The 131,113-nt window shown below is 38.6% G+C and overlaps 17 protein-coding genes across 20 annotated transcripts; 11 read left to right on the forward strand and 6 right to left on the reverse strand.

Annotated features, from left to right (window-relative positions):
* Positions 1-352: 352 nt before the first annotated feature.
* On the forward strand, positions 353-9,685 carry slc22a31 (solute carrier family 22 member 31). The gene is made up of 9 exons (XM_079449850.1): positions 353-889; positions 2,502-2,605; positions 2,681-2,835; positions 5,507-5,675; positions 5,899-6,044; positions 6,541-6,649; positions 7,105-7,319; positions 7,406-7,517; positions 8,280-9,685. Exons 1-9 carry the CDS (start codon positions 485-487, stop codon positions 8,710-8,712), a joined length of 1,848 nt encoding a protein of 615 aa, XP_079305976.1. The 5' UTR covers positions 353-484; the 3' UTR covers positions 8,713-9,685.
* A 398-nt stretch (positions 9,686-10,083) lies between these two features.
* On the forward strand, positions 10,084-15,242 carry ist1 (IST1 factor associated with ESCRT-III). 2 transcript variants are annotated; one of them, XM_079464008.1, is made up of 11 exons: positions 10,181-10,256; positions 10,339-10,375; positions 10,977-11,081; positions 11,159-11,339; positions 11,418-11,505; positions 11,582-11,665; positions 11,762-11,872; positions 11,952-12,134; positions 12,210-12,320; positions 13,588-13,636; positions 13,732-15,242. In XM_079464008.1, the coding sequence occupies exons 3-11, from the start codon at positions 10,994-10,996 to the stop codon at positions 13,896-13,898; spliced, it is 1,062 nt and encodes a 353-aa protein (XP_079320134.1). In that variant the 5' UTR covers positions 10,181-10,256; positions 10,339-10,375; positions 10,977-10,993; the 3' UTR covers positions 13,899-15,242. The 2 variants fall into 2 exon arrangements, with proteins under 2 accessions (XP_079320133.1, XP_079320134.1); XM_079464007.1 differs by lacking the exon at positions 10,339-10,375 and having other exon boundaries at positions 10,084-10,256; positions 13,732-15,240.
* A 1,453-nt stretch (positions 15,243-16,695) lies between these two features.
* On the reverse strand, positions 16,696-24,914 carry pkd1l3 (polycystic kidney disease 1-like 3). The gene is made up of 18 exons (XM_079451960.1): positions 24,858-24,914; positions 24,615-24,752; positions 24,415-24,512; positions 24,202-24,319; positions 23,790-23,918; positions 23,475-23,697; positions 22,903-23,084; positions 22,595-22,825; positions 21,650-21,751; positions 21,388-21,563; positions 20,755-20,889; positions 20,395-20,597; positions 20,018-20,211; positions 19,794-19,926; positions 18,965-19,160; positions 17,723-17,939; positions 17,558-17,642; positions 16,696-17,467 (listed from the first exon to the last, which is right to left on the reverse strand). The coding sequence occupies exons 1-18, from the start codon at positions 24,894-24,896 to the stop codon at positions 17,421-17,423; spliced, it is 2,646 nt and encodes an 881-aa protein (XP_079308086.1). The 5' UTR covers positions 24,897-24,914; the 3' UTR covers positions 16,696-17,420.
* A 2,740-nt stretch (positions 24,915-27,654) lies between these two features.
* On the forward strand, positions 27,655-33,762 carry dhodh (dihydroorotate dehydrogenase). Of its 2 annotated transcripts, none has more exons than XM_079451501.1 (10): positions 27,655-27,729; positions 28,462-28,674; positions 28,810-29,009; positions 30,721-30,803; positions 31,078-31,265; positions 31,786-31,899; positions 31,990-32,143; positions 32,256-32,415; positions 32,732-32,864; positions 33,432-33,762. In XM_079451501.1, exons 1-9 carry the CDS (start codon positions 27,712-27,714, stop codon positions 32,835-32,837), a joined length of 1,236 nt encoding a protein of 411 aa, XP_079307627.1. In that variant the 5' UTR covers positions 27,655-27,711; the 3' UTR covers positions 32,838-32,864; positions 33,432-33,762. The 2 variants fall into 2 exon arrangements, 1 of the variants encoding a protein (XP_079307627.1); XR_013786340.1 differs by having other exon boundaries at positions 27,669-27,729; positions 32,249-32,415; positions 33,432-33,752.
* Positions 33,763-38,054: 4,292 nt separating this feature from the next.
* On the reverse strand, positions 38,055-44,274 carry LOC306897979 (adenosine receptor A3; the record flags this gene model as incomplete). The annotated part of the gene is made up of 3 exons (XM_079463169.1): positions 38,055-38,923; positions 40,701-41,047; positions 44,117-44,274. 3 exons carry the CDS (start codon positions 44,272-44,274, stop codon positions 38,055-38,057), a joined length of 1,374 nt encoding a protein of 457 aa, XP_079319295.1.
* A 2,794-nt stretch (positions 44,275-47,068) lies between these two features.
* hp (haptoglobin) lies at positions 47,069-50,218 on the forward strand. Its single transcript, XM_079453281.1, has 4 exons — positions 47,069-47,261; positions 47,476-47,564; positions 48,398-48,666; positions 49,405-50,218. The coding sequence occupies exons 1-4, from the start codon at positions 47,254-47,256 to the stop codon at positions 49,972-49,974; spliced, it is 936 nt and encodes a 311-aa protein (XP_079309407.1). The 5' UTR covers positions 47,069-47,253; the 3' UTR covers positions 49,975-50,218.
* Positions 50,219-54,598: 4,380 nt separating this feature from the next.
* Positions 54,599-57,008, reverse strand: sult5a1 (sulfotransferase family 5A, member 1). Its single transcript, XM_079453295.1, has 7 exons — positions 56,815-57,008; positions 56,521-56,673; positions 56,194-56,402; positions 55,982-56,108; positions 55,787-55,884; positions 55,494-55,674; positions 54,599-55,387 (listed from the first exon to the last, which is right to left on the reverse strand). Exons 1-7 carry the CDS (start codon positions 56,873-56,875, stop codon positions 55,185-55,187), a joined length of 1,032 nt encoding a protein of 343 aa, XP_079309421.1. The 5' UTR covers positions 56,876-57,008; the 3' UTR covers positions 54,599-55,184.
* Positions 57,009-58,145: 1,137 nt separating this feature from the next.
* dpep1 (dipeptidase 1) lies at positions 58,146-63,565 on the forward strand. The gene is made up of 10 exons (XM_079453317.1): positions 58,146-58,602; positions 59,314-59,440; positions 59,518-59,650; positions 60,006-60,156; positions 60,597-60,666; positions 61,197-61,373; positions 62,311-62,395; positions 62,484-62,559; positions 62,693-62,828; positions 62,913-63,565. The coding sequence occupies exons 1-10, from the start codon at positions 58,478-58,480 to the stop codon at positions 63,081-63,083; spliced, it is 1,251 nt and encodes a 416-aa protein (XP_079309443.1). The 5' UTR covers positions 58,146-58,477; the 3' UTR covers positions 63,084-63,565.
* A 6,451-nt stretch (positions 63,566-70,016) lies between these two features.
* Positions 70,017-74,903, forward strand: kcng4b (potassium voltage-gated channel, subfamily G, member 4b). The gene is made up of 3 exons (XM_079456402.1): positions 70,017-70,223; positions 70,953-71,771; positions 72,020-74,903. The coding sequence occupies exons 2-3, from the start codon at positions 71,034-71,036 to the stop codon at positions 72,767-72,769; spliced, it is 1,488 nt and encodes a 495-aa protein (XP_079312528.1). The 5' UTR covers positions 70,017-70,223; positions 70,953-71,033; the 3' UTR covers positions 72,770-74,903.
* A 1,320-nt stretch (positions 74,904-76,223) lies between these two features.
* On the forward strand, positions 76,224-77,066 carry LOC306897988 (beta-1,3-galactosyltransferase 2; the record flags this gene model as incomplete). Its single annotated transcript, XM_079463180.1, has 1 exon — positions 76,224-77,066. The coding sequence occupies one exon, from the start codon at positions 76,224-76,226 to the stop codon at positions 77,064-77,066; it is 843 nt and encodes a 280-aa protein (XP_079319306.1).
* A 5,642-nt stretch (positions 77,067-82,708) lies between these two features.
* On the forward strand, positions 82,709-87,288 carry LOC306900577 (NAD(P)H dehydrogenase [quinone] 1-like). Its single transcript, XM_079467696.1, has 7 exons — positions 82,709-82,775; positions 84,185-84,228; positions 85,328-85,495; positions 85,623-85,753; positions 85,838-85,951; positions 86,089-86,190; positions 86,516-87,288. Exons 2-7 carry the CDS (start codon positions 84,225-84,227, stop codon positions 86,816-86,818), a joined length of 822 nt encoding a protein of 273 aa, XP_079323822.1. The 5' UTR covers positions 82,709-82,775; positions 84,185-84,224; the 3' UTR covers positions 86,819-87,288.
* Positions 87,289-88,012: 724 nt separating this feature from the next.
* On the forward strand, positions 88,013-95,059 carry LOC306896827 (NAD(P)H dehydrogenase [quinone] 1-like). The gene is made up of 7 exons (XM_079461123.1): positions 88,013-88,091; positions 89,330-89,369; positions 90,977-91,144; positions 91,272-91,402; positions 91,487-91,600; positions 91,738-91,839; positions 93,988-95,059. The coding sequence occupies exons 1-7, from the start codon at positions 88,065-88,067 to the stop codon at positions 94,288-94,290; spliced, it is 885 nt and encodes a 294-aa protein (XP_079317249.1). The 5' UTR covers positions 88,013-88,064; the 3' UTR covers positions 94,291-95,059.
* A 424-nt stretch (positions 95,060-95,483) lies between these two features.
* LOC306896832 (NAD(P)H dehydrogenase [quinone] 1-like) lies at positions 95,484-100,750 on the forward strand. The gene is made up of 7 exons (XM_079461138.1): positions 95,484-95,558; positions 96,800-96,839; positions 98,406-98,573; positions 98,701-98,831; positions 98,916-99,029; positions 99,167-99,268; positions 99,592-100,750. The coding sequence occupies exons 1-7, from the start codon at positions 95,532-95,534 to the stop codon at positions 99,892-99,894; spliced, it is 885 nt and encodes a 294-aa protein (XP_079317264.1). The 5' UTR covers positions 95,484-95,531; the 3' UTR covers positions 99,895-100,750.
* Positions 100,751-100,871: 121 nt separating this feature from the next.
* kiaa0895l lies at positions 100,872-107,485 on the forward strand. Of its 2 annotated transcripts, none has more exons than XM_079466023.1 (7): positions 100,872-101,042; positions 102,158-102,929; positions 103,739-103,882; positions 103,972-104,104; positions 104,354-104,659; positions 104,766-104,863; positions 105,968-107,485. In XM_079466023.1, exons 2-7 carry the CDS (start codon positions 102,195-102,197, stop codon positions 106,127-106,129), a joined length of 1,578 nt encoding a protein of 525 aa, XP_079322149.1. In that variant the 5' UTR covers positions 100,872-101,042; positions 102,158-102,194; the 3' UTR covers positions 106,130-107,485. The 2 variants fall into 2 exon arrangements, with proteins under 2 accessions (XP_079322149.1, XP_079322150.1); XM_079466024.1 differs by lacking the exon at positions 100,872-101,042 and adding an exon at positions 101,808-101,964 and having other exon boundaries at positions 105,968-107,480.
* A 608-nt stretch (positions 107,486-108,093) lies between these two features.
* Positions 108,094-112,300, reverse strand: csnk2a2a (casein kinase 2, alpha prime polypeptide a). Its single transcript, XM_079459627.1, has 12 exons — positions 111,306-112,300; positions 110,938-111,049; positions 110,760-110,861; positions 110,487-110,537; positions 110,293-110,352; positions 110,122-110,205; positions 109,923-110,033; positions 109,602-109,703; positions 109,398-109,498; positions 108,970-109,118; positions 108,688-108,775; positions 108,094-108,603 (listed from the first exon to the last, which is right to left on the reverse strand). Exons 1-11 carry the CDS (start codon positions 111,404-111,406, stop codon positions 108,702-108,704), a joined length of 1,047 nt encoding a protein of 348 aa, XP_079315753.1. The 5' UTR covers positions 111,407-112,300; the 3' UTR covers positions 108,094-108,603; positions 108,688-108,701.
* Positions 112,301-112,985: 685 nt separating this feature from the next.
* znf319a (zinc finger protein 319a) lies at positions 112,986-118,128 on the reverse strand. Its single transcript, XM_079459266.1, has 2 exons — positions 117,939-118,128; positions 112,986-116,857 (listed from the first exon to the last, which is right to left on the reverse strand). Exon 2 carries the CDS (start codon positions 116,663-116,665, stop codon positions 114,893-114,895), a length of 1,773 nt encoding a protein of 590 aa, XP_079315392.1. The 5' UTR covers positions 116,666-116,857; positions 117,939-118,128; the 3' UTR covers positions 112,986-114,892.
* A 1,375-nt stretch (positions 118,129-119,503) lies between these two features.
* jph3a (junctophilin 3a) lies at positions 119,504-127,536 on the reverse strand. The gene is made up of 5 exons (XM_079474361.1): positions 126,263-127,536; positions 123,352-124,114; positions 123,043-123,167; positions 121,366-122,660; positions 119,504-120,974 (listed from the first exon to the last, which is right to left on the reverse strand). The coding sequence occupies exons 1-5, from the start codon at positions 126,642-126,644 to the stop codon at positions 120,894-120,896; spliced, it is 2,646 nt and encodes an 881-aa protein (XP_079330487.1). The 5' UTR covers positions 126,645-127,536; the 3' UTR covers positions 119,504-120,893.
* Between the last annotated feature and the right edge of the window lie 3,577 nt (positions 127,537-131,113).

Consider the following 131,113-nt stretch of genomic DNA (forward strand, 5'->3'; position numbering starts at 1 on the left):
TTTGAAGTGATTCGTTTTCCAACCGACTCGCTAGCGTTTTCCTGAATATAAGGAATCAGAAAGAGCTTTATCGTCTCAGAAGTTAATAAAACAGTTAATAAATATGAGGAGAGAGACTTTACTACGTACAGATGTGCTTTATACAGATGATACTGTGAGTATATATAGTTGTGTATTGCAGAGTCGAACAACTAATGACATGAAGAAGGTAATAAACAGTGATGTTTTAACAAATCACGTTAAAGCTATTCACAGCTAACACTGTTGAGTGATAATAAGTCCAATCGTGGAAAATAAAACAGCAGTTACGTCACCAAAAGGTTTAAAGTGTCGCGCAAGGATTTCTGGGATCAACGACTCGAAAGAATCGGACGGCTGGCTCAAAAGAATCGATTCGTTCAAATAAATCGCGCTTCCCGAAGAAGCATCTCAGTCGCAACGTTACTTCCCGTGAAATGTCTCCGGCAAACAGCCGTTTCCATCGATGAGGTCCGCAGCTATGGAGTTTGAGACGAAGATCTACCCCAAGATCGGCGGATACGGGCGATACAACCGGATCGTGACTCTTTTCAGCTGGTTCCCAAACTTTGCGGTGTCGTTGAATCTCTTCAGCGATGTTTTCTTCACGCTCGTCCCGGAGTCTTACCACTGCAGTCCGGATCTAACGTTACTGCCGTCGCCCGATGTGTTCGGGAACCTCTCCAGACAAGAGTACCTCAACCTCACCGTCCCGTGGGCGAAGGGATCCGGGTTCAGCCGCTGCGAGCTCTACAGGTACCCGGCGAATGCGAGCAACCAGACGGGTGACCTGCTGAGAGAAGCCGTGCGGTGCACCGGAGGATACGAGTACAGCAAACCCGCGGGCCTTCGGAATAATCTAGTGACCGAGGTTAGTGTGTGACCCCTGATGGAGAAACGGGCTGAAGAAGAGGGGTTTATCCCGGAGACCGATCTGTGATGGCTTCTGGTGCTTTGAGGTTCACCCCACATGAGAGTACTGTGGTGTACTTTAATGCTTACTATTGGGAAATGTAGTATTGCTGCAAGTTGTTAATGTATACTACACTATGTAGTATTTACTGTAGGCAATTGATAAACTAGTAAACATTCACACTTTGGTAAGCTTTTAAAGCTCTACACTAAAGATGAAGTTCACTACTATAATAAATACTAATGTAAACGAAACAATTTCATGTTGGACTGAAGGGAATTTGACAATATTTGTGTACATTATGTTCAACTTTAAATATATGCGATACTCCAAAGTATTGTTGTATGTTGTTGAATATTTCCATAAATACTTAATTTTAACAATACAAATAATGCTACGTTGGTAAATAGTCACTTTGGTAAGCTTTAAAGACGTTCACTACAGTATTTATTAATGTACATTTACATTTAGTCATTTAGCAGACGCTTTTATCCGAAGCGACTTACAAAGATTTCAGGGAGCAATGAGAGATATGTCATAGTACGATAACTGCTAATACAAAGTTACTAGTTCAACTAGTTTCATGTTGGACTGAAGGGAATTTGACAATATTTGTGTACATTATATTCAACTTTAAATATATGCGATACTCCAAAGTATTGTTGTATGTTGTTGAATATTTCCCAAAATACTTAATTTTAACAATATAAATAATGTTATGTTAGTGTTGACTAGCCGTGTGGTTCACAAAAGTCATTCTGATAATGTGTGTCTCTCATAAATGTAGAGTTTAATTTGAATGTATTAAATAGTTTATAATAGAGTATTTTATAATTTAAATAAGTATAATTTTTTTCTAATTGTTTTGGGTTAAAATGGATATGAAACTTCTGTATATGATCAAATTTGTACCTACTGTATTGCAGTAGCGCATACGTTTTTCCTTATGGAAATAGTTTTATTTGATATTATTTATTTCTATATTTTATTTAGTTTTTGCTATTTGTGGTAAAACTATGCCGAGTTGTTAAACTGTGGTTCATTTTTCAAAAAAACAAAATATCTCTACTGTGTTCCACATATCTAACGTACATTATAATATATATATATTCACTTTAAAACATAAGTATAGCTGGCGACCGTCTAATGTCAACGTACAGTCAACAGTATTGTGCATAGAAACACTGTAATGTTAAGAATAACTTTTTATTCCCCTAAACACTCCTTAGGGAACACTACGTTTTTTCCACCGGAGGTAAATCGCCTGAAACTCTTCCTCTGACCTTCAATAGCAATATGTTTCCTTCTCAGCCTTTATTTCAATGTCATGAATTTTGTATGGAATTTAAAAGAAGGCTCTTCTGGAAGCAGAGAAAAACAAGTTAAGGCAGAAGAAAAGTGTAAAACAGGAACAGCATGGCTTCACATTAGCTGTAATGGGATGGTGGGAATTTGTTATACAACAAACAGCCGTTTTGTGCTGTTTCGCCACAAACCAAGTAAAGATGACCAAGCGGCATCTCTGTAACCTTTTCTCCAACTTGTCTCTTTTCTCTCTATATGTTCTCAGTGGAACTTGGTGTGCGACGACTACTGGAAAATCCCACTCCATCATATTTGTTTCATGACAGGCTGGATTCTGGGTTATATTCTCTTCGGCACAGTTTGTGACTGGTAAGACTTTCAAAATCATTATTATTATTATGTAGTCGTATCTTGGGGACGCGTTTGATCTGTGTGTTGTCTCAGGTTGGGTCGGCGGCCGTCTCTTCTGCTGTCAGTGGTTTCGTCTGGTCTGCTGGGTGTAATGGTTTGTCTTTCAAACAGCCCGTCTGTCATTCCTCTTCTCCGTCTCTGTCAAGGCCTAACATTAGCTGGAGTGTTTTTGGCCTCTTATATTGCACGTGAGTACAATCCATTATGTGACCTCTTTTTCAGACAAAACATTTGAGGCTATCTACAACAAACAGGAGGTTTTGAAAGGATTCCACCCTGGAACATCACCTGTCAATATTTGATATAGATTTGTTTGGGCGCATTTCTTCTGATGGTTAGTTTTGAAAGTTTATGGATTAAAAAAACAATTTGACTCATTATAGCCGTTTCTGGGTGAATCTCAAAGACAGACGTGTATTGAGATGTTATGTTTCAAGACAGAACGCTGCTGATAAAGACTGACTTCTTGCTCAATGTGGGTTTCTGGAATCTTCTCTCTGTGGGTTTCTCTGTTTGTATAGGTGGGGGTGAACCGATGGCCGTTGATCAGCTGGGGTTCAGTGCACAACATTCCATTTATATCTCACACATGTCGTGTTGAAGAACACACTGTCCACAAGCTGAAAACCATCTGTTACAGCACAGTAATCTGTGTGAATGAAGCTTTCTCTGTGTTTTGTCCACTGTCCTGATAGCAGGATCTGCTCAGTTTTTCCATTGTGGAACGGTTTGTGTCCTGGACTTCCTGTGATTGTTAAGTAGGAGCGTATGTGCGTGTTGAAGGTAATGCCGCGGTCACACTTGACTTTTCCCTCCATTGACTTACATTTACATTTAGGCATTTGGCAGACGCTTTATCCAAAGTGACTTGCATTGCATTATCCTATACATTTTACATATGTACATATCCTGGGATCCAACCCACAACCTTGCGTTGTACCACAATGCTCTTACCACTGAGCTAAAGGAAAGCTTCCATTCATTCAATACGCATGTGAATTCGACAGACCAGAAACGCACGTCGCTGCGTAGCAAAGTTCAAGTGAACTCTGGCCTGAGCATTCGTGTCATGTGAGTGCGTGAGACCAATAGGAGATAAAAACATCACAGCGGACCACTCGGTACACAAATGTGAAAAATGGAGGAATCACGCCCGCCCATTTTCGTACCGCCGTCCGAACGATCTTCGCGTGCTCAAAGTCAAGTCTGACCGCGGCTTAAGTCAGTGCTGTCTCTGTAGGGCACTACACGAAAGCCTGTTAGGTGTTCTTTTTGAAGTGTGGGAGACTGTGATTCGGGGCAGAATGAGGAATTGTTGAAATGTAAACGTAAACAGACGCATACCGCATATATCTAACATTCCATCTGGAATAAAATGACAGAATGGAATGACTTATTTTTTGTACCATGTGTTGTACAGTAAAGCCATGTTTTTTTTTCTTAACTTGAAGCTTCCTTAATGAACATAAGAACAAAGACAACACAGAAATGCCAAATGATCACACTGGAATGACAGGGTTGACGTCAACATTGTTCGTGTCAACTAGGGATGCACTGTTATCATTTTGTAAGGACAGAGTACAAGTACAGATATTTTTTCTGGTACTCGCCTGTGTCGATGCTTGTATCTTTTCACAACACAGTGAGACCTATAAAAGATAAAATAACTTCATAATTACAAACAACTCCTCCTTAAACAAGAAAGAAACCATTTTATGTGCTTTTCACAATCAAATTTCACAACAAAAAATGTCTTTCAGTTATGTCACATGAGATATCAGCCTTTGGTATCGGTACATTATTACGAGAACCAATAAGCATCCCTAGCTTAAACTATACCCATCCACAATCCTTATACGTGATCTGGACATGATTTCTTCAGTATGATAAATATCCTATAACGGAGTTATACACAAAGAGAGGATACAATTCTTTCATGGAATATAATTGAAGATTAAAGGAACAGTTCACCAAAAATAAAAATTCATCATTTACTCGCCCTCGAGTTGTTCCAAATCTGTATGAATGTCTTTGTTTTGATGAAGCCAGAGAAAGATATTTGGACAAATGCTCGTAACCATAGTACGACAATGCGAGTCAAAAGTGTCCCAGAACTCTATTTGCTTTCTTACATTCTTCAAAATATCTTCTTTTGTGTTCAACAGAACAAAGACATTTATAAAGAGCTGTTCCCTATATGGTATTGTTTGAAACCTTATATATTTCAGTCTATGGATTAAAATTTATATTTTTCAATTTGGGGTATTTTAAACACTTTGTTGAGAATAAGTTTTATTTTCTCCATGCGCTTGAAACAACTGTAATGAAACTATTTCAATGTAAAAGCAAAGATAGATTCCTTATCCCAAGAATCCGTTCTGTATACGATTATTATTATTATGTATTTTTTATTATTAAAAGCAAACGGTGAACAAGTTGTTCAGATCTTACAAAACGTTCAGAGGGGTTCATGTGGTGATGATAGATGTGGAGTTCAGAAACAATAAAAGGATGGAGGACTAAAGAACTTCCTTCTCTCGGGAGGAGACAGACTTGTTTACTGGAGTTAACCCATTTAATCCCACATTTCTCCCTGATAAGTTTACACATGTATTATACATGAATCTAAATGAACACTGGCTTTTTGGGTTTAATGTTAAATGCTCCCTGAATGAAAATATAAATGGCTTGAGTCACTTAAACACCATAAAAATATTTTTAGACGCACATCTCAGCTGTGGCATTAATTGGGCTGTTATTTTGTAATTCTGACCGTCTGCCTTTAAATGATCTTTTACCTACAATGGTCTATTTCTGTCTCTTTATTGCTCATGTTTTTCTTATATCTTGCTTTCTTAGGTCTGGAGTGGTGTGACCCGTCTCACAGGCTGATGGTTTCTATGGTCAGTGGCTTCTTCGCCGTGTTCGCCGAGCTTGTATTGCCCGGACTTGCTGTGCTTTGCCGCGATTGGCCGGTGCTTCAAGCTGTCGCCACGCTACCCCTGTTACTGCTGCTTTCCTATTGGTGGTGAGTCAGTCATGGGAATGTTTCCGAGTCCAGTGCCTGTGTGCACGCGTCGATACATCACATGGATTTCTAAAAAGTCCAAAAACGCTTTCTCTCTTTTACTTTCTGGAAAAAGTATTATTCCCTGTTATTGTCGCCCCTTAATGACAAATTAAAACAAACCTATGATTGGTCGCTTAACATTCATGTTTAGATAAGCACCATTGTGTGTTTGTGTCCACAGTTGTGCTTCAGTGTTTCCAGAATCGCCTCGTTGGCTTTTGGCCACATCTCAAATCTATCAGGCAAAAATATGCCTTCAGTCTTTCTCGACACGAAATGGTGTGTCTGTGAGAGATGAGCTGTTCCCTGCTGAAACACTGCTGTCAGGTGAGACGTCTTACATGTGACCAAACCCCATATGACTTTAAAGTGCTCACCATTTAACTCTACAAAGCTTTATTACATTTACATTTACTCAAAAGCGACTTACATTGCATTATAATGTACATTAGTTTTTTTTCCGTGCAATCCCTTCGATCTACCCCATGACCTTGGTGTTGCAAGCGCCATTTTCTAACCACTGAGCCGCAGGAAAGCTTTATAAAGTTTGATGTTGTTATAAGAATGACATGTTTTGTATTTATGTCATTGGCTGATGAACCCTCCAGGGCTCTTGGTTTCTTGGCACTTTCACTACGTTTAATGTCATCTCAGCTCACTGGCTGAATTACATTACTACAAATCATGACCCTGAAAGGATTCATTTATGGTGGTTAAGTTGAAGGAACTGAATCTGATTTTCCTTCGGAATTTGCCGGTCAGATGGTCTGAAATCCTACTTCTGTCTGTAACACCCTCTGCTCGTTTTTCTGTATCTCTGTAGAGATAGATGAGATGTTCGGTGAAGATGTTCAGCCAAAGTTTCATAACGTTTTGGAGATGCGTCACACCAGAGTCATGTGGAGGAACTGCCTGATCTTGGGATTTACTCTGTAAGTTACTCCTGAAACCAGTCCTAACTCGCCCACGTCCATTTACTTCATACTAAAATCACAAAAAAGGAGAAGCACTTCAGACGATCCGTTTCAAGGTACATCAACAAATATGAAAAGAGCAAAGTGAGCTTTTTGCACTTGCTAGAGTCACGATCACAGAGGCTCTTAACAATGCTCACCCGTAGTGCAGTTGGTTCGTCTAAATATGACCATTTTCTTACAAAACACAAAGTTATCACTTGGTGAAAAATCCTAGAAAATCCCAGAAGTGACCTAGCTGGCTGAGATTTTAGTGGGAGTACGTCATCTTCCCGTGTCCATATACCCCATTTAAACTAACGACTCATTTGAACCGTCTCATGCTATGTGAGATTTTATTCATTGAAGTTAATGACAAAATCTCATTAGTGACTGAAATAAAAACGCTGATTCTCTTCTGTTTTTTTTCCCAGTTTCATTGGCACGGGAATCCAGTACTGTTTCACACGTAACCTGCACATCTACTCGCATCACTTCTACTTCAGTTATTTTCTGCGCGTGTTGACCGGAGCGCTGGCCTGTGTCTTTCTCTGTATGACTGTGGACCGTTTCGGTCGCAGAGGGATCCTGCTGCTGTCTGCCATCCTCACCGGTCTGTCTTCACTGCTACTGCTGGCTCTCACACAATGTGAGTTTACCAAAGTGAACAGTTACATGATGCTCTTGCACATTTAAGAAAGTTTGTGTTAGAATCCTTTTCTCTTTTATTTGCAGATCTGCGTGGGGGGCTGGTTCTGGTTCTGTCTGTATTCGGTCTTCTGTCATCTCAAGCTTTGGCCATGCTCAGTGTGTTCTTTGGCAGTGAAGTCATGCCCACTGTTGTGCGGTAAGCTCCAGCATTATATCATTTTATGTTTTATAGGATGACGAAAATCAACTAGTCAAGAACTTCATTTTGTCATTAGTTCAGTTACGTCGTGGGTTTGATCCCAGGGAAACTACATCCTGATGAAAGACATGTATAGACTAAAATGCACTGTGTGTCACTTTGAATAAAAGCATCTGACAAAATTCTAAAATATAAATCATTTTATACTATTTGTCCAGTTTTAAATTGTCATTCCCACTGTTAACTAAGTTAAAGGTGCAGTCTGTAATTTTTTGCCAATCGCCATCTCTGATCAAATTTTTCTTAAATTGTTATTTCTTATTAATCGTAACTTAATCATAATCATAAATCATTGTGTGGTGTGGTGAAAATCAAGTTTAATGTTGTTTAAATAGTCATGTGGTGTTTTTAATGTGCTTTAAGAAAAACCATTGATGAACTATTTACAATACACACTGCAATATATCATGAAAAATAGGCATGATCATTTTTATTTCACTGGGACTTTAATAAAGATTTTTTTTATGTACCTATACAATAAATGATTTCTGTTTATTGTTCCCAAATCTAGCCAGCTGAAACAAAAGCTATACATTTTGAGTAAATAGTTCGTGTAGATGTTAATTTCGCATGTGATATCCATCTGTATTTAAAGATCAATATTTTAAATCAGCATGGGCAGTAAATCCCATATTGATCAACCACTGTAACACACAACATTCAGTTATTTCATGTTTTAAATGTGTGTGTCGTCCTCAGTGGTGGTTCGTTGGGTCTGATCATGGCCGCGGGCTGCGTCGGGATGGCTGCATCCTCTCTGATGGAGCTTCAGAATAACGGCGGCTATTTCCTTCACCACGTGGTCTTCGCTTCCTTTGCCGTCCTGTCCGTCCTCTGCATCATGCTGCTCCCGGAGAGCAAACACAAAGCCCTGCCAGACTCCCTTAAGGACGGAGAGCGTCAGCGGCGTCCTCCCCTCTTTCTCTCACGCATCGACAGGGACAACCCGCCCCTGCTGCGCACGCCTCCGCACGCTTCCGAATACAACCGGGATAACTACTCCCGTCTGGTGAGCGCCACCAAGAAGATGCTCACGAAAGACACGCTTCCATACAAGATCTCTGTGTCATCGCAAGCTCCTCTGCTGCCCAGCAATGGAACTTCTCAGGAGACCCAGAATGACTCGTCCTAGTATTTCATCTTTGTGTTTGAAGATGAGGAAAGCACCCGTGTGTCCGCACACTTCATCTCATACACTAGCTGTGTCGGTCACAGTCTCTTCGGTGTGAAGAGGTCTCGGTGCTATTAAACTGTAGAGTTTGACCGTTTGGATGAAGAATGTTCTTAGCGTTACCATGTGATCAGTTTTTGTAACTTTGTATGTTTATTTTGTACTTTTTTCCTAAAATGAGGGACAATCTAAAAGTATTTTGCACCGATGTTGTTGTTCTCAGACTTTATAGGCTTGATGTCGTATGAAGTTTACGCATGAGGATCATAACCACTGATAGTTGGGTTATGACACCTAAACAAATCCAATTCTGTCATCATTTATTCAACCTCATGTCATTCAAAACCTCTGTGGAACACGAGATATTTTAAGAAATGTAACAGCAGTTTTACATCTATACAGTGTTACCAGCGTTCTTCAAAATATCTTCTTCTGCAGAATATAGAAAGTCATACAGATTTGAAACGTCACGAGTAAATGATGAATGAATTTTTATTTTTGGGTGAACTATCCCTTTAAGGTCGTCCCTTGTCCCGTGCCTCTCATTTGTGTGACTAACAGATCTTCATAAAAACACATCGACCTCACTCACTAGTGACTGACTGAAGAGTGCTCAAACTCCACACTAGCATCACAGTTCTCAAGAGCGCTCGATGACGTCACAATCAAAAATCAAAACGTGTTTCGTTTGTTGTCGTGGAATGACGTCATCTCATTTGCTTTCTCATTCCTGTATCATTTCAATGTGAAGTTTTCCATGTGCCAAACCGAACCGCAACAGAGCCAAATCTGGCAAAGCAAGGGAAGTTTTTGTCATTTTTTTACTTCTATACGTGTTTAAATTGGAAATAAACTGTGAACTGTGCCAAACCGAAGTCATATTCTTTGTATTCTTTACGTGTCAATAAGAAACACTGGCTGAGAGTTGTTTTTTAAATCGTTTATTCTGTAGTTATGATCCGTCTGAAGCGATTAGCAAGAAATGAATCGTCCGAAGGAACCGATTCTTTCAAATGAATCGAACCTATTCGACGAGTTTTCCAGCAGGTGGCGCTTGACATCTTTCAGAAAATAGTTTATACGCAGACGCGGAAATACGACGTAAAGTGTCAAATTTATATTCTTATTTTCCGCGTGTATTCACAAAACGCACAAAATAAATGTGTTTCGAGAGTTGTCATGAAATAAATATACGCGTGAAAGCTTTCCGGGACATCATTTAAACATACGTTTCTTATACAGTAAAAACTATAGAAATGGAGAAAACCTTACGTATATATGACGATTAACTCAAAAAAATCAACAAAAAGCTTTACATCAATTCCCTACGCCCTGTTTAAACGTAATAAACATGACGTCATTAAGAGCATGTGATTTGGGGTTTTCCCTCACAGGTCATGTGATGTGACGCGACACGAGTGACGTCGACACGCCCAATGCGGAAGTGAAGTGCAACTAAACAGTCGCCCATCGTTGTCATCGACACCGACTTCTCATTATCGTCTGTAAATATGACATTTATTATACATTTGTCTCTTAAATTCATGATCGATTTGTAAAGCGTCGTGTTTTATTACACATTTGTAGGGTTGTGGATGGATCTTGGTTGACTTTGGTGAATAAGGTGCTGTTAGCCGCTTGCTAATCGAGTCTCTTCCTGGTTACTTTTCATTGTTTCAAATGTGATCTGTGTTTCATTTATATGTCCTGTTGTTAGAATTATACAGTTATGGGATTTGATTGAATAACAATAGATTGTTGATTGTTGGGTCGGCTGTTGTTAAGCTTATTGTTGTATGTTTTGGGTGTTTCTTAGATTCTTGTGACTCATGCTGTAGACTGTACGTGTAAAAGAACATACTGCTAACAAACTAATGTTTTTACATTTATTGTGTCCATAACAAAAGGAAATGCTCCTGGTTCACATAATATATTTGATTTAACAGTGTGTCACAATAGTACCACTGAAACTTCTTGTTTTGTAGGTGTTGTGACGTGAAATACAGGATAAGTTGTATTTTTAGTAATGTTTATTTTGTTTTTCTAAATGTCGGACTAACCGAATTGATCAAGATTAGCCTCTTATTGTTCACATTTGCTTTTGTCGTGATATGACATCGCTCCTAATTCGAGCAGTGATCTCTAAATGAGTTTGAGATTTGACAGTCTGTCTGATACGGCAACCATCGGCTCACACATTTTCTTCTCGCATTGTTTGTCCTCAGATCCTCAGATCTCCATCATGCTCGGTGGAGGGTTTAAATCAGAGAGGCTTCGCGTCAACCTCAGGCTGGTCATTAACCGCCTCAAACTTCTCGAGAAGAAGAAATGTAAGTTGGATGACCTCCTATGAACTTTACAATGAAATGAATCGCTTGTCATTTCTTCTCTTTTTCTTCTGAATTAGCTGAATTGGCCCAAAAGGCTCGTAAGGAAATCGCGGACTACCTGTCGGCAGGCAAAGATGAGCGTGCGAGGATCAGAGTCGAGCACATCATCAGAGAAGATTATCTGGTGGAGGCCATGGAGATTCTGGAGTTATACTGTGATCTGTTGCTCACCCGTTTTGGTTTAATACAGTCCATGAAGTAAGTCAGAAGTTTTTTCCAAGCTCTCGCTGTCTGTATGTGACAGGAGGTGTTTACAGTTTCTTTTGATCTCTTCAGAGAACTTGACCCCGGTCTACAAGAAGCGGTGTCCACCCTCATCTGGGCGGCTCCCCGTCTACAATCAGAAGTTGCAGAACTGAAAATCGTGCGTGTGTTTTCTATCTTAAATATATTGGTGGATTGGCACGTGTTTTTCTTCTCATGTTTTTTTTGCCTCGCAGGTTTCAGACCAGTTGTGTGCCAAATACAGCAAAGAGTACGCAAAGCTATGCCGGACAAACCAGATCGGAACAGTGAATGATAGGGTATGATTCGACACCTATTTGTGTAGTAGGCAAAGCACCATTTATAAATCTAGTTTTAGTTGTTCTAATAATTTCACATTTGACTTTCTTTCTTAGCTTATGCACAAACTGAGCGTGGAGGCCCCGCCAAAGATTTTGGTGGAGCGTTATCTCATAGAGATCGCCAAAAACTACAACGTCCCCTATGAACCTGATGCCATGGTTCGGGTAGGTCCTAAACTCCTGTTCCTTTCGCTCATCTCTGCTTATCTGCAGACATTTCACATCTAAACACATGTGTTCACAGCCAGAGGTGTGTCCGGGGGAAGAGGCTGATCTGATAGATGTGGACAGTGACTTCAAGAAGCCCGGAGGTGGTGGGGGTGGTAGAGGGGGTGGAGGAGGTTTCACCGCCCCCGGTGCGGCCATGCCGATGCCCATGCCTATGCCCATGCCCACAGCTTTCAACTACCCTTTACCCAAAGGAGCTGTAAGCACTTCTCATACTCTCAAGCATCTTAGACGCGTTCAAGTTGAACTCTAAAACTGTTTATATCTTCCATAGGAGGCCTTCAATGGTCCTGTTGGCACCTATGATGGCTTTAGCAACTTCCAACCTCCAGCGAGAGGAGGGCAGCCACCACAACTTCCCAGCTGCCCACCTACCTATGAATCTGTAAGTGCAAGTCCTCACCAACCCCCTCACCCAGATGTGGACGACTTGTTCAGGGAAGAGCAGTTTGTTACAGTTCTCATACCGTCTTAACACTGCTCTATAGCTGCTCTTCACACTGGGAACTTCCGCATGCCCGTGCCGCAAAGCATCAAAAACTCATTTCTAACCTCTGCCGTGTCGAGTTTACTGCTTTTTTGGAATTCTTGGGGAAATGCCTTTAAGCATTTACTCACCCTCATGTCATCTCAAAGAGACATATCTTCTTTTATGTTCTACAGATAAGAGAGATGTATATGACATGAGGGTGAATAAATGATACTATCCCTGGGAAGCACATTTTCTTGTCATGAGGTCATGTTGTTGCACGGCTCCGTTCTAACTTACTTTTCCTTTGTCGTGTTTTACTAATGATAAAGAGGTGTCTACTGGAAATCAGTCATGCAAAATTAAGATTACACCTTTAAAAAAAGTGTATTCCTTTATAAAAACATACTGTAACATCTTTTTCAGAACGGCCTTTCATGTTCACAAAGATCATCTGTTGATATTAAGTTGCAAAAAATATCTCATTCTGAAATCCTTGGTTTCTGACCGATCACAAACTTAACAGTACAGTGGATTCAAGTCCTCCCCCTTGTCCACAAATATTTGAAGGCCGCACCAACTAAAGCTTCTAATAATATCATATTTTTAGAGCATGTCTTAACTAAAAAGATCTACAGTCGCTGAAAAACATTAAGAGAACATTTCCGATATCTTTGTTTAATATCTGATTTTAAAATGTACTATTTATAGGTTTGTGTTTAAGTAATATGTTTATTTGTATTTCATTCAGTAAATGACTTTTTTCAAAATAACAGAAAATTTGCTGTGTATTTTTCAGATCACTTTTAAGCAATACTATAAAAGTAATCAGGAAAAGTAAAAAAGAAAGTTCTATGTGATAACCTGAATTTTTTCCCAGTTTTCATGTGTCTTTTTATCGAAATTCAATGAACACTGGACTGAAATAGCCACAATACATCTAGAAATGATCTGAAATGGAAATTTATAATGGTCTCTTAATTTTTTCTGCGGACTGTTAAAAGGCTGAAATTGGATTTGCTGTGCTAAGCATTCAGACACTTTCATCCAGAACAATTTACATCAAACTAATACTAACATTACAAGGCAGAATAACTTTTTAAGGTACAAACTCCACACACCAACTTGTGTGTTTTGTCAGTGTTTATGAGGGTTAACATTTTCATTGTTGCTTTTCTTTAAGATCGATGATTTGTCAGTCAAACCCTCTGCTTGTCCCCAGGTGATACCAGGTATATACTTTCTCCTTTTATTGCCTTATATAAATAAATAAATGATTTATTTTCTTATTTATGCTTCTATCTTAACACATATGCTTTGTCTCCAGGCCCAGTCCCATCCGGCCAATTCTATGACAACTCCAGCCTTCCCGAGCTTCCGTCTGTTCCCAACACGCTCCCCTCATCCTCCTTCGGAGGGAACCCCAACACGTCAGATGACATCGACTTCGACGACCTGTCTCGACGCTTCGAAGACCTCAAGAAGAAGACCTAATCGTCTAGATCACATCTGGAGACAGGACATCTTCTTCCAAACCTCCAGCTGCCACACAAGACATCATCGCACCCGGTCCGTCTTCACGCGCACGCTGTTCTCTGTACTTCTGGTGGAGGTGTAAAATAATCTTGGTAACCAAATATAATGAAGGATCTTATACTAGAGAACCTTGTGATGGCATTGGAGAAAATGTATACGAAATTAACTTAAGACTTAATACGGACAACTGACAAATCGCTCGCCCTGCACAAAAGGCCTTGACGACATCTGAAACTAGCTAGTCCGGTGATCTGTATTCTAACTTCAGCAGCATGTATGACCTCCACTAAATAATATATATTAAACTACACGATAATCATTCTATCTTAGCTTCCCCCTTTTTACGAGACCGATGTCAACAGTACTTTCTTTAGGACTTTGAGAAAATCTTTTGCGTACTCTTTAAGAAATCTAGGAAAAAGCAGGTCCAACCTGTCTGCTTTTATACACCCTGAGTTGTGTAAAGAGCTTATCTGCTGTCTTATGAATGACCGAGCATATAACGTAACGGAGAGAATGTGTGTGAATGACACAGCTGTTTTGGCATTGACAAGTAAAACAGTCTTGACATGAGGGATGTGTTGTGGCTATTTCATATGTAATGGCGGGTTTCTCAACTAAATGCCAAAGCTCATTTGTGTCTGGTTCTCTTTGCACGGCTACGTAAAGATGCCGTGTTATATTTCGCCCTGATTTTGCATTTACATCCTGTGTATTAAAGTTAAACATTTCTTTGTTTTTGTTAAGCAGGTGACTGATGTGAGAGTGTGTTCGAGTTAGAAACGACACAAGTCTGCTTTCTTTGTGAACTTCCATTGGGTTTACATTGGCTAACACTCCGTCTTTAGTTTTGTGTGTTTTTTCAACTGTTATGGCCTTAGTTATTCTCTCTTCAGCTGTGGCCTTGCAGTTTCACATCTGCCTCTGGGATCTGTTTTCATCCTAATAGCTTGTTTATTGAACTCCATATTTTGGATGAGTCATTATTTTTGGTGCGGGTTTTAAAATATTTGTATTTACTTGACAGTCCTGTTGTCAGTGCTATATGGTTATATAGAAGAGTATGAAGGGTTCGACAAGCTTTTTTAAGTATGTGTGGTTGTTTCTCCCTTAACACTAATTTGTGCATCTTAAATCATCCTGTGTGAGAATCTGGCGTATTACGTTTGTTTGATATTGACTTTGCTTGCATAGAAAACATGTCTGACTGTCATGTAATAAAGTCTATTTGCTCATAACTTTTTCAGATCTTACCTAAATTCTTATTTCTCAGTGAATAAAGTGAATATACCTAAAAGTGTGATGAGTTTGGTTGGAACAGATCTTTATTGTTTTACTCTTTGAGGCCACTAGAGGCTGCTATAATACAAATAATATGAAGCAGGGTTATTGTTGTTAAAGGGTTAGTTCACCCTAAAATACTAATTTGTCATTTATATACCCTTATATCGACCTGTAAATTTCTCCTTTTGTGTTTAAAAAATGTAGAAATGTCACCTTGGCACAAAACTGGAGCCCTTAATTTCAATTATATATATTGTATAATATATGAAAAATAATCATTATTAACTGGAAATAAATAAAAACTAAACATGAAAAAAACACACAACACACTAATAACAATTTAAAACAAAAAAATGAATAATTAATGACAAAAGCACTTAGCAAAGTTGCTGAAATTAAAACAAAAATAAAAGCCAACTCATCATTCTGATCTGAACGTAATAATAGTTTACTTTACTTACTATCTATCTATTTAAATATAAAATAAAATAACTGCCTATGTGTCCAAAGGTTCCTCTGGCAGTGCACGCAGTATTAAAGAACATTTGTGCATATCATAAAATAAATAAAATGAGCAAATATTTAAAACTGGGTGAATTTCAACTTATACAGTATAATAGTATAATAATGACAGAATGTTTGTTTTTGGACAAGTACAATGTCTAGAAGCCACGACAGGCTACTTTCTTTAGTTTAGATCAAATGTGTGCAGTCTGATTCATTAACACTTTTGCTCTTCTTTCTCAGATGAGAGAGACGGTCATTTTACAATAAACATCATTTAAAGCCTCGAAACTCTTCTACAAGGCCAGTAAAAGAATCAAGGTCGTAGATCTTGTGAGACGGTGTCAGATGGTGTGCAGCATCTCTAACTACTCTGATGTATCTCATTTCTCCCTCTTTGCAAACGGGTTGACGGTTTGTGTCCAGAGGAGATCATCATCATACAGTACAGACACAAGGCTGTGCATACTGAGAGTTCTGTCTGCTAACACATCTGACCTGAAGCAGGACACAGAGAAACACAACGAGGGTCAGGACGGGTGGGTGTTTGGGTTTAGGATGACCTCTAATAATAGTGTGCTGAAGGTGGGGTTCTAAAGCCTGACATCGACCCCGCCAGCTGTGACTACTTGGTTATTTATAGAAAGTAAACACAGTACGTATTTTTCAACCAATCAAAAGGCTCCTTTCAAACTCAGATGATAGATATTGAAAAAATCACAAATTATTAGAAGTTATAACAAGATTTGTTTTAAAATATATTTCATTAGATTATGACTGTATGATATGATACAACATTATTTTTATGCATTTTTAAATGCATTATATTTATATTATATGTATATCTCAGCCTTATATAAAGAAACTTACATTTTAACAATGATTTATTTTGCAATTTTGTATAAAGTTAAGACCACCGAACTAAGTATATTAACATTTTAAAGACACAGACTGAAATGCACTGGAGGCACATTTAAATAGAGTTTATTTATTTAGGATATAATAAAATACATTTCATTGAATATTTATGCATATATTTATTTGAGGTATAGCAGTTATTATACAGTGTTTTATCTAGTATATTTCTGATATTTTACACAGGTTACCAAAAATAAGGTGTTGGATTGTTTCCTAAATGCAACTTTCTACAGTTTCATTGACATATTAGCAATTCAGTCCTTTTATATGATGAGTTTGAATGGCTTTATCAGCAAAAGAATTACAGCAGACAGACAGCATTGATAAAATGATTAAACTTCACATATTATGAGAATCTTCTCTCTAAAAATGAATTTAAATAAAAACGATCGTCTAGAATGACACTGACCACCAAGACGCAGCTCTATTAAGATATTGCCTGTTACATATTCCCTTGGGTGAACTCAATGTCAAGATGACGTCTGAAAACTGCGTTACGTTCTCATTGACAAGTACTCATAGTATGTTAATAAATTTCCAAAGGTTTCAAAATAAAGACGAAGCATGTTAACTAATAAGCGATTGTGCAATATAGACTAGGTTCACTTTGACAAGTAAGATCTCTTGCTACATCCGGATCATGAAAAATAAAAGTGGATCGCTTTATACAGTTAGAGACCGAACCGGATCACGCGCTGTTCCCAAAACCAAAATCTAAAGTCAAAATCCCATGGTGGACGGGTTCTTCAATCCAGCATCTTTTAACGGTTATGTTCAGGAGGTTGATCTTCCCGAGTACTCCTCACATCTTTTCTTTTGCTCTGAAAAAGGGAAATTAAAGGTTTGTGAGAACACTGCTGTTGTCTGAGAAGGCCGAGACAACGTTTTGGTTTTGATGCGCATATTCTGACCTTTAAGGAGAAGCTCGACCTCTTCATTTTCATCCACAGCCACTGGTCTCAGGATCATGGCGAAGAAGATGGCCACCAATACAACCTGACATTCGTAACATCCAGCAAAAAAAAGTGAGTAATAATGAAAGGATTTTCATTTTTAAATCAAGGAATTTGTCTTACCTTGAGAGGCTGCAGGATGAAGATGCTCTGGACCAGAGACAGTGTCAGGGTGATCACCCACTGTATGGACGACTCTTTACCATACTGGAATCCATACAGCAGAGTGAAGAAGGTGGAGATGCCGCTCATGAAGAAGAGAAGAGCCCATCCGACAAACAGGAACCACCACGGCAACCACCAACCTTTCTTCTTCTGGGGTTGCTCTACAATTACGATGCTGGACACAAATACACCAACATGTTTATTATTCAAAGAACCATTTCAAATGTTTAAAGTGCAGTCCACTCAAGAAACGGTTTAGACCCGGAGGTAAAGCAAGTTCTTAGTTGCAAATCCATAAAGTTGCTAAAATAATCACGATTTGGGTAGATTTGATGAGAAATATTCAACAGGCTCATAATGTGATCTTCAATAATATTGACTTTCGATGGCAGATTTCACAAATCTGAGCTCAGTTTGAGACATCGTTGACATCTCTTCTGAAACTCTAATGACAGACACATTTGTGAGATTTCTGAGTTTTTCAGAAGTTTTTATCTGATACTTAGATACTGGGGATGCACCGATATGTACATTTGTGTCCGATAACGGTAACCGATAATTCTTTATCATCGGAAGCCGATAACCGATATATGGCCGATATACAGTCTCTTAATATTAATATAAAATTCCCTAAGACTGAAACAAAAGGCAAAAAGTGGACAATTGCTTTTATTTGAAAACATCGACTGCGGAAAACAAGGTAACTGTAAGCCTTTACACTAGATAAAGATTATTTAACCTTCAAAGGTTTCTGGTATATTTTGTATTTAATAAACAAATGATAGATGTTCTTCCAGAGCAACCCAGAAACATTTGTTCCTGTAATTTACACATTTATAAATACGTTATCTGTTCATACATCACAATTGTTTTGCTAATAGCAGTAAGTGAAGGATTACGACAGAAAGATACTGTACTGTACTGTATTTTAACCTTGAGCAGCATGCAGCTAAAGAGGTTTAACCAAAATAAATTATTATGATTTATCGGCTGTAATATATCGGCCAAAATGTTATTATCGGCCGATACCGATAACATTAAAAACGACCATTTATCGGTCAGAATTTATCGTGCATCCCTATCAGATACGTTTCCATTTGCTCTCAATTTAATTTCATTGATCCTCGGGGGAAACTATTGTGATTTTAAAGAGATCTCTTGAGAAAGGATTAGAGCCTTGTAAAACTGATTCATCCTCACGTTTGGGCCGCGTGTCTGAGAGACGCCAGCTCGGCCTTCTTCAACAAAACACTCAGAGTTCCCCTGGCCTGTCGAAGCTCTTCGTTGAGGTAACAGCCCTTTTCTCCGACGTGATCCAGAAGAAGACTGACGTGATTTAAAGAGTGGAACACGAAACGGCTGCAGTACGTCCAGTGAGGATCACCAACACTTTCCCCTGTGGAAAAACATCAGAATTACGACTTGTCTTTATAGGACTTTTTTGGTATGGGGGACTATTTCATATTTTGATATGTTAAAGTGATAAAATTCTGTCTTTCTTCCTCAGAACACAAAAGAAGATATTTTGAAGAATGTTGTTAACTGGTCCCCATTCACTTGCATTGGTTTTGTGTCAATACAATAGAAGTGAATGGGGTCCAGTGCTGTTCGGTTACCAACTTTCTTCAAGATATCTTCTTTTGTGCTCTGCGGAAGAAAGAAAGTCATAAAGGTATGAGGGTGAGTAAAGGATGACAGAATTAAAATTCTTTTGGTGAACTTTTACTTTAATGTAATTTCAAAGAAGTCAGTTAAAGTGATAGTAAACACAAAAATTAAAGTCGTCATTTTTTTAACTTTCTCCAGAACCCAAAAGAAAATATTTTGAAGACCCACATTGATTTGCCCCATTGACTTCCATTGTATACACACAAAACCGCTGAGACATTTATCCATCTTGTTTTGTGTTCCACAGAAGTTTTGAACCACGAGAATGAATAAAAGAGGACTTTTTGTTTTGGGCGAATTAACCCTTTAAGTGCAGTTTATAAAATGAAATGAGATGTGATGTATGTCGTGATCAATGAACCTGTCATCATCTCAATCAGGTCGTGCACTTTGTTCAGAGCCCAGAACAGATCTCCACTGCCTTCAGACCTCAGATCCTTGCCCAACATATTTTTGGGGCATTTGCTGAGACAAGCCAACAGATCCATAATTTCCTAAAGACAAGAGCACAACACGCACTTTTAATAACATAAGGTTTTGCTCACAGGAGAGAGCGAATGTCATGTTACAGAAAAACTGCTGAACCTGAATGATGGTGTTCATGGACACAGAGGCAGGGATGACTGCTTTGTTCTTGATGGTGTTACTTTCTTCTTTGTGGGCGACAACACGTGGCTTGATGTGACGGAAGATGGTGATGATGAGAATGTTGATGGGAAACATGAACAGGCCGCTTTCCACCGCCACCATCAGCTCCTGCCAGGTCAGTGCGAAAGACCCTGAAAAACAAATGAATAGACATGTGAGTTAAAATGCATTTCTTTACTTCATATTGTATTTTGAATTCTGTGAATAGCGTGTGACAAAACATACTCTTAAAAACACGATGCATTGAATACAAATACCAAAAGGGGCGTCACATTTGACTGTTGCAAAGTGAAAATTAGCACGAAAGGTCTGACCTATCTTCAGCATGACAGGAGACTCTTCATCCTTTGGAAGGTTCCAGAACATGATGTTAATGGCCATGGTACAGAGCAGCAGAGACATACAGCAGGCGACCCTCTGCACGCGGGTGAAGGGGCTGCGGCGCGGCGGGTCCACAATCGACACCCAGATGTGCTCGTCACGGAAGCCGGTAGATGTCCGAGTCTGAAAGATGTCACTGGGAGGGAAAACAGGCATGTATGGAAGACGTCAAAGCTTTGGACAAACTTCAGATGATCTTAAAGAAATCCAATGACCTGAAGACACTTGGCAAATACGAAATGGGTATCAAAACGTTTGTCTGGTATTGCACATCAAATTTTGTCCGGTCCTACCCAAAGCTTGCGATTTCGTTGTTCTTGGCCGAGTTGAAGGTCCTCTTGCAGGTCTCGCCTCTCAGCCAGGTGGAACACAAAAAGTGAGTGACCTCCTGTGTCTGTAAATCTTGAACGGTCAGTCTGTCCAGGTACCTGAAAAATACATATGCAATCATTCATATCAAACTCTTTTAAGTTGCTGTTCGCTGATAATAATAATAATATTAATAATAATAAATGTAATAATAACAACAACATTTGTTAATAATAATAATATTAATAAATACAAATACATGAGGTTTTAGTCCTGGTTAAATAAATGAAATGAACAAATAATTTGATTTTCATATATTTTTCTATCGAACTGTTTGAAAAATGTAAGTGAAGTTGTTCCTCTCTCTAACCCTTAAAAACAAACGACTATTTTATTTTCCGATGCCATTTTAAGAAGCACCATTTCTAAATTTTTATTTATTATTTTATTTGGTTTAATTTGTGCTTTTAGCCTGTTTGAATAAAATAAAGCACAGGGAAAATGCAAAGTGACACTAAAGTGAAAATAGTACACTCATTTTAAAGTTCCCTTTGTCACTGCCTTGCTATGCAAAAATAAGAAAATGCATGCAAAAGAAAAGGCATTCAAACACTTACCAGTCGGGGTCTCCTGTGTTATCATGCCAAATCTCAATGCTCTCCAGTGTACCGAGAGAGAAGGGTATGCTGAGCAGGAACACGTCAACACCTCCTCTCTCAAACACCGGCTTCTCTGGATCATCCAGGTTGTATGTCTCGGTTTTTCCTTCCTCGAAGTAAAGGATTGCTTTAACCTGTCAGAGAAAATCACTTTTTATGTTGTTTTATTAAAAGCATTGAATGTCAGATAGATATCAACCTTATAAACAGTATGGTGTACCTTGGCAGTGGTTCCAGCCCTTCTTCTGTGACCTGTCTGGAAAGTTACGAGATAGTTGTACTGGGCACATGGGTGGTTGTCCTCCAGAAGAGTCATCTTTCGCTGTGGACACGGATATTTCATCATGTCAGTATTGTATTTTGACAGTATGCATCATTTTACAGAGGCTTTTAAAGATCATACTCAATGCTCAATGGATGTTTAGTTTCTTCATTGTAATATGAGCATTATATCAAATTATCCCTTAAAAAATGTGCCTTGGTTTTACATTTATATGTACATATATGAATTTGGCAGATGCTTTTACCAAAGCAACTTACATTGCAATATACTGTACATGTGTATCTGAGTATGTACAATCCCCTGGGGTTAAAGGAACAGGGTAATATTTTATTACAATAAAAGTCTAGTAACCATGTTGTTTTAAGGATTGATTACCATTTACCTTATGTTATCTTTAAATGTCATTGTTAAACTAGGATTATTGAGAAAACTGCAAAGGTGTGGTTATTTTAGTTTTTATTGTAGTTTTAGTAATATTTTGAATTAGCCATTATTTTTATATTATAAGTGTTCATGTTCATCTTTATTTATTTTACAAATTTTGTATTAATGTAATGTAATGTAATGTAATGTAATGTAATGTAATGTAATGTAATTCTATTCTATTCTATTCTATTCTATTCTATTCTATTCTATTCTATTCAATTATTTTATTTTATTTTATTTTATTTCAGAATTAACAAACCTTTTCAAATGTGTAGTTTTAGTTAGCAATAACCCTGCTGTGGTTTAGTACAAACAAAAATCTATATTGTAAAAAAATATATTTTTTCATAAGTAATAGCAGTCTGTGTTTTATTATAAGTTTCTTAAAAAAATGCTTCAACCTCAGTGTTACATTATGCATACTGTCTTTCAAGTAAATGTTAAAGAGCACCGTACCGTTCGGAGAGCTTTGCGGTCCGTGTACCAGGCCCACGCTAGGACCACCAGAAAGACGGCAAAGAAACAGCTGAGCAACACCACCACGATATAGTTCTCATTCACGGTGGCGAAGAGCGCCGCCGTCTGGGACAAATCCACCTGGTTGGGCATCACGAAGAAGGAGCTTCCGAAGAACGTCGTGTGGTTGCACAAGCAGTGGGTTAAGCTTGGCTTTGTTTTGTGTCCGACCTGTAAGACAGAAGTAAGATCACAGTAAATCACACGTTTGTTAAAGAGTTGCGTGCTCGCTTGTTATAAAGTCTTACCATGCAACCCTCTGTACTCCACTGTTCGAGGTCTGTGTCCCAAAAGAGACACTTGGTGACAAAAACAGAGACTTTTATGGTCAGCTTATCGCTTGAAGTGTAATTGATTGGTAATATGGCCACCTTCCAGCTGGAAAAGCCTCCTTTTCTCATCTGTGGGGTGATCAGCCAGCGATATTCTTCTATAATAATGCAGAGAGAGAGAGATCTCACATCTTTTTGATACATATATTTTGCATAAATAAAATGACATAGCTACTATATTACATTACAAGAATACTATGTGTTTTAAAATAATGCACCACGGTAATGAAAAGAGGTGATCAAGTGTCATCAAAGTTCATAGGTAATAGTTATTTTAATTGTTTTAATCAGAATACTGGGAAAGTATTTGAATGTAGAGTCATTGCTGGAAAAGTTTTACTTATGCTACAAAACTTTTATATTCAACGAGCGACTGAAATCCAATCCAAGACCCTCATCATCTCCAAAGAACAAGAATTTTCTAACGGCAACATTGCTCTTCTAATAATACTCATAAATACGAATAAATTGCATTTTTCCAACTTTACCTTTCAGGCCTATATTAGCACTTGCAGTTGCATTTTGGATGGTGCTGTTTGACGTAGACGGGAACAGCTGAAAACCGAGGGTGACGTTTTTACTTGGTGTCGCCGTAACAATCACCGTCATATTTACGTCTGTGATGTTGAAGGACGAGGTGACGGAAAATCCAGATTTCCAATCGATTGAAACCACTTCAGGATCGCTGGCACCCGTACGGGGCAGAAATATCTGCACAGAGGAGATTGAATTTCAGATGAAGGTGTGCACAAAGCACCGTCCACTAACTAGTATGTAGTGTAAAGAAAGCTCAATGTTCTCACCTCAATGTTCTCTGGAAGACCTTGCAGTTTGACGGCACTGTCTTCTTTCTGCAAAGAGAAGCTGCATGTTGTTCCCGTGATGCTTTCGTTGGATTTGTCCTGCATTGGATTCACTTTGAACTGGAACAGCTGCGATAAGACAACGGATGAAGTCACAATGGTAAAATCATTACGTCACACGGGTGAATGGTTTACTTCATAAAAATGTATAAAAAATGTGGGAACAGTTTAGCTCTGGATGGGAAAGGAAGCTAACAAAAAACTTTCTGGTCAGTGGATTGTCTTTTGGGATAGTACTGCTAAAAGACACCAACATTGTTTAAAACATATCTATTATCTTAAAAAAGAGTGCATTTTTAATTGTTATGTATAAGAAATATAAAAAGGAAACGGCACATTATTTAGAACACACCTGGACATTGACACTCCCAGAAGGCAGCTGGCCTGACAAAGCAGAAAAAGATGGCAACTGGCAATATGTGCCGTTCCTTGAGCCGACCTCCGATCTACCCAATTGTTCAGGGGTTTTACTATGGATGAGACGGAGAGCTTAATGAACACTGGAGCATTACATAAAAAAATGAGCCACTGTATATGACAACACAAGGCAGTTATAATTCCAGACCTGTCGACAAACATGGTGCCTGTCGGCATCTCCTGGGTGAAAGGTCCGTTTTTGACCGTCGCGTAAATGAGTCCAGCATTTGTGATCAGCTCCTCAAACTGTTTGAATATAGAAACATTCACCAATGAAAAGCTGTAACAACAATACAGGGGATTCATAAATGTGAAGAGCAATAATCCAACCAACCAAACTCGACTTACATCGTCCATGTTATCGAGTTCACACTCTTGTGTATACATCAACATGGCTGAAGTGCTGTTAATAACTACGGGAGCCATGATGTCAGTAAGTGGAAGAGAGAGTTTTACTATTCTGTATATTTGTTTCAGATATAGGACCTTTCAAGGAAAAAGAAGAGCAAGAAAAGAATTACATTCATACATTGTGTTGGAACACAAATAGAACGGTGGAAAAGATTTGAAAGCAATGTGTTTTGTACATACTCGATCAGTCTTTGTCAACACCTCTACTGTTGTTTCCATTTCCTTTAATATCAGTTTGACTTTCTGCAAAATAACAAGAAGATTAAACACTTCAAACGTCCATCTCCTGGTTCATCTTCTACTCTAGTTAAATCTAGTAGATTTTTTATAAATATGAAACATATAAATATAGTTTGTTAGCATCAGGTTAATAAACAAACAACGGCCTACTGCACCCTGATGAATTATACATGTATGGGGGCTCGTCCTAGAAGGCCCAAATTACCTGAAATATTCACTTAGAATTGAACAACCTTTACTAACCTCCAAGAAAGTAGAAAGGGTTGTTATGGACGTCAGATCATTAATTGTGTTGGTGAAAGCTCTACGGTGTCTGTGCTTTGCTTGGCTTGACTTTAGATGTGTATTTGTATCTGCAATGACACAATCGCATCAATACATTTTGTGTTCTGTTCACATGTATTGCTTCCAGCCATCAAATTGCATTGTTTCATGGGATGCGTTCGTATTTGCATACCTAGCGTGCAGAGGGAGCCAAAGCTCATGCTGCAGTTGGGTGTGGTCACTAGACGAAATGGCTCGGTGTCCAAATAGGTGCAAACTAGATGGTCTGGATCATTGACGTCACTGCCTTGATTTGTAACAAGAGGGAGGTTACTCAGATTTATTCAAAATGGTTAATGCACATATACAAGAACAACATTAAGAAAACATTTAGAAAAAGCATCTGTAGGTTTAATAGAACATCCTTGTTATAGAGAATCATGTTTACTGGATATACTGGGTTCACATGTTGACTAGTTCCTTGAAAAGTTCAGGGTTACTTAAAGTTTTGCTATGGCTTAGGAATAAAACCATTTTGATTTACATACAACTATTTTTACATGAGATTGAAAGTACGTACATCCCAATATGCTGATATTTATTATAATGATTTTTACTGTTTCAAATTAATTGCAGTGCAATTTAAAAACAATTGTTCATATTACACAAAACAATAATTCAAATATCAGTTTGTCCTAATGAAAGAAATACGTTTTGTAGTTTTTAAATCTTAAAACAAGCAAATAAATCTGCCAATGGGGTGAGAAAAATAATCTTGAATGGAGTGACTAAGAAAAAGGTAAACATTAATCCAAGATTATTTTTCTTACCCCATTGGCAGATTTAGCACAAATACATATTTTTTTACTAAAAACAAGACTTATTTTCTTGGGTCAGAAAATGCTTCTTGATTCAAGAACTTTTTGACATTTTTACTGGAAAACAAGAAAAAAAACCTCTCTCTCTCTCTCTCTCTCTCTCTCTCTCTCGCTCTCTCTCTCTATATATATATATATCTACATGTATATATATATATATATATGTATCCATGACTGTTGTATTTTTAATGCAGCTGGTTATTTGTTGTCATATAGGGACAGTATTGAAGTTCAGAGAGTCTACAAGTATGAAACTTTGAGTCTTACCACCCATGGAATCCCCACTCATCGTGTCCTGATTGACCCACCAGCGTCCAGGTCCCACAGAAAGGGTCTGTAAGAACTCATTAACCTCCTCATTCAGGTCTCTCAGAAGATGTCCTCCTCGATCCTCGCAGCTTTTCTGAGCTTCAGCCCAGGACATAGACTCCTCAACAAAGTTGTATGAAACGTCCTTGTGGATGTTCTCAAAGATGCTGTCATAATTATATAGCTGGTGTCCATCATCCTCTATTCCATCAGTAGAAATTGCCAGTGACATCAAAACAATTGAATTCCAACAATAAACGAGCCCCCTTTTTGAGGAAGCCATGGCCGAAAGCTGGAAACAACCTCCACCTGAGAGACGTTTGTGAAGACTGGAAAACAGGGAGCCTATGTACGCAAATGTGAGATCTCACTTTGTGAAAACAGTGAATGTGAACTAACTTCATTAGGGAAATGGTAGGAGACACTCAAATACATGCAAAGTCTGACTTTAAGCCAAGATTCCAGAAGGCCTCGACTATTGTTTTTTCCATGATCTTTTCTGAAATACAGAGGCTTTTTGTTATTTCGATGTTTTCATGGTTATTTCTGTGGTTATTTCTACCCCATGGTAGAGAGTTGTAAAATAGTCATTCTGATACCATGGAACTGAATGGTATCCATATTCAGGGACAATGGCACATACGCTTTTCTTTTAACAATACCACGATACTACAGAGATACATTGGCGGAGAAGTACTTTTGCTATTTGTATTTATTCATCTATTAAAGTGACAAAATGCTTTTGGTCAAATTTGAATGAGTTATGACAAATTCTAGCTTTTTTGGAAAACTATTTTGACACAATATACACAATACAATTTTGTGGTTGACAGGAGCATCATTTCGTCTCGTGTGTATGCGAATACTTGACTACGGAGAGAATTCAATCGTATCGTTTATAATATAATTACTTCTGCTGAAAATAGTTATGGTTTCCGTAACAAGTACAATTATAACCCACCGCCAGCTGTTTACCATTAAAACGGACAAAATTCCTAATTCCTTGTGTATGTAGCGTGTTATAGGCATTCATTCAGTAGGATTTTTAGAAGAACAGCACACGCATATAAAACACATTACTAGTACAGACTACTTTCTATTAAAACAAATACAAATTTCAATTGTTGTAATATAATTTTATTTACCTTCATTTTCATTCATTTATTTATTTTACTAAATTGAATCAATATGATCTTACACTTAGCTGCTATGTAACCAATACTACATATAAACCCCCTGAAGGTGTTTTTTTTTTTTAAATGTAGTATTATTACGTGTGTTCTCGCGAGGTTTCATGCAGGAAGTGAAACGGCGTGGATTCAGGCTGCACGCGCATAACAGTCATGGCGGGCAGAATGAAGGTGAATACGTGTTGCGTTGCTGTGCTCAGATAAACATGGAGTTTATTCGTTCACATCGCGTTATCACTTTAAATACAGCGTGTATTTACTGATTTATCGACTGGCGTTTTTTTCCTTGTTGTTGTCAGTTATTGTTTTGTTTTACGTCAATTTACGTCAACGTTCGACGCACAGTGGCTTCTTTTACAATACCGGCGTACAATCAAACTTGAATGATTGTTAAACACTATAAAACTGCGATGCTATGACTTTACTGACATATATCGAGATAACAATGATTGTATACAGTTTTTTTCCAAACACTTGGGACTTGAATGTGGTCATGAACATGTTTACTGGCATTATGCTCATATAAATGTTTGTGTTTCATTAACAAACATATGAATACTGAAGTCAACATTTCAAATTGTACTTTGCATTAGACAAAAGCATTTATTAATTCATTTATAGTATAATCCAAGCACATTTCTTAAGTTAGACATTCGTAGGTTGTCTATTGTGTGATGTTCACAATGCAGTAAGTTAGTTTATAAACACCACTTTGTTGTTAGACACGTGGATATTCTTATCATGTATTGATTCATTTGGTCCTGGATGACATTGAAGTTGTGTATGTGATGATGAGAACATGTTTATGAGTCTGCACAATCCCCTTTTGTGTGTATTTGTATTAAAATGCCAAATGAGCTTCTGCTTTCCAGTTACCTAAGTCTCCTCTTCCAATGTCTGCAGAAACAAGCCAAGGATGCTGTAAAGATCATTGGATGTGGCAGTGCCCTGTTCTTCGGGTACCTCACGGTATCCGGAGACGAGCATTTTTACGCTAATGCTCTGATGCCCGTGTTGCAGAGACTTGTGGGAGCAGAGACGGCTCATGTCATGGCGGTGCGGTTGATTGGCCTTGGTCTTGTGCCTCGCAACCGTTACAAGGACCCAGCATCATTGGTTAGTGCGTTACGCGATAGAAGACCATTAAATACCATTTCCCTTACCATCATGGCCCTATGTGCACAGGACATTTGACCTCATTAATATTTATTGCAAACACACTATAATAATCACATTATTTATTTCCATCAGGAGGTTAAAGTGTTGGGTCAAAGGTTCCAGAACCCGATTGGGATAGCAGCAGGCTTTGACAAGGATGGCGAGGCAGTGGACGGGCTTTATAAACTTGGCTTTGGTTTTGTTGAGGTGGGGACAGTCACGCCAAAACCGCAGGAAGGAAACCAAAAACCACGTGTGTTTCGACTGGATTCAGACCAGGCGGTCATTAACAGGTATGCGTGTTCATCCAAATGCTTCCAAATATTCCGATTAGTGTCTGACTAGGATGGGTTCTTTTGATAGTTGGATTTCGTCTGCCTTAATCCTAAATATGACTTTACATTATTGGTTAGTTGACATGACAGAGTTTTGATCTAATAATGAAATTGATCAAATCTAAACATGCAACTTTCACCCACTATTTGCTTGCTCGGTAAAGCATTGAGAATTTGATGGACATGATATTTTCATAGGAAATCTGGTCATGTTCAAAACATGAGACTTGACTAAAACTGGCTCAATGTAGTGTATAAAACTCAACTAATCAAATTCTGAAACGTATTAGCTCTATGGGGAAATTATTAATGTGATACCGGCTGAATAGAAGTACTCAATTCTGTCATTTTTATAATTTGTGTGTTTGTTTTCTCAATTCCTCTTGAATTTAACCGGTTTCGGCGGTCAGTGATTCATCTCACAACACTTACAATGTGGTCAGCACAAACCATATATAATCTTAGTGTAATTGAACCCATTTTCATGTAGTCTGATTTGTGTTTGCTATGCATAGGTTTGGTTGTTGGGAGGAGGGCATGTCACGCTACACGTCTACGTATATTGACTTAATTTGGTTAGTGACACAAACCTGGTGACGAAATCGCAGCCTAATATCGTAGAATTTGATGAATAGCCTTGCATATCATTGATAAAACATATAGGTTTCCTCCTCCCTTTCAACGCTCGATAAGACTATTAGTTTCGCTTTCCTAACATTATATGGTTTTATTATTTGCATGTAACATTCTTTGTACATCTACCTCTCAAATTCAGGTTTCCTCTCTGAGGTTTCCTGAAAGACATGCATGCTTGGCTTTAAATTAAATAACATTAGCATATTCCGTCACACACACCCCGTGTTTATTCTGACAGTGGAATGTATGCAAATGAGGTGCAGGACAGCCCCGCCCTTACGAAAAACCTTACAGTGTAACATTGGCTCATTATGACGCACATTGTGTCATAAAACATCAAATACACTTTGATCTGCTTTGTTGTCGGTTCAGTGTAGCTTTAAGCTCCGTCCTATTCATGTGTTGGATATAGTAAACATTTGTTTGTCTTTCTGCTGTGTGCGTTTGTGCATTTATTTTATTCACAAAACAAAAGCATTTGTTGCGAATGAACCAAGTTATTTAAGGGTGTAGTTTATATAGAGTTTAGTGCTTGATGTGTTTTATGAACGTCAGGGCTAAAGTTAAAATACATTAATGTCTTTAACGTCAGGCAGATTTTTCGCAGGTGCTCAAAAAAAGGTGGAGTCCTTCTCAAACGACAAATTGTGCATTCTGCAGGTTTTGAATGCCAAATGCTGTTCGTCATTTGAAAGTTTAAGTTTGAACTTCTCTTCCGTGTGCTCAGAGTACTACCGTGTGTATTTGTGTCATTAATGTCATTCAAGTTTTGCTCTCATTTAAATCAATTCTTTAGATTTGTGTTCCAGATCTTTGGTAGCCCATACAGTAGCACATGTTAACGTCCATTTTACAGACCTTCCTCAAGCGCACAAATGAAATCGGAGTCTAAATAAATCAGGATTGTTTAAGGTTTATTCAAGTCCAAGATGTTGTCCAAACCACATGGTGCTCCTTGTTACAGTCCCCTCAATAGGCACATTTGTGTTCGCACAGATTAATATCATATGTGTTTTTAAATTGTTTATTTCAGATATGGATTCAACAGTTGTGGCCTTTCTGCCGTACACGACAGACTGAAAGCCAGAGAACTCGCGCAGTCAGCGCTGACGGCAGGTAAACATCACTAAACCGACACAAAATCTTACTCGGTTTTACTGTTTAAAATTTCCATTTCTCCAGGTTTAAGATGCGTTATTATTTTCTTGAACATTGTGAAAATAGCTTTAGCCTCTAATGCTTTGGAAAAATACAGGACATTAACACTGTGTCATTCAGCGCTCGCTTGTGGACTTTCATCCAATATGCGCAGGAATTTTTCCTACTTATTTGAATAAGTCCCTGCAACTTTTCCACGACAGAATGTAATGCCCTCGCCGTCTGCTCTCAGCAGGGAAACCTCTCGGCATCAATCTCGGCAAGAACAAGATTTCCAAAGACGCGGTGGCAGATTATGTGGAGGGGGTGCGGAGGCTGGGCCCAGTCGCTGACTATCTGGTGGTCAACGTGAGCAGCCCTAATACTCCAGGCCTTAGGAACCTTCAGGGCAAGGAAGAACTGCGCCACCTTCTGGACAAGGTAGTGCGTGATTCTGGGGCAGAATCTCCAAATCTGATCTGACATCACATATTTACCAAATTAGATTTCAGCATCATTGAAAAGGTTACATAAAATTCAGTATATACAAGCACACGTCGGCTGTCAGTCCAAACACACTTCACTTTTGAACTATAGTGCCACAAAACACATGTAAAAATGATCTCATTCTTTACAAACTGTCAACTGAGGAATTTAAACTTATTAAACTAGTTTTTATTGCTTGTTTCACGTCTTTTGTCCTTCAGGTTGATATTTGTAGTATGTTTTTCCTTTAATGGACGAAGAAGTCTGGATCACTTGTGCCACACGTGCTATGTGTTTAACAGAGATCAACAGATTAGTTTTATGCTTTTAAGTGTTTCAAGATTGAACACTTATTGACCAAGCATCCGTTTTATTGTTTATCACATCACACTTCTATTAAATCAAGCTCAAGCTAGCGAAGTGTGTTTAAGGTTTCATGTGTATGATCAAATGAGTCTTGTTTTTGGTTATTCAGGTCCTGAAAGAGCGAGATTCTCTGCCGTGTAAGACGCGTCCACCCGTCCTGGTGAAAATCGCCCCTGATCTTACTTCACAGGACAAAAAAGACATCGCCGAGGTCATCATGGAGGTTCGTCTCAAATATCATCATTATCGTCAGCACTGCAGTCAGACTTAAATTATTGAAGTCCTTTTTTTGCCTTGACCTGTATTGATTTAGGTCGGAATTGATGGCTTAATGGTTTCCAACACCACTATTTCCAGACCCGAGACTTTGAAAGACCCCAACAAACTTGAGATCGGAGGACTCAGCGGTCAGCCTCTCAAAGAAATGTCAACGCAGATGGTGCGAGAGATGTACTCCTTAACCCAAGGTACCCTTACATGCTGAAAACCCAAAGTCTTGGGATTCTTGTGTTTTATAATATAGTTCGGGTAGTTTTAATAAGTGTATTAAGAGAAGTTTGTTTTCGTGTGAGTCTGTAGGAAAGATACCGATCGTTGGTGTCGGCGGGGTGGCCAGCGGGCAGGACGCTCTGGATAAGATCCGTGCTGGAGCGTGTTTAGTTCAGCTTTACACCGCACTGGTGTATCAGGGTCCCCCTGTTGTCAACAAGATCAAAAGAGAACTGGACGATCTTTTGAAGTACGTATCACAATGTTTTAATACATTTTTAATTTTAGAATGCTTTGGTGTATATTTTGTTGTGGGAAGTACAGTAAATTGGAGAAATCATGTGACAAGAAAGGGACAAAAGGGTTGCTGCGGTTATGCTTTAAAAAGAGCCTGAAATCTTCATATGTGGGGCTGTTACAAAAATCATTTGAAATATTTATCTCACAAACAAATAACATTTTGGTTATAGTAATTGTACTTCCTATATACTTTCTTCTAAATGACTAGTGTAATATTTAGTTGTTTGAAAATTAATTTAACTAATTTGAATATCTTTTTTTAATAGAACACAAGGGTTTACGTGTGTATTTGAGGCAGTAGGTGCTGATCACAGACCAGCTGAGACGACGGCACATAAGCAGACTCGAGAGAAAGCGACACATAGTGCCTGACCTCAGAACTGTTTGCATTTACTGCAGGTATTTATCTCTTTTCAAACAGGTGGAATTCAAATCATAACTGTACATTTATCGATCTGCACAATAGAGGAATCACTAAGAAAGAGATGGCATTTCAGATATGTTATGGTGACTTGGTGTGTTGAATTAAATCTTGCTAAATGTAAAAATGTTGCCACGTCAAGTCCTTCAGGTGAATGGATGAAACGATTAAATTAAAACATTGCTTAAGACTTGTGTATATATATATATATATATATTCAAAACCTTAGTGATGTAAATCACAAATGAAATGTATTTAAATTCATTGCATCACTGAAGATCAAAGTTTTCGATGGATGAGACTCATGCTCTTGTTATCTCTGCACCTCATGTTTTCTAAACCCCAAAAACCTTTGTGAGCAAAACTGACCTTTGTATTTCTCAGAGGTTTTTTTTTAGATATGAAGAATCTGGGATGAGATTTACAGATTTAGTTTAATTCAAAGGGAGCTTTGGGAATTATGAAAGTATGTACTTGTTTCTCACAGACTGTGGTTTCTTTTTTTAATAAAGATTGAATGTTCTCTTTAATCATGATATATACAGCACATGACACGAGGTACCACGCTGTCAAATTCAGTGTAACTTCATAAAAGCGCAAGTGTCTGGACCTGTCACCTGTGTCTGAGTTATTCATCGGGCCGGTACTTCGCCTGAGGCGATGGGCAGATCTGCTCTATCGTGGGTGCAAAGGACTGATAAGACCTTGTGATCCCACACAAAGCTATGAGACGTGACTGAATCTAAGAACTGACAACTGTGACCCCATCAAATAATTAAAATAATGAAGCTATGTCAGTTTTATTTAGCTGGTCAAGATATATATGAAACATAAATGTATGAACTGAAATAAAGGTGGTTTTGAACAACAGAAGTTATATGTACTTTCAATTCAATGATTGGATTAGGTAAGAAAGTTTATTTTACAGATTTCCGTTCATATTGACAATAAAGCATAGATAAGTTTATTGATTTAGAAATATGTGACACACAATCTGTTTTTGCATCAGAGCAGTCATACCCATTTAAATTACCAAAATAGGTCTATTGCAGAAAATGATAGATTTCAAGATTATATGAAAACAATTATTTTATTGGCACATTTGTTCGATTACTTTGCACCCAAAAATACTGAATGCTGTGAATCCCTTTGTCAATCTTTGAAACGGCCTTAGTTAGCATTAAAGACGTCAGGGTAATAGTTTCAGAGAATGTTCTTTAAATCTGTTTTCTTTATCATCCTACATAAGTATAAGAAAAAAGACAAACTGGGTTTGGGTTATAAAGTTGACCAAAGAAATCGCTAGATGAAGTCTGTGAGAGAACGACATAAGACTGCAAAACTCACAGCATGCCCATATGTTCTTCAAACATGTTGTCCTGACCTGAGGATATTTTACTCTTTTTTTTTTAGGCTACACAAATTCCAACAGACCGGCTGAATTTACATTATACAATACACAGCTTTAAAGCCATATGGACATTCACTTCCATCCAGCTTTGTACAGAAAAAAATGAAAGATATTAAATGGCAAAAAGATTTAGACAACAAGGTGTATTTTTACTTAGAAGAGTGATGGTTGGCAGTGTTTAATTATCAGGTATAGAGTCAATGGTGTGCCAAAAAACTCAATTCAAAGCTACAGAGGACAGAGCGAGAGTAAGATTGAATGAGATCCTTCCTTAAGTGTAATGTTGTGATGTTTCTTTGCAATGAAAGAAACATCGCACCACTTTGAAGTTGACAGTAAACGTGGCCTCTAAATGTTGTATAATACTTTAATACTCTAACTATGGCATACATTTGTAGATGAAATTCCTTTTGCTGGAACAATGTTTCTGTAAAATAAACCCCAGCCATAAAAAAGATAGATGACTAATAATGTCTTAGTTCTTAACGCATATAAACTTCCCCTTAGTTTGATTTATCATTTAGAACGTTGTCCTAAAAATATCTCACACCTTGCAAAGTCAGGATGACCACAGTGCCACGGTTCAATGATGATAATACATAGTACTTTATTGTATTATACATGTAACAGTGGTGTTTCATTTCAGAATTATTATTATAAAATTTAGCACCATCTAGTGGTTAGGTTGCGAAGTGCAACCAATGGCTCACTCCACCTCTCCCTTTAGAAGCACTACGGTGGCTGACACAGAACTACGACGTTGTCACATTTTCGCTTCTTTGCCGAAGGAAATAACGTATACACGAAACACGATCTGTAAGCAGTTTTTGTCAGTTTAGGGCTACTGTAGATTGGAGAATTCCATATAAGGGGACCCGCGGTGTATATAGATAGAAATAGCTCATTCTAAGATAATACAAACATAAAGCTCCATTTTGTAAGGTCTTTATAACAAATCTGAACACATAGTTATCTGTATTATATCGCGATTCTGTCAATATATCCTCCACAAAATGATACATTGGATCTTTAAATTGTGTTAATGTCTCAAAAAATGATTCATGGTAGATGATAAAACCACTGTACGTTAAATTGACTTTAAACCTTTAGCTTTCACAGTCATCTTCTTTGAGATGTGCTGATTTCAGTCTGATGGCCTGGAGAATAATCCATGTGACAGCTACAGGGAGGAGTTAAAGATATAAGAAATACGTTTTCTCTTAGGACATTCAGTTCCAGCATCTCATCTTTGAACATATACGCTCAACACACACGTCCTTCTATCCTTAATGTGACCCACATAACTCAAACTAAAAAAAAACTACAACATTTGTACAAAAACTGTATATGACACTTTGACTTATACTCTTTATAATCAACATAAGAACCCTTGCCAAAGGCTTTGTTCACTTTATGTGGATTTTTATATCACTGAAAAACATGGCAACGAAAAGCGTGCGCTGCGAATGGATGACTTTCAAATTCAACACCATGAGCATAAATTTCATGACATCACTACTGTTGCCTAAAAATATACACGGCCACAGGTGGTTTGGGCATAATTGTTCTGACATCATAATCTGTGTAATTTAGGCCAAAACAGGTGAAAACAAGAAATGAAAACAACATGTTTTTATAAAGCACTTCTGGCTGTATCTCAAACTACCCTTCGCTGTCTCCTTGCCAACGGCAGTCCCTTCAAAAACTGATTTCCATATTTGTACTCGGTCGGGAAAACACACACTTTCATGCTACACAGAACTCCAGGACCACCATGTGACCAGGGTAAACATCACCTATTCATTTATAATTCACTGATGTTTAAAGTATAAAGTGTAAAGTGTACATTTGCTCAGAAAAAACTGAAACATGAGACCTTGTTTGAGTACGTGAAGTGTAGGGAGGTGTAAAATAATTGATAAATTAGATCTGAAATGTTCAGGTCATCTCGAAATCTTCAATAATATTGACTTGATCAAATCTGAGCTCAGTTTGAGACATTGTTGAGATCTCTTCTGAAACAGAGACATTTGTGAGATTTCTTTCTCTCGTGCGAAATATCTGAGACACGTGAGATTTGAGCAAAAGTGTGTGTTTGCTTAACACACTATTATAATTCTTTAATAGTCGTTTAATAATAAAGGTAGAGAATTGGAATTTATCAGTTAAACAGAAGTCATAATCCTACATCAATTGTAAAAATATCAAATGTTTTCCACATCTTCCCCTTTACACTTCACTTTACTCTCTTGTTCTCAAACACCTTTCACATTTTGTCCACACTGGCCCATTGCCGGCCCATTAAGAACAAGCAGGTTGTCCTGTCGTGTCCGTTGTAGACACGGTGTAACCGACCTCGTGTCTGTTATGTCCTTTCTGGATAAACATGCACAATGTAGAACAGAGCCGACATTAAAGGAAAACTGTTGTCAAAGATCCGCATTTGCACAAGAAATGACATTCCAATACAAACATAAGTCTTCAAGAAACAGTTTAAACTTTGCCATGAAGTAGCCTCCACTGTCAGCGATGCTTTGGGAATCGAGCTTATAATGTTTTCTGCTTGCACACGAGGAGAAAGTTACAGCCTGAGGCGGTCAGCGTGAGATCTGAGCGTCTGCTGCTGAAGCTGTGAATATTGAAGCAGAAGACTGACAGACGTGTTGCCCTGTCACCTACAGTTATTCACGCTCAATGAACACGAAATCCGCTTCAAAATGTGTTTATTCAAAATTCTGAAGTCTTCATCTTATAAATGATGCACAGTAGCACTGATAATGTACGTCACAATATTCAGTCAAATGCTTCATAAAAATACACATTTCATCTAAATATCCCTAACATGACAGGATAAAACACGACAGGACATACGATGAAGATTTTATGTCTTCCTTTAAGAGAAATCTAGCCAAATGTTGTGGAGTTTGGGGATGAAAAACCGTAAGAATAAATAATGGATAAACACTGGCAAACGTGTTTTTCTTTTAAACACAACTTCACATAATACTGTTAGATTTTGTAATATTTATTCTTAAAATCTTGTTAGATGGATTTGCTTATTAAGTGAATACAGATATATATATATATATATATATACAGTATAAAGTAGAAATAGCTGTGTGGGGACAAGACAAAAGAAGTCATATGTTTTATGCAGTGTGTTGAATTGAATCAAATCATTAAATATATATTTTTATATGAGTTGGTTGGGATTCGTTTTTAAAAATGAATCAATCACATTTGAAACTTAATGTGACAAAAACGTAGTTCGCAGATTTCTGATGGAAAATAAACGTAATAAAATCTTAATAAGGCCTCTTACGTGTCTGGTGTTCTACTTACGATGACTCACATGAAGAAGATTCTTGTGATATCTGTTGCATAAATACGAAGTAAATTCAAGGATATATACACCATAAAACAAAGTGAAAGGTGCTTATCGTTGTCCCCGATATCAAAAAGAACCTGAAAAACAAACCGGTATTCTCTCAAAGCAGAAGAGCTAAAGGGAGAGTTCACCCACCCTCCAAATGTGGTTCAAAACCTGAATATGACTCTCATCTGCGCAACACAAAAGAAGATATTTTGAGAAATGTCTCAGTGGTTTTGTATCCATACAATGGACGTCAATGGGTTCTTCAAGATATCTTCTCTTGTGTTCTGAAGAAGAAAGTCACACAGGTGAGGAATGAGAGTGAGTAAATGATGAACGAATTTTTATTTTTGGCTGAACCGTGAGGTCATAGCCGAACTCAAGTCAGCTTTTCTCTGAGTGATGATGAGATCTGTCCCGCTGAAAGAGCAGACTCAGCCCTTTCCTAAAACGCCGGTCACGAATGCTGTAAATGATGACATTGCAACAGCTGCTGCCCGCCAGAATCCAAAACGCAAAGAAGGAGAACTTGCACCAGGTGTAGCCCACCACGTTCCCCAGCACAAACACAGCGATAGGACTGAAGGAGGCCGTGAAGGCAAACGTGAGGATTCCGATAGTCTTTGCGGCTTTGATGTCTGTAAACGATGGTCTGTGGGGACACCCGCCGGTCCCAGCGTCCGCTCCATCGGAGAGGAGGAGCTTGCGCTTACGAGAGTACCGCCGGATACTGGTGAAGGACATGATGTTGACGGCCAAGGTGCCACCCAGTAGAGTGAAATCAAACGCTGGAAAGAGGAGCAGAATGTTGGCGTCTGCAGGCACCTGAAGTCCGATCAGTACCGGGACGTAGATGCACAGTCGACTGCATTCGTTGTATTCCAGCTTAAAGTTGTTGCTCAGGATGAGTGGTGCATTGGCCAGTAGGAAGCCGCCGGCCCAGGATGAAAAGATCAGGAAGAGGGTGCGGCGGTGCGTCACAAGGGCATCCTTATGCAGCGGACGCAGGATGGCCACGCTACGCTCTACTGTCATAAGAAAGATGGTGCTGATGGATACGAAGGTGCAGCCTGCGAAAAGCGGACCCATCAGCATGCAGGGTTGCCAGGGACCAGATACACCACCCAGAGAGACCTTGGAGATGCCCTGGTACCACAGCGGTGGAGCTCTGGTTACCATTAGGTAGATCTCGGTGTATATGGAAAATGGCACCACCAAAGCTCCAACCACCATGTCTGCGATAGCCAATGACACTGCGGGACAAAAACACAATATTCCAGAATTAAATTACCAGAATACTTTAAATTAAAGTCATTTATTCACCCTTATGTGGTTCAAAACCTGCATTTGACACTTTCTTCCGTGGAACACAAAAGATATTTAGAGAAATGTCTCAGTGGTTTCGTGGTTTCTGATGTTGTTTGGCTACCAACAGTCTTCAAAATATCTTCTTTTGTGTTCCGCAGAAGAAAGTCATACAGGTTTGGAATAGCATGAAGGTGAATTAAAACATTCCCTTTTACATTTAGCGGCATCTGGTGGTGCAACCCTCGACTCACTACACCCCACTCCCTCGATTTCGAAGCACTTGCATCACGCTTTCGCGTATTTGCCGCAGGAGATAATATATTAACGAAACGTGCTCAATTTGTCCGTTTAGGGCTACCGTAGAAACAACATGGCGAATTCCATGTAAGGGGACCCGCGGTGTATGTAGATAGAAATAGGTCATTCTAAGGCAATAAAAACATAACGCTTCATTAGGTAAGGTATTTACACACCTCTGAAGACATAGTTATGTACATTATATTTCATATATTTCTATCAATACATCCACCAAAATGACACATTGGACCTTTAATGAAGTCATGTTTCTTTAACATTTTTATCTCTCAGAGATCTAAGGCTCACAGACACAGTCTATTTTAATCTGTTAAGTTATCTTTTAAATATGAGACTTTTCCTCCATGTAAGCAGCACTTATAAGTACATCACGGCCGTGAGATGTCATCCTTGTGAAAGTTACCGGGTTTATACATTAACAGACTGAAGACAGACATGGTTGGTCAGCAAACTAAAACATGACTCCCATTCTGACACGTATAATGTAGAAATGTTATGGTTCTACTTTCAAAAGAATAACTATATCAAGTGCGATAACTGTACTGTATGTTTCTAATGGTCATTCACAAGGGCTTTTCGTTCTTTCTGATCTTTTATGTAAGAAGCCCAAAAAATGTCACGCAGAAGCTAAGAAGTATTACACTTAACACTTAAGGGGATAGTTCACCTACTTATACATTTTTTTTGTCACCATTTATTCTCCGTCGAGTCATTCAAAAACTGACTCTTTCTAATGTGAAACACAAAAAGACGATATTTGGAGAAATGTCTCAGCGGTTTTGTGTTCATACAACGGAAGTCAATGGGGTTCAGTGTTGTTTGGGTATCGACATTCTTCAGAATATCTTCTTTTGTGTTCTGCAGAAGAGAAAGTCATACAGGTTTGGAATGACATGAGGGTGAGTAAAGGATGAAAGAATTATCATATTTGAATGATCAATTTAACAGTTGTGCTCAGCACTGCCACACCTGGACACCTAGAAAATGAACATTTTAATTGATCTAACACAGATTCTTAAAAAACAATAACACACCGCTCCTAAACCTAACCATCACTGGTGAATAAACAGATCAAACTAAAACAAATGAAGTCGATCAAATTCACACGAAGTAGCCACCTTGGGAAATATTCACGAATTGCCACTGTAATTTCAAATATAGCACTAGTACACTGCATTCAAAAGAACAGTGTTCATACATTGTCCTTTCAGTAAATAAATGATCAGAAAAAGGTTGATATTGATGCTATTTCCATGTCAAAGTCAAACTGAGGGCATTCCAATGTGGGATACAGTGTTCCACCCAGTGCTTTTCTAATGCATAAAGAAACTGGCATACCGTACTGCATACTATAAAAACAGTATGAGTGGCACACTGGCTAAACATGGTTCGCTCTGTTACGGTTACCTTTGAGGTAACCATGCGGCGTTCGGGAATGCCGCATCTGCATGAGAACAGTAAGTGTGATCACGTTTCCCACAACGATGGCAAAGGCCAAGCAAACCATGAACGTGACCGCCAAGGTGCGGTTCAGCAGCCCACAGCAGCGGACCGTGCACAGGGGGGCCAGCGTCTCTCCGGCCGCCGGGGACACGGTCGCTGAATGATTATCACTCTCCATTATGCCAAGTGGAGCTTCTGTTTGCTCAGGTACACAAACGTCGGCCAGCAGCGCAGCCTGGCAACAGTCTTCATGCTTAAGAGAGGGACGGCTATTACGTGAATGGTTCTGTTGTCTGCAGTGAATGGAAATCCTGTGAATGGGCAGAGAAAAGAAAACACAATCAATGCAACACAATACAAATGAATCATAACCTACATTGATTTTACCGGTTAGTTTACTTATGATGGTCACCGTGTGTGATATTATGCATCGTAGCTGCAAGACATGGTGAGGATCTCACATTCTGCATGCAGGTTTCAAGCAATACAGATCATTTCAACACTATCAAAGTTTGATGTTTGTGCCTTTTTAAAAAGCAACGGGCAAAAAAGCTTGTGGCTTTTCAAGGCGAATCCCTTTTTCATGAATAGCTAAAATATGAAATGCAGACAAATAGACAAAGAATAGACAAAAAACAGCGTTGGGAGAAAAGAGATAAACCCATGTGTAAATGTATTATTGTGCAATTTGATCAAACCCCTACGCTCTCACTCCATGTGACATGAATGATACCCCGTCGCTGTGGCTAAGGAGGGTTTTACTTCCCTAAGCGACTGGAAGTGACATCAAAGGTGCCATATCCAAGGCTCAGGCTATCGTATGAAACCACCGACCAATGCCCTATAGCAACCAGTCGGCAACACCACAGTCAATGAAAGCCAGTTCTCTTGCGAGGAGTGATAAAGCTTGTTTTGTACACCGTGTGGGTGATATCTGATAATATATCAGCTTAATTGAGGTGTTTGTGGTAATTATGACGGCTGCATCAGCTGTTCTGTCTCACATGCGTCTCTTCTAATAGAGCTCAAACATAAGCGTGCATCTATAGTGCTTTAAAACAAACACATCTCGGCTGGGAATCTGCAGCACTCGGCACACTAGCTTCTATTTAGCATGATAAATATTATGTGAGCATTAAAATAGAAAGCCCTACTGGGGCTCTGCTGACAGCGTCTAAACTGAACACCAACACACAAGATCAAGAGCTCTCTCTCTCTTTTTCTCTCTCTCTCTCTCTCTCTCTCTCTCTCTTTCTCTCTCGCTCTCTCTCTCTGTTCCACGAGTCCTATACCCATAGAAAAATCACGGATGAGATCACTTTTCTCGAAATCTCAATTATTTCTCCAATTGGGGTGCAAATGGAGAGAAAGAGATCTCACCAATGTTAAAGTATTATTGAAGATCTCATCATCAACTCAAACATTTCTCATCAAATTTATCAAAATCCTGATTATTTTACCTCCACATTTTTAATTAATTTTACACCTCTATCCTCCTCATGTGCTATTTGAACAATTGTCTCATTTGTTTTTGCAATATGAGAATAATTTGTTACTGAAATGAAACATTTGAGCAACATTTGATCAATAACATCTTCCTTTTAGGGCACCATCTTACACAACAGTTTGATGTCCCTATGCTTTTGATGCAATACTGTAACAAACAATATCGTTTGATGGAAATATTAAGGAACATTTACCGTAGTGTTGAGCTGAATTAATGAAACTGGTATAACATTGCGTTGGTTCGAATATTGTCGTATTATTATAAAAAGGGATGTTATTTTAAAGACAACTGAAAAACAATCTTAATTCACTAACATCCTACAAAGCACTGTTGTAAGTCTTACATTCTTCACATTATTTATCTTTAGATTTAAGAAGTTAGTAGACGCTTTAACCACACAAAAACCTTATTTTCTTCCATTAACATAACCTAAAAGGTTTAAGGTCAGTTATAGAGGCTTGTGGTATTGGTATACTTCTGTGCTGTTTGTGTTTTGGTCTAAATCAATTCTAAAACCCTCTCGGATAAGCACTGGAAAGCGTGCATGCCCGCTACGTTTTGGAACAAGGCCATCAAAAGCAACACACATTGTCTACTGTGCTTAAATGAATGTGACATGAAAGTAAACTATATACACAGATGTTCTTTAGTAAGTGGTGACAGCAAATTGCTTTATATGGAGGGAATGGGTTTAGAGGTGATGAGGTGAAGTTTCTGGATGAAGTCTAGAGCGGACAGATGTGTGGAATGATGGAGGGACACACCGATTCCTGAAACCCCGGAGACCTGTGGCTCTCATGAACTACATGTAAGAAAAGGTCTGTGTTTTCATCCTTTCCGCATCATACACTTGCTTTCGAATGCTGCTATTATTAACTTAATTTAAAAATTAAAATTGTCAATGAATTGAAGTCGACTCAACCTTTGAGTAACTTATTACAATTATATAAGAAAACAGAACTAGGAAATGAATTTTAGGAAACTACGAGTTAACATATCGTTTGATTTGCATTCTGATCAGTTTTGGGACATTGAGCTTTAAAGTTTTTACATTCCATTTGACTTCGTACATAACACCATTTTGTTTCCTAAAAAACTCCCCAAATGTACAAAATGTAAAGAAAAAATATCAAACAATGTACAGGTTGTCAAAGAATAAGAATATGTGCATAACATAATTCTATCCCAGGGGATTGCACGTAGTAAAAAACAAATGTAGTACAATGCAATGTAAGTCACTTTAGATAAAAGAGTGCGCCAAATAATGTAACAATGTTTATGCAAAAGAATGAACGATTAATGAAGCTTCGGAATTGTTTTTATATGTTTTCTATATTTAGCTCGATATTTATTAAGGTTGCACATTAAAAAGAAACAAACGTATATAGATGAACCTATCCTCCTTCAAAAGCAGTCAATACAAGAGTATTGTAATATACATATACATAATATATAATACAATTAATATGATTTAAAATAAATGAGTGATACAAATATAAAAGAGCATATTATTTTAAACTTATAGCCATGATACATAAACGGTGGCAGAAATATCAAAAGCTCAACCATCTTTATCACACAAATATGTAATAATAACAGAGAGTAATGTTCTTACATGCATCTTCTGTGAGGTCGAAAAACTGTTTCTGAGCAGCAGAAGACAGAGATAATGCCCATGTACAGTATAAATCCAGTTTGATCGCTACTAGGCGACACCGTTTATCCAGTGAAAAATATAAACTTGCTTGTTTGTTCCTCTCTTGTTCTCAGTCCTCACCTCGCTTTATATTGCAGCTCCTCACACATCTCTCCACTTCTGCTTGACCAAGTGTCTGTCTGTCGGTCTGTCTGTCGGTCTGTCTCTCTCTCTCACAGCTGTGAGCTGAAGCCCAGCAGTGACATATGCACCTCACATTCGTTGCTCCATCGCTTATTTGCTTCCAGCGGTGTCTCACTGAAGTCAAAAGAGCCGCAGTGAGTCAACTCATTCTGCTCAGCTGGAGATACACGCACTTTAATGAACTCCTTCATCACACTCTCGTTCTCTCTCTCTCTTTCTTCTGAAAAACTTCAGTGCTCTCATTCAGAAAGGTGCTACACATACAGTGTTGGTGCATTTCAGAAATAAAGTGGTAGTATCCTCTCTAATACATTTTTTACAAATATTTCTTTTTATGTTTACATGACCCACAGCAACAAGGAACCTATTCATTATTCATGTTATGCACAGTACAAAAATACTAGGTTGTATCAACCTATATTAGTGGTTTGGTCGTATTTCTGGTTGATTTAACCAATGATTGGGTTTGTCCAAATTTTGCTTAACCATGTGTCAGTCTAAAAGTCACTATTACATTTATTATAAAACACCTGAAAGCAATTGATGATTGCACAGACAGATGTCTTTTCTAAGAATTTACTTTATATAGCATACATCTCCACCTCTGACAAAGACCTTCCAACCTTGAATGGAGGTGAATGTACATAACATAGCCTTACCGCCTTATCACTTCATTTTACAATGACGTTCAAACGTTCCTTTTCGAAAATAAAACTCGTCTTGTTCTGTAAGGTTGCGGTGGCTACTTACAATCTGTAAACTTTCAGATCTGACGTTTGTGTCTTAATAATATAGCTTTATGGTCCTATGGTATGGATCTATGGTAGATTGCAAATATTTTTTTTTGTACATTGAATTGTTACGCTTTATATAGTTGCTCATGATATTAATTTACTTTGTGTTTTTATTACAGTTATGCATTATTCCACACAGTAGATTAAGACTGTAGTTAATGCATTTAAAGTGGATGCACGATACATTATCGGCTATATCGGTATCGGCTAAATTAAATGATATCTGTCTTGAGACCTGTTAGACTTATGGCTTTTGAGAACACTTTTCTAGGCTTGGTACATGATTAAAAATAGTAAATGTTTCAAAATAAAGTTTGCTTCAGGCTCAGAATAATGTATATTAAATATGAGTTATACTGTATATCGGCCAATGTATCAGTATTCGGCTTCCATTGTTGAAGGAGGGGTGTACCGCCACCTTGTGTACCGGGGTGTTTCTGTTTTTAATGAAGCGCCATATATGTCTGGGAGTGAATTTGTACGTGCATTTGGCAAATCGTTTGAGTGTGGAAAACGTTGAAAAACGCTGGCGATAAACGCAGGCGATTATTGTCCCGGTGTGGACAAGCCTTTAAACTAGACACTAATATGACGAATGATTAATTTTGTGGTTTCAGTAATCTGGCTAACAGGATAAGTAAATAAACCTATACCTTACACTACGCCAACCCTCCAAATAACTGCAAGAGTCATTATTTCCTGGAGTCCAAAAAGTGGATGCACTGTATATTATCGGCCATGTCGGTATCGGTCTTGAGACCTGTTAGACTTATGGCTTTTGAGAACACTTTTCTAGGCTTGGTAAATGATTAAAAAAAGAGATTTAAATAAATAAGAGATAAAACAAAATGTTACTTTGGTCTCTATAGCAAATGCTGTCGAACATGCAGAGGATTACACAATGGACACGTATTCCCCAATGTGTCGTACCAGCAGGGATGTGCAATGTGTTTACAACAGGATTGTATGCTGGACATTTCTGGCGATAAATGAGGTCACATTCCCATGACATGTGAAAATGAACTAATGAGTTATAATATTTTATACAAAATTCGATTATGAATAGTTATTTGATACAAACAGTAAAATTCTTCACATTTTTAGTTATAAAATATAATTTCAGTGTATAATCTTGATGTAACAGTCATGTAGACGGGCACAGATCTAAACTTTGTTATTTCTACTAAGAATTTAATTTTTTAGTTTTTTTAAGTACAATTTCTTCAGCTGTGGGGATTTTGACTGAAATGTTAGTTTGGCATCATTTGTGTGGTAATGTAATGTTTCAAGCAGAGGTGGCGATAGAGAGGTAAAAATCACGGATTGCCGCTGAAAGACGAATATACAATAATGTTAACATGAACTTTCATGAGCTGACATATGACAAAGATTCCTGTTGAAAATAATGATTCAGTTCGTCATTGGTGAGGTTGCCACAGGAACATAAAGGTTTTATTTTGACTACAGACGGATTCATCTTCACAACATAAACTTACTTTACTGCGCATGCACACTTTTGTGACCCCGGCTTAACTTCCGGTACACATTCACAAACAACAGAGCGCCTGTAGATTATTTCTAATAACAAGCAAAAGAAACAAAGAACCGTTAGTTGGCTACTTGAAACGGTCTATAGCTGCAGGGTAATGACGGCTTATACTGTATGACCCACTTCCATCTCCAATACACCTGTGTGTTGGCACAGACTTCTTCATGGCATTACCGGGTTATTAAAACCAAAATATTCTGGTCATCTACTCTAATCTCTCAAATCAGCAGTGCAACAGAACTACCAGCTCATACAGTAATGAACCAAAATTACAAGCTGCTCACGTAGAATTCAAACAAGTTCATTTAAAGCTAATCGTTTCAGATAAACAACCAGACAGATGGACAGACGGACAGAGACAAACACACGCATAAACCTGATCCTGACAATTGTATAACAAACCAAAATCATCTCTCAAATCCAAAAATAAATTCAACTTTGTTGCAACATGGTGCGGCACATTTGAAAACCTTGAATGTTCGGGCACTCATATTAGATGAATCATCATATCATATAAATACAAAAAACTGAAGACTAGAATACATTTTTTGAGTATAGGGTACAATATCAGACTAGAGGGTTGTTTGTCGTCTAAACACAAACTCAATATCTAAATACACACATTGCCTTTGGACCGTTTTGTTTATTTAACCTTGAATCTGGACATTCAAACACATTGAGAGATTTTCCCTGATTGTGCAATGGATTAGGATAATGTCATTTTCGGGAAGAAACGCCATCAAAATCATATAAATAACAGAACCAAGATTCAAACTAACAAAAGGATAAAACTCAGCTTCAATTACATTTAGAAAACTCTTCTTATCATGAACTGGTAAATGCTCCTTTGTTCACAATTGTTTAAATTGTTCAACAAATGTTCAAATGACAGACAATTCAACTCGAAGTCTAATTATTTGAATTATTTATATATTTTACATAAAAACTACTGTACCATTACTAAACAATTTTTCAGCTAAAATATTAACCTCATATGTGCAAACTATTGTTTTATTTGTTGCTGTTACAGTGTTATGTTTTATCTCTAGGCTGTCTGTGGCTGTGCTGCTCACGGGCTCGATCGCTTGCCTGCCAAATGTGTCTCTGGGTTTGGATCGAGTCAGAGAAAATGTTTCGGGTAACAAACAACCTCCTCATGACCCAGCAATGAGTCACTTGTGGACATAAAAAATGCATAATTTCCCTCTTGCTATTTTCAAAAATCGTTGTACAGCTCTTGTAAAAACGTGGTTCACAATATTTACATCTATGGCATTATTTGATTAAGAACTAAAGAACTAGAACTAAAAAACGATTTTTTGTCAAATTAGCAGATTTTTTCTGAAGAATGGCTGAAGGGTTTACAGTAGTAAACACTAGAAGTTTCAAAATAGTTTTTTGCAATAACTACTCGCTGTTATAAAGTAACAGAAATAGTGATGTATTTTATAAACAACATTGGCTTAAAGTTGTGTACACGCCGCAGAAATCATTCATTCATTTTTTCTTAAAGGAAAAATTCACCTTCAAAATGAAAATTAAGATATTTAGAAAAATGTTGGTAACCAAAAAACGTTGGTCCCCATTGACTTCTAATGTATGGACACAAAATCAATGCAAGTCAATGGGGACCGACAGTTTTCTGAGACCAACATTTTTCTTATGATGTGTTCTGCAGAAGAAAGAAAGTCATTCAGGTTTAAAAGGACAAGAAGGCGTGTAAATAATGACAGAATTTCATTTTGAAGGTGAACTATTCCTTTAAATATATTACACGGTGTGTGGGAAGTGTTTTAAAGTACTCTTTTGCATTGAATTTGCAATGCTGGTTTAGTTCAAGGCTTTGCAACGTTTTTATTAAATCCTGAATGGAAAAAAGTTCTTCCAGAATCAAGGCCACTGAAGTAGGCCTACTGGCTGAATTATGCTCTACTGTTCAGAAAATGTAATATGCTCATTGTCATTGCACAGCCCTTCGACCCAAACGAATGATCGGGGGATCTCTGACCGCACCCGTCCCTTGGCATGCCATGGTGTACCTAAGTGAAAATATACTGGACGGAGGTTTCGCTGGAGGAACCCTTATTGCCGAGCGCTGGATATTGACTGCAGGCAGGAATCTATTTGTAAAAAAAAGTCGAAGTTACACAAGAGGAAAAGAGCCACTCGTCCCAAAAGTCTATCTGGGAATCAGCAAGCGCTCTGATGCCCAAGCCTCTACAGAAGTGGCAGTAGAGAAGGTAAATATCCATGCGTTCCAATCTGCCTCAGTCTAATTTTGTTAATTTTGTTAAAAATTACCATTGAAGACTCTTCACGCATATACTGTAAAAAGAGCTGAAGCGTTATGTTTTTATTACCTTAGAATGAGCTATTTGTATCTACATACATCGCATGTCCCCTCTTGTGTGGAATTCGCTGTGCTGTTTCTACAGTAGCACTAAACGGACAAACTGCTCTACAGTTTCATAAATACGTTATCTCCTTTGGCAAAGAAGTGAAAATGTGAAGACATCTTTGTCCTGTGAGAGCCATGGTGCTTTGAAAGTGAGGGATGGAGTGAGCCGTGGGTTGCAATTCGCAACCTCACCACTAGATCCCACTAAATATAATTCACTGGACGTTTAAGCTGTAGTCTAATAGTATATTGCTAGAAAGAAAACTTGCTCAAGCATATTATTATATTATTTGATACAATTGAAATACTGTCCGAACAATAATGAAAATACTTTGTGCTTCTGATTTGACAGATGTTATGGAACATAAGATACACACATGATTACTCTGTTAAGACACGTTTGTCAATTTATGAGAAACTGACTTTGCACTTTCACTAAAACTTTATTTAAAATTGAAGTTTGCTCTTTCCTTGATTTCGTATTTGTCATTTAATGCAATATCTTTCCTACATTTTAGGCTCAAAATACTTTTGAGGACCACTGCATATTTAGCTGATTTTAAAACGCTTCTTCCTGCAGGTGTTTTTACATCCAGGCTTTCAGAACACGTCCGACTGGGACAATGACCTTGCTCTGATCAAACTTAAGGAGCCGGCGAAATTCAGCGAGTCTATAATGCCCATCCCACTGCCTGAGATTGGAGACAACCAGGAAGAGAATAAAGGAGAGCGAGGCATCATCGCCGGCTGGGGCTGGGGGAGACTTTTTACCCCTGCTCCCATACTGAAGTTTCTGGCTCTACCCATCGTGCCGTGCCAGGGAAAATACCAGACAAAAGTTATTGAAAGTACACCAACTGTGACTGACAAACAGTTCTGCACTGGACCCAGTTATTATCAAGAAAACGTGTGTTTTGGGGACGCAGGGGGCGCTCTCGCATTCCTTAACCCCAACAGCAATGCAGTTTACGCTGCAGGAGTCCTTTCTTTTGACAAGGCCTGTTCTGTAGAAGATCACGCTGTATACATAAAGATCTCTGCTTACCTGCCCTGGATTCACAGTGTCATGAGAGGAGATTCGCATGATTTTGCAGCACGCCGCGCTTCATTCATCAACCGTATGTTTTCGCGAAATTTTGCCCTTGGTTGATTCTAAGGGCACTGCATGAAACAGAATTATAATAAGGGGTGTAAGGACACAATCACGATTCACTATGCAAAATATAACGATTGCAACAGTATCAAGCTATAAAATAACTGATTTTCTCATGGCATACATTACTAAAACATTACCAATTTCTGAGAACATTGTTATTTTGTTAAAAGAATGAACAGCTTTAATTGAACCATGTTTGTATCTCAATAATCTGTATACATTAAAAAGGTACGTCACAGACATTGTTTTACATAAAATCAAGAACTAAGAGAGCTAAACTGTAGAGAGAACTTCATGAAGCAGTAAAAGCACAACATCAAGAAGACAAAGCAGTAACACATTATACTGTTATGATGACGCAGATCATGTGATGGCAGCTCCGCCCACTTTTCTCAAGATGTATTTAAAGGATTTTGATTAAAAATATAATTCAATAAGCTCCATTTCCCTACAATGTAGTGAACAACAAACAGAGACACTAAAAAATATTTTAACGAACGCTGTTATCCGAAGCAACAACCTGGTTTGGAAACAAGCTTGAGGAAACAGCAGTGCTAACTTATACGTTGTTTTATACATTTGTTCAAACTCAAAATCTTCTGCTCAACAGCCCAGATATTAAACTGTTAAGCCACATCATACATATCTATAAAAGATTAAAGGGATAGTTCACCAAATGAAGAACGTTGAAGAATGTTAGTAACCAAACCACGGCAGTACCCATCGACTTGCATTGGTTTTTATCCTTACAATAGAAGTGAATGCGTTACCAACTTTCTTCAAATGTCATTTATGTTCGCAGAAGAACGTCATACAGGTTTCAAATGACAATTTGTTACCCCACCGTCCTCTCTACCCATCCTCCAACACCAACCAAACGTTTCTGATGAACCTTTTCAGCTAAAAAACGTATGAATCATCCTTCTATTTTGTAGTCTAGGGCTGTCACAAATACACATTTCAGTCAAATCTGTCTGCATTTTAAATGTGTTTTTAAAGAAAAATGTAAATTAAAGGTGTTGGTGTCATATTTTATAACACAAAACCCAACTTATCCTGCCCATGTGGTTAAAATGGGCCAAATAATTACATGGTTAACAAGTGAATGTACATATTAAGACAAATCTGCATGATATATTAAACTATAACTTTATTTCAATGTTACATTGAAAGAAAATAATATACAGTAGCAAGATCTGAAAAAGAATCCATGCACCTAGTCTCCATAAAATGTAAAATATGTGGAGTTTGCATTACAGTTATATGGTCTCCAGACTACTAAATGATATCAAAGAGGGTCTATGGTAAACCATTTTAGTGTGAATAAATCTAAAGCTGTTGCACAGAGCGACTTACAGAGCAGAACTGCCTGGGTTACATAAGCACATCTCTTGCGATGATCTTTCAGGCACCAAAGGAAAAAACAAAGAAAATTATGATGGCCGCACATGCATGTCAACTTCTAAAACACTTTTCTCATCAATTTTCAAGGACATCAAGATTTGTAAAACACAAGTCACTTTCAGAGAATCTTGTATCAGTTAGAATTTCAGTAAGAAGGTGTATCGTTCATTTATTATCTAAAAGTTATTTATTATTATCGGCAGAGAGCTGTGAAAAACGCCAATCAATAGCGAGCATTAATATAAAGATATACAAAGTCTTGGCGGTATTATAAATATATTATGTTCAAACACAAAGACACCTATATCAATTGCATTATGCATGAAAGTCAAACTAAAGAATACACCCAATACGTAAAAGTAAAAGATCATGACGTCGGCCGCAAGATCTTCCTTTATACAGTACAATGGCCTCATATTGGGAAAAAATATCTTCAGAATCACACATTTCACAACAATACAGCTACACATCATCTAGCCGTTTGAGATCTTTTTAATAAATTACCGAAGTCCTGCAAAAGTACAAATTAGAGCCTGTAATGTCATTACCCCACCAACTGGGGGCACTCTCATCTGACTATTTGTAACCCATCGCTGCTAACGCTTCTTACTTTCTACCTCTATACTTGCACCCCAAATGACAGGTACACACAGTATTCTACACCACTTTGTGCTACTTCAAGTGTGTTAACATTGAAAAATGCAAACATATGAAGCACATGACAAGTACCAAGAAAAAGCACTTTTCATCCGAGTGGAATGTTGAACACTTTCTGCATCGTTTGCAGCTGGCTAAATAAATGTATTTTTAGGTTCGTACTTTGAAATATTCCTCTTGCTTGGCATTCCTCACACAAACTCTTTGGTTGAACGAAGGGTTATAAACAAACACTAGCGATCAACCAGGGCAAGATGCTTACATGCACTCGACATACACTTTTATTCCTTACGAAAGCATCGCAAGTACAAGACATTTTCTTAGATTGTTACACACCTGAATCAATGCCGTTTCTCTTTGGATTCCATAAAGGATTTGCAGAAAACAGATATAAATTGTATCAAGATGGCTAAACTAAATACACATTATTCATTTATTTTGTATCTAATCTTTGTGGGGCATCTACTCATCTCCTACGTCTTATTCTGGCTCCAGAAGGGCTGCCACAAAATATTCAACTAAACAGTGGAATGAGGAAAGCGTAAATCAATTTAAGCAAAATACAATTTCAACATCATCAGTCTGAGCATGAGAAAATGTGACTTCCAAAAGAAAGACAAAGCTCAAACTAGAAATGGCAAGAAGAAACACATATTTGAACTGATAATCATATGGCAATATTTATGTCTTCACACACTAACGTTGAAAAAAATGTAAATAGATGAGAGGGACCAGTTTGCAAAAGAAAAGGTGTCGATACACCTTAATAAGATAGCTGAAAGAGAGAGTGGCAGTTTTGTCAATATGACTACTAGATAATCAAAAAAATATATAAAATGTAGAAGGGATACAGCTACGGCCGGAAGTGATGCAAAATCTCCTCATATAATAACAATAAATCATTTAGCTAACGCCGACACCTACCCAACCCTAAACTTAACTAACAATAATAAAAAAATATAGTGATTAACTGTTGTCAGCTTGACAAAAATGATACGGTATTGAAGTGAGCATGCCCAGTGGAGGTAGCTGTATCCCTTCTAGCCACAACAAGGGGTGCGGTCCGTTCCACATTTTGATGCCCTTTCCTCGCAAACTTTTTTTTACATTTTATTTTATTATTGCTTAAAACAATATACAGATAATAACAGTCAACAACAGAGCTTAAACACAAAGGGGTCATGTAACTTATGCATATTGATATATTATATTATGAGAATCACATGACACTGAAAAAAAGGAAAAGAATTACAAACAGATAATGTTCTTAAGGCCTTTTTGTTCAAAACTCGTTTAAAAAATGTGAGAAAAAGAGGTTTCACATTTAAATATTTAGATTTATGAATATGATACTTTGCTAGTAACAAGATCAGATTAATTACATAAAATGATTGATTATAATCTACAAAGCCCAGGACCACATCCTTCCAATACAACACACATTCATTATAGACATCAGACTTAATGAAACATAAAACATCTTGCCAAAACATTTCAGTAAATGGACAATATACCAAAAAAGAGTTGTCGTTTTTATCTTCTATTGGTCTCGCCTTTTCCCGTGACGCGAATTCGGAGGTCAGAGTTCACCAAACTTTTTTTTATTCCAGTTGACAAGAATAACAATCGATTTAAAGTAGTTCACCAAACTTAACTTGAACTTTGCTACGCAACGAAATATCGTTGGACGGGCTTGCGTTTGTCGCATTCGCATGCGTGTAAATGGAAGTCAATGGGGGAAAAGTCAAGTGTGACCGAGGCTTTAAGCCCGATTCACATTTTTCACACCTATATAGAGAACAGAATTTTCCTGGGGGGTTAGCCAGACAGTCAAGTACACACGATTTAAAGGGACAATTTACCGTTCTTGTTTTTATAGATTAAATACTTTGGTGATGAGCTCTGAATATATATTTGAACATTGTTAGCCGTACTGCTTCACACAGGAAATTAACAACGCCACAAATATCTTTTCTGAACACAAATGCATCATGTTTTGTACAGACTTTTATAGATTGTCTGTGCTTTCTCTGTCAGCAATTACAGTTCTAATGGTCATGGATTGGTGAAGACGGACTCTAAATGCCAAGAAAAAGCAGTTTGTCTTGCACTCTGTCTATGAGGCAGCTGCTTTACCACTACAAGCCTTGCTTGAACTGTATCAAATGATTGTTTATTCTCTCCGTATACAGCTCTTATCATTATTGTATAGTTTGTCAACTGTCTGCATTCTGTAACAGGCATCAGGACCCTTTTGGATTAGGCTACCCTGTCCAAAGAGGTCCAATACGACCTGCATCTTTATGTGTGAGGGTTTTAGATTCAACTGAGTCTGATTCACATTTTTCTTCATCTTCAAAATGCAAATATCAAGTGCCATCTGTCAATTCAAGTGCAGAACATATGCAGCACTTTCCCTGAAAGTACATCAGTCTCTTCATTAAAGAGAATGTCTTGAAGGCTTTTTACATTAGTCATGTGTTTAACATAACATAGAATGAGCTTCACAACTCCTTCAGCTCAGCCCTTGACACCAATAGCACGCTTGCCACAATTTCCGTCATCACTTTATTATGATTGATCATACATTTTATTTCTGAATTATAAACAAGTTCAAAATGACCACAAGTAAATGAAGAATTTCACTTTATTTGTTTCTTGTCATTTCTTTGCTTTACACATTATCAGTGATGTTTTACAAGTGATAAACATCAGCAAATAGCTCACAGCTTATGGAGGAGAAAAAGCTTGCTGGGTGACGACTGGATGTGGCGAAGTGAAAAAAAATACACACATTCTTATAAACCTTGACAGATTAACTATTTATATATAATCAAAACAGTATTGTTTACTCTTCAAATGGAAATCAACCTTCAAACGTTATTCCGAACAATATAAGTTATTTAGATATATTTACATTACATAAGCACAGCACACGTATTGAAATCAAAAATGATAAAAAATACAATAAGAATGCAATTAACTTTAGTGTGCAACACACCCAGAGAAACAGAAAATCAAAAGTGAACATAAATACGTTTTACGTATTAATAAGTTTCTGTTAAAACCTAGAAACACTAGACTAAGATAAAAACCGGACCACTTAGTGGGCATTTTTGCATTCAGTATTAAAAGGGTTTCCACTATGAAATACAATATTTCAACTGAACAATTTCCCTGAGAGCACTTGACACTGGAGTACTGATGGTGATCATTGGTTTTGGAGTATTCTCAAAGTATTCCCATTTAAAGAGCAGTGAGGAATCTGCCATCTGAGCGGAGTACACAGCATCAAAGATGTCACTCTGTTCCTCGGTGAACATGTTCTTCCAGTCTCCAATTTTACCTTATGAAAACATTTGAAAGTTCAGATTAACTACAAACGTGAAATAGTTTGAGGTTTCACTTAAAAATTAAGTTGTACCGTATATGAAGATGTTTTTGAGACATACCTTTCCTCATGAACTTGCCCTTGCTGTGGTCCATGATCTCTTGCGGGATGAGTGTGTAGTTCACCATGATGTTCTCCTTCATGGAATTGAAGCTGCAGTATTTTTGAGCACTTTTCAGCTCTTCCTGAGTTAAAGAGCACTGCAGGAAACGGCTTACTTTCTCAAGAGACCCACGAAGATCCTGAACAAATTAAAATGTCACTTTAACACATTTGTACTGAAGCACAGCTTCATGCTTAGACCGTGTATTTCTCTGTCTGGTGACCACGTGAATGACTTTGCTGTATGCTTACCTGCCACATTTCTTCATATGTGATGTAAAGAGAGTTCTGAAAATTCTGTGCGTGATCGGTCCAGCCCTTCACATGATCAAACCAAGAGCCGTAATGCACTGATGGAAAATACGGCGTCATTATTTTTTTATACAATAAGTGTATGCGTGTGTGTACAGATTTCTTAAAAATGGCTGCTGATGGATATCAACTAACCTGTACCCTTCAGAAAGTCACTCAGAAACTCAGAGAACGTGCCCGGGTCTGGCAGAAAGTTTGCCATATTGTGAAAGTGATAATAGGACACAGCCACATCTTTGGGATTTCTGGCCACATACACAACCTTAGAAAGAACAGATAGATATTTATTATCTGCATGAAAGTCGAACAATAGATTTGGTCAATTTGAGGTTTGCTCATCTGTTCACCTTTGCTTTGGAGTCTCGTAGGGCCGGTGCCAGTATGTGGTAAGGCAGGTGTGTGGTAATGATTCGGGGTCCTTTGGACGCTTGCAGAATTTGATTGCAGTAGTACTGCTCAAGCCAAGGGGCACGCGACCAGTTGGGCTGAGACCGAGATAAAGTCGTGTCTCCTTTATTGAAAACCAGTGTGATGATTTCCTGCATCCACGTGGTTCCTATAAGCCACAAGTAAATTTCAACCTCAGAAATATGGCAAATGAATACAATATATTTGTAAAAACATAAATGCTAAAACTCATAAATAATCTTTATGTACAACATAACACTCCTTACCTGATTTTGGGTAGGTGACAATTACAGTATCCGTGTCCTGAAACTTGAAGTTGGCAGCATAATTCAGAGAGTCCTGGGTGTGCATGTGCCCTGGAAACTTGATGTTATGATAGGTTTCAGTGCCATCTAGACGAGCCATGTCTGTATTGGTGTCTGTGAAATGAAGAGAGAGAGCAGATGGTCTGATGGTCTGATGATCTGATGAACTGTCAGCTTATATAGGAAGAGCAAAAACCACAAAGCAATTCATAGTAGAAAGGGGAATTACTGAATAGGCACGGGCTCCAAAATTACCTGAGAAACCTGTTCGGTTTGTGACCTCAAGAGAAAAATTCCAGCTCAAAGGCGCCGCCATGCCAAAGAAACGTTTCTATTTCCATTCTTTTTTTCTATTCAAGTTTTCTGCAATTCAAAACCAACGGTCATAACACTTTTGCTTTTAATAAGACCCAATGTTATAACCACACAGTCTCACAGATATTCGTGGCACAACGAAGTGTCACTCGGCACAACTTTTAATCGAATGTACTTGAAGCATCTTTCCTACAGCATATGTATATATATATATATGCGTAATCTGATGGGAATACGTACCTGGTGAGGTGGCTCATTCATGTGAATTCCTATTTTCATTTATTATGAATTGACTATGTCCATGTGACGTAAGGGTTGGGGCGGAGTTAGGGTGGGCATCAATTGTCGCAATCCCACTTTGTAAAAATAATGCGTTTTAGCAAAATTTGCCTTGCGCCTGTGATTTTAGGGTATTGAAAGCCGTCTGACAAGAAAAAAGTCGAGCTAAGTGCTGCAAAAGAGGAGGAATCAATAGATCAACATTTCGAGCACAAACTTGTGTTCTGTAAAGCAGCTTTGACAAGATACGATTGTGAAAAGCACTATTTCATTTAAGCTGTCGTTTTACAACGAAAATACATATTTTCTAAGAAAATGTTGATCTTATCCAAACGCAATCTGGTTGCATAGACATCGTAGTGTTAAGATTTTGTTGTTGTCGTGAAAAAAATGTCAAGCTCAAAGTTCTATCATTGCACCAACCCACAGCAGCAAATAGCACTGAAAAAGGACCTGTCAACCAACACACAACGCCAAGGATAAAGAGCCACGGTCAAACCAAATCTGCATCTTGTCGAGCCATCTAACAAAGCCACAAAAACAAATGGGGTGAAAAAACACAAAACACGCTTGAAATGGAATCTTTACCATGCCTAAGCCCACTCTGTCCTGTAAAGTAATAAATATACATTATCAGATGTTCAAGCTATAGCACAACTGATGCATAGTTTGAGAAAACAGGAAGCAGTAGAAAAAATATTGTTAGAAATGCTCTACATTTGCTTGAGCGATCATCAGGTCAAAGATGAGCACACAGACCTACGCACAACATTAACACAGCAAAGCGCAGTGTCAGGGGACCGGTTATGGAATAAATTTGTTTGGTCAGATACTAATGGTTCCTTTTACAAATTAAACAAAGTGATAACCTAGTCAGTTATGAAAAGTCTCGAAATGATTGAACTAAACCTAAAATGTCAACATCTCTATAACGTGCATATCATGCACCAGGCACATTGCATAATATCCTTTCTGGTTACTAAAGAAACACCATTGCAGACAATATTCTTGCGACTGCTTGTCGTGCCAAGATGGACTTTAAACGAGATCACAAAAACTGTCATTTTTTATAGGGACTGTCGTTTTTATAGCAACACCTTATCTTTTCACACATCATTAAAAGAATTACAAGCCTAAATTATACATTAACTTAATTTCCGTGAACACATCATCATGATGTGAACTTAAGCCCTGACACGAGCCTGTGGCCTTACTGTATCTGTACACACAGACAGAGATAGATATACAACCACCTGTGGATATTAAAGAGGAAATAAATGATCATTATTTAAAGGACAAACTTCGTAGTAAAGGACACAAGGCGATGATGACGATGACATTGATCAAGACTGTGTGTTTGATTCTGTGGGCTTCGACAGTCCACTCCACTGCAAATGAACTGAAGGAACGTGCGCTTAAACTGATGGCTGAAGCCCCACTAATAGATGGGTAAGATATCTCTCTGTCTGTCAAAATATTAGACAATAATGGGTAAAACCATGTTCTGTAAACAATAGATTAATGTATTATTATAAATAATGTTGGCCTGAAAAGTCTTTGAAAACTTAAGCCACTGATAAATGTAAGGATAGTATTTTATAGCTTAAACAACATGTAAATATTATCTGCATTTACACATACATTGAGTGTTTCAATACTTTTTTGGTACCACAGTTCGCACAAGAGGATACTGCCGTTCAAAGAGATGCAGAAGTGTGCTACATCTGTAAAGAAATATGTATATATACTTTTCATGTACTTCTTTTCACTTGAAATTTTCACTTGTGTGTATTTGACTTAAACTGACAGAAAAGTCTAAATGGCCTGTTTTACTCAATATTTGTTTGAGATGTTTTTGATCCTTAAAGGTACAGGTATATTTTCAGAATAAAAATCAAGACAAAAATAGGAACATAGTATTTAAAAGTGCAATAGTAATACATTTACTTGTAATCCAAGTTCCTTAAAAAACTGGGGTTTTGCTTTTCAAAAATACTAGAAAATACGCATTTTATACGAAAGTATACGTTTGGACAGGCCACGTGCATGCAATGAAATAGAACAGAGATACTGTTTGTAGAGGTCACAAAGTCTCATATTATCTAAAGGTTAATGTGCTGGTTGTAATGGTCTATTTGCCATAACATTCTCATAACACAGACACAATGACCTGCCCTGGCAGCTGAGGAACAAGTTTAATAATCAACTCGACGCAGTCGACCTGTACATGCTCGACTCTACTCACACCAACATCCCGAAAATTAAAGAAGGACGCCTCTCAGCACAGGTACAAGAACACATGCATACAAAACTCAGGTACGCCCCGGTCAGTCTAACTGCATTGTGTTTGTTTTTGTGATGCAGTTTTGGGCCGCTTATGTAGCATGTGACACGCAATATAAAGATGCAGTCAGACAGACCCTGGAACAGATTGATGTGATCCACAGGATGTGCCAGAAATATCCAGATGTTTTCACATTTGCTACCAGCAGTCAAGGTAAGGTGCGGTGGAAAGGGGGAATACACGTAGCAACCAACACAGAATACCCTAGCAACCATATAGAAACGCCCTACAACACTAAAACGTGACTTCTGGAAATTGCAAATCTGTACATTTTGTACATTTTACGTCTGTGATGGTTAAATTTAGAGCTGCATGGTGCTTTTAGGTTGTTGTTCTTTTCCCTAAATAATCACAGCCTGTATGACTCACATTGCACAACTTTATAAGAATTAGACACCACATATAGTTTTCAATTTCAGTGACGTCAAGTTAGATTACACAGTAGAAATTGTGCATGACGATACATTGTTACACCCTAAACCATGATCTCTTTATTTTGTCATTGCAGATATAGAGCAGGCTTTTGCCCAGAATAAAACAGCTTGTTTGATTGGCGTTGAGGGCGGGCACTCAATAGACAGCAGTCTGGCCACACTGCGCACCATGTACCAGCTGGGCGTTCGATACCTCACGCTTACACATAGCTGCAACACACCATGGTGAGTGACTTCATCTGTATACTTGCATCACCGTACAGCAACTAAAAGGAAATTAGAAAAGAAGTGCGCACCGGTTGGTCCTGCAGGGCGAGGAAATTACAACTAAGTCATCATGATTTCATCATCCTGGAATTCAGACAGACTCCTTGATGCAAGTTCATCTGCCTTTCCCTTAACACACCCAGACGACAGTGACAGCCGTTAACGTACAAACACCCGAGCCACTGGAATGGGCAGGGAATTTCCAGCCTCAGCCCTCATCCACATTCAAACCCGGTTCCCAGAAACACACGGGGAATATGAAATTTAATATAAGTCAGGGTTCCAAAGAAATAACAAGTCACAATAGTGCGTGAGACCATCAGATTGGAGAAGGGGGATTCATTTTATTTCAAAGCCCAATTATTTATTTACCACATGTTGTTCTCACTTCCTTCTAGGGTGGACAACTGGCTGGTGGATACAGGATCTGAGCCTGCGGTGCATAATGGTTTGTCTGATTTTGGCAAGGTTAGCCTCACTTTACACAAAATACAGATATGTTTATGTCAGCTCTTTTTCACGGTATAATTACTACTTGCAAAATGTGTCAACATAAGCATACACACAAAATACTGCTCAATTCAACGCGATCAAAAATATAAAATATCCCTGCTAGGAAATCAGCAAGGCAAAATAATGCATCATGTTACATTACCTTTACATTAAAACGAATTAATTTAATTGCTTTACATCACGAAAGACCAAACCCAGTGTTATTTTCAAACCAATGCTTCTCTCTCTCACATTAAACGTCTTTATTTCAGTTCCACAAACTTGGTTTGATATTCTGTTATATCAAATGACTTCCATATGTCTGTTTTATGTGTCCCGACACCTTGTATATTTCAACTACCCAATAGAAATGATTAACATAAAGCATTCAAATGTTATCTTTAACTTCTATCTTTAACTTGGAGGTTAATGAAGGTCAACCTACAGTGCGTTGACCTCGATTGGACCTTTATGTCTGTGGTAAACAAATTCATTTATTCGCTCAGCAAGTGATCTTGGAAATGAACCGTATTGGAATGTTGGTTGATCTGGCTCACGTGTCCGAGAAGGTCATGAAGCAGGTTCTGGAGATCTCCAAAGCCCCGGTTATCTTCAGCCATTCCTCTGCCTACAGCATCTGTCCTCACAAGAGAAATGTTCCTGATGACGTTCTTCTGCAAGTGGTGAGTCCATAATCCCTTTTACAACCTCCAGAGGTCCTTATGTTACATAAAAACAGACTTCATTAAATCACGTACTGTCATAGTCATAAAAAAGTGTCTATATCTATGACGGCTGTAAAAGATAAAGCATGCCCTTCAAGGAGAACATTTTGGTTTATAAAGACCTAATAAAACAGACATGTGCATAATCACTTATGTAACTACGGAGGCAGTTAGTGATGGGATTATCAGATGTGAAAGATTAACAACAGGGTTTAACCCTTGTGTGGTGTTTGGGCCTGTGGGATCTGTTTTCAATGTTTATGTTTAATATGAAAAATTGCTGAGTATCAAAAACTTTTCAAGAGTTTGCCCTGACCTTGAAATTTGACATTTTTAACACAAAGTCATAAAACAGAACATCAGTGATCATCAGTGACGCCTGTTCATCAGAACTCGCAGAGGTTAACCAGCAATACTTGAGAAACTGAATTTCACTTTGCAAAGAGAAGTGAGATTTACGTGGTGCGTGAGCAGCAGTTTAACAAAGCTTATTATTATTTATGCTCCATGTTAATATAACTACACAGCAAGCAGTTTTATTATGGCTTTAACAGTGAGTCAAATAAACTTCTGACCCTAAGGGTTTGAAAAATGGCTGTTGATATGAGATGGCAATAAAAAAGGCCCAATAATATCATACAGACAAAGGGCAGATGTTATATCTTAAAACCATGGTACACATTTATGGCACTTGCGAGTTTGATTAAAAACCTGTATGTGACTTTTTCTTCTGTGGAACATAAAGAAGAGAATTGTCTCAGTTCTGTTCTTTAAAATATCTTCTTTTGTGTTCTAAAGAAAATCATATTTGGAATGTCATGAGGATGACTAAATGACAGAATTTTCATTTTGGGGTGAACCATCCCTTTATTTTCTGTGATGTTTCTTGTTTCAGAAAAACAAGACTGGCATTGTCATGATCAATTTTTATAATGATTACGTCACCTGCCAAAAAACAGCTAACCTCTCTCACGTAGCTGGTGAGTATCTCCTCACGTGCCCTTGATCTGACCATCCTTGATTACGCAAAACATGGATTGGAATTGACATTTTACATATGAAATGCAGATCACTTTGACCATATCAAGAAAGTGGCCGGCTCTAGTATCATTGGATTTGGAGGAGATTATGATGGAGTCCCAAGGTAACCAGACTGATAAAATAATATCAAGTCTACTCTGCAGCTCAAGGGTTCAAAGTGTGTAATGCTTAGACTGCTTTATGACAGAAAAACAAGTCTACTTATGATCAAAATAAACCATGCATGTTTGTCATAGAGTACCAGATGGTCTGGAGGACGTGTCAAAGTATCCTAACCTTGTGGCGGAACTTCTTAGGCGTGGCTGGACAGATGATGACATCAAAAACGCTCTGGGGAAGAACCTGTTGAGGGTGTTCAAAGAAGTTGAGAGGGTATGGATACACAAAAACATTCATGCAACAAATCAACATTCAGTATATAGCTATTTCTAAAAACGTTCATTCATGTTCCAACAGGTCAGAGACACCCTGAAGGATCTTAAACCAGATGATTTTCCTATTCCTCTTAAGGATGTCCAAAACCCCTGCAGGACGGATTACGGATATCCAGATAAAACTAGTTCAGCCTGTGCACACTCTTTATATCCACTGGTATTGGTTCTGACACTGCTAAACAAGTTACTATAATCAACCCGTTATTTATGATTTTATCATATGTATATTAAGTGAACACAATATCAATGATCATGATTATGGTTCAACATCGGTATATCGTAACATCCCAAATTCAGATCAGAAAACATTAGCCTTCAAAGATTTAAGTGTATTGCTTTTTGAGTCATTTAAAAAGTGAAATACTGTACATTTTCATTGTAAGATTAAAGGTTTAAATAAAACAGGAAGTATCTCCTATTCAACATCAAAGAACAGTCCTGGAATTGAACGGGTTTTCTTTAAATGCTGCGGTCTGTCAATCAAATGTCACTGATTAATAGGGGTTGTTTCATCATGGTAAACAATACTGACATATAATGACACTGTTGTATTTGTAGCCTCAGGACTCCCCTGACAATGACATGGAAAAGGTTTTGTGTTTGACAGTCTGTTGCATGCAAAACCGGTTCCCATCGCTCCGATCATTCACTTGCCAAATTAAATATCCTCAGAGCAAACACAACATTGTTTGTTGAGCACTTACGTGAAAAACAAGACTGTCACTTTTGCACCTGATGAAGGGAGAGTTCAACCATTTCCTCACCTTTGAGTTGTTCCAAACTGTATACATGTATATTTGTTCTGATGAACACAGAGAAAGATGTTTGGAAGAATGCGTTTAACCAAACAGTTCTTGGCCACCAATGGAAATTTTCCACCGTAGGAACATTTACATTTTTTTGATCTGTTTAATACATTTACATTTACATTTAGTCATTTAGCAGACGCTTTTATCCAAAGCGACTTACAGATGAGGAAACATTGGAAGCAATTATAACAACATAGGCAACAAAATACATAAGTGCATCAAACTAGTCCATTAAAGCCTAGTATACAAAGCTAAGAATAGTCAGGTTAGTAATTATTATTTATTCATTTAATTTTTATTTTTTTATTTTTTTTTTATAAAAAAGGAAAGGTAAGAGAATTAGGATAAATCAATCAGCGACGTGTTGACGGAAGAGATGCGTTTTTAGGCGTTTTTTAAAGATGGCAACCGAGTCTGCTGATCTTGTAGCAGCTGGTAGATCATTCCACCAATGTGGAACAGATCCAGAGAAGGTACGGGAGAGTGACTTTTTTACTTTTTGGGATGGTACCACTAGTCGTTGTTCCTTTGCAGACCGCAGTGATCTGGCAGGAACATAGATCTGCATTAGCGAGTGGAGATACGATGGTGCAGATCCGGTGTTGGTCTTGTAGGCCAGGAGCATAGCTTTGAACTTTATGCGGGCGGCAACAGGGAGCCAGTGTAACCTGATGAAGAGCGGAGTTACATGCGCTCTCTTCGGTTCATTGAAGGCCACTCTTGCCGCCGCATTCTGGATCATCTGGAGAGGTTTGATTGTGCAAGCAGGAAGTCCAGCCAGAAGCGCATTGCAATAATCCAGTTTGGACAGGACAAGAGCCTGGACTAGGACTTGCGTAGAGTGCTCCGATAGGAAAGGTCTAATTTTCCTAATGTTGTAGAGGATGAATCTACAGGACCGGGTGGTGCTGGCAACATGACTTGTGAGGTTAAGTCGATCGATTACCACTCCCAGGTTTCTGGCTGTGCTGGACGGTGTAATCGTTGATGAGCCTAGTTGAATGGCAAGGTTGTGGTGAATCTTTGGGTTGGCCGGGATCACAAGCAGTTCCGTTTTTGCAAGGTTTAGCTGCAGGTGATGATCCTTCATCCAAAGCGAGATGTCACTCAGGCATGCCGCGATGCGAGCAGCGACCGTCGGATCGTCCGGTTGAAATGACAAGTAGAGTTGTACTATAATACTATAGAAGATAGTTTGAAGAACGTAGGAATGCAAACAGGGGCACTTTTGACTTGTTATTTTTCCTACTATGGTAGTCAATGGGGCCCAGAACTGTTTGGTTCCAGGCATCCGTCCAAATATCTTTCTCTGTGTTTATCAGAAAAAAATGTATGTATACAGGTTTGGAACATCTAGAGAGTGAGTAAGTCGTGATCCCTTTTGATGAAATATCCCTTTAAATATAAGACAATATCTCCACCTACTGGACACATTGTTCAAAAAGCCAAAAGACAACCCTTGCAACGCATATAAAAATATATTTGATAATATTATTATATTCATATGATTTTTACAATGCATAAAATCAACAAGTTACCCATTCAAGCTAATAAAGTTAGGTTTGGGTTTAGGCATGTCCAGAAAATATTGGAAAAATGTAAGAAAGTGATAAATATAATGAGGTGTTTAGTAGGAAGTGAGTGGGGGCAGATAGGATGGCATTAAAGGCCATATATAGTGGGTTGATTAGATCAGTATTAGATTATGGTTGTGTGGTTTATGGATCAGCAGCAGGTACTTCTCTCAGAAGGTTAACCAGTATACAGCATCAGGTATTGAGATTATGTACAGGTGCTATAAAACTACACTAATTATAGCACTACAGGTAGAAATGGGGAAATGTCATTAGAAATGAGAAGGTTACAGTTATCACTGAGGTATTGGGCTAATTTACAAGGTCACAGTCAAGAGCATCCAACATTAGACACTTTAAAGCCTTGTTGGGTAAAAGAGTGGAGGAAAACGAAAAGTTTCGATGGACAGTAATAGAGAAAGCAATATAACTTAAAATTAAGCAGATGAAGGTTAGTCCAACAGTACCGTTACCAGTAATAAAGCCTTGTTTACTTTCAGATGCAATAGTAGATTTTAAATTATTATCAAAGAGTATAGATAACAAGATAGGATTCCCTTTTTAACAGAAATACAGCAAACATAATACAGAATTCAAATGATGGGACGTACAGTGATATTTTTACCTGCGCATGAAATGAAATGGCAGATAGGGCAGCAAAATAAGCCATTAAAAACAATGATATGAACATAAGTGTTAGTATTAGTAAGAATTAAATCAAGAGTACTATTAAGGAAAGGTTAAGGGTAAGTTGGCAAAAACAATGGGATATGGAGAAGAAAGGTAGGTGGTTTTACAAAATTCAAAGGAAAGTGGGAGAGATGAGGTGCAGGAAAATTAGAAGAGAAGAGATAATAATATCAAGGATGAGATTTGGACATACAAGACTAAACCGCACACTTAATGGGTCATCGTGATACGGGAAGGTGTGAATTTTGTTGGAAAGAAGAAACTGTGGCACATGTTATGTTATACCGTCAGAAATATGAGTCAGAAAGACGGATTCTAAGGCAAAATCTAGAACAAATCAATTCTGGAAATGAATGTTATAGCTTTATTTTTCAATATCTAATTATTACACATTTGTGGAAAATGATATAAGAAAAAAAAGGTCATTTTGATCCACACTCCATACCAGTTAGTGGCGGTAATACCCGTTTAATAGTTTGTCAACCGCCAGTAAAACCCTAAAGAAGAAGACGTAATGACGTCAGCCATAATAAACAAGAAGTGGGCAATTCCGTGAAAATGTCAACCTTACCATGAAAAATAAAGGTATTACCAAAGGGTTTAATTCAACTAACAGCACAGATATTAACATGTGGTTGTACAAATACCCATGTGAGGTCTCTCCTCGATTTTAAAACATTTGTTTGATTTTTAGTCCATGATTTTTCCAGTCACATAAGTGCCAATTTCAGGATCATCACATTCATAACGGTACACATTCTTCGTAAATGGATTATGATTTTCTTTTTGTTCTATGAAGAGGCAAATCCTTCTTCATTTGTGAGGTATTATTGCTTCTGGTTTGTGCATTTTAATTCACAGAAATCCCACAAGGTATGTCGTCTCCCCAAAAACGTGTCCCTTTTTATTACATCCATATAAAGAAGTTACTTTCCGTTAGGATTCGTCACATTTTTGGCAATTATGAAGTATAAGTCATCATAACATGCAAATATATTGTAAATAAACAAAAACCTATTTCTTGACATTTATGCATATGTTTTATGGTTACACATGTAAATAATATCTAAATAAAAGTTGAGTGTTTTTAGCAGTCTTTAGATGTTATTAAATGATGAATTTCCTAGATAATGACAAGGGTTATGGTATCAACATTAGAATTGTTTGTAAGTAACATGCAACAATGTGATTATTTTATTGATATTTATTTAATGCTGATTTGATTGCGGTTCATTGCACATTACTCATCCCCCATCACGTCCTCCGGCACATAAAGCAACAGTCTGGGTCCTCTATGCAGCCATAAAATCCTTCAAGACAACCGAGCTTTCAATTGCACCGATTTAGTCTGGGATAAAAAGCGCATATTTTATTGAAGTATAACAAAATCTTTACAAAACAAGATGGTACACAGTTTACAATTAAAAACGTAAATTTTAATAGAAATAAGAAATACAAAACAAGTAATAAGTAATAAAAAGATTCCAGCTTTTATTTATTTGCTTTTGACACCTTCTTTTCAACTCCTATAAACAGAGTTTTAAAAAAAATTACATTTGGGAATAAAATTATGAAGTTATTAATAAAATATATATATATATATATATAAATATTTGACCTCTTTTATCACTGTTTCTAAATAGAACTCTATATAAACCACATGTAAAATTTAATCACAATTATTGCACTTTGTCCAGGAATGAAAGAAAAACATACTCTGAAAGTGTTTTCTGCAAATGAGTTACAGAATTTACACAATATATAAACTCTACAGAAGGATAAATATCTATTTTTATATTATTATATTTAAAATGACCATATATAGCGGTTCGTTTACACGCATTTGGTTCCATAGAGAAGACGGTGACTGGTCCTGTGTGTCCTTTGCATTTATCCCTGAGTGACTAGAAAGCTTTCTGAGAACAACATCTCATGGTAATCAGGGACAAATTCAAATGTGTACCCATCCAGAGGAAGTGTAGGAAAAGGAGGCGCTTCTACATGGTTGACAACATCCCTTGATGACTCAGCAGGGCACTTGTAGGACACCAAAGAACCTTTGGGTACCAGGCCAAACTTTGACCAGATTCATTTCTGACAAGCCAGAACCTAGCAGATCGGGGTTGAGGCCTAACGCTTATTAAAGACTTCTCAGAAGAGAGCACCACATTTTTAGGAAAAGGACCTTAAAACAAAGCAAAAATACATTGTGCTAGACTAGACATTATTTAGACATTATGTTTTTTTATATCCCTTTAGCTTGTACATATTCTTTCAGTCAGTTTTGAACAGTTATTGACCTCCTTAAGGCAAACTCATTCTCAATAAAAGTAAAAAACATTTTAGTTTAGATTTCACTGGGTCTTCAACCCTGTTGAAAAGAACAGCATATGCTGGGTTAGGTATGTTTTGATGCTGGTTTGACCAGTTTAAACCAGCTAAGGACCATGACCAGTGTAAACCAGCACATGATTAGCTTAAACCAGCACAAACCAGCAGAACATACCAAACCAGCATATGCTGTTTTTTTCTACAGGGATGTGTGGTCTGTTAGCTTACCCCGCCGATTGTATTTCGGCTTCAAAAGTAACAAATGTGGTGTTAATTTGTTAATATTATCTTGATAGACAACACGTGTGAACATCATAAACCTTTGTCAATCACAGAGCTTATTTTTTCGATCTCCCAAAGTCTATGGGAAAAATGCATTGGCTTTCAGTCGAGGTTTAGCCTACTTTCAAAATACGTAATCGGATGGATTAGGAATTGGATACCCTGTAGTATTGTGAACATGGACTCATCCGAATTAATTCTGTTCTGTTTGCTTATATTCTTGTTACATGAGAACAACAGATCTGTAAATTTCCTTATGAAGTAGAGTCCTGGAATGGTCTCATTCATAAAACACATGCTGGATGGACAGGTGGATAGATTTACTGGTTTCTTTTCTCCAGAAAACAAATAGGTCAGGATGTAAAGAAACACATGTAGCCAATGCAGAACTTTTACTAATTGAAACACCATAACACATGGATGGAAATGACCAAAGCCAATAAGCAAAATCCTTCAGTACACTTTCATAGTATCACCCTATGCTATTGCAACGGTAAGTGATTCTGATTTTACATGGCTTTAGATATTTCGAATGGGGCAGTAAGAGGAAAGCTTAGACGCAGAATGTAAGTAGACCCTGATGTCAACATTTATAAGGTCCTCGTGTTTCTTTCTATCTGCCCAGTTCATTCAATTACAAGTAACTTGAGAGCTGGTTTAAGAACAGGTTTAACATGACAAACAAACTTGATTACTGAGGAGTAAAAACGCTCTTCTATACCAAATGTCTCAGGACTCCTTGGATAGCAGCTGTTGTTTACAGGTGGCCATCCAGCAATGAGAGTCGCCTCAGGTTCACTATCATCTGTCTTCATAAGATTATAGCTAAGCCTTGATATTAAATAGTCTGTGAATCGAGCTATAAGGACACAGCATTTACATAAAGCCAAACCACAACAGGTCATACATTAACCACATTTAAAAAGCATGGCTTTTATCAAATGATGACAACATCGAGGTATTAAAAGTGTTCGATGGATATATCACACTTTGAACAATTCATCTGGAAAATGTTACATCCTCATCTAATAATGTTTATTAATAATTAATTTCAATAACAGAAGTCACTGTTTCAAACCTTAAACAGCGATATATTTAAAGAAAACATTTTCTAGAAAGCTATGCGACTGGGTTCTGTTACAATATCAACACAAATAAAATCAAATTAAATGAAAATAAATTGGATTTCTTTGTCCGTCTACAAATATATTTTGCTATAAATATAAATATTTGTATTCGTTTATATAAATGTGTTTACCTAAAGTCAATCAATTTACAATCGAATCGAAATAAGTTAACTCCGAAAGTTCAAGAGCGACTTCTCTCACTTGGGCGTTTAATACGCGAGTGAACGGGACAAACAGCAGCAGGTTTTCAGAGACACTGGAGTTAGATAATCGCTTTTATTCCTCTAGAAAGCTTGTTTTCACCCAAGCGCCCGATTGAGAGGATTCGTTGTGATCTGTTGAGATTATTTGTGAACGCGCAGAGAATGAAGAGCTCATGCATCACCACACATGCTTCCGGATGGGCCCGTCTGCAACTTTATCCTTTCATCCTTTCATCCGTCGTAACTCTCGGGATGCTGCTTAATGTTCTTGTTTGATGTGGACAAGCGCTTTACATTTTATTAGGTTATCAAAAAAGGTGAGTGGTGATTTTGCTCTTTTAGCGGTTTACTTTGACCTACATATGAATAATTTATGTTTATTTTAATTTTGTACTGAAAATGCGATCATAAATACGATGTTACACTTTTATTTTCCTTATTGTCTACTTAAGCACGTTTTGATATTGAACATTTACTTTACGCAGTAGCTTTTATACAGTATATATATTCAACAATGGTTTTGGTCTTTAGTATCAATGAAATGTCATGTTTTTGGACATGGTATCACTGTACAATATTCTTTTTACACATCTGGCTGAAGATTATCAACATTAAGTGCCTTGCATCAGTTTATTTCCGTGAAACTAACCTTAAAATATAATTGCAAGTGTGAACTACCATTTTTAGCCACTGGAACATGTGGAATAGTATTCTTTAGTGCTTTGAAGTACACGTATATGCCATAAAACGGGAATATGATCATTTTTATAGTACCATGGTAAAGTGTATAAAATAGTACCATGGTATTACAATCAGATACCAGAATTGCATCATTTTACAACTACTTATTTTTTGAGCGGTTTCGATTTCTTGTTATAAGTAGCTATACAAATGACAAGTCAACGTTTATTTTGTGATCAAAATGTGTTTATAAAATATTTTCTTTGTCATTTTGTGAATATGCACTCACACTAGCACATCTGAAACAATTTAGTAAAGGGATCTGATGATGGATGTTGATATTCTAATATGCTTTTTGTCCACAGTGCTCTACCAACTTCAGTCTTTAAGCTTCAAAACCACAGAAATCATTATCATTCCACTCACTCGCATGCCCAAATGCCACCATGCCCATCATCAGCAATGCCAACCACGACTTCAGCAACTTGTCAATCAGCACAGATGACAGCAGTATTGATCTCTACTTCACAGACATTCCTGAGACCGAAACCATCAAGGGTGTGTACTTTCAACGGGCCCAGCGACTCCTGGACACCTCAGCCCCCAAAGATGTTGACCACAGTAAACTGGCCCTCATCAACGTCGGAGGGGATCGCTACACGTTTCCCTGGAGCACACTGGAGCAATTTCCCCTCTCTCGTTTGGGACAGTTACGTCACTGCAGCTCCCCGGATGACATCACCCGGCTGTGCGACGACTACGATGAGACCCGGCGAGAATTCTTCTTCGACCGTAGCTCGGCTGCCTTCCAGGTGATCCTAAACTTTCTGGCGGCAGGGAAACTGAGACTGCTGCGGGAGCTGTGTGCCGTATCCCTGTCGGATGAGCTCGCTTACTGGGGCATCGAGCCTGGTCACATGGAGCGCTGCTGCAGACGGAGGATGTTGACATGTGTGGAGGAAGTGGCTGAGAGGAAGAGAAAGGAGGAAGAGAGGAGGAAGAAGAGGTCGGCTCCACAGAGACGGGAAAAGGGCTTCCTCAGGGACATGAGATGGCTACAGGAGGTCGTGGATAACCCTCATTCGGGATGGCTCGGGAAGGTCTTTGCGTGTTTTTCTGTGATCATGATTGCAGTGACGGTAATCAGCCTGTGCATCAGCACTATGCCTGATCACGACAGCAGGGTCAGTACACAAAATCTATGCTTTTATACTACTATACAGTATATACAGCCGTGGATAAAAAGAATATAAGACCATTGCAAATTTTGGGACAAAGAACTCCAACAGCTGTGAAATATTTATGTGAAAGACTGACAGCATGTCAAAACACATTAAAAAGTTGATTAAAAAAAGTTTGAACTTCTCCTAAATACATGTACAAATATTCCTTTTGCTGTTGTATCTGATTTTTGCTATTTGTCCTTTCACAGGGTGAATGCTCAGAAAAGTGCCGCAACATATTCATAGTTGAGACGGTGTGCGTTGCCTGGTTCTCTCTGGAGTTTCTGTTGCGCTTCTTACAGGCTGAAATCAAGCTGAAGTTCGTACGCAATCCACTCAACATCATAGACGTCATCGCCATTCTGCCATACTACATATCTTTGGTGGTCGATAAAGATGACATGGAAGAAACAGAGCTTCACAGAAGCGCCGGAGTGGGTCAAGGATATTTAGACAAGCTGGGTTTAATCCTGCGTCTCACACGTGCCCTTAGGATCCTGTATGTGATGCGGCTGGCGCGTCATTCCCTGGGCCTTCAGACTCTGGGCATGACCATGCACCGGAGCATGAGGGAGTTCGGACTTCTGCTTCTCTTCCTCTGTGTTGCCGTAGCTCTCTTCTCGCCTCTCGTCCACCTGGCAGAGAAAGAATTCGCAAAGAACAAGGCAACCAGCCCTCACAGCTTCAGTAGCATCCCCACGTCCTATTGGTGGGCGATCATCTCCATGACGACGGTGGGCTATGGCGACATGGTACCGCACAGCATACCCGGTCAGGTGGTGGCCTTTAGTAGCATACTGAGTGGCATCCTCATTATGGCTTTTCCCGCTACAATGATCTTCCACGTATTTTCTCGATCGTATCACGAGCTCAAGTGTGAACATGAAATGATTCGTAAGGAGGAGCAAGCAGCCATGGATGCTAGTGCTATAGAAGACCTCCAGAAAGAGTTGCCCTGACACTCTATCCTGTTACGACAGAGGCCGGAGTCAGATGCGGGAATCAAGAATAGTTTTATATACTGATCAAGGATTCACAGTCACAGAACACGAGAGAGCAGGCAGTCAATAATATACAGAACAAAGGATCCCACCAAAAAAAACCTAGGCTCGAGCGCTCGGCCGAAAATATTCGGGCAACTGATTCAAGGGATAACCCAGATCTGTCAGGGAGTTGCTGACTAAGGGGAAAAACAGGAGTTCGTGCAGAAAGTCTCGGTATAGTAATCCTCAGAGTAGAATGTAGTTCAACCTCCTGAATGTGCATGGGAGGGATAATCCATAGTCGGGAAACAAGGCCAATCCGTGGGAGGCTCGAGAGAAGCCACGCCCCGAGGGCCGGGAGGTGGTGATCAATAGTATTCGCCAGAGGAAGCACCATAGATGTCCGTAGTGACGATCCGAACCAAGAATCGGCGATCAGGGCAGATGAGATGGGGCTTTGTGGCGACTGTGAGGGAAACAGAAACACTGTGCAGAAAACAACAGCACTGGAGTCTGGACAGAGAGAACGGTGCACACCAAACAGTTAGTAAGTCCAACCACACTGACAGGGTAGTCGTCCTCCACAACCAGCGACTAGAAATCTGAAAGGCAGAGTCCCAGGCAGGGGTTAAATTCCAAGACACGAGAGTACTATCCAAGAAACGAGAGTACTGTCCAAGAAACGAGAGTACTGTGCAAGACACGAGAGTACTGTGCAAGACACGAGAGTACTGTGCAAGACACGAGAGTACTGTGCAAGACACGAGAGTACTGTGCAAGACACGAGAGTGCTGTGCAAGACACGAGAGTGCTGTGCAAGACACGAGAGTACTGTGCAAGACACGAGAGTACTGTGCAAGACACGAGAGTACTGTGCAAGACACGAGAGTGCTGTGCAAGACACGAGAGTGCTGTGCAAGACACGAGAGTACTGTGCAAGACACGAGAGTACTGTGCAAGACACGAGAGTACTGTGCAAGACACGAGAGTACTGTGCAAGACACGAGAGTACTGTGCATGACACGAGAGTACTGTGCAAGACACGAGAGTACTGTGCAAGACACGAGAGTACTGTGCATGACACGAGAGTACTGTGCAAGACACGAGAGTACTGTGCAAGACACGAGAGTACTGTGCAAGACACGAGAGTACTGTGCAAGACACGAGAGTACTGTGCAAGACACGAGAGTACTGTGCAAGACACGAGAGTACTATCCAAGACACGAGAGTACTATCCAAGACACGAGAGTACTATCCAAGACACGAGAGTACTATGCAAGACACGAGAGTACTATGCAAGACACGAGAGTACTATCCAAGACACGAGAGTACTATCCAAGACACGAGAGTAGTATGCAAGACACGAGAGTACTATCCAAGACACGAGAGTACTATCCAAGACACGAGAGTACTATCCAAGACACGAGACTATCAACGCAAGACACACTAACGATCTGACAAAGAGTGAGGAAATTGGCAAGACATATGTGGTGCGTGAATTAACCGGAAAGTGGGAACAGGTGTGTGTGATGAGTGGAAAAGACCACCCGGTGCACTAGTGGAAAGTGGAAACCTTAACTGTTATTTACATAACTCTACAAAACTGTTTCTGACATCTATTCTAAAGGAAACTGACTTTATGAGTTTCAATAAAATATGCTAATGAACAGGCTTTGTTTTCCTTTCCCAACAATTTGTTTAAATGTATTCAGTTACCTTACCTTCCTTTTATGTACTTGTTTTTCTTCTATAGTTTACAGAGATACTGCATGATGCTGTAATACTTTCCAGTTATACATGAAAATTTAAATGATAACATTTACGAATACTTTATTTGAGTTCATGTGTGTTTTTTCATAAATGTGTAAAGTGATGAAAATAATTTTGCCTGGGCACACTTTTAACATGAGTCTGAATTGTATATTCTTGTATTCGTATGGTTTGCTTTGAATCATAGAAATCTGGCATTTTTTATTTGGCATTAATAAATCTTGTAAACTTGTTTCCTTAACTTGAGTAATACCTTTGTAAATAACGTATCTTTTATATCGACATCCAATTTCCATTTACACATCACAATGCTTATGTGCTTGTTTGGTATACCAACATTAAAAAGATTTCAAATATAGTTAAATGGGGTGCACTTGTTTGTAAAGACTGCATGTTGAGTATGCCTCTCATTTATATATGTCATTTTCATTATTGCGATATAATAATGCCACAATAGGTTTGTGATGAACCTATTGAGAATGATATAGAGCCTGTCTACCTGTGATCACATTTACATGTTTCGTTGAAAGAGAAGCCACAGTAATTTGATCTAAGACAAACATTGAAATGCCTGTAAGCCCGATCATGGCTTTACCATGGCTTTAGGTCATTTAATTCAAGATGTTTTACTGTCACAATAGACTGTGTAGGCTTTTAAAATCACACCGCCTATTATGTTTATTGCAGAGCGTATGGTACCTCTCGAGGGGCCAGTTGCATAAACATTGTGTATTAACAACTATTCTCACTGACTAACAGTTAACTGATCGGTCTTACTTTTCAGATTTCTATTTGACCAATCGACTACTTTTATATAACTGACTTAAAGACGTTACGACCAGTCTTGAAGAAAAAAAAGGGTAGATAGACTTGTAAGCAGTTGATGTAGTTTATCCAACCGGCCCCCGGGGTTTTAGGTCTTTGGGAATTCTACCGTGGTTACCAAATGTAAGGCACTTAACATCCTGCTAAAGGTGTGCTGCAAAGAGCTGTGATAACCTGCTCTGGATTATTTAACAAATGATGTCTGCTTAGTGAAGCCCACACAGAATAGGGTATTTGCAAGTTTATACCGGAATAGCTTTCACTGTATTGTGCAGAGCGGCAGAACAGGTTGTTCTAAAATAAAAAGACCGAGCTCACTGTGTGCTGGAAAGGAGTGGATTTGTTCTCAGACACGTGGGAAAGGTTGATGATGCTTCATATTCGGACAATTGAGTGAAAGCAGAAAGATGGTGCAGGTCAAAGAGGAACAAAGGTAAATAGTTTTGTTTTAAAGTGTCCACTTCCATATTCATTTAGGAAATTAAAGGCATACTGGATATTAATGGATATATGAGTTTCAGATAGTCACAAGATCTTTGAAAGAGTTTGTACTGGCAAGTTTGTTTCATGTTTTTGATCCTACTTGTATAGCACCCCTGTATGCAACCATCATAACTAAAAGCTTTTTGTTTCGGTTGCCTCTTTATGTAGACATGTGAAAAGACTTGAATGTGGATTTAAAAGCAGATCTCTGTGTTCGTATGTCTTCTTCATCCCTTTGATGGTCCTGTTGCTGTTTTACTACATTGATCCCGATGTATTAATAGAAACCTGGGCATCAACCGTTGGATTTCTTTCTGAGTCATTTACCACACGCAACGAATCACAGTCTTGGATGCCTTCTGACCGATATTACGTGACTTATCCACAGAAGTATCATTTTGTTACAAATTTGCCCGAGAAATGTCAGAAGGAAAACACTTTTGTGGTTTTGATGGTGCCAGTAGAGTCAGGCAACACGGCCGCCCGGGATGCCATCCGTGCAACGTGGGGTACGGAGAAATTGGTGGAGGACAAGGTGGTGAGCGTGTTCTTTCTGCTGGGTTTGTCAAGCTCCGAGGAAAATACAAAGCTCAAAAAACAATTGCTGGAGGAAAGTGCCAGGTATCACGATATCCTGCAAAGCGATTTCCTGGACAGCTACGATAATCTCACCATTAAGACGATGGTGATGCTTGAATGGTTGGCTCAATACTGTCAGAACGCTTCTTATGCCATGAAAGTAGACTCTGATGTGTTTCTCAACGTCAACAATTTAGTGAAAATGCTTCTGTCTGCGCCAACCAAGAACTATATGAGTGGACTTGTGACTAGGGGTGGTTTGGTAGTGAGAGACCCTCAATCTAAATGGCACCTTCCAAAAAGTGTTTACACCCCAGCTTTGTATCCACCATACGCTCTGGGTTTGGGGTACGTGCTCTCTTTAGACCTTCCAAAGAAGCTTGTTGAAGCAGCTCAACACGTCAAAGCAGTTTACATAGAGGACGTCTATTTAGGAATGTGCATGAAGCATTTAGGAATATCACTGACGTATCCATCAAGAGGAGACCTGTTTCACGTGTTCCCTGTGAAATATAACCGCTGCCGATATTCCCATCTCATCGCCACGACTACACAAAGCATAGAAGACCAAGTAGAGTTTTGGAAGGATTTGCAAAAACCACAGCCACCTTGCTAGGGATCATATGTAGCTGTATTTATGATGGTCATACTCATAAAATAAGCCGACAGATTAAGACAAACGTAATATACTACAAGATCTTGGTTATTTAAATGTACAGTAAAATGTGAAATCCAGGATAAAGTCACATGATCTCATTTTGAGATTAGAAGCACTATGATAGAAAGATGTGTTTACTGTTGTTAATGATAGATAACATGATATATTTTGATATGCCATACTCAAACATTCATTTATTGTATGTAACGTTTGTGAAAACGAGGCTGAAGTCTCAAAATCTAATTAGGAGCATCAAAGTTTGATTTCAACTATTAATTTCACTATAATTTCAATCTCTGACATGGTCTTGCTCAGTCTCTATTAAATATATCAAGTTTATATTTTCACAGATTGTTCTTTACATTACTTAGGACGCATTTATATAAAAAGACAGTAAATGACAAAAAAAGATACTTCAGCTAGGTTTTCACACACTATCACAAATACTGAAAACCAAGATAAAATACTAATTTTAATGAAATGTAATAATTTACAGAGCTACTTCAGTGTTTCTATTTGTGTGCTGTTATATTGTATTGCATTTAATATACGTATTTTGCCGTTAATAAATGGTGCCATGGCCAGATGGTCATGTCCTCACAGGAAAATTATGTAAAGAGACATTTACTTGGGTGTGGCACGAGGATTTGTTAAACAAATGTTTCTGAAGCTTTTATGGTGTGATGAATACTGTTTATAGAGTAATGCTTAAATTATCTGTTGAGATTTTAACTGCAAATACAAATTAAAAGTAATGGAAACTTCAAGAATTAAAAGTAATTTTTTATCGATGCTTTATCATGTGTAGTACACAAAAAATAAAAATTTTATAACTTTACCATGGTAGTGGAAGTGATGTTGTCATATGAGGTTGTGTAGTTCTAGGTTTTAAACACATTCCATAAAATCTGTGTACATCATTTGTTATCTTCATTGTTTGTTGTGATAAGTAAACTTATAAAAAAATAAGTTCTGTCTTTCAAAAGTAAGACTTAAATGTGAAGAATTATTTTGTGACACACACATTACCCTTAGAATGGCATCTGGTGGTGTTTTATTGAGTGAATAAGATAAAAAAAAATCACTAAATATTGGTTGGGACAATGACTGGGACATATACCTAGTAATAGTTATTGCATAAATGACTGCATGAATTGTATGAATTGTTGCATTGTATTTATTTTTGGTGAAATGTAAATGATGACAACAATAACTGCGGTGTTATAAAAGGATTTGAACTAGTTTTAACTTTCAAACATTACAAATTAAAGTTTTTCTCAATTTAATCCACACATTATGTTCAATTCAATTCAATTCAATTTTATTTATATAGCGCTTTTCACAATTTGCATTGTTCCAAAGCAGCTTTACAGGGGAAAAACGAAAAACCCAAGAAAGGGTAAAACACACTACATGGTGTTTTATATAATAAATCCAATTATTCCAGTAAATAATATCTAATGTCAGCATCTCCTGGTGGTTTATTAAACATATTTGCTTTAAGTGAATGCTTGGCTGAAAAGATGTGTCTTTAATCTAGATTTAAATTGGGCGAGTGTGTCTGATCCTCGAATAGTGTCAGGAAGGCTATTCCAGAGTTTAGGTGCTACGTATGAGAAAGCTCGGCCCCCCCTATGTTAAATTATACAACAGTTCTTTCTGGTTCTCAAATCTAATTGGCTGAAAGCCATGCGATAATCCAGTACCTGTCGTGATTCTGCCTCTTCATGTTTATCTCAGTCTTGGGGGAGGATCATGACAGACCCATGTGTTTAGTGTAGAGAGGGACATGTCATGTCTCTTGTTTCAGTTTATATTATCGTGTTTTTTTAGTTTTTTGTGTTCATTAAAGTTTTTGTTCATTCGTTACCACTGTCTGCACTTGGGTACATTCTCTTATCTTGGAAATCCTGACAAGTATCTCTAAGGGAACCACTTCACCGCTTCACTCCGCCACTAAACCAACGTGGACTATGCTGTCCTCGTAACTGCTTCACTCTGAACAACAACACACAAACAGCAGTTTAGCCTTTCCAGAAAGTTTACTTCTGTGGTCTTTTCTCATATTTTTGTTCAACTTTAATACAACAAACAAGATATGAAATTACAGATTGTACATCAATTTGTTTGGTAAACATCTGCACACGGTGTATTTGTGAAAATTAAGTTCTTTCACATTGCATCAATAACAACTTAACTTGCAAGAATCAATAATAAGAATGCTTATGTATGAGCAGTTCAGTGAACCGCGGTTTCATGCTGTCAAAGAATGACCAAACACTCGACCCAAAAGCCTTTGATAATGAGATTTGATCATTTGTAACGGAGGTTTGCTGGGCTGGAACTCGTGGCAGAAGAAAATCGTTCCCAAGGTTTTTAAAGACACTTCGTGTCATTTCTGATTTATCTAGACACTTGTTAAATGTGTATAAATGCATTTTCGCTCTCGTAGTCAGCCATCATTGGCTGTGATTGCCTGCGGTTTCGTGCCTCTGGCCTTATTACAGCCATAATGATATACACTCACCTAAAGGATTATTAGGAACACCATACTAATACTGTGTTTGACCACTTTCGCCTTCAGAACTGCCTTAATTCTACGTGGCATTGATTCAACAAGGTGCTGAAAGCATTCTTTAGAAATGTTAGCCCATATTGATAGGATAACATCTTGCAGTTGATGGAGATTTGTGGGATGGACACCCAGGGCACGAAGCTCCCGTTCCACCACATCCCAAAGATGCTCTATTGGGTTGAAATCTGGTCTCTGAATGTCTCAACAGAAATCTAGACTCATCAGACCAGGCAACATTTTTCCAGTCTTCAACTGTCAACTGGTGAGCTCGTGCAAATTGTAGCCTCTTTATCCTATTTGTAGTGGAGATGAGTGGTACCCGGTGGGGTCTTCTCCTCAAGGTTGTGCGTGTTGTGGCTTCACAAATGCTTTGCTGCATACATTGGTTGTAACGAGTGGATATTTCAGTCAAAGCTGCTCTTCTATCAGCTTGAATCAGTCGGCCCATTCTCCTCTGACCTCTAGCATCAACAAGGCATTGTCGCCCACAGGACTGCCGCATACTGGATGTTTTTCCCTTTTCACGCCATTCTTTGCAAACCCTAGAAATGGTTGTGCGTGAAAATCCCAGTAACTGAGCAGATTGTGAAATACAAACAACCATGCCACGCTCAAAATTGCTTAAATCACCTTTCTTTCCCATTCTGACATTCAGTATGGAGTTCAGGGCCCGGTTTTTCAAAAGTAATCCACTAGGATTTTGGATAACGGATTGGATCAAATCTTGAAAATGTGTTTTTCAAAAGAAAAAACGGATCACATAATTGGATTAGATCACGTAATCCAATCTTGGTTTTGATCTGGCTCAAACCTTTAGTTTGGGTTTTTCAGAACTTTTTTGTAGGATTTGGATCACTTTGATCCAAAATAGCTGGATTAAACTGATCCCATCAGAAGGGTGGATTCAGCGTGGATTTCATGCCCAAAATGTAATGAAAACTTTAAAAATGTATCAAATAATAATATATTTGGATCATGCAGTATCTTACAAGATATCCTATTTATTCATAAGGTTTTAATTTTATTTGTTCATCCGGCAGGCTACAGTGATTACGTAGGCTTTAACGTATTCAGCCTTTCAGTATAGGCCTACAGCAAAGTAGAAAGAGTTTGGCCTCCAAACAGCTGTCAAAATTGACCAAAAACAATCAATTTTATTCTGTCACTAATTGATATATATATTCATCACAATCGAAAATAGTTTTGTTTGTAGAATATTTATTATTGATGCATGCAAGGATTACAGAATAACCAAAAAAATGCAAAGAATGGCAATCACTGATTTTTGAAATCCAAAACAAATCCAAATCAGAAATAGTGTCTAACTATTGTGTCCCTTGTTGTACGTCCTTGTTTGCTCGTTCTGGCAGCGGAACAACCGACTCTGACCAAACTGCAGCAAACCAAGGCCAGACTTGAGATCCGCCTCCTAAAGGCTACGCTCAGACAAGCTGGTCTCTCCACATCAGATGATGAAGTCTGAAATTATTGTGGAGTATTTGACATTAAGTCTTTTATTTTAATTCAATATATCTATACTTGATACTTGTTATAAATATCCTCAATGTACAGTGTTTGTGTTGTAGGTCTCAGATGAGCGTGTGTTTTCATTTCAAATAAAAATAAATGTATATTGACCCCACACTGGCTATTCTACTTTTTGCTCTTTACATATCTGTAGTTCTACATTGTGATTTCCTTTCCTGTTTGAGCACTGGTTATCCAGTTTTGGTGATCCTGAAAAGTTCCTATCCGGATCAGATTGATCCAATCCGATGTTGCTTTAAAAAACTGGCTCCAAAAGTAAGATGGATTACGTGATCACGGATCGCAAAAAAAGGATTACTAAATCCAGATCAATTTTATCCGGATTAAACCTTTTGAAAAACCGGGCCCAGGAGATTGTCTTGACCAGGGCCACACCCCTAAATGCATTGAAGCAACTGCAATGTGATTGGTTGATTAGATAATTGCATTAATGAGAAATTGAACAGGTGTTCCTAATAATCCTTTAGGTGAGTGTAGAGTCCCACCACACTCCTACTGCAGCGATATTGCATTCATATAGAGGATACATCCTTACAAACTATTAATGAATAATATTCAGAAGTGTACGCGGTATTAAAAAGTTTCAGCCCCATCTGTTTGTACAGTATGCGACTGAGTCTGATTTACTCAAGTCAAATTTGCTATAGACATTTCATAATGGCAGTAATCCTTTTTCTTCTAAGCTTCTCCAGTTCCAGCTTTATACTTGTACATTAAAAAGGATGAAAAAGGAGATCACTAGAATACAAAGCTGGGTATAAGTGTTTGGCTTTGAAGCCCAATTAAAGGATAAATAAACAAAACAATATGAACATTCTTTCTGTATTTTAAAAGGATTTAGACAAAGAAGCTTTACGGAGGGTCAGGTTGGGTTACAAGTTGATGCCCCCCTCTTATCTCAGTTGGTGTACAGCATGAAAACAACAAAAGCAGAGCTAATCCTGTTTAAATGACCCAAACTCTATAATTAAGGAATTCTTTAGGAACACATTTTAAGATTATTTACTAGAATGAATGCAAACAGGCCTACTTGTCGAAGCCATTTACATTTACATTTATATTCAAACGGGAGCTACTATTCAAGAACATCTTTTAAATAAAGTACACTGGAAAAATCGCATCACTGGTCGCCAAGAAGACACTCATTCGTCTTAAATTGATATGTCAAGATCCCATTTCACCTGAATAAATAAATCAATGATTGAATTCATAAGTCAAGTAAAATAAATAAACAATATTTGATTTGATTTGATTTGATCACATTTTGCTCTCATTTCTGTCTTTTACTTTATCGAGTGAGTTTAACTGTTTGAAGACCATTGTTTGCATGAAGGTGGGTCCAATTAGCATCCAGAAATCGTCGATCTCCCCGCCCACACCGACCAATCGGTATGTAGAAATTACCCTCGTCCCGCCCACTTAAGCCAATCAGTTTGCACAGAGGTCACATCGGCCCCGCCCACATGGACCGGATTCAAATAAAAAGGACGCGAGACGCTCCCAAATCATTCCCATTGATGTCAGTAGTGTTGCGAGAAATCAAAGTAAGTGTTTATCGATCCTAAACCGGACCGGATGTTATATTCAATATATGATGCGATTATTATTATTATTAATAATAATAATAATAATAATAGTAATAAAAACGACGACGACGTGTTGTTTATTCTGCGAATTAGCATATCGCTCGCGACGTCCTTTACGTAGCGGTTAATGTATGTTTATAAGATACCGTAAGAAATATCGTGGATGAAGTCATGACTTTGATCAACGTTTTATGAGTTAACACTAGAGTAGTGTGCATGACCTGAGTACTACTCTTAATTGTAAAAGTTTGCACGTACAGTCTTTATTTGTGATCTAACTCTGGATTTAGTTTTCTATATTCATTAATAGTTAACTTATTAGCTGTGGTTATTATACGTAGTTTAATTGGTAATGGCGTGCACAATTTGTAACTTGTTTCTATTAATCTTGGCTTCCAAAACTAGAAACGCAATCCGCCAGATTTCTAAAGACATTTGCTGTGCATTTGTTCAATAAGCAAGTAATGTATGTTTAACCTTTTCATTGAACTTGCCCCTATATTCATATAGGCGTGTGTGTTCCCTGGGAGTGAAGCCTATATGATGCACATTTAACTCTCTTTATGAAGCAGGAACAATTACACAACAGAGTTTAACGGACAGCGAAGGAAGCCATACATGTCACCACTGCACCACCTATCGGTCAAAGCGTTTAACTGCACACGAATCCAGTAATCATGAAAAAGGCATTTTATAATGACTAAGATTAATTAATTGACTCCACTAACAACAAAGCAGGTAGTCAAAGAAACAAGCATAACGTCTCCCACTCACAGGATACCTATTGTTCTCCCGGCTCACATGATACCTGTTGTTCTCTTGTTGCACTGGGATCAGTCTTGCTTTGCGCCTGAAGTTCAATTAGTTTGTAACTGAGCCAATGCGCGACAAAGCAACACCTCTAGATCTGTCGTCTTTCCAATTCTACCAGATCTTTAATTCCCTCGAGTCAAACCCGTAGATTGCTGTAATGGGTGCCAAAAACATTCAAGAAATGATTTGAGCGATTCGATAACATTCCTGTTACTCGTGCTTTCAGGTACATTCCGGTTTAGCAACTGATTATGTAACCAACATATTTGTTTTGTGAGTGTTTTTGTGCAAAACTGTGTGTTATGTGTATATATACATACTTTAAGAACAATACATCTTCATTGGTCATGGGCCGTCACGCACAATGCAACTACAGTATGTGCGTCTTTTGTCACACACTGTCTTTACTATTGGTTGTCGAACTGTTTTCATCCAAACTCACTTTACGGGTTACACAACACCTGACAGTGAGATGCTTCTCACGTGAGAGCACCTTATAAGAGCAGCTCACTGAAATAGAAGCAGAGTTCTCATTTCTTTCTGTCCTTCTGCAGAATTGGAGTTTGCAAGCAAGCTGGGCCCCTAGCACAGAAAATGGGTGAGAATGTTTTTTACTTTTCAATTGAGAACTGTTTGCTTGAACATGGGATTTCTGATGGCTCCCTCTTTGAACAGATAACATGCCTCTTTCATCTGCGGACAAACTAGTTCCATAATAATTTCCTTTTATAATCTGAGCTCAAAGATGAAAGTGTGGTTATTGGGTATGTGAGCTTAATATGGATGTTTATCCTAAATCCTATAAATGTAATTATGTCCCAAATGTTCTTAAATTATACATACGGATATTGTGATGAATATAAAAGTAAACCCATTTTAAGTACCTGTTCTATGTGGGCTTCATGCTTTCACAAGGGTCAGGTTGCAAATCTGCTTGTGAATAAAATGCAAGAATGTTTAAGCCTCGAAACACCATCATACACTTCACGAATACTGGATCGGAAAGCAATAATTCATAATATTTGAACTATTGAATGCAATATTTAATGCGTTCTTCTGCATTGCACTGTTGTCACTAGTGGTCAACCGATATGTTTTTTTTAATGCCCGATACCAATATTAAGAAAGCAGTGTGGCTGATTGGCCGATATGACACAAATGCGAGAAAATGAGGTGCACAGAATATTGGTGAAACTAAATGAACAATTATTGTGTATTGCATGCCCATTTCGTAACACGTTTTAACACATGAAGAGGTCCACACATGACATTATCACTATCTCTAGTTGTCACCATCTTTCCATGAACAAATCTGACCTTTCTCTTCACAGACTGAACTGAATGTGTTCTGTAAACTCTTGAGACTGTTTCTGAGATATTCAAACCGCCACGGAATTCCCTGATTTAAAGTTACACAGACATCATTCAGAAATGGGCTTTGACCTCCTACTGCTTTGAGTTACTGACATAAGGTGTATCAGAGCGTGTAAAATGAGAATTTCACCTCCACATATTTCATAGCCGTTTATTCTCTAGAAAAATCTAGTTTAATGCTCACCTTTTGTCTTTATGGATGCCTTTTTATTCTGTTGATCTTCTAGATGTGTTGTTGAAAAACTATTATACAGATCTTCACAAGCTGTATGTAGATGTTAAAATGCTTGAATATGTCTCCTTATGTTTGTAAATCTATGCAGCACAGAAGACGGCGCTGGTTGTTTACGCCCATCAGAGTCCTGCATCATTCAACGCAGCGGCGCGTGATGTAGCGGTCGAGGCCCTGAAAGACCAAGGCTTTAAAGTCTTGGTGTCAGACCTTTATGCTATGAACTTCAAAGCCACAGCTACCGCAGATGATATTAAAGGTAAAGAGTTTTACTGTAAACATGATTCTTCAAATATCTTCCAACTGTTCTGCAAAAATAAAAGCAGAATGAATGTAACCACTGCAGAATAATATATTGAAACGAGACCGTTTTACTGTAACTCAAGGTGATCTGAAGAACCCTGAGCTCTTCCGTTACAACGAAGAGACAAGTGTTGCATGGAAAGAAGGTCGACTAAGCGACGACATCACAGAGGAACAGAATAAGGTTAAACAGGCGGAGCTAGTCATCTTTCAGGTAACCCCAGAAAGCACATTTCAGATTGTTCATTATAACCGCATCCTTGATCTCCAATGATGATATCATTTGATATATTTGCAGTTCCCGCTCTACTGGTTCAGTATGCCTGCCATCATGAAGGGCTGGATAGACCGCGTCTTAACTAGCGGATTTGCTTACACCCTAGAGAGGATGTATGAGAACGGCCTTTTAAAGGTTCGGACTTTCAAATGAATGAGAAATCTTGTGTTTTGTGCACTGGATATTGTAATTCCCATGGTAGAATTTAATTCAGTTTGGTGACTGTGGTTAACAAATGGATTTAATCGTGTCATTTCTAATTTACAACAAAGGGGAAAAAGGCCATGCTTTCCATAACCACTGGAGGAATGGAGTCAATGTATATGCCTGATGGTCTCAATGGGGATATCAATGTTTTACTCTGGCCCATACAGGTGAGCTTACATTTAAAAATGAGATTTAAAAAGGCAATATTAACTCTCTCGTTGTTCCAAACCTTTATGCTGTAACTTTTTCTCTAGGGCACAAAGAGAAAGATAAAAACTTAAAGCATCCCCTGCTAAACGCATTACATATGAGCTATGAGCATGAACCACTTTTATGGGGTTTCTGTTTAAAAAAGCAACTTTACAAAATCGCTCTGCTTTGCGTGAAATGACATCATATGGATTTGTATTTCATTTGATCGTAGGTTTTCTTAAAGAAAATGTATTATATCATGTGTAGGTAACAACAGATTTGATGTTTTGTGATCTACAGAGTGGTGTGCTGCATTTCTGTGGGTTTGAGGTTCTTGCCCCACAGATATTTTGGTGTCCGGCACATTGCCCGGCACCCGTAAGAACGGCCAAGTTAGATGGATGGCGGGAGAGGCTGAGCGTTCTAATGGCAGAAAAGCATCTGTCCTTTGCTCCACTTGAAAAGTTTGACCTGAGTTTCCAAGGAGGTTTCAAGCTACGGTCTGAGGTGAAGGAGAAGTGTGCATCTCTGTCCCATGGTCTCAGCACCGGACATCATCTGGGCAAACCACTTCCTCCTCACAACCAGACTAAAGCCCAATAAAAGTGCCGCATGATGTAGGCCTACTGTAAACTTACTCATTCATTGCTCATGCAATAGTTATAACATGATGATAAAGATTATTATAAAACCAACAACTAGCAGCAGTCATGATATGATGAATCTTTTTCACTTTTCTAATATCTGTTCAGTATGTACCTGCAAAGCCTTTTGAATGTCTTTTGAAATGAAATTTTACATTCTAACTACTGAATAATAAAGAGATCTTTCTAATTTAAAGTAACATAATTTGTTATCTTCATTGTGATAAGTAAACCGTATCTAACTTACTATTTACTTGTCTTTCCAAAGAAAGACTTTAATGTGAAGAGTTTAGTAAGAGACTTAATGGCATCTGATGTTGTATTCAGTGACTAGGATATAGAAAATGATAGGGATAAATACCTAGAGAAGGGTATTGCATTTTTATTTTTTCGTGAAATATAAATAAAAACATAACTTTGGTTTTTGTAATAAAAGCACTTGAACTAGCTTTAACTTTCAAATATTACAAATTAAAGTTTTTCTCAATTTATTGCACATAATATATAACAGTTAATTCTGGTTCTCGTATCTAATTGGCTGAGAGCCATGCGATATTCCACCAGTATCACCATGGGAACCGCTTCACTGACTGTTGTATCACTCCGCCACTAACCTAACTCATCCACGCAACTGCGTCACTATGAAGACACGCGCACGCACACACGCAAAGCAGTTTAGCCTTTCCACAATGTTTACTTCTGTGATCCTTTAATACAATAAACAAGATATGAAATGACAGTTTGCGCATCAATTTGTTTGGTAAACAAGTAAACTCGTGCATTGTAATCCGCACATGTACATGTGATCGATGTAATGCAAGAATACAATCTTATCACAATTTATAAGAATGTTTCCGTGTGCGCAGTTCAGTGAACCGCTGTTTCATACTGTTAAAGAGCAAACCCTTGAACCAGAAGCCTTTAAGCCTTAAGCGTTTTATTTTTAATGAATCACGTGTTGTTCTCATTGCTGTATTTTCTTTATTTGGTGAGTTTTACTGTTAGAAGTCAAGTCAAGTCCTCTAAGCAAATAAGCATTCGGACATCGTTTATCTCCCCGCCCACACCGACCAATCGGTATGTAGAGTTTACCCTCGTCCCGCCCACTCAAGCCAATCAGTTTGCACAGAGGTCACATGGGCCCCGCCCACACGGACCGGATTCAAATAAAATGGACGCGAGACGCTCCCAAATCATTCCCATTGATGTCAGAAGTGTTGCGTGAAAGCAAAGTAAGTGTTTATCGATCCTAAACCGGACTGGATGTTATCATCGATATATGATGCGACTAATAATAATAATAACAACGACGTACTGTTTATTCTGCTAATTAGCATATTGCTCGTGACGTAGCCTGTTAATGTATGTTTATAATATACCGTAAGAAATATCGTGGATGAAGTCATGACTTTGATCAACGTTTTATGAGTCAACACTAGAGTAGTGTGCGTGACCTGAGTACTAAACATGACTCTTAATTGTAAAAGTTTGCACGTACAGTCTTTATTTGTGATCTAACTCTGGATTTAGTTTTCTATATTCATTAATAGTTAACTTATTAGCTGTGGTTATTATAAGTAGTTTAATAAGTAAAAACGTGCACAATTTGTAACTTGTTTCTATTAATCTTGGCTTCCAAAACTAGAAACGCAATCCGCCAGATTTCTAAAGACACCTGCTGTGCATTTGTTCAATAAGCAATTCTTGTGTTTTCTATAGACTGATATTCTTCTGATTTCTAGACTACACACGTTTTCTGTTAAAAGGGGGAAATAAACAAGTTGGCGTTGTAGGAGATTTCGTGAATTGAAATGCCCAAACCAGAAGAAATCGAACCAACAACAAATAGAGAAGGGATGACTCCTCATTTAACCTAAAATGGTTAAGTTTAACCTTTCCATTGAACTTGCCCCTATATATTTATATAGGCGTGTGTGTTCCCTGGGAGTCAAGCCTATATGATGCACCTTTAACTCTCTTTATGAAGCAGGAACAATTACACAACAGAGTTTAACGGACAGCGAAGGAAGCCATACATGTCACCACTGCACCACCTATCGGTCAAAACTTTAACTGCACATCTATAATATAAATATTGTCTTGAATACAACAAAGCAGGGAGTCAAAGAAACAAGCATGATAACTCCTCCCGACTCAAGAAATGATTTGAGTGATTAGTTAACATTCCTGTTACTCGTGCATCCAGGTACATCAGTTTAGCAACTGATTATATAACCAACACATTTGTTTTGTGAGTTGAGTGCAAATCTGTGTGTCGCGCAATGCAGCTACAGTATGTGCGTCTTTTGTCACACACTGTCTTTACCATTGGTTGTTGAACTGTTTTAATCCAAACTCACTTTACGGGTTACACAACACCTGACAGTGAAATGTGAGATTGAATCAGATGATGCTTCTCACGCGAGAGCTGAAAATGGAAGAGAACCCATTTCTTTCTGTCCTTCTGCAGAATTGGAGTTTGCAAGCTGGGCCCCTAGCACAGAAAATGGGTGAGAATGTTTTTTATATTTTTCTTTCAATTGAGAACTGTTTGCTTGTTGGGATCTGGATGAGAGGAATTTTCTGTCCCATTGAGGAATTCAGAATTTCTTCAGTCACTAAAAAGACTTGATTTCACATCATTGTTTTAAAATGGAAGTAAGCTCTACGGTGGTGCAATATTTACAAAGATGTGTTTTCTTCAAATATAACTAACCACACAGGCTATGTTTGGGATTGCGTGCTACTTGCTCGCAACTCATACTGTACTATTTATGCAATATGTGTTTTTTGTGCATTTTGCACATTTTCTAAAAATAATTCATTGTGGATGACCTATACCGTAAAACTCAATTAAACTTCTTTATATTGCACTTTTTACAATTTCATTGTTACAAAGCAGCCGTACATGAAAACATGTTACCTATAATACATTCAATTTATAAAACAGAAAAGTTATCAAGAGCGAAGTATGCAGACTATAATTTCCTATGCCTATATGGGGTAGTGTTGCTATTATTTAAAATTTTTGCATGAATTAGTAAAAAATTCTAAAGGTGATGTCATCAGCCCCTTGTCGACCCGTAGAGTGTTTATTCTGAGCACATTTGTAAAAGACCGATACAGCTGATCAATTATTTCTGAAAACATGCGACGCATGTGGGGGGGGGAAGGGGCAGAGCTGAAGCATGTGCACATAAGTGAAACGGATGTCTGTTTTCTTGGCACTGTGTGCGGATCATGTCCGGCATCGTTTAGCACTGGGAACGCTCCGTTTCAAACAATCCTATCAGTTTCAAACGATTTCCAAATCCAGCGTTATATCCACAGTTTATATAACTTTCATCACCCAAATGCAGCAGACAAACAACACTACTGAACTTCAGGAACATGGTGCTCTCTCCTGCACACATGTGTTAGTGACTTGTGCGCATGCTGCTTCTCCCGCCCTCCATGGTTGATGAGTGGAAGTGCTGCATGCTTTTCCGGGGGAATTGTCCAATAAGGGACTAAGAAAAGTTGTTGTGTAACAATTTTTTATGTTTAAACTTTTCGAAACCTGAACAAGCACTGGTGGATCGTATCGAGCACAGAAATGCGTCATACGTCCAACTCGTTGACCATGTTAAGCATGAGAAGACCACACGTTTAACATTGTAAAGTCAGAATGCGTGACACACCGTTACATCACCCCTTTAACTTTACTTGAAATGCTTATCTTGTCACATTTATGTACCTTTAAGCACACCCAGGTTCCCATTAAGCAAAATCTTTCTGGAAAACTTTAAGGAAGACCACTAAAATATTTTTTATAGTTATGTTCACAGAATGTTCTTACGATTATGTACAATGGGGAAAAAAATGGAAAACCACAAAAAGTGACTTTAGCTGGATAAACAGTACAAAGACAGGGTGCAGCCTGTCATTAAATGCATGTGAATTTATTTATATTTGTCACCATTTTTCCATGAACAAATCCGACCTTTCTCTTCGCAGACTAAACTGAATGTGTTCTGTAAATTCTTGAGACTGTTTCTGAGATATTCAAACCGCCACGCAATTCCACGATAAAATGCTTGAATAAGTTCTGTCTCCTTATGTTTGTAAATCTATGCAGCACAGAAGACGGCGCTGGTTGTTTACGCCCATCAGAGTCCCGCATCATTCAACGCAGCGGCGCGTGATGTAGCGGTCGAGGCCCTGAAAGACCAAGGCTTTAAAGTCTTGGTGTCAGACCTTTATGCTATGAACTTCAAAGCCACAGCTACCGCAGATGATATTAAAGGTAAAGAGTTTTACTGTAAACATGATTCTTCAAATATCTTCCAACTGTTCTGCAAAAATAAAAGCAGAATGAATGTAACCACTGCAGAATAATATATTGAAACGAGACCGTTTTACTGTAACTCTAGGTGATCTGAAGAACCCTGAGCTCTTCCGTTACAACGAAGAGACAAGTGTTGCATGGAAAGAAGGTCGACTAAGCGACGACATCACAGAGGAACAGAATAAGGTTAAACAGGCGGAGCTGGTCATCTTTCAGGTAACCCCAGAAAGCACATTTCCGATTGTTCATTATAACCGCATCCTTGATCTCCAATGATGATATCATTTGATATATTTGCAGTTCCCGCTCTACTGGTTCAGTATGCCTGCCATCATGAAGGGCTGGATAGACCGCGTCTTAACTAGCGGATTTGCTTACACCCTAGAGAGGATGTATGAGAACGGCCTTTTAAAGGTTCGGACTTTCAAATGAATGAGAAATCTTGTGTTTTGTGCACTGGATATTGTAATTCCCATGGTAGAATTTAATTCAGTTTGGTGACTGTGGTTAACAAATGGATTTAATCGTGTCATTTCTAATTTACAACAAAGGGGAAAAAGGCCATGCTTTCCATAACCACTGGAGGAATGGAGTCAATGTATATGCCTGATGGTCTCAATGGGGATATCAATGTTTTACTCTGGCCCATACAGGTGAGCTTACATTTAAAAATGAGATTTAAAAAGGCAATATTAACTCTCTCGTTGTTCCAAACCTTTATGCTGTAACTTTTTCTGTAGGGCACAAAGAGAAAGATAAAAACTTAAAGCATCCCCTGCTAAACGCATTACATATGAGCTATGAGCATGAACCACACTGTTAGAAGTTTCCTGTAGAATTTACAGTAACTTACTGGCAGCAGTTTGCCAGTAATTTACTGTAAATTATACTTACAATAAGAATACTGTATTAATGTTTACAGTAATAATTACCTTGCTGTAAAGTTATTCACAGCATTATTTAATTTGCTGTAAAGGTATTTACTGTAGAGTATTTTCTTACTGTAAAACCTAAAAAACATTTTTGGTAAAACTACACATTTTAAAAGACTGTATTTACCGTAACATGTTTCAGTAAATAAAAATAAACAATGACAGAAAGTCACTTTTTAAAACTTTATTACTTTGCAACAGTTTTTTCCACAAACTTTTTTCTCTGTTTTCAAACATTTATACATAACAGTGTCGACATAGAGTATTTTAAATAAATTCATAAACAATTTTAGTCTTAAAACCAATCTTCAAAACATACAAGTAAAAAAGACTCTACTGATTTTGCTTAACCGCAACTGTTGTTTCAAACCTGCTCTGAAAACTGCATTTGTACACAAACACAATAGAGATTTAAAATCAATTCATGACCAAATTCAGTCATAAGATCAATCTTCAAAAATTACATTTACGAATATGTTTATGAATTGATAAAAAACTGTTATAAGATCAATATAACCAATATAAGTGTTCTTCCTTTGCACCATCCTCTCACTTCGTTTGCTGACTTGGAACTTAGAGGAGCACTTGCTGTTGTTGGGGTTGATCCTCACAATTAACCTTTACATAAAACAAAACGGGTTCATTATCAGAACATCTTCATTTTTATCTATCCTGACAACCAAAGTATTTTAGCAGCAAATGCAGAAAGATGCTATAGGATTGTGAGTTTAGCTGACACGAATGTACATCCTTCAACACTGCATCTATAATTGACATCATGTTATTCAGATCTGTTCGGTTTTTCTGCGGGCTTGCTATGTTTGCGGTACATGTGCGACTGAAGTGCAGAGGCGCTTTGAAACGTGCACGGGCATTCAGGAACTGCACACGAGAACCTGAAGTTCGCCATGTTTTTGTGCCGTTTCACATGATGATTATTAAACGTGTATAATGTCTCCTCAGAGATGCCACAGTGTTTACACACGAACATTGCGGGTTTTACGCTAGCAGTAAATGTAAGCTGTACAATTACATGAAGTAATCATTTAACAGCAAGCAATTATATGATTTACAGAACACAACTTCAAACCAAACCCACAATACTTCGCTTTATCAAACAATAGCTCGGTTTGACAGACAAACACTCACCTGCTTACAACTCGGTCAACCCCAAGACAGAGACCGGTTTATGTTTGTTCTTCGAGGTTTACATTTTCTACGGCAGAGTTTACTTTTCTTCAGTCCACAAACGAGTTTTCGCCTCAAAGCTCTCTACCTATCTGCGCGCTCGTCAAACTACATTATAAGCACGAGGTAATTTCACGACATGAAGTGACGCCCACTTTTTTAAATTAAATAACTAAACCCATAATATCAAATATGTTCATAAAACAGGTACATTTGTTGGTACCTTTGCACATGCCAGATTCTTGCATCTGCTTTTGGTTGGTTTGCTTCTTTCTTCAGGCGGACACCCATGCCTTTCTGTGATTGGTCAAATTTCGCGCTCAAATACATTTACTGTATTTTGATTTACAGTAAATTAATTTACTGTATTTTACTGTACTTCAATGCCTCAAAGAAGATTTTTCCCACAATGCATCAGTAGCGTACAGTAACATTCTGTAAAACTGTTCTACAGTAAAATACTGTTCATATTACAGTTAAATACTGTGTTATTTACAGAAATCGCTAACAGTGCACTTTTATGGGGTTTCTGTTTGATTTAAAAAAGCCACTTTACAAAATCTCTCTGCTTTGCATGAAATGACATCATATGGATTTGTATTTCATTGGATCGTAGGTTTTCTTAAAGAAAATGTATTGTATCATGTGTAGGTAACAGATTTGATGTTTTGTGATCTACAGAGTGGTGTGCTGCATTTCTGCGGGTTTGAGGTTCTTGCCCCACAGATATTTTGGTGTCCAGCACATTGCCCGGCACCGGTAAGAACGGCCAAGTTAGATGGATGGCGGGAGAGGCTGAGCGGTCTAATGGAAGAAAAGCATCTGTCCTTTGCTCCACTTGAAAAGTTTGACCTGAGTTTCCAAGGAGGTTTCAAGCTACGGTCTGAGGTGAAGGAGAAGTGTGCATCTCTGTCCCATGGTCTCAGCACCGGACATCATCTGGGCAAACCACTTCCTCCTCACAACCAGACTAAAGCCCAATAAAAGTGCCGCATGATGTAGGCCTACTGTAAACTTACTCATTCATTGCTCATTCAATAGTTATAACATGACGATAAAGATTATTATAAAACCAACAACTAGCAGCAGTCATGATATGATGAATCTTTTTCACTTTTCTAATATCTGTTCAGTATGTACCTGCAAAGCCTTTTGAATGTCTTTAAAATTTCATTTCAACATTCTAACTACTGAATAATAAAGAGATCTTTCTAATTTAAAGTAACATAATTTGTTATCTTCATTGTGATAAGTAAACCGTATCTAACTTACTATTTACTTGTCTTTCCAAAGAAAGACTTGAATGTGAAGAATTTAGTAAGAGACTTAATGTTGTATTCAGTGACTAGGATATAGAAAATGATAGGGATAAATACCCAGAGAAGGGTATTGCATTTTTATTTTTTCGTGAAATATAAATAAAAACATAACTTTGGTTTTTGTAATAAAAGCACTTGAACTAGCTTTAACTTTCAAATATTACAAATTAAAGTTTTTCTCAATTTATTGCACATAATATATAACAGTTCATTCTGGTTCTCGTATCTAATTGGCTGAGAGCCATGCGATATTCCACCAGTATCACCATGGGAACCGCTTCACTGACTGTTGTATCACTCCGCCACTAACCTAACTCATCCACGCAACTGCGTCACTATGAAGACACGCGCACGCACACACGCAAAGCAGTTTAGCCTTTCCACAATGTTTACTTCTGTGATCCTTTAATACAATAAACAAGATATGAAATGACAGTTTGCGCATCAATTTGTTTGGTAAACAAGTAAACTCATGCACTGTAATCCGGATTATGTACATGTGATCGATGTAATGCAAGAATACAATCTTATCACAATTTATAAGAATGTTTCCGTGTGCGCAGTTCAGTGAACCGCTGTTTCATACTGTTAAAGAAAGAGCAAACCCTTGAACCATAAGCCGTTAAGCCTTAAGCGTTTTATTTTTAATGAATCACGTGTTGTTCTCATTGCTGTATTTTCTTTATTTGGTGAGTTTTACTGTTAGAAGTCAAGTCAAGTCCTCTAAGCAAATAAGCATCCGGACATCGTTGATCTCCCCGCCCACACCGACCAATCGGTATGTAGAGTTTACCCTCGTCCCGCCCACTCAAGCCAATCAGTTTGCACAGAGGTCACATCGGCCCCGCCCACACGGACCGGATTCAAATAAAAAAGACGCGAGACGCTCCCAAATCATTCCCATTGATGTCAGAAGTGTTGCGTGAAAGCAAAGTAAGTGTTTATCGATCCTAAACCGGACTGGATGTTATCATCGATATATGATGCGACTAATAATAATAACAACGACGTACTGTTTATTCTGCTAATTAGCATATTGCTCGTGACGTAGCCTGTTAATGTATGTTTATAATATACCGTAAGAAATATCGTGGATGAAGTCATGACTTTGATCAACGTTTTATGAGTTAACACTAGAGTAGTGTGCATGACCTGAGTACTAAACATGACTCTTAATTGTAAAAGTTTGCACGTACAGTCTTTATTTGTGATCTAACTCTGGATTTAGTTTTCTATATTCATTAATAGTTAATTTATTAGCTGTGGTTATTATAAGTAGTTTAATAAGTAAAAACGTGCACAATTTGTAACTTGTTTCTATTAATCTTGGCTTCCAAAACTAGAAACGCAATCCGCCAGATTTCTAAAGACACCTGCTGTGCATTCGTTAAATAAGCAATTCTTGTGTTTTCTATAGACTGATATTCTTCTGATTTCTAGACTACACACGTTTTCTGTTAAAAGGGGGAAATAAACAAGTTGGCGTTGTAGGAGATTTCGTGAATTGAAATGCCCAAACCAGAAGAAATCGAACCAACAACAAATATAGAAGGGATGACTCCTCATTTAACCTAAAATGGTTAAGTTTAACCTTTCCATTGAACTTGCCCCTATATATTTATATAGGCGTGTGTGTTCCCTGGGAGTCAAGCCTATATGATGCACCTTTAACTCTCTTTATGAAGCAGGAACAATTACACAACAGAGTTTAACGGACAGCGAAGGAAGCCAAACATGTCACCACTGCACCACCTATCGGTCAAAACGTTTAACTGCACATCTATAATATAAATATTGTCTTGAATACAACAAAGCAGGGAGTCAAAGAAACAAGCATGATAACTCCTCCCGACTCAAGAAATGATTTGAGTGATTAGTTAACATTCCTGTTACTCGTGCATCCAGGTACATTAGTTTAGCAACTGATTATATAACCAACATATTTGTTTTGTGAGTTGAGTGCAAATCTGTGTGTCGCGCAATGCAGCTACAGTATGTGCGTCTTTTGTCACACACTGTCTTTACTATTGGTTGTCGAACTGTTTTAATCCGAACTCACTTTACGGGTTACACAACACCTGACAGTGAAATGTGAGATTGAATCAGATGATGCTTCTCACACGTGAGCTGAAAATAGAAGAGAACCCATTTCATTTCTTTCTGTCCTTCTGCAGAATTGGAGTTTGCAAGCTGGGCCCGTAGCACAGAAAATGGGTGAGAATGTTTTTTACATTTTTCTTTCAATTGAGAACTGTTTGCTTGTTGGGATTTGGATGAGAGGGATTTTCTGTCCCATTGAGGAATTCAGAATTTCTTCAGTCACTAAAAAGACTTGATTTCACATTGTTTTAAAATGGAAATAAGCTCTACGGTGGTGCAATATTTACAAAGATGTGTTTTCTTCAAATATAACTAACCACACAGGCTATGTTTGGGATTGCGTGCTACTTGCTCGCAACTCATACTGTACTATTTATGCAATATGTGTTTTTTGTGCATTTTGCACATTTTCTAAAAATAATTCATTGTGGATGACCTATACCGTAAAACTCAATTAAACTTCTTGATATTGCACTTTTTACAATTTCATTGTTACAAAGCAGCCGTACATGAAAACATGTTACCTATAATACATTCAATTTATAAAACAGAAAAGTTATCAAGAGCGAAGTATGCAGACTATAATTTCCTATGCCTATATGGGGTAGTGTTGCTATTATTTAAAATTTTTGCATGAATTAGTAAAAAATTCTAAAGGTGATGTCATCAGCCCCTTGTCGAGCCGTAGAGTGTTTATTCTGAGCACATTTATAAAAGACCGATACAGCTGATCAATTATTTCTGAAAACATGCGACGCATGTGGGGGGGGGGAAGGGGCAGAGCTGAAGCATGTGCACATAAGTGAAACGGATGTCTGTTTTCTTGGCACTGTGTGCGGATCATGTCCGGCATCTTTTAGCACTGGGAACGCTCCGTTTCAAACAATCCTATCAGTTTCAAACGATTTCCAAATCCAGCGTTTTATCCACAGTTTATATAACTTTCATCACCCAAATGCAGCAGACAAACAACACTACTGAACTTCAGGAACATGGTGCTCTCTCCTGCACACATGTGTTAGTGACTTGTGCGCATGCTGCTTCTCCCGCCCTCCATGGTTGATGAGTGGAAGTGCCGCATGCTTTTCCGGGGGAATTGTCCAATAAGGGACTAAGAAAAGTTGTTGTGTAACAATTTTTTATGTTTAAACTTTTCGAAACCTGAACAAGCACTGGGGGATCATATCGAGCACAGAAATGTGTCATACGTTCAACTCGTTGACCATGTTAAGCATGAGAAGACCACACGTTTAACATTGTAAAGTCAGAATGCGTGACACACCGTTACATCACCCCTTTAACTTTACTTGAAATGCTTATCTTGTCACATTTATGTACCTTTAAGCACACCCAGGTTCCCATTAAGCAAAATCTTTCTGGAAGACCACTAGAATATTTTTTATAGTAATGTTCTTACGATTATGTACAATGGGGAAAAAAATTGACTTAAGCTGGATTAACAGTACAAAGACAGGGTGCAGCCTGTCATTAAATATATGTGAACTTATTTATATTTGTCACCATTTTTCCATGAACAAATCCGACCTTTCTCTTCGCAGACTAAACTGAATGTGTTCTGTGAACTCTTGAGACTGTTTCTGAGATATTCAAACCGCCACGCAATTCCACGATAAAATGCTTGAATAAGTTCTGTCTCCTTATGTTTGTAAATCTATGCAGCACAGAAGACGGCGCTGGTTGTTTACGCCCATCAGAGTCCCGCATCGTTCAACGCAGCGGCGCGTGATGTAGCGGTCGAGGCCCTGAAAGACCAAGGCTTTAAAGTCTTTGTGTCAGACCTTTATGCTATGAACTTCAAAGCCACAGCTACCGCAGATGATATTAAAGGTAAAGAGTTTTACTGTAAACATGATTCTTCAAATATCTTCCAACTGTTCTGCAAAAATAAAAGCAGAATGAATGTAACCACTGCAGAATAATATATTGAAACGAGACCGTTTTACTGTAACTCAAGGTGATCTGAAGAACCCTGAGCTCTTCCGTTACAACGAAGAGACAAGTGTTGCATGGAAAGAAGGTCGACTAAGCGACGACATCACAGAGGAACAGAATAAGGTTAAACAGGCGGAGCTGGTCATCTTTCAGGTAACCCCAGAAAGCACATTTCAGATTGTTCATTATAACCGCATCCTTGATCTCCAATGATGATATCATTTGATATATTTGCAGTTCCCGCTCTACTGGTTCAGTATGCCTGCCATCATGAAGGGCTGGATAGACCGCGTCTTAACTAGCGGATTTGCTTACACCCTAGAGAGGATGTATGAGAACGGCCTTTTAAAGGTTCGGACTTTCAAATGAATGAGAAATCTTGTGTTTTGTGCACTGAATATTGTAATTCCCATGGTAGAATTTAATTCAGTTTGGTGACTGTGGTTAACAAATGGATTTAATCGTGTCATTTCTAATTTACAACAAAGGGGAAAAAGGCCATGCTTTCCATAACCACTGGAGGAATGGAGTCAATGTATATGCCTGATGGTCTGAATGGGGATATCAATGTTTTACTCTGGCCCATACAGGTGAGCTTACATTTAAAAATGAGATTTAAAAAGGCAATATTAACTCTCTCGTTGTTCCAAACCTTTATGCTGTAACTTTTTCTGTAGGGCACAAAGAGAAAGATAAAAACTTAAAGCATCCCCTGCTAAACGCATTACATATGAGCATGAACCACTTTTATGGGGTTTCTGTTTGATTTAAAAAAGCAACTTTACAAAATCGCTCTGCTTTGCGTGAAATGACATCATATGGATTTGTATTTCATTGGATCGTAGGTTTTCTTAAAGAAAATGTATTATATCATGTGTAGGTAACAACAGATTTGATGTTTTGTGATCTACAGAGTGGTGTGCTGCATTTCTGCGGGTTTGAGGTTCTTGCCCCACAGATATTTTGGTGTCCGGCACATTGCCCGGCACCGGTAAGAACGGCCATGTTAGATGGATGGCGGGAGAGGCTGAGCGGTCTAATGGCAGAAAAGCATCTGTCCTTTGCTCCACTTGAAAAGTTTGACCTGAGTTTCCAAGGAGGTTTCAAGCTACGGTCTGAGGTGAAGGAGAAGTGTGCATCTCTGTCCCATGGTCTCAGCACCGGACATCATCTGGGCAAACCACTTCCTCCTCACAACCAGACTAAAGCCCAATAAAAGTGCCGCATGATGTGGGCCTACTGTAAACTTACTCATTCATTGCTCATTCAATAGTTATAACATGACGATAAAAATTATTATAAAACCAACAACTAGCAGCAGTCATGATATGATGAAATGAAATTTTACCTTCTAACTACGGAATAATATTAAATAAAGAGGTATTTCAAAATTAACTTGTTCACAGATGTTGAATTTTTTCATCCGTGTTTAAATTTGAAGAGCTCTGTTTTTAAAATGTTAGTATTGTATTCGTTAGCTCTATTTTAAGTTATGGCTTAAATCAAACCTGACAAATTGCAGTTTTTGATATTAATTGGAATGCACAACATGATTTTTGACATTTAAAACCGTTCTCTCATTTTGGAACCAAACTCTTCATTCCGTAAACAAAATAATTTCAATAAACTATCATTTTAGTAGTGTTCAGTTGGGAGGTTTTGCTTCACGTGTTAACGCTATAGGTGTCAAACAGCTACACTTTTGCTATTCAGTTTGATTAAGTTCAACACTTGTCTTATCATGTTGAAATTGTCTTGTCAATTAAATTCGTATATACAGTAAACCACTATTGCAATCGACTAGTGCCCTCAACTATCATTGGCACCCCATATGAGCAAAGGCTGTGAAACTAAATCTGCACCTTTTCTCCTTTTGATCATGTATTTACAAAATCTACAATATTCCAACATTTCATTAGAAGAATTCGACTGGCCAAGTTGGAGAGTTTGTTAAATGATGGTCCATTTCATAATTGTTTTTTTTATTTCAAATAGTTTAATTGATTTGTAAGACAAAGTACTTTAAAAAAACGTTTAAATACATTTATAAGCATGTGTTGAACATTAAATGTAAAAAATAAACAATAAAAAAATTATTCATGAAAGAAAATAAGTCTAATCACCGGGTAAAAAAGCGAAAGCTCCGTGCTCACGTGAGCCGCCTGTGAGCGTCGCGACGTGAACGAGTCATTCGTGTGCGCCATCGCGTCATTTGCTGCAACGCAATCCCAGCCGATCCCTGATCCCATCATTCCCGGTCCCGTTATTCTTCCATATTAACCGTGTTACTGAAGTGAAGTTAAAGTCCCGGCTGATGTCTGAAAGGGTTCACAACATGAACTAAAGGCTCAGAAGCGATGCAGGGTATGTCATGCGTCTATTATAAATAACCTTACGGCTTTATCTCTTACATGATTGACTATGCATTGTAAAATGTGTTATTCAGTGACATCATTGCATGTCTGGGGATAATAGACACCGATTATTATTTTTATCAGTAAATAAATAGAAATTCTATTAAGAATCTTTAATTAAATTTCTAGTTTATTTTTTCAATTTAAATTTTGCATTGTTTTCTTACATTATTCATGTAGATCTGTTCCAACAGCTATGTAGTACACATTATTTATATACTTTTTATTTTATTTAGCAAAGTGAACAGTTTTGGAATGAATTGTCTTGTTTGTTCGGGCTTTATATTAGTTTTGCGTTATTGATTATGTCTTGGTTTACGATATGATGCAAAGAAGCAAATCGGACAAATCGATTCGTGAGATCTTATCAAAGCCTATTCATGTCTTGCTCTTAAAGACCTGAATGTCTTTTTATTCATGCATTCAGTTAGTAAGGAGTGGTGGTTGTCATAACTAAAAACTGACGACAGGTGGGAATTCTTTGAGAATATCAAATTTTTAATTAAACTATTGAAATACAGTAAGAAGGTATAAAAGGCAAAAGAGCAAACCGCATCATATCATGGAATATGGATTTTTTAATATGCAAAAAGCGCACAGGAAGCAAAGCATGCATTGAGTGTAACCTGTTATTAAAGGAGTGGTTCACCTTCAAAATGAATTTATTTTTCTTGTCTTGTCATTTCAAACATGTATGACTTTCTTTCTTCCGCAGAACACAAAAGATATTTTGAAGAATGTTTTTAGCAGCCCCTCGTTCACATGCATTGGTTACAATGGAAGTATTGCTAACATTTTTCAACTTTTGTGTTCTGCAGAAGAAAGAAAGGGGTGATGATGTTTAAATGATGACAGCATTTTTCATTCTTAAGGTGAACTACTCCTTCAATATTTCCTGATATACCCCGTCTTGTTTTTGACCAGTCATTCTTCTCCTGAGCTTTGTGCAAGTGTATTTATTTATTTATTGCATTCTTTAAATTGAAACGTGTATATAAAAAGATATTGTCTTTTATTGTTTTAAGTCGGTTGAAAGCAGTACAGTAGGCATGTTTGTTTTTACAGGTGTGCAGCACCGGTGGACAGAGGTTTGGATGTAGCAATGGTGCTGGATCTGGGTGAGAACTGCATGGAGCAGGCTAAAGGAGTTGAGCTCTCAAAGAATGTATCAGAAATGCTAGATCCAGAGCCCAGCACAGAGAAACCCAAATCAGTAAGAGCCAGAACAAACAGTGTCACCCAAAGAGACAACGGGACCCCCAACGGACCTCACGTTCAGCCTGATACCACCTCTGATAACAGCACCCAGGTACACCGACGGCTCTACAATCCAGAATGGAGAAGGGGAGAACCCTCACAGTCAGGGCAAGCCAGCAGGAGGGCACCATGCCAACGACCGCTCAGTCTGGAGATCAAACCACAGCGGGTTCGGGCACCTCAGCAGCAGCCGGTGAAGAAGCCCCCATGGCGCAGCGGGGGTCCCTCCCCGCCTGTGAGAAGCTTGACGAGTCTGAGTTTGGGACATGGAACCTGGCTCCGCAGGAGCGAGAGCACGTGCACTATGATCTCTCCCACACCCGTACATGCTGGCAGGGGTCGAATACGGCCTGCAACATCCTTGCCGCACATTTACAGGAGTATCGGACCGCTAACTTCGCCCACGACCCCTCGTGGACAATGTCTTCTTGTGGCGCTCCGTCCCATAAACCTGGAACAGGAGCGTCTGACCTTTTTTGAGTCTCACTACGAGTATGAACCCCAGTTTGAGTATGCCCCCCCTGAGCCCATCATTGTTTTGGAGAAGTACAAAGAAGGATCTGGTCTTTTTCTCTCACAGGTATATTTTAGCGCAAAAGGCCTACATAAGTGCTGCCTTTGTGGGAAAGTTCAACCAAACATTTTAATTCTTTCATCATTTACTATCCCTCATATCATTACAAACATGTAAAACTTTCTCTGCAGAACATAGAAGAAGATATTTTGAAGATTGTTGGTAACCAAACAACATTAGACCCCATTGACTTCCATCGCATGGAGGCAAAACCACTGAAACATTTCTTGAAATATCTTCTTTTGTGTTCTGCTAAAGAAAAGTCATATACAGGCTTAAACAACGTGAGGATGAATGAATTTTGAGATGTTTTGCCTCTCATTTGAAACATAAAACTGCAGGTTACTTTACTTACTTATGTGTTTTGAAGTCAAATTATGTTAACGTTCAACACAGTTTCTTTATGTAGCCTACATGCTTATTACACATTTCTGTACATTTATGTCACAGATTGCTGGCCTTCATTACGTCTTAAAGGGATAGTTCACCCAAAAATCCTATCATGAATTACCCTCGGGCTGTTTCAAACCTGTATAAATTATTTTCTGTTGCACACAAAGCAAGATATTTGTAAGAATGTTAGCAATTTTCAGTTCTTAGACATGACAACCGCTACCATAGTAGAAAAAATGATTGTACCATTGGTAGTCAATGATGTCCCAGAAAATAACATTGACGTATATCTTTCTCTGTGTTCATAAGAACAAAGTTATTTGTATAGGTATGAAATCTCAAGAGGGTGAGTAAATAATGAAGGAGTGTTTTTTGGGGGGTGAACTATCCCTTTAAATTTGTCTTAACTCATGCATTTCCAGGCAGTTGGAATTATGGAGTGTGTCTTGAGGAAGTATGGTACCTATGAGAACTTTGAAGAGGTCACAGGGGGAAACCTGCTTCCGAAGAGTCAAGTGTGGGCGTCTACACGGAAATACCTCCATAAGGAGGGCTGTGTCGGTGAGGTCTGTGGACATCTCCGTGATTTCATTTGTTTTGTCTGTATATGTATCATATTTTGACCTGAAAATTGTCTTTTTTTTTCTGCCACCAGGTGGTTGTATGTCTCTCTGATGAGCTTCTGTCCCAGGCAGTAATGATGGTAGAGAGGTGTAGACCAACATTGACTATCAACTTGTCCGGGGCGCGCCAACACTGGCTAGAGGGCATGCTGAGACATGAGATCGGTACGACCTTAAACATCTTTCAAACGTACTGTACCAAAAAGAAAAATATTTACACATCATTTTTGCATTCAGTATGAACAGAGTCAATTGCAATTGTTTTTAACCTGTATTCTTTGCTACATTGAAGGCACTGGTATTACTTTCTAAAAAAGCAAACGTAGTTGACAATAGATCATTTATCAATGCAAATTGTCCACGTGCATTGTGTCTATAATATCGTCCCTTGCAATTTAATAACTTCCCCTCCAGGCACGCACTACTTGCGGGGTGTAAATAACAGCATGCAGCCATGGGCCACTTCTGTTGGAAGAAAGCAATTTGGACTGAAACCAGCTAATCCTACCGAAGAGGGGCTCGCCAGTCTTCACAGCGTGTTGCTACGGAAACAGCCCTTCCTGTGGCGAGCTGCTCTGCTCTACTATACGGTATACCACGCCACCAACATGAGCTTCAGCCAACTGTTCAGACATATTGCATGCTTTGTCCAAGATCCTGCTGTCCGCTGGGAATACTGCCTTCGTGCGAAACGGGGACAAACAGATACGTCCAAACCAGGTGAACTAAACGCTAAGAATAGAACACAAATGAAAACACAGATTTGTTAAATGGTAAGATGTCAAGTGAATGCCTCTCTGTTCTTGTGATGTGGTTTGTGTCACAGGTTGCTTTAGTAAAGATCAGGTCTACCTTGATGGAATTCTAAGGCTTTTACGGCACAGGAGAAACATTGATTTTAAGATTTTAACCTCTCTTGGCAAGGTAAGTCTGTGAATCTGGTTTAACAGTGGGGTCCGAAGGGCTTAAAGCAAAACAGAAGCATTTTGATGAATGGTCTATTCTTTATAAGTTAAATATTTTATTATGTAGCACAAGCTAGAGCTTGTGATGATTTGTTTGGACCCAAGAAAGCTCAAAAGAGTATACTTTTGTACAAATAAACGTGCATAATCATTGTCACCAATTTTGCTTATTTGCCCTTTAATCTGTCCAGAATCTTGACTGTTTCTTAATGTTATGTCATTTTTTGGTAGCGCTTTACAATAAGATTGTATTTGTAAACGTTAGTTTATGCATTAGCTAAAATGAACTGAAAAATACTTTTATAGCATTTATTCATCTTAGTTTATATTCATTTCAGCATTTACTAATACTTTTTTTATAAGGTGGAACTGTTAGCATTAGTTAATGCCTGATGAACTAACATGAACAACAGTATTGATAACATCATTAAGAAAGACTCACAAATTAACAACAAATTTTTGTTTGGACCGGAGAAAGCTCAAAAGAGTATACTTTTGTACAAATAAACGTGCATGATCATTGTCACAAATTTTGCTTATTTGCCCTTTAATCTGTCCAGAATCTTGACTATTTCTTAATGTTATGTTGTTTTTTGGTAGCGCTTTACAATAAGATTGCATTTGTTAACATTAGTATATGCATTAGTTTCCCATGTAAATTCTGTGTACTTATTACAGTAAATATAATAACTAGGTACTAACAATGAACCTACCCCTAAATCAAAATTTTTACTGTGTAGTTATCTTACTGCTCAGTAGGTACACCTACTGTAAAATAAAGCGCAACCCAGAAATGTATAAATGTGTGAAAATGTTTTAGTACCGTTGATGGTAAAACATTTTTTGTTCGTATTCAGCATGTTTGACTTCAGTAAAGGAACAGTAAATATTGAACATTTAAAAAAATGTGTTACATTAGGTTATACTAACCAAATACAACCTTATTGTCAAGTATAGCCATTTTTTACATTCTAAACCATTTGAATTTCATTTCGAGTCCCTGCGGTCTTAGATTTTAAGAACCCAAAAAATCTCTTACCATAAAGTCTAATTCCTGTTTTAGGTATCTTATGAAGATGTAGAGAGACTTCGCCATTTAGCTGCTCTAAAAAGAACCCGGATTCCTCACTTCATGCGGGATGAGGAACGTTATCTTCAACACCTCGACCACATTGTTACAGTGAATGAACTGAATGATGCAGAGCTTCAGGAGCTCATCCCATGAACATCTAGACCTGTGACCGTTGACCAAACATCGATTTAAAACCATTTTTGCCCAAGCCAAAAAACAAATACTCAAAAAGATCTAAGAGTAAAAATATTGTTTTTCATCGAGTCATACACACATGATCAAACATACAGTAGAAACATATTACATACAGCATGTTTGTGTCCAGCGATAGTCATTTGTTATATAAGTGCCATAATATCCAGCAGATTTGTATACAAAAACAATGTTTGTCTGTTTTGTAAAACCACATTACTCTCAGGCATGTTTGGATTCTTGCATACTACTTGTATTGTTGTTTTTAGTGTGCAGACTGTATACGAAAAATGCCCAAAGGATGTTGAACAACCAAGAGCGCTTACATTTCAAGTGTTGCGAATGAACTAAAAACGTTATCGACCGTCATTTTTTTCTTGACTGCCAAAACGAACAAATAAAATAAGAATATGAAATTATTTGATGTTAGAAAACACTACTGTTATATTTTAAAATGTCTAGTGTGCGTTGTTTATCGTTTTAAAAGAACACTGCACGTTATAGAGTACACTTGCATTCAATTACAAACAGATTCGTGCTCGATAGTAAAGCAGCATAACTGTACTCATAATGGCACATCTCTTATAAGGGAGATCACACACAAGGCAGAAATATATGCGCACTAAACCACCCTGAAAGTATTTATATAAGAATTCTTCCACACGTACACCTACACTTAGTCTCTTCTGCTACTGAATTTTAAACCTCTTTTAAATGCCTTTGTATATTATTTATGTATTTATTATTTGCTTACATTTTGGATTCATTCTTAGATTTAAATGTCTGTGGTGATGGCTTTATACTCCAGTAGCTTAACGCATACGTTCTGCCAACAACTTTAACAAAAAGTTTCATGGGAAAAGCAACACTGAACAGCAAAGACAGTTGAAAATATAACAAACTTCTTCAGTGAATGGAAAAAAACATATATCGCCTTTTGGCATTTCCATCAACATTAACAAAATGCCACTATTTAACTTTTTATATAAAGATAATCAGTGTTTTGACACCTTCATTACCCAAGCTAATGTGATGTAATGCCTTTGTATGTTGTCGCCTGTAAGCGTGTCATGCCAACATAAAGCCGCCCATCTGGCCAGCTTCCTCACTGTGCATTACAAGATTGTGAAGGACTCAGGAATACAAACGGGGAGGTCCATGTGGATGTGCCTTATATGTTTAGACATCGTGGCTACATGCTATATGCTTGAAATGACATATCCAGTTGTATTTATTCTCATTGTCTGTACTGCACGAAAATTGCACATTTCATGATTTGTTACTGTTACGTTATTAAACTTCAACACTTCAGAATCGGTGTGTCAAGTCTGTATCAATTTCATTTGCATTCACAGCGGATAACTCGCACATTAAATATAACAGATTGTCTATTATGCCTTTCACTATGACTGTTTGTTTGCTATTTTTAATACATTGGTGCCTGCCATGTTTCATTTTTGGCAGACATTTTTGGGGATTTCAAAAAATAATTGCCAAGCATAGAAAATAATAGGAACAACATCAGTGTACCATAATACCATCTCTGTATTAACAGTGTTTTAAATCATTTTCGTATTCATTTCACTATTGATTACTAATTTACCAACATCAGACCCACACGCCTGGCCTGAAGTTTACTTCCTGTTCATATTTGGTCATAATATAAAAACAAATTACATGAAATTTATAATCAAATTAATTTACGTTTTTATTGTATTGTAAAATTGTATTCAATTACATTAAAACTTCTCAACAACTTTTTTTTGTGGGGGTCTACCGGACGATAAGTTTGGCCCACATCACATTTGTTTATGTTGTTGCCGCTGAAATAAATTGAATAAATTTCCTTCCACAATCATTCACAGCAATGTGAATAACTCCCAAATGACCGTTCAATATGGTGGACAAACAAGAAGCAAGTCAGACCGATTACAAACCGTTTCATTTAATATATCTTATTTTCAATAAATTGCAGTAAAGCCTCCATACCTGACAATACTATAGTTTATAATCTGAGCTCATATCAGCAGGGAAAGTCATTGAACAACACAATCTTCCAGTACATAATACAAGCAGGATCCTGAGCCCCCGTCAGTCATCTATAGCCTGAGAGTCGTGAGGAAAGAGCAGGCATTCTTTCCCAATCTCAATATCATAGCTTAATTCAGTGTTCTTCCAAAACTCAGAAGGAGATGTCCAACTCAAACGGGGGAGGGAGGGGATGGGAAGAAAAACAACAGAACACCAGTTTGGAACCTAGGGATACAGTGGCAAGCAGCACTAATACAAGGTGAAAGTGGGAGCTGGGCTGACGCCCGTCGTGTTCGATCTGTACATGTCTTGTGTTGCTTAATAACTTCTGCTCCAATAAACTGAAGTTTCACACCTGAAAGGCAGCACGTCTCAGCGTGACGTGTTGAGGTAAAAAAGGTTTCCTGGAGAAAAAAAGTCGAAGAATATGAGTCTCTCAGACAGCGGTGTAAAAACATGAGACTGACGGCATGTGGCGTTCTTCTCACCTGCTTTTAGCTCATCATGTTGTGGTTGAGCTGCTTATTGCGAGAGCGGCCTCAGAGTTGGACAGAGCTTTTCCCTTCAGCACGGGATCTACAATAAAAATGCACAGGTCCATTTGTTTGTCACACGTCAAGGAAAAACCCTGATTTGATTTCGAACGTAGGTAGTGATTCAGCTGCAATGCTTTCCACATTTTCACTCATGCAACTACATTCCCCAAATAGCAATTTTTTAAATAAGAGATGAACAAACAACCTATGCACATATGCAAACAAAGCACTCACAGAAATACGGGTGTTCCATGGCCTCCTGGGCCGTCAATCTCTGTTGATGATCGTAACGCAGGAGTTTATCCAGCAAATCCAGAGCTTCTGGACTCACCAAGTGCTGATTCTCCGGCTGAACAAAGTTCTCCCAGCGTTTTCGAGTCTGCCTAAAGAAGCGTGAGGTTTCAAAATTCGATCAACAAGTTCAAGTTAGAGCATGACGCTAGAAACAAATGATGTTAATCGCTTTGGATAAAAGCATCTGCCAAAATGTCAAATGTCTAAATTATATTTGTTTTCTACAATAATAATTACAAATATTTTGAGCATTTTGTATAGATACATGTTTCGATGCATCTCTAACAACTTCCAGTACAAACTGTGAAGTTTTAAAAAGAAAATGTATTCTTTAAGGACTGGTTCAAACCAAATGATGCAAGACTTACTGCCCTAGCAGATCTTTGAAGCGTGTGTCCAGTTCAATGTGATACTTGTTCAGGTAGCTAAACAGCTCTTCTGTACCAAGAACCTTGGCGATTCTGACCAGCTGTAACAAACCATTCTCAGTTACCAAACAAGAACAGACAGCGTAAAGCAGATAGTAAAAGTATTGTAAGAATTCTCATTAAAGCACGCATGACTGGTCAGACCTGGTCATAGTTGTCCTGACCGTGGAAAAATGGCTCTTTCTGGAAGATCATACTGGCTAACATACAGCCCAAACTCCACATGTCCAGACTGTAGTCATACATCTGCAAAACAGTCAGAGATTGAAATATAAAAAGACATGATCCTGTAATACCTATAAAAATGAAATGAAATAGTCACATTTGACTTAATGTTGTTAAATAAGAGTGTCTAGTTTGTCATGTCAGTTTAAATGAAGGTCAGGTCAGTCTTTAAAATATGTATAAATCCACACAGATTGTATAATCTGCAGTAATAATATAAATTGAAAACACATGACGTACCTGATAATCAACCAGCAGCTCGGGCCCTTTGTATGATCTTGAGGCAACCCGTACGTTGTATTCCTGCGCGGGGTGGTAGAACTCAGCGAGACCCCAATCTATGAGCCGCAACTACGACATAAAAACATATTCACGTGTCACCACCACGATAAAGATGTGAAACACATCCAAAGACAAATATAAATCCAATTGACCTCACCTTTCTCATTTGATGGTCTATCATGACATTGTGCGGTTTGACGTCCCGATGCATGATGCCCATGCTGTGAGAGTAGTCCAGAGCCTGCAGAGACACGACACAAGACACGTCAACAATCTCCTGTCGAATAAAAACCGCAGTCTGACTTCCGCTACACCGCAGAGCGCTTACCTTGAGAAGTTCATACAAGTAAAACCGGATATCGAAATCTGTTAGTCTCTGGTAGAGGTCCTGTGCAAATCAGAACAACAGAATGTGAGATTGTGAAATTTTCTTTTTTCAGTTTATTTTTTAACCACAGCACGAAGACAGGTTCGTCAAGTCTTGTCGCAGGTTTTGTAACACTCCGTTATTAAAAGTGATACCTTGAAGTCTGTGTTGTTGATGTACTCAAACACAAGTGCGGGCGTTCTAGACTGTGAACAAAAAACAGACAAAACACATTTGTATTATATAAGCATAACACACAGAAAATGTGAGCGAGACTTCAAGGAATTCATTCCAGACAGAAAGCATATGCTGAAAAATAGACTTCTGTCCTTCTACGGTTCCTGGTTTTAAAAGATTCTTATCACGCAGCAAGATTCTGATTTAATCACATTAGCACTGCTTCCCATTTACAGTCCTATAATACTCACCACAGGATCTTTCACCGTGTCCACAAGACGAATGATGTTGGTTCCTCCCCTCAGGTTCTCCAGGATTTTGATCTCGCGCTTAATCTTCTTCTTCTTGACGGGCTGCAAAGTCGAGAAAATATTAAGAAAGATCCTCAAGCTGACGTTGAGATCTAAACGCGAGAGCGAGCGTTCATACCTTCAGTATTTTAACAACTACCCTGTCGTTGCTGTTAATGTTGATTGCTTCAAACACTTCACTATATTTGCCTCTTCCGAGCTTTCGCACGAGCTGGTAGTCATCCTGGTTGCTGAATCAGAGAGACAGATTATTTACCAATAATTCACGGTTATTTAAGCATTTGCAATGATAGCACCATAACATCCTTTCTACACCTCCCTTTAGGTTTTGTGGCTTTCTTCATGGTGAAACCATGAACCTAAGCTTGCTTAACCGTGGTGTTTGTATCAAAACAACAACACAAATGGTAATAACACAAATTCTTCTCATCATTCTGTAATGAGATGATGACATCAGAAATGATGTGTGCTCAGAAGAATCAGTACCTCCAGCTGGGCACGTGTGCCTCATAATCCCAATACTCTTTACTCTTGACAGTGTTGGCATCAGCATACACCCGGGCTTTACTGCTCACCGGACCGGGCATGGCCAGTCGATCCGCCTTCCCTCCACCTGCAACGACGAGTCTCTCTACGCGACAGTGAGGAGTCGAGCGCGTATATCGCGAATTACCGTGTGCGATACAGTAAAATCCAACGATACCGTAGAAAGCTTCACTGCGACCTCTCGCGAACGACGATGATGATGATGATTGACAGCTGCACGGCAGCGGCGCGCATGACCTCGCGCTGACGCTTGCGGCACTCAAAGCCAAAGCAAAAATCAGGGGGCGTCGGAAACTGTGCAAAAACCTGCTTATCTGCGGATGGAGCGCCAGTTTATAACAACAAGGCGCGTATTAAAATCAGTCAAATGCGTTCGGTTGGTAAATGAAATGGATCAAATAAATAGATAAAGTATCTGCGTTAAAACGGTAGCAGCATACGCACGGGGGTATGCGATGTATTGTATTGTGCGGAAATGAACGCAATATATTTACGCGAAACGCAGATCTGTCGAGACCGCCGAATGTGCGGATGTCGATACGCGGTAAAAATGAAACGTAAACAAGACGAGCTGTCAGGTTGATCGATTGTCTGGGTGCGTGAACAGCATTCGACCATCGCTTTTTATTTTATTGATCATTGCAGCAGTCGAATCGTCCTAATTCGACGTTAACATCCTCTCGGGATAACTGCGCTAACTAGCTTAGCGATATCGATGAATCGGTTTAAACGGCCGCTACGACTTCCGGACCCACGGCTTTAGATTTAAGATGAATTTGGGGTCGGAGTGTCCAGATCCATGCGGTCCTGGGGGTTAATTCGGTAGGTGGTCGATGGGTCTGCTGATATCAGCCCCCTTATCGCGCTGCTGTCGATTTTCAATCGCGCTGATAGAGCACCGGAAGTGCTCGATTGACGTCCTGGGCACCGACGTCAAAATAAAAGCCGCTTTTCGCGTACGAGTTGGACAAAATTAGAATTTTGAAACATTTGCTTTTACGATTTTTTAGGTCACACGAGACGGTCGCAGTTGAAAACAAAAACAAATAAAAGGAGTTCTACTTTTTATTGTGCCTCTTTATTTGTTTATTGTTGTTTTAATAGGGTAGAAAACACCACCCAGGACTTTTAACTTCCCCCCCTACCCTCCGCTTTTCCTCCGACACTCTTTCCTCGCTAACGTATGTGCTATACAATTCATTCGGTTTTTGAACCTAAAATAATAAAGATCATTTAAACTAATATTATCCACTCTTGTACGGTTCTATCCACTTGTATTTATAAGATAAACCATGGGATGCTTTAGAAACAGTACTGAGGATTTTACCCCCATATTTAAAGCAGGCATTTGATATCTGGCTAGTAAGGTGGCAATAAAACATGTCTATTTCAGAACAGTATAACATTATTATGTCAAATAGTTTAGGAATAAGGAAAAATATAGAATAATTTATGTGATGTATTTGTATCGGAGTAAAGAAAAGACTGCATGCTAGGTTGCTTTTTTAAACATAAGACTGAATACAAATAACGTTAGTTTGCTCTTTCAGGTTTGTGGCAATATTTTAGCAAATAGTATTTTTTCTAATCTTTGTTGCACAAAGAATTAACACTTTTTATCTACTGTATGTTTACAAACATTTATTTTTTCAATGCCTTGTGAGGTTATGACATGCGACATCTTTGTGATAATGAAAGAAAACACATAATGGCATATTTACAACTTTAGTCTCTTCGCTGATGTCTCTAGAAACACAGAAAGAAGTTAAAAAGGAAAGGACCTGGAGTGACATACAGTACAGAAGAAGGTGCTGATGGTGGGGATCACATCTGTCCTCAATCAAACACAAAAAACATTTGCTTCACAAGCAATGACACCGTTCAGTATCTAACTGCATTTAATGCACATGAACATAAGAGTAAATGAATCTATAACAAAAACAAACAATACTGACACATAAGCCATTTATGTTAATAAGGCTTTCAGAGGCATCAAAATTGAGAAGGAAACGTTTCGGATGTCTACATTCAAGCTGTTAGAATCATACAATATATCATTAATATGGATTGAATTAAAATGCTTAAGACATTTAGATACTGTATTGTATTTCTGATGTACTCAAAGTTGGCATAGAACACTCGCCCATCACCTAACACTTGTGAGAATAGAATTTAAAATATAATCTGAACTGCAACACTTGAACTTCATGACAGAATATCAAATGCCTTTTTTGATTTATGCACTGTTTTAGTACTTTAACTAAAATGAACAGCTTTGAGAGATCCAATGAGGTGAGGTGTGCACAAAATGAAATGCCAACAACTGATGTATGGTATTCGTAACATTTTTCTACCCGAGTAGAAAGCAAAGAACTTGTGGCAACGAACCTGAAAAACTCATCTGTGGCAAAAACAATAATCCACCAAAAGAGAAATAACATATCCTCAGTAAAGAGGAAACAGATCGCAGACACACAAACACACTCTATTGTATGATGCAAATACACAAACATATACTAAACTCTACCACTGTACTCAAAGCGATACAAAACATCCATGTACAGGTATTTTTACAAATTCTACAGTATCGTTTAGTCTGTTTGCAATACCAATTCGCAAACAAAAATACTGCGTTGTCGTTCTCCGTTGCCTGGCAGTTTGTTGAGTAACTGTAAATAAGTGTAGTACTATAAATTTACTACTAAAACTGCTCGCAAACGATTGCGTTATTGTTAAGAGAGGAGTCAAAAGTCGCTAGTGAAAAAATGACTAAATATTGGTGTATTTCTTTGCTTACAAGTTAACATAGCAGTATGCACCAATGACAAATTACAACAAACAGTATTAGTTTTTTAGGCTATTCATGCATACATATACCCTGTTACAACATGGGTTAGGTGAAGTTATACATTACAAATACATACAATCACTAAATAGTCCAGATGACAATACAGTGTACACGTTCCATGATTAACAAGGAAGCGTAAGTCTGCAGATGGAGAGCGCTGGAAGAAAGGCAGTTCATTTGATAGTTACAAGGCCAAAAACCAACGCAATGAAACATCAAGTTGTGGTGAATCAGATAACAGCAAAAGAGCAGTTCCAGAGTTGCTAACCCTTCATATCTTGGGCACCAATTCATGTCAGTCTAAAAAAAACGTACAGCTTCACTTTCTCGTTTTAAAGTGAATTTAAGAAACAAAGCAAAACTCAAACTAAATCATCTTAAGTTGCTCTGTGATGTAAAATAGATTTTGTTAAGATCACCAGTCTTAAGCATATAATGTGGTGTAGTATAATAATGAGTCCTACAGGAGACAAAAGTGTTCATTACAACCAGCTTATTTTTGAGTAGCTACCTATATAATGTTCAGTTCTGTTCAACAACACTGAAGTTTCCATCTGTGAACCTACGAAAAGTACGTCAAGAAGTTTTCAACTTTTGAGATATACAAAAACAACAGTTACACTAAATATGTGCACGAGAAAGTTACTAATGCGTGCAATGTAGGCATTACTTTGAAAAACTACTCGATGCAAGAGGACGCTGGATAACCTCCTCCTTCTGCGGTGTGTTGAACCGTGTGCTCCTGAAGGGCACCGAGCTCTCCGAAACACTCTCCACACCACACACACTTAAACTGGGCTTCACGAGAGTGAACGATGCCATGTTTTGCCAGGTGCTCGCGTTGCTTGAATCCTTTGTCGCAGGTGGGACACTTGAACGGTTTCTCACCGGTGTGCACTCGGCGATGCCTCTGCAGCTCGGAGGAGTATTTAAAGCGCCGCTCGCAGTCTGCACATTTCATCGGCTTCTCTCGGGCGGGGTCGCAGCGGTGCTGTACAAAATCGGATGATGACTGAAAGCGGCGGCCGCACAGCGAGCATTTGAGCGGCTTCTCTGTGCAATGGGAGTTTTGGTGCCGCTGCAACGTCGACGACTTTTTGTAGCCCTTGCCGCACACGTCGCACTTGTAAGGCTTCTCTGGAGCATTGGATCCAGAGTTTGATTCTGTGCACTTGTGCCGTAACAGCTCTCCAGATTGTCTGAAGCCCTTCTGGCAAGCGGCACATTTGAACAGGCTCTCGATGCCGTGGACGTGCTGGTGGTACAGAAGGTGGGAAGGTTGCAGGAAACCCTTGTCGCATTGATTGCACTTGAAAGGCCGATCCGCCGGGTTCTTGTGTGTGCGACGGTGGCGTACGAGGGCGTACTGCTGTTTGAAGCTCATCTGGCACTCCTCACACTGGAAAGGGCGCTCTTCTGAATGCGTGCGCTCATGTTGTCTCAAGTCAGAGGGCCGTTTGAAGCTTTTCCCACATGCCGCACAGCGGAAGGGACGCTCTCCGACGGGCTGGCACTGGTGATGCAGCAGTTCGGAAGACTCTTTAAAATGCAGCTCGCACAGGTTACATTTGAAAAGGTGCTCGCCGGAATGAGCATACATGTGCCGTACCAGGTGCTGCCTGTGCTTGAAGGTCTTCTCGCAAACGGCGCATTTATAAGGGCGGTCAGCGCTGTGAGTGCGCTGGTGGTGGGCCAGGTGCGAAGCTTGACTGAAGCTCTTGTCGCAGGTGTCGCATTTGTAGGGTTTCTCGCCTGTGTGCACCCTTTCATGACGGGACAGTTCGGAGAGGTGCCGGAAGGCCTTGTTGCACACGGAGCACTTATACGGACGGTCAGAGCCCTGAAAAGCCGTGGAGGAGGAGGAACCCATGGCCGCACCGTCGCTGGACGTCTCGCCGGTGGACGGCTGCTGAGGGTCTGACGAAGCCGAATCTGGGCGGTACGTTTTTTCGCAGATAGAGCACTTCATGGGATTGTTACTGGTGGAGTGCTCATTATGATGCTGCGCCAAAGACGTTAGCAGTGAGAATCCCATTTTGCACACGCCACACACGAACGGCTTCTGCTCTACCTGGACGCACTGGTGCTCCAGAAGGTCTGTGGCCTGGTTGAAGATCTTCATGCACTGAGTGCACTGGAAGGATCGGTCTTGGTTAACCATGCATTGATGCTCGTGGGGATTGGCCAAGTGGGATATGTCGTGACCACACGCTCCGCATTTGTGACCGCCTTCACTCCCAACTTGCAGCGAAGGCTGCTGAGCTGGGAGCGTGTGCTGCTGCCCATGTTGGCCATGCTGAGACTGCTGTAAAGCGGGTTCCGCCTGCAGGACAATCCCGTACGCAGCACTGACAAGAGGATTCTCGGTGCCTTGCAGAAGAGGGTGCCCAACGGGGGGAGGGGCCACCGCATGCTGCTGTTGCCATGCTTCTGTCATTCTTCCACTGTACATGTATAAATTCAACTTTCAGGGATCAGCCCACTGGTTCTGGTTTTACACAATTTCACTATAGAGTTGTAACAAGGCCTAGAAGGTCAAGACATCTGAGTGAACTTATTCATGGTATGAAAGAGGCGACTTTTATTGGATGCCAATCTGAGTATTTCTCCTGTATACTAGAGAGAATGGTCTCCAGATGCATTCCTGCAAGGAAAATAAAAACAGTAAAGTGTTGTCAAAGGCAATCTTCAAGGTTTATATACACTTTTGACACATGAATCTTAATTTTAAACTAAAAACTTTTTTTAAATCGTATTATATTATCCCACTACAGTAACTACACACACCAAAACCTGTTTCGAGCTGACACTAATAAATATCCGATTATTCAAATTTGTATATATGGGTAGATGACCAATACACCATACATGTGTCCTATGGTGTTATATAGCAAAAAAATTAAACTGTTAATATTATTGCTATTAATATTTACAATCTAAATGTATATAAATAAACAATAAGAGATTTTTTTTATCTTTTATTGAAATTTTACAGTATATTTGTCACTTACCCATATATATCCAATATAAATAAATATTGATGTTGCATTAAATCAAATTTTTCAATCAATATGGGAACCCTGAATATTATTAATAAGAGAATCTCTGCAACAACAACTAATAAAAAAGCAATTATTAACGCAATAGCGTGCATACATAACACTAATATTTAATACGTTACGTAAATGCAAATACAAAAACAAATTTCCATTATAACATGCTCACACACACAGCTGCAAACAACCATTTTTAATTCTACAATAGTAACAAAATGCAAACAATCACACCATTGCAATACGCACATCTGAAATACAATTCTGCACTCGATTGCACCCCGCTAACGTTAGCTCGGGGTAAAAATCCTGCTGAAATCGTCGTCATCGATGCATCATTTGGGCAACGACAGGATAAAAAATACACATGCACAATAACATCGAAAGGCCAGACGGGAAATCGCAATAGTCGCTTTTTTATTCGCAGTTTCTGTGCAGAAAAACTTCAGCTAGCCTCCATGCTAATGCTAATGCCCTTGCGCTATCCATCTGCGATCGCCAAATTTCATCTCGCACATATGTAATAAAACCCACAACTGTAACGACGCATAACACGTATGCAGAACTGCATGCAGACCTTTTGTAAAACACCACGCAAATGTGTTTATCGGCACGCTAAACTGTAGCCATTGCGTTAGCAGACAGGACTGTACGGTGCTGCATTTAACCTACTTTGTGTCGCGATTTCCCTTCGATTCTTCGTTTTCCTGATGACTGAGACTTGTACAATAAATATGCATTGGGCGTTTTGTTTCGGGGGGGAAAGCTTTTCTTCTTGTGGGACGCCGAAGGCCCGAATTAATGTGACGCATCGGACCTCTACGACCAGCCCCTCGTACAGCCCGATGATATGGGCGGAATCAGGGCAATGGAAAATCACTGATGTGCTTATAGATGAGCGTGTCTTTAAAAATTAATTTATATCAAACCGTTAACACGTTTCATGTTCTAAATTATGCAAAATACTCAAGTATATATGAGGCCTCGCCTTTACAATACTATGCATGTGCAGAATATTATAGGATTAACAAAGCATTTACTGCTGTTTAGGGTAATTTAATATTTAACGTAAAACTATGATGTTTGTAGTAAAACTAAGGTAATACAACTGGTTTCAATAAGTCAAAATGTTCTTGTTTACTATAGACCACTTATACTAAAATAATGGTTAATTTTCAAAAGGGTGGACATCTGTATTGTCAAATACCTTAAATATTCATTGTGCATAGGTAAGTTGAAGGATGTACTATTACAAATCAAATACAGTAAAAGGTTTGAGCGTTATATTAGACAGCAACCTGTCATTTGGAAATCACATCTCAAATGTCACAAAAACAGCCTTTTCCCACCTTAGAAATGTTGCCAAATTACAAAATATTCTATGTGTTGTTGACGCAGAGAAGCTTATTCATGCATTTATGACCTCAAGACTTGACTACTGTAATGGCATCTTAGTGGTTGTCCTGCATCATCAATAATCAAACTACAGTTAGTTCAGAACGCAGCTGCCAGAGTTATAACCAGGTCCAGAAAATACCATCACATAACCCCAATGTTATCAACCCTTCACTGGCTACACATTAAGTTTCGTATTGACTTTAAAGTTCTTTTAATCACTTATAAAGCCTTTAGCCCCGACCTATCTAACAGAGCTTCTATCACACTACAACCCATCACACTCTCTAAGATCTTTTGATAACACCTAGAATGACTAACCACCGGGAGACTGCTGACATTAGATATTATTTACTAGAATAATCTTGCTTGTTCTATAAACACCATGTAGTGCGTTTTATCTTTTTTGTGTTTTTCAGTTTCTATTTTCCCCTATAAAACTGCTTTGGAACAATGCACACTGTGAAAAGCGCTATATAAATAAAGAGGAATAATGAAATTACCACTTTTCTGGCAAAAATGGAGGACGGTCTCGCCGTGAGAAGAGAAAGGTCACAACCGTGATGAATCTGTCTGGTCGCACGTCTTCACGTGATACGTATTTGCAGGTCAGAGATCACCAAACTTAAACTTTGGAACGCAGCGGAATGCGAAACTTTGCAGCAAAAAGTTTCCGTTTCTGGTCTATCGCATTCGCATTGGAAGTCAATGAAGCTAAAAAGACAAGTGTGACCACGCGTTTACAGTGCAATCAACCTGTACATATTAATGTTCAGATGCATGCTGATCACAAGTTCCACTCATTTCATTTATTGTCTCATAAAGAACAAGGGCCACGGCGTAACCTCAAACATTTTATTAATTTTCCACATAACTTGGAAACAATCTCATAAATCATTGCGTAAGAAAGGGCATGCTTAGGCATGCAATGATTTCACAACAGGATGATACCACCGGATGAGTAGTATAAAATATACAATAGCAGTTTATCATTCATTAATTTTGACGATGTCAGTCAGGTCCCACTGAGAAACATAAGCTGGTATTTTAACACTGCTTTCAGTCCAAATTGTTATCTAAGTTGCTGGACAGAGAGACAGGCAGAAAAATCACACAAAGTTAAGAGCAGAAGAAAACAGGCTAACAAACATGCTGTAAAAATCTCCACAGGCTTAGGCTCAGATTTCAAGCCGACTTGGATTCGTTCAAAGTGGGGTCGGATTGAGACGAACCGTTCCGTGTGACCTTCGTACGAGCGGGTCACCTGTATGTACATAACCTGCTCGCTGGGATGGTTTCTCAATTAAAAAAGGCACTCAGCATATCAATGATATCTTGCAAACTTGTTAAAAGATGTTCAGTAATATAGAATACATATAGAAAGCAGTGGTCATAAGGTAACAGTCTCAAACTGGATGAGTCGAAATAGGCAACCACCCGCCGCGCCTCTGTTGTACTTTTACGTCGAGTAGCAGTTGTCACACGGTGTACGAAGAAACGCTGTTTCTTCAGTAGTGAGTCTGGCATAGCAGTAAATGTGTCTAAATGAACTAAACGACTGGATTGTGCTGAAATTCAGTGATTCAGAAGGCGGTGTGGAATGATTTCTGCAGGCTTAACTTATTCAAAACTCATGAGTATTTGTTTGAGTGAAGATGCGCTATGATAAAGCCCTTTAAGACAGCTTTGTACCACCATGTAAATGAAAGAGTTTTGTGACGTGACTGCAGCGATTATATAGGGCTGTTACCCTGGAATATAGTGAAGGGGGGGGGGGGGGTTGCGTGTAGTCTCAAACTGGTTGGCTAAATATTGGTGCGAATTGCACCTTACATCAACTATATCATAGTACATAAAACCACAATCATCTCCATAGTCCCGTGACTCAATGTCTTAGGCTTGATGTGCCTTTTCAAACAAAATTGAAAACTGCAGAAGTATTCAACGTGCCATTTACAAAAAACCTAAATGTGTGTGAAACTTACAGAATATCGTAAAATGACCTTCTATTGTGAATCGCGGACAAAATTAAGCAAAGTTAACCCATGGATTATGATGGAATTATATAATAAATTGAACCGTTAAAAGAAGTTTACAATATACATGGTCTTACGCATAAACTTACGACGGTAATTTTTGGGTTCCTTATATTAAGACAATGATAAGTGTGCATTGTGTGCATATCTTAATCATGATGCCAGTGCTGTTATTGACATTCTATAGGCCCTATGATTAAATAAAGAAATGGATGAACAAAATGGCTACACCGATGTTGAGTAATATCACCATGACAACCAGGATAGAGCTGGAGCCCTGTGGAAAGAAAGCAACATTTTGTTTAGTACATTTCAATGGCGTTTAAATATTAGTATGAGTTACATTGTATATCTCTTTAATCTTCAAATCCGGTTCTTTAATGTTGTAATCCATAGATCCGTATAAGATATCAAATAATACAAGCACAATGCATACAGCCGTAGAAAAAGTTAAGAGACTATTTCAAAATGTATTTTTGAATTTACTATTTACAGGTTTTGTGTTTTGTCTTTCATATTGCTGTTGGATGACTTATTTCACTCATGAGGTTTGATTTTGTTGAAATTCAACAGACACTGGACTGAAATGGCCAAAATACATCTGGAAATGCTGATTAAATGAACATTTAACTGTTAGATATTTTACATACTGCATGTAAAAGACTCACTGAGTTTGTCTTGATCAGGTTCAGATGCTCTACATCTTGTTCCAGGCTTTCTGGATAAGATGATAAAGGGGGTGAAAGTGTAATGTCCCTGTGCAAAGGCCATTCCTCCACGTCAACCCCGACATTCAACGTGTCAAGCATCTGCACAGAGTCCATGGAGCCCTCCCGGGCTGACAGACCCCATTCCTTGCCATCATGGTTTCGCTGACGCAGTCTTTGCAAATTGTGCCCTTGGAGGCTCAAGCATTTTGTGCTGGAGCCAAAGTTCTGTTGGGAAACTGAGTTTGAGGGCTGGAAGCTCATTTCAACTCGATAGTCGTTCTCTCCTTCTTTCTCCTGCAGATGTGAATGGGAAGAGATCCACTGGGAATTGTTTTCAACAGTCCATCCCAGAGCTGTGTTGTTGGCGCCCCGGTCTGATGGCTGGTTGACATTTGACTCGCCGGGAGAATGATTGGTAAATGACTTTCTTGGCTTGTGGTTGGAGTGGACATGCTCGTGTTGTTTGTGATAAGAGGACACATGCTCTGGGGGGTTATAATGATATGAAACATGAGGTTTGTCGTGAGGGGAAACAAGCTCCTTTGGTTTGTGATTGGAAGTAGCATGCTCATTGGACTTGTGATTGGATAAAATGTGACCCACCGACTTGTGATTGGAATATATGTGCAGCTGCGGTTTGAACTTGGAAGAGTCGCAGTCGACATGATTATGCTCCCATTCTCTTTCTCTGGATACTGTACGCTCCTTGGATTTTGGATTTGAAGAAACGTGCTTCCAGAGCTTTTGACTGGAGGACATCTGATCACGCACTTTGTCGGAGGCCTTATGCTCAATGGGATTGTGATTGGAGGAGCCATTCTCCCACGGGTGATGGCTCGAGGAGTTTGTTTCATGTCCATTAATGTGACCAATTTCCTCTTCCAGTAAAGATGGAGTTGTGGAGCGGCTGCTCTCCCCCTTGCTTCCCCTTCTGTGGGGATAAACGTCAGTGGTCCAGCTGTTGGCTCCACCTCTCGTGTTGTCTATCCCTCTGCCTTCCACCAGAACCTGGATCTCAGCTCCTCCTTGTACATCTACGGCACTTTGGCGCATGAAGCATGCGTTCCTGGTGCGATGGGTTGGTGGGCTGCAGTGGGGCGAGGAAGGGCTGCTCAGCATTGGGCTCAGATCGGGCGTTTGAGCGGGGGGTGTTGTGTCTGGTGTACAGAGCTCCGGGCTCTCAGTGCCAGTGGAGATCACCTCCATGTCTTTCTCTTTCCTCTCCTGATGCTTTGGTCTCTGGCACTCCAATCCTAGAAGCACAGAAGAGTAAGAGTAAAACTTACAAGAGGAAAAATTAATTTACAAAGATGACAAAGATGAAGATCTTTAAGACATAGATTGGTAGGTCTTTTTGTAGAATCTGTTGACTTTTGCAAACATTGTTGCATTACATGAACAAAACAATTTTTTTTGTTGTTTTTCCAAAATCTAACCTGCCTGTAAATCAAGAAGTATGAAATATATCTTAACATGCTTTAGAGCCTGGTTCTTAATAAACTTTGTTTGCCATTTCTATTTATAAGGCCCTATATGGTACATTCCCCAAAACATGGTTATTTAAATGTCTTTTACCCATTTTCAATGAGACCAACATGGGACATTTCACATAAGTCTGAAAAATGTTTTAATCACCGTTTCCATAATGATGAAAGGAGGGTGAGAGTTCTTTGGCAATGGCCCTGGCCAGACGACACTCCTCCAGAGATCTCAGTGCAACCCCTTTGGCAGCCTCTGCCTTTCCTCTAGCATGGCTCATCCTACAGACAAAACAAGAAAAAAGAGCACAACTGTTTTTGTACTGCACCTTTAACGGTACTTTTCTCTTTGAGACACTGACTAATGATTTAATTCCACCAGTTTCATAGGCTTTCCTTCAGAACAACACTGACTAAATCACCCATCACAATTGTCTCTCTTATGGTAGATCTCAGGTTGTTTTACCTGGACAATGCGATGTCTGCCTTCTGCTTGGCTATGTCCGCGGCTTTGTCAGCAGCTTCCACAGCGCGATCCACCTTCTCTCTGATTTTGCTGGTGCGGAGTGGTATGAGGTTTTTCCTCTTGCCACTCACCAGAACGTTCTGCTTGTATTTTCCCTCTTCCTTGGTTCCATCAGGGAAGGTTGTACAGCCGTAGCCATGCCTCTTGTTCCCACACCATTCCCCTTCATAACGAAATCCATCAGAGCGATGGCTTACACCCCACCCCGATCGCATGTCGTTCCTCCATTCGCCTGCGTACGTCTCGGTCACTGTGGCGTCCACGCTGCCCCCCGCCTCTGTGTCACCCAAGCTGACATTGGAATTGATGTCTGAGGCAGCTGAGCTAACCGTGCTCATACCGGCATCGCTGCAAAAGGAACTCTGTTTGCTTAACTGGCTTGCCAGAGAGCTCTTGGACTCAGATCTCCGTAACTTCAAACCGCTCAGTATGGAATGTCGAAAGCGTCCTTTCCTCTTCCTTTGCCTGTCTGTGTCGCTGTGAGCGCAAAGTACAAAGCCGCTGCGGCCTACAGGACTCCCAGAAACCCCGCTGACACCAGAGCCATCTTCTGGAGTGGGTGCCCCTTCGCTGTGGTCGGATCGAAGGGAATTTATAGATGTGCACATGGGGGAGAAGATGATGGCTGCCATGCCATAAGGCACACTCTGTCTCACACCATAGCCATGCCGCATGCCGCTCAACCACTGGCCCTGGTATGTTCCTGCCAGAGATATACAGTATATATGTAAGTGTTAATCATACCACAAACATTCAATTCAAATGTATTTCTGTACCTCTTTTCATGATGTTGCATTGTTTCAAAACAGCTTTGCAGCGGGGACAAACTAAATCTTGATAGAAATAAGAACTATACAAAAGCAGGACAAATGAAAAATATGTGGTATTTTGATACATGAAATTATTGCAAATGTAATTAGGATTTTCAAAATGGTGTCACTTCTTATGTCACATTTCTAAAGTATTGTTCATACAGTATGCTGTTCTCAACAAAAAAATATAAATGCAAAAAAGAAAGGTAAGCTTTTCAGCCTCAAAACAGCCCCAGCTTTTCTATTCATTTCATATATTCGGTTGGAAATGCACAAACAAAAACACTAATTCCTTTTTTTACAGCAGGTGTTCACTTCAAAAGAGCAGTTTTTACAACCATCCCACATGAAAAAACACCATAGCATACTTCAGTATTTACTACTGTAAACGGTTATGAAATTCCTGTATCTTGAAATAAATACAGTAAATATGTATAAACATTTTTGTGGAGCAACTACAGTAAATACAAGTTGTCACAATATGTAAATTTGGACCGCTAGATGGTGCACTTTCAAAACAATAACAAAAGGTACAATTACTAAATGACGTTATGTAGGAGAGTGGAATTATGGGACATATCGTTGACATATCCAGAGGCGTACGGAGATCGGCCATCATGTTCAATATTAATGTCAATGAACTAGCTTGCATGTAACGTGGAACATACTGCTACGTTAGCCCGCGAATGATATTGGACTATGTCAATGGATTTGGTAGCGTTTGAGTTTTACATGTTTAAAACAGTCATACAGTCGTCGTTTAAAAAGTAAACTAAGTTTACGCTTTTTTGAATTCCCTTTACTCGCCAAAGAGTAATCCTGATCCATAATAACAGAACAAAAGATGCTGGGTCCCAGATGCTGTATAACCACTTCCGCATTTGCGTGTTGCTGAAAGTTTCTCAAACCGGAAACTGGGGATATTGCGGAGCATCGGATATTAAGTGATATGCGACAAATACAAGGGAGACAAGGGACCCGCCATTATTTTAAATAGCAATTTCTCTGGATTTGCACATTCTTGGGAACATGTGGGATAATGTTAGTACACAACTATATGAAATATATCACTCCGTGCAAGTCATTTTGGGATATTTCACAGCAAAATTCTTCCATATTGTGCCTTTAAGTTAACTCTTTTTGTAGTTACACCTATTTTAGCATCTCTGAAGTAACGTAGACACCGTCAGATATTGTGTATGGAATCTCATCACATTTTTAATCAAACGTAAAGCTACCGAACAATACACAGACGTGACGAAATGTGTCAATCACGTGCGTTTCGACGGTAGCTGTCCGAGGTGCTGAAATCTCCGAACGACAGATCGTAACTCGCAAACACAATTACAAAAACATCTCTGGTCACACAAAGAGTGAATTTGTTTAGGACAAAAAACATTTCGGTCACTTTTAGCTCTGCATTTCAGTCAAACGATCCCTTAAAGGGAAAGCAGGGGTGTCGCCTTATCACACAATGCGCGCGGATTGTTCATCCAAGAGCCTTAATTTTTTTTCCGAAACAATCCGACGAAGACACGATTAATTTTACTGATTCACAGCCCCGTCAGTTTCGATATTTTTGCTTATTATTCATAATCGACCACCGTAGCGCGCAATAATTACGCAAGAGTGTGAAACAGCCAATCGCGGATAGCAGGTAAACAGTGAAGTCTCTAGCGACATGATGACCTGCTATCGGTGGGTTTCCATGGCGATTTACTGCACAGAGGCGTCTGTGGTTTAGATACCGGGGGAGAAGTGGCTATAGTGTTCAATTCATCTTCTAAAGCAATGTTATAAGACATGTTTTCATTACTTGGGTGATAACTGCATTGCTTGCAAATGTGTTTAAAATATACATGCAAAATACAAGTTCATTCAACTGCAGTGTTATATAAGATTGTTTTATGTTTGTTAATGCACTTTTTCGATTTAAAGACACAAGACAACACAATCGGCTAGACTGTTTTATGCTCAGTATTATTATGTAAGTCAATTATGTAAGAAGTTGTTCTGGGGCAAACAGACTTAATTCTTACCTCCATCTGAGTAGGTCTCAGAGCCGTATCCATCCTGCAGGCCATTGCACCAGGTGCCCTCGTAACAAGAACCGCTGGTGGTGCTTTCCAACTTCCCGTACCTGCCTTTGAACCCTTGCGTCCATTCACCCTTGTATTCCCACCTCCCTTTGCATTCCACACCGATGCCATGCCTTTTGCCCTGTGCCCAGGTTCCTTTGTAACTGTTCCCGCTGGGCCACGTGTACACTCCGAGGACTTCAAATCCGTGGCTCCAGGCCCCGCCATATTCGCCCTGGCCCTGGGGACCCGTGCAGATCCCCCGGCCATGCGCCTTACCCTGTTCCCACCCTCCACAGTACGACCCCCCATCATCAAAGTCAAACCTGCCTCCAGTGGACATGCATGAAACAGGTTCTGGCAAATCTTCAGAACGTCAAGTGGAGTTAAAAGAAGCAAACGGCGAGCCAAAAAGGAAGACTGCGATGAAGTAGACGGACGCGTTGCAACAAAGCTCTTTCCGTCCTTCAAGTAAGTTTTAAACGTATAGAAAACAGTGCCTTTCGAGTCAAGAAAATTTAAAGGGGTGGATATAAATGTCCCAGGGCTACTGTCCTGGTGTTATAGCTCCTGCCTGTTTGTGCACGGCCTTCGGTCATGAATGTCTTTTTTATGCATGCTACTTCCAACGGGCATACAGATGGCAAGCTTCTCCCTTTCTCGCCGCACGGTCCCTGCAGGCTTAGGCTCACAGACGCGCTCCGCGTATCCTGCGTGGAGATCGGCAGGCAAACGAGGCCTAGTTTTTTTCCACAGCCACACAGATCCACACAGCAGAAGCATTGATACACTCAACCATACGTTACACGGCCTCAAATGTACCGCAAACGGCTGGCAAAAATGTAGACATTCGGGAGGGAATCCATACCCTAGACGCACGGAAGACTCTCGGATGTCCCTCTAGATCATGTTTTGAAAATAAAAATGACAGGATTTCCTCACTAATGCATTCAATGAGATCAATCTGGCACAGCAGTTTTTCTGATGCTGCTCTCTCTCCCTCTCTCTAGCTCTCTTTTCCCTTCTGCGCTCCTTCTGTGGTATGGAGTCGAAGCTTCTTTCCTGGAAGACTGATGAAAAGCATCAAGCATCTGGTTAATCCTGCTCTTTGGTCCTTTCCTCGTTCATCTTTATTTGCATATTTGAAGGTGTGTATCAGTGATGGTCTGAAGCCATATGATGCTCAGTGTCTCTAGAATATGCTCATTACAGGACTGTTCCACCCCAACCCATTCCCCTCCCCCACTCGTGCTTTCCCTGTTGTTCTTAAAGGGATAGATGCAAAGAAAGCCATATGCAGGCTTCCATATTTGTCTGTTTCTTTATCGGCCCGCCCTCACAAACCATACACTTTAACCCATGGTCAGGCAACCGCAACCCATCCTAGGTTTAATTTGAATGCATTTGTCCTTTTTCGATCAATATCCCAACATTGTTTCGGAGTATACCATCTGCACAATCCCAAAAAACATATGCATTAAAAACCCACAAAAGCATATTTCTTTTTAAATGCTTATTACTTTGAAGGAGTTCATTCAACCATGGAAATTCTCTTATAATTTACCATCATGCCATCTCAAATGTATGACCGCTTCAGAAGACACACACTATCCCACTTGGACACACATTATCCCACTTGGAGATATTAGGATTACGTCAAAAACAGATTATATGTGCTTTGTAGAGCATTAACATTCTAGACGGAAGTCATCTACCTCTGGAATGCCATGAGGCTGACTACATAATGAGAAATTCATATTTGGGTGAAGTCTTTCTTTAACATTTAATTTCACACGTGGATATAATGTACTCTATTAAAATGGATTGTTCACAGAAAATAAATATTTTGTCATTTGTTTGGTTTTGTGTCCAATATAAGTCAATAGAAGGCAGTGTTGTTTGGTTACCAACATTCTTCAAAATATCTTCGGTTGTGTTCTGCAGAAGAAAGAAAGTCATACCGGTTTGGAATGACATGAGGGTGAGTAAATGATGTTAGTTTTCTTAGTTAGTTCATTTTTGAGTGAACTATCCTCGAAAGCATTCAAATCAGAAAGAACAGTCATTACAGATAGACTAAACATCAGTGTATATAACAATATAATGAAATATCTATATTGCAATTTTCTCAACATTTTGGTTGACAATGAAATATTATGTATGTTATTCATATAAAATATACACATTTTCCAGCATAACTAAATCAGAAAGTGCATAAACGTAATGCACCAGCAGACATATATTAAAAACCACAATCTGCTAAAACTAAATCAATGGCAAAAGAAATGATTCTCTATGCAAACTACAACCTTGAAGTCTCATTTGAAAGTGATAGCAATAAAGATATATATTTCTAAACCACACGTCTTTGTTTGCGATGTCTTTGTTGTCTGTGTTCCGAAGCAAAATATCACAACTAATAATGGCTTATTTATAAACAAAATTACTCCTGTGTTGATGGCTTAGAGTTAAATGTGAGTGGACAGGTTTCCAAAACAAGTTAAGTGTGAATGGGAAGCTGTGAGAATTACACTTCAGTTTGCATGTTCTCTGTGTGTACAAACACAGGGGATCAACACATGAGCGATACGATTGTAACTTTTCAGACACAGCAATTCACTGATTCTAAACCCAGTTCAGAAACACCACAGCACTGCACCATCACCCTATCTAACTCATTAGATCACCAGTAAAGACAAAACAAAAAGACAAAATATGAGTTGGGTGTGTCTGATAAAAGAGACATCCAGAATGTGCAGAGCTGGGCGAGGGTGTGCTCCAGAAATGGGCTGAGAATCACTGCAAAAAATATCATCAAGATAGTAAATTAATAATGACAAAATGTTCAAATGAAACTTTTGGGAGTTATTCCATTATCAGGTTTATAGGCATTTCACACCACATTCTTGGACCTGAAGGCTGAAGTTTACACAATCCATTTCAATGTAAAGGTACTTTATTGGCATGATTGGGTGTTCTTACAATTTTGCCAGAGCATTAAACATAAAGCCAAAGACACATAATACGTACAACCATTAAAGTGAAATTAAAATAGGGTGCAAAGTAAAGGATAAAATATAGAATGAATTCTATAATAATAAAGTATATTTTTAATAAAATAATTGACTGAAATATAAGCAATTAACATATGGAAAAGTACATTTTAAGCAGACGCATGAGAATGAATTGGTGAATTCCTTTCCCGGACAGGGATTAGTTGAATCCAGCACTAGCTCTTAGTTAAATTAGGACATTTAACTAGTTTTTACAAAAATGCCTAGCAAGCAAAAATTACTTGCGTGCATTTTGAGACACCACAACGACATTAATGTATTTTAAGATTTGTAAGTGTAAATTGTTTTAAGTTTGGACAGCTCTGACATACTTTTTGGATAGGACTAGTATTACTCCCTGTCCGGGAAACCACGTCTGTTTGTGTGGATTATAACAAATTAAGGCAGTACTAGGTTTGTTTCTGCACTCAAGGCAGACGGTACTCTTCTGTGATCCTGCAGGCCGTCTGTTTGTCTGAAACTTGTCCCACACGCATGGCAGTCGTGCGGCCTCTCTCCAGTATGAAGTGGCTTGTGTTTCCCGAACCCAATAAAACCTTTTCCACAATATGAGCACTTTTAGGGGTTTCTCCAGAATGGATCTTTTTGTGCAAATCCAGTTCTCTGGCTTTCAGAAAGGATTTTCCACACACAGAGCACACGTTGCCGTTTCTACTGATACGTCTCTTCATATGACTTTTTAAATTGTGAAGTAATAGACAACTCTTTCCACAAGTAGAACACGAAAACAGCTTCTCACCCTTATGAGTCTTATGATGCACATTCAGCATTGCTGCCAAAACAAACGTTTTCCCGCACTGATCACAGCGAAACGGCCTTTCTTTCGTGTGAGTTTTCAGATGGTGTTTGAGACTTTGTGCGTGTGTGTAACTACTATCACACAGACGGCACGAGAAAGGCCTCTCACCTGTATGTATTCGTATGTGATTCTTAAGACTTACTCGTTGTGTAAAACTCTTATCACATTGAGGGCATGTGAAAGGTTTTTCTCCAGTGTGAACTCGCATGTGACTCTTTAGATGCGTTTTTGATATGAAACTGTATGAGGACAGGTGTAAGGCCTTTCACTAGTGTGAGTCTTTATGTGAACATTAAGAGTATTTTTGCTAATGAAACTCTTTCCACACTGAGTGCACGTGAAGGGCCTCTAACCTGTGTGAAGCCTTATGTGATGTGTCAGTTGTTTTTTCTGAGAGAGAGTCTTACCACAAAATTGACATTCAAAAAAATTTCTGTCTTCTGCTTTTCCTTGAGAAGAATTATCCTCAGTTTGTGAGGAGCTGAAAGAATTTTCTTCAGTATTGAAATTGTAGAACTGATGTTCATCGCCCATTTCACTGTTTTCTTGATCATCTTCTTTTACTTCCAACAGGTCTAAAATAAATACGGCAATGTAAAAACAATATGTAAACAGAAAAAGGTAAACCCCATTTTAACATCAGCTCTCTAAATTGAAATCGGTCAGTGTTAAAACAATCACATGTAGTAGATTGTAATTTTCTTTAGCTCCACCAAAACATACCTTAAACATTATGATCTATATCGGTTATTGATGATAAATTAGTAATAGACAACTCTTTCCACAAGTAGAACACGAAAACAGCTTCTCAGCCGTATAATTAGTTGTCTATTACTCAGGACTTTTGATAACACCTAGAATAACTAAATCCACCAAAGGGGGTCGAGCTTTCTCATATATAGCATCTTAACTCTGGAATAGCCTTCCCGACGCTATTCG

This window comes from Barbatula barbatula (genome assembly GCF_947034865.1).
Source record: "Barbatula barbatula genome assembly, chromosome: 1".
Taxonomy (NCBI): domain Eukaryota; kingdom Metazoa; phylum Chordata; class Actinopteri; order Cypriniformes; family Nemacheilidae; genus Barbatula; species Barbatula barbatula.

What these genes read in the sequence shown, in the direction of transcription:
- LOC306896832 (XM_079461138.1), top strand. Translation starts at nt 95,532, where the DNA reads ATGTCAGAAGTGTTGCGTGAAAGCAAA. An exon ending in GCCCGTAGCACAGAAAATGG is followed by an intron (nt 96,840 to 98,405) that starts GTGAGAATGTTT and finishes AAATCTATGCAG; the next exon opens with CACAGAAGACGGCGCTGGTT. An exon ending in TACCGCAGATGATATTAAAG is followed by an intron (nt 98,574 to 98,700) that starts GTAAAGAGTTTT and finishes CTGTAACTCAAG; the next exon opens with GTGATCTGAAGAACCCTGAG.
- hp (XM_079453281.1), top strand. An exon ending in AGTCAGAGAAAATGTTTCGG is followed by an intron (nt 47,565 to 48,397) that starts GTAACAAACAAC and finishes GTCATTGCACAG; the next exon opens with CCCTTCGACCCAAACGAATG. An exon ending in CAGAAGTGGCAGTAGAGAAG is followed by an intron (nt 48,667 to 49,404) that starts GTAAATATCCAT and finishes TTCTTCCTGCAG; the next exon opens with GTGTTTTTACATCCAGGCTT.
- dhodh (XM_079451501.1), top strand. An exon ending in GCAGTCAGCGCTGACGGCAG is followed by an intron (nt 30,804 to 31,077) that starts GTAAACATCACT and finishes GTCTGCTCTCAG; the next exon opens with CAGGGAAACCTCTCGGCATC. An exon ending in TGCGCCACCTTCTGGACAAG is followed by an intron (nt 31,266 to 31,785) that starts GTAGTGCGTGAT and finishes TTGGTTATTCAG; the next exon opens with GTCCTGAAAGAGCGAGATTC.
- kcng4b (XM_079456402.1), top strand. Translation starts at nt 71,034, where the DNA reads ATGCCCATCATCAGCAATGCCAACCACGACTTCAGCAACTTGTCAATC. An exon ending in TGCCTGATCACGACAGCAGG is followed by an intron (nt 71,772 to 72,019) that starts GTCAGTACACAA and finishes GTCCTTTCACAG; the next exon opens with GGTGAATGCTCAGAAAAGTG.
- LOC306900577 (XM_079467696.1), top strand. An exon ending in TACCGCAGATGATATTAAAG is followed by an intron (nt 85,496 to 85,622) that starts GTAAAGAGTTTT and finishes CTGTAACTCAAG; the next exon opens with GTGATCTGAAGAACCCTGAG. An exon ending in CGGAGCTAGTCATCTTTCAG is followed by an intron (nt 85,754 to 85,837) that starts GTAACCCCAGAA and finishes ATATATTTGCAG; the next exon opens with TTCCCGCTCTACTGGTTCAG.
- pkd1l3 (XM_079451960.1), bottom strand. Translation starts at nt 24,896, where the DNA reads ATGGAAACAACAGTAGAGGTGTTGACAAAGACTGATCGA. An exon ending in AACGAAATCGCAAGCTTTGG is followed by an intron (nt 20,598 to 20,754) that starts GTAGGACCGGAC and finishes TTTCCCTCCCAG; the next exon opens with TGACATCTTTCAGACTCGGA. An exon ending in GGTCGAGCTTCTCCTTAAAG is followed by an intron (nt 17,468 to 17,557) that starts GTCAGAATATGC and finishes TCCCTTTTTCAG; the next exon opens with AGCAAAAGAAAAGATGTGAG.
- slc22a31 (XM_079449850.1), top strand. Translation starts at nt 485, where the DNA reads ATGAGGTCCGCAGCTATGGAGTTTGAGACGAAGATCTACCCCAAGATC. An exon ending in CTGCTGCTTTCCTATTGGTG is followed by an intron (nt 5,676 to 5,898) that starts GTGAGTCAGTCA and finishes TTGTGTCCACAG; the next exon opens with TTGTGCTTCAGTGTTTCCAG. An exon ending in GTCATGCCCACTGTTGTGCG is followed by an intron (nt 7,518 to 8,279) that starts GTAAGCTCCAGC and finishes TGTCGTCCTCAG; the next exon opens with TGGTGGTTCGTTGGGTCTGA.
- sult5a1 (XM_079453295.1), bottom strand. Translation starts at nt 56,875, where the DNA reads ATGGCGGCGCCTTTGAGCTGGAATTTTTCTCTTGAGGTCACAAACCGA. An exon ending in AAACCGAACAGGTTTCTCAG is followed by an intron (nt 56,674 to 56,814) that starts GTAATTTTGGAG and finishes TTCATTTCACAG; the next exon opens with ACACCAATACAGACATGGCT. An exon ending in GGGCAAGTTCATGAGGAAAG is followed by an intron (nt 55,388 to 55,493) that starts GTATGTCTCAAA and finishes TGTTTTCATAAG; the next exon opens with GTAAAATTGGAGACTGGAAG.
- znf319a (XM_079459266.1), bottom strand. Translation starts at nt 116,665, where the DNA reads ATGTACAGTGGAAGAATGACAGAAGCATGGCAACAGCAGCATGCGGTG.
- LOC306896827 (XM_079461123.1), top strand. Translation starts at nt 88,065, where the DNA reads ATGTCAGAAGTGTTGCGTGAAAGCAAA. An exon ending in ATGAGAACGGCCTTTTAAAG is followed by an intron (nt 91,601 to 91,737) that starts GTTCGGACTTTC and finishes TTTACAACAAAG; the next exon opens with GGGAAAAAGGCCATGCTTTC. An exon ending in TTTTACTCTGGCCCATACAG is followed by an intron (nt 91,840 to 93,987) that starts GTGAGCTTACAT and finishes TGTGATCTACAG; the next exon opens with AGTGGTGTGCTGCATTTCTG.
- kiaa0895l (XM_079466023.1), top strand. Translation starts at nt 102,195, where the DNA reads ATGGTGCTGGATCTGGGTGAGAACTGCATGGAGCAGGCTAAAGGAGTT. An exon ending in CATGCTGAGACATGAGATCG is followed by an intron (nt 104,105 to 104,353) that starts GTACGACCTTAA and finishes CTTCCCCTCCAG; the next exon opens with GCACGCACTACTTGCGGGGT. An exon ending in AACAGATACGTCCAAACCAG is followed by an intron (nt 104,660 to 104,765) that starts GTGAACTAAACG and finishes TTTGTGTCACAG; the next exon opens with GTTGCTTTAGTAAAGATCAG.
- jph3a (XM_079474361.1), bottom strand. Translation starts at nt 126,644, where the DNA reads ATGTCCACTGGAGGCAGGTTTGACTTTGATGATGGGGGGTCGTACTGT. An exon ending in TGAGACCTACTCAGATGGAG is followed by an intron (nt 124,115 to 126,262) that starts GTAAGAATTAAG and finishes TATCTCTGGCAG; the next exon opens with GAACATACCAGGGCCAGTGG. An exon ending in CTTTCATCATTATGGAAACG is followed by an intron (nt 122,661 to 123,042) that starts GTGATTAAAACA and finishes CTGTGCTTCTAG; the next exon opens with GATTGGAGTGCCAGAGACCA.
- csnk2a2a (XM_079459627.1), bottom strand. Translation starts at nt 111,406, where the DNA reads ATGCCCGGTCCGGTGAGCAGTAAAGCCCGGGTGTATGCTGATGCCAAC. An exon ending in ACTTGTATGAACTTCTCAAG is followed by an intron (nt 110,206 to 110,292) that starts GTAAGCGCTCTG and finishes GTGTCTCTGCAG; the next exon opens with GCTCTGGACTACTCTCACAG. An exon ending in GTCAGGACAACTATGACCAG is followed by an intron (nt 109,499 to 109,601) that starts GTCTGACCAGTC and finishes GGTTTGTTACAG; the next exon opens with CTGGTCAGAATCGCCAAGGT.
- ist1 (XM_079464007.1), top strand. Translation starts at nt 10,994, where the DNA reads ATGCTCGGTGGAGGGTTTAAATCAGAGAGGCTTCGCGTCAACCTCAGG. An exon ending in GGTTTAATACAGTCCATGAA is followed by an intron (nt 11,340 to 11,417) that starts GTAAGTCAGAAG and finishes TGATCTCTTCAG; the next exon opens with AGAACTTGACCCCGGTCTAC. An exon ending in AACCTGATGCCATGGTTCGG is followed by an intron (nt 11,873 to 11,951) that starts GTAGGTCCTAAA and finishes ATGTGTTCACAG; the next exon opens with CCAGAGGTGTGTCCGGGGGA.
- dpep1 (XM_079453317.1), top strand. Translation starts at nt 58,478, where the DNA reads ATGATGACGATGACATTGATCAAGACTGTGTGTTTGATTCTGTGGGCT. An exon ending in GAAGCCCCACTAATAGATGG is followed by an intron (nt 58,603 to 59,313) that starts GTAAGATATCTC and finishes CTCATAACACAG; the next exon opens with ACACAATGACCTGCCCTGGC. An exon ending in TGTTCAAAGAAGTTGAGAGG is followed by an intron (nt 62,829 to 62,912) that starts GTATGGATACAC and finishes ATGTTCCAACAG; the next exon opens with GTCAGAGACACCCTGAAGGA.